This window comes from Capra hircus, chromosome 19, assembly GCF_001704415.2.
Source record: "Capra hircus breed San Clemente chromosome 19, ASM170441v1, whole genome shotgun sequence".
Taxonomy (NCBI): Eukaryota; Metazoa; Chordata; class Mammalia; order Artiodactyla; family Bovidae; genus Capra; species Capra hircus.
This window is the reverse complement of record NC_030826.1, coordinates 30,794,748-30,916,643: the sequence shown is the minus strand read 5'-3', so window position 1 is coordinate 30,916,643 and position 121,896 is coordinate 30,794,748. Positions and strand designations below refer to the sequence as shown.

General features: G+C 45.0%; 1 protein-coding gene across 4 annotated transcripts; it reads right to left on the bottom strand.

The window, feature by feature from the left end:
• Positions 592 to 84,731, bottom strand: MYOCD (myocardin). Of its 4 annotated transcripts, XM_005693586.3 has the most exons (15): positions 84,176 to 84,218; positions 53,373 to 53,438; positions 48,394 to 48,437; positions 43,438 to 43,493; positions 41,747 to 41,822; positions 39,516 to 39,677; positions 26,293 to 26,468; positions 22,393 to 22,506; positions 18,676 to 18,920; positions 17,560 to 17,713; positions 13,213 to 14,154; positions 10,321 to 10,464; positions 8,745 to 8,873; positions 5,644 to 5,701; positions 592 to 2,652 (listed from the first exon to the last, which is right to left on the bottom strand). In XM_005693586.3, the coding sequence occupies exons 5-15, from the start codon at positions 41,760 to 41,762 to the stop codon at positions 2,081 to 2,083; spliced, it is 2,712 nt and encodes a 903-aa protein (XP_005693643.1). In that variant the 5' UTR covers positions 41,763 to 41,822; positions 43,438 to 43,493; positions 48,394 to 48,437; positions 53,373 to 53,438; positions 84,176 to 84,218; the 3' UTR covers positions 592 to 2,080. The 4 variants fall into 4 exon arrangements, with proteins under 4 accessions (XP_005693643.1, XP_005693640.1, XP_005693641.1 ...); XM_005693583.3 differs by lacking the exon at positions 48,394 to 48,437 and having other exon boundaries at positions 84,176 to 84,731; XM_005693584.3 differs by lacking the exon at positions 48,394 to 48,437 and having other exon boundaries at positions 39,516 to 39,665; positions 84,176 to 84,731.

Below are 121,896 nucleotides of genomic sequence, written 5' to 3'. Positions count from 1 at the left end.
ATGACTTCTAAATTTTTTTTTTTTTTTTCAAAAAGAGAACTTCTAAAATCACAACATGTTTGGTTATTTCCTCCGTAAGTGCACAGTGAACATTTTTTTTTTTTACAAAAGAAGAAAACAGTGCCTTAGTGATTTAAATAAAAAATAAAAACAGCGAGAGCTACCTTCTACAGCATGCAACACTATGAATCTGTGCGTTAGAACCACAGTGAGCCTTAGAGACGATCCTGCAATTTAAGTTTTCAACTCCCAGCGAAAGCAGGGGAAGTGGTGAGGAATGCACAGGAGACCATCGTCTGTTTTTCCTTCCATCCTTTTCAACGTGCGATTGTGTTTTCTTTCAGAAACCCAGACCTAAAATACTCTTTCCTTGGAACTATACTTTGTATTTACCTTTACAATGTAACAATTTCCGGTTTCCCCCAGAGCAACCCAAATCAGTGATTGCCAACCAAATGAGGGTAGGGAGAGCTTCATGACTGATGGATGGAATGAATCATTGGTTTCTTTCCTTCAGTTTCTTTCTTTTGACTTCCTTTTACAGCAAGTTATTATGCAGATGAAGAATGAGTTACCCAGGAGAACCTTGACTTTCAGGTTTTTAATGTATGGTTTTATTAGCAGTAGGACAGCTGATAAATGGATGAAATCCTCTTCTCCCAACGTTGGGGCAGAGAAAGGGAGATCTTCAAAAGAGGGGAGAGAACGGATGGAGAATTTGAAAGAAAAGTAGAGTGGGAGAAAGATAACGGAGGTGAACCCCTCCTTCCAATAAGAAAATAAAAAGAGAAGCCGAACGTCCATAAATAATCACCCTGTTATATGAATAGTAACCCACTGTGTTTATTCCCATCGTACATGAAATGATGTTCTTTAGTGCTATCTGCATTATTCCTGATAACAGTTTCTTGAGACCAGAGAGATACTTCTGATTTGCTTACATGGTCGTTTCTAGTCTTTGACACTAAAGGAGGTTGTGCTGGAGAATGGCAGGAGGTTTTGTCTCTCTTCTTGCCTTAGGATTCTCTCCTGTTTCACAATGGGTTAGGGAAACACCATGGTGGGGATTCCCAGGTGGCTCAGTGGTAAAGAGTCCACCTGCCAATGCAGGAGACTGGAATTCAATCCCTGGGTTGGGAAGATCCCCCGGAGGAGGACATGGCAACCCACTCCAGTATTCTTGCCTGGGAAATCCCACCGACAGAGGAGTCTGGCGGGCTATAGCCCAGGGGGTCGCAAAGAGTCTGACACAACCAACCAAGCAACCGAGCACACACATCACCACGGAGACAGTGACAGTGATCTGGCCACTGGTTAAGAAAGGGAAATTCCAGGTGGGGTTCTTTGGGCCAAAGGTAGGTTGGTTGTTATCAGTGACCACATGGAGTCCTGGGTACAGGGTTGGGGTCACTGTAGTGGGGGCGGCTTTGTAGCCAAGGGGTACTGAGTTCACTTCACTTCCCTGGGAATGGATTGGTCCTGTCCCTCTGTTCTGCCTTAAGAACCTGACACTGGCCCGGACCTCTGTTTTGAAAGGCAGGTGACGGAGACAGGAGAAGCAGCCTTCTGGGGTATGACTTCCATCACCTTTGAAGGACTGGCTTCTGTGTGTTCCCCAGAGAGCTTACAACTTCTTTCCATGGTAGGAGTAACAAATTCATGAGAAAAGCTTACAAAGTGAGATTATGCCCCAACAGTGCCTGAAAAAAATACAAGCTAGAAAAAAAGATTAGTGTTTGAAAGGCATTGGAAGAAAAAAAAACTTTTTTTGCATTCTTGATCTGAAAAAACATAATTTTGAAAGCATTGCTGAAATCAATAACAGTCACTGAATGTTGGCAAATATTACACTATCTATCTATTAAAAAAAAGACTCCTGTTTGTTCTTGCTGGTTGTCACAGAAGTCTCCATGCTTGTTTTTCATTCTCTCCAGCTCCTCCTCCCCTTCTTCCTCCTCCCTCTTCTTCCTCTCCTCCTCCTCTTCCAGCTCCTCCTTCTTTGGAAGAATGTAAATATTTGTGGTCATGTGCTTTCCCCAGTGGGATTCCTCTTGGCTTTCCTTAGCACTTCCTCAGGTGTTTACCACTGCTGTAAGTGGAGGTCCATGGGGGAATTCAGATTGAGATCCGTAACATCCAGGAAATCAATGTTGAAGATGCTGGGGCCCCCAGTAGATAGGGAGCTGAAGCTTGGGGTGGAGCTGGGCGGCGTGAGGTCCAGCCACTCCATGCTTTCCCAAGGAGATTCTGTGAAGCTTAAGGGCAGCCCACTGCTGTCCACAGAGGAGGGTGAAAACTGAGTCTGCATGGGGGACAGGGGGCCTGGCAGGATCTCGTGTGCGTTGAAGAGGTCTTCTGCAGCCTTCCCTGAGAATCCATCCATCATCCCGTCGAAAGGAGGCTCCTCACTCCCGATTTTCAGAAGGGCGGTGTCGCTCACCTTCCCCAAGGGGCTCTGGGAATTTAATAAGACTTCCAGGTGCTCGTCGCTGTCAGCACCGAAGTGATCAAAGGAGAGCTGGCCTCCTGCAGACGCTGGTTCAAAGGCTGCCGAGGACTTGGGGAGGGCACCAGTGGGGCTTCGAGAAGACCCGGGGATCTTTGGGACTCTGTGAAGACATGAATGATCCTCTCTGGCGTCAGCGGGCATTTCTGTTGGTGAAACACAACGGGAATTGTTCAATCGCTTTCAATCGATCGTGATCATTCAAAGATTGATTCATTCACTTGAATGAATCTTTGGAATGAATGAATGGCTTACAGAAGGAGATGGCCATGCTTCTTGGGTCACGGCTCTTCACCCGGTCTCACCCCTAAACCACTCTGTACATTGCAAGTTCTTCCCCTGGGTCTCTCCCCAAACCCTCTCTTGCTGGAAATTCCACTCTGCGATCATCAGACGCTCAGAGCAGGTGCTTTTACCTGCTCCTTCACGGACACCTGGCTGCCCCTGAAGACACTGCAACCTCACTGTACCCTCACTGGGGGCTCTTTGCCGCCCAGCCAGAAGATGAGTCATCAGGTCCTTTCCTACCACCACTGCCCGATCGTTTCTCCTACTCCTTATCATAACTCCTCAGTGGTTTTGAAGGTCATCCTTCTCTCAAAGTCCACCCCACCCCCTAGCCCTGTCTCCTGGTCCCTCCTCATCATCCTCAAAAAACTACCCCCCGTTCACTGCCTTTCTTCCACTTCAAATCTTGCCATTCTCCGTGACGTCAGCATCCCGGAAGTGACTTGTTGTCCAGGGGGCCTCTCGGTTCCCTGACACCCCATCCCCCTCAATGCAAGTGATGCTGCCATTGCCACTCTGCTGGACACACCCTGGATCTTGTGGCCCCAAACACTGCATCCTCTGAAAGTTCAGTTTCAATCACCATTTCCAACTCCCTGTCCATCGCCTCCCACTCCTGAAGTTCGCTTCGTAAGGACACTCTGACGACAAATTCTCAGCCATTTTGAGTCACCCCAGTCTACTGACCCCATGATTTTATCACCATCCATCCGATTCTTCTGGTTTTTATTTATTTTGGCCACTACGTGAGGCATGCAGGATCTTAGTTCCCTGAAGCAGAGATGGAACCCACCTTCCCTGCAGTGGAAGCATGGCATCACAAGCGCTGGACCACCAGGCAATTTCCTGGCTTTTGCTTCTTCCCTTGTGCAGTCGGTACTCTTGATCCACCACTCTAATTACTCTCACATATATCCTCAATCCCCCTGCCCTTTCCTTCCATCACCGTACTCCCTTGGCAAAATCCCACACCTGGATGAATCTGACCGTCTGTTTTCTCCGAGTCCTTCCAGGATTGTCTGGACTTTTAAGAAAAAAATTGCACAATGAAGTTGCCCAGTTCATTTGTAAATTCACGATGTTAAGTCAGCACTTAATACTGCCTAGTAGGGGGCTTCCCAGGTGGCACTAGTGGTACAGAGCCAGCCATCTCCATTGTAAGATATGAAAGACGCAGGAGATGTACCAGACACAGGTTGAATCCCTAGGTTGGGAAGGTCCGCTGGAGGAGCCTGGCGGGCTACAATCCATAGGTTTGCAGTCAGACACGACTGAAGCGACTTAGCACGCATGCACTAAGGCACAGAGAGAGGGTGATCCTACTGTTGTTTCTTGTGATCGACTCATCACTGTTCTTCTTTCCTGGACTTTCCCAGGCTCCACTCCCACATCCTGTTTGCAGACCTTGCCACATACTTCATTAAAAACATAAGGGTGTCTTCACTGCTATATTTAAACTGGATAATCAACAAGGACCTACTGTGTAGCACAGGGAACTCTGATCAGTGTTATCATGTGGCAGCCAGGATGGGAGGGGAATTTGGGGGAGAATGGATACGTGTATATCCATGGCTGAGTCCCTTTGCTGTTCACCTGAAACTTTCACAATGTTGTTAATCGGCTATACCCCAATACAAAATAAAAAGTTTAAATACAAAATATAATGGTGTCTGATAGGAACCTGCTCATCTTTCCATCATGAAACTTAACAATGATACAGACACCTGTGCCCATGTTTTTCTTCTTCCCTCTTGTTACAAGGGAGGAACTGCCTGTTTCCTTGCATGATGCCCATCTCTCTTGCCAGACAGCAAACCCCCTAAAGGTGGAGGCTTTGCCTGGTTCAGCGATGGACCTAGTTCTCTGAAACTTTCAATGCTGTCACTTAAGCGCTCAGCATTGAAGAATTGATGCTTTCGAACTATGGTGTTGGAGAAGAGTCTTGAGAGCCCCCTGGACAGCAAGGAGAGCAAACCAATCCTAAAGGAAATCAACTCTGAATACTCATTGGAAGGACTGATGCCGAAGCTCTAGTACTTCAGCCACCTGATGCAAAGAGCTGACTCACTGGAAAAGACCTTGATGCTTTGAAAGATTGAAGGTAGGAAGAGAAGGGAATGAGAGAGGATGAGATGACTGGATGGCATCACTGACTCTATGGTCATGAGTTTGAGCAAACTCAGGGAGATAGTGAAGGACAAGGAAGCCTGGTGTGCTGTAGTCCATGGAGTGGCAAAGAGTTGGACTTAAGGACTGAAAAACAGCAACAACTTAGGGGCTCCAATATGGAGTCTTTTCTCTTTATCCACACATTCTCCTCACATGATCATAGTTACTTGTGTGCTTTAAAATTTTAGGCACAACTATGTAACTGTTTAAAAAGAAGTAAATGAATGACTTAAAAGGAGGCAAAAAAGAACACACTGATCACTGTCACTGCTTGAATGACGTGTGAACATGAAGGGCCCATTGGTGGGAGATTCATTTTGAGTAGACTTGCTTTACCTGCTTCCTTCTTCTCATAATAAGAAGAGAGGGACATTGGGATTAGAACAGTAGGGGGAAATGGTTTAGCAGGAAAAACACTTAGGAAAACAAGGACCAAGCTGAAAGATGAAAATTGTTGAAACAATTGCTGAAAAGTTTTCTGAGGACAATGGGACAAAGGTGATGAGGGGTCACTCTCTAGGACTTCTTTTATCTGCTCCAAACCTGGACAGGAGGCTCAGAGGCAGGGACGCTCCACCCCGACATGGCTCTTTAGTCCAACTCACAATGAGCCTCTGACCTTGGCCCTGAGCATCCACACCCTAGAGTGCACACAGGGGCAGAGCATCCTGATATCTTACCTCCACTTTCAATGAGGACATCCAGGAGTTCGTCCATCTGCTGGCTCCGGGTCATTTGCTGTTGCCAATTAACCAAAGGAGAACAGAGAAATTAAAATGTAGCGACTACTCCTGTAGGAAATCATCGGAAGCAGTATGACAGGTTTTTAAATTTGGTTTGGTTAGCAGTGTTGTTGTTGTTGTTTTAATTGTGGTAAACTACAAACAAAATAAAAATTTACCATCTTAACCATTTCAGAGGACAGAGTGAAAATCCATTAAGTTCATTCACATGGTTGTGCCGCTGGCACCACCGTTCAGCTCTGGAACTTTTTCATCTTGCAAAACTGCAACCCTGACCCCACTGAATACTACTCCCCACCCCCTCCTCCCTACAGCTCCTGGACACCGCTGTTCTGTTCTCTGTTGCTGTGGATTTGATGATTCTAGGTATCTCACATAAGTGGACTGATACAGTATCTTTGGGGCTTTCCTAGTAGCTCAGTTGGTAAAGAATCCGCCTGCAATGCAGGACACCCCGGTTTGATTCCTGGGTTGGGAAGATCCGCTGGAGAAGGGATAGGCTACCCACTCCAGTATTCTGGCCTGGGAAATTCCATGGACTGTATAGACCATGACGGGGTCGCAAAGAGTCAGACACGACTGAGACACTTTCACTTTCACAGTGTCTTTCCCTTTATGGCTGGCTTATTTAGCTTAGTACAATGTCTTCAAGGTTTTGCAGCAGGGGTCAGAATCTCCTTCCTTATTAATTCTGAGTAATACTCATTGTGGGGCTTCCCAGGTGGCCCTAGTGATAAAGAGCCCACCTGGCAATGCAGAAGACTATAAGAGACTTGAGTTCAATCCCTGGATGGGGAAGGTACCCTGGAGGAGGGCATGGCAACCCACTCTAGTGTTCATGCCTGGAGAATCCCATGGACAGAGGAGGCTGACGGGGTATAGTCTATGAGGTTTCACAGAGTCAGACATGACTGAAGCAACTTAGCATGCAGGCACAATATTCATTGTATGTATAGAATACGTATTTCATTTATCCATTCATCCTTCAATGAACACTTGGGTTGGTTCCACCGTTTGGCCTTCATGAATACGGACGTTAACTGGCTAAAGGTTTTGGTAGCATGCATTTTTGGACAGGAAAACTACTAAATAAAACAATCTGACACAACAAGAGAAGGGGGGAAAGGAGGCAGAATGATCCCTAGCCCAAAGTCATTCAGAGCAGATTCAGTTGTTTGAGAAGTTTCCATTCCAGGAGATGGGCACCTTAATATATAAATAGTATGGCCATTTTTATCACTTTGAAGTGACTTGGCTAGGACACAAAATAAGCCTCAACAATCAAGCATCTTTTCTGATCACAACGTCATGTAACTAGAAATTAATTAGAGAAAAAGCAATGGAAAAAAATGCTTACGTGGAGGCTAAACAACATGCTACTAAAACATGAATTGGTCAGTGATGAAATCAAAGAGGAAATTAAAAGATACCCAGAGACAAAGAAAAGTTGGACTATAAAGAAAGCTGAGCACTGAAGAATTGATGCTTTTGAACTGTGGTGCTGGAGAAGACTCTTGAGAGTCCCTTGGACAGCAAGGAGATCCAACCAGTTCATCCTAAAGGAAATCAGTCCTGAATATTCATTGGAAGGACTGATGCTGAAGCTGAAATTCTAATACTTTAGCCACCTGATGAAAAGAACTAACTCATTGGAAAAAACCTTGATGCTGGAAGGATTGAAGGCGGAAGGAAAAGAGGGCAACACAGGATGACATGGTTGGATGGCATCACCGACTTGATGGACATGAATTTGAACAGGCTCTGGGAGTTGGTGATGGACAGGGAAGCCTGGCATGTTGCAGTCTGTGGGGTTGAAAAGAGTCAGACATGACTGAGAGACTGAACTGAACGGAGAGACAAATGTCAATAAAAACACAAGCATGCAAAATCTATGGGATGGAGTGAAAACAGTTCTTAAGAGGTAGTTCATAGGGATACCAAAATTCCTCAATAAAATAAGAAGAATCTCAAATGAACAACCTAACCTATCATCTAGAACTGTTAGAGGGACTTCCCTGGTGGTCCAGTGGTTAAGACTCTGCACTCCCAATACAGAGGTCCTATCCCCGGTTGGGGAATCAGATCTCTTATGCCATGCAGTGTGGCCAAAAAAAAAAAAAAAAAAAAAAGCAACTAATGAAGGGGGCTGGGAAAAAAAAAAAACAATTAGAAAAAGAGCAAACAAAACCTAAACTCAGCAGAAGGAAGGACGTTAAAGAGCAGAGAGGAATTACATAAGATAGAGATGAAATAACAATAGAAAAAAAAATCAATAAATCCAAGAGCTGGTTCTTTCAAACAGTGAACAAAATCGACAAACCTTTGGCTCACCAAGAAGAAAAGACCCAAGTAAAGAAAATAAGAAATGAAGTGACTTGGATCTGCCTCCCGTTTGGCTGCTGAGGACGTGGCTCCCGTTCCTCTGGTTCCCCATTGCACTTACAGTGAACACACCTTCCCCTCTGGCTCATCTGAGTTAAGTGAGCTCTGTCTGTGGAAGTCCACTTTGCCTGGCCTTCTTCTTTTCTTTTGAAACCACAAAGGATCCATTTGGTGTTTACAGATACCAGGGGATGGGAATGAGGAGGACAAAGGCATACACGGATCTCAGTCCCTGGGATCACTGAGTTTTGAAGCTAGGAAGAACCTTAGAAATGGCTGCCCCAGCAATTACTCTCTCGTGGTTAATATTTGAGTACGTATCTTGTGTCAAGACAATGTGATCAATGCTATGTCATCTAGAACCCTTATCCAGTAGATAGCGTCTTCATTTCACAGAAGAGAAGTCGAATTCTTGACCAGCGTTTGTGGCAGTGGCAGCTGGCACCGAGTCTGGACATTTGGGCGCTAAGTCAACCTCCTCTCTCTGCCTCACACGGCGTCTCTACACACACCACGCTTCTTCACAGTGAGCATCTGGACAGTCTGCTTGTTCCGGCGGGGGAGGCCGCAGAACCTACACGCATGAAGCCGCATCATATAACACAACATGCAGTGAGTCAGCCTGCTCTTCCAGGAAGATCAAATCGTGTGCTTACCTGCTTCACCGCATCTTCGTAGGATGGTGGCTGGGTTATTTCTGAAACTGCAGAAGTGGACTTGGAAAAAGTTGGGGATGGAATTGGAAACTTTGGCCCTGCCTTATCAGAAGAGTGCAGACCCGCCATCTGCGTGAGTAAAATTCAGAGAAAGACGATCAATCCATGCGTCAGACATTGTATATAGCTCCTGTTCTAGAAACTATAGACTCAACTGTAGGAAAAATGGATTAAAGGGAAAAAAGATCTGGGGCTTAAATACATATCACAGATATGTTACAGATGTATATCAGCGACAGGACACATCACTGTGGACGCGATGCTGGAGGCATCTCAGGATGGGAGCCTCAGAAATTCATTCCCCTCCTCTAAGGTGCGCCCTGACTGTTGGGAGAAAGTGAGATGAGAAAAGAAAATGAAGAAGTGTCTGTCCAGTCCAACACAAAGAGCTCCATCATCCCAGGCATTTCCAGAGTAATTTATCTCCAGCCTGTGTTGTTCCTAAGTGAAAGCATTAGTTGCTCAATCATATCCAACTCTTTGCACCCCATGGACTGTTGCCCTCCAGGCTCTTCCGTCCGTGGGATTTCCCAGACAAGAATACTGGAGTGGGTAGCCATTCCCTTCTCCAGGGGATCTTGCTAAACTAGGGATCGAACCCAGGTCTCTCGCACTGACAGCAGATTCTTCACCACCTGAGCCGCCAGGGAAGCCCGTTTCATTCCCAAGTGAGTGTATATGCAGATGCTGCTGGTGTGTCTCTCCATAAGCCAGCGCTGTGTGCCGTGTGCTCTGCGGGGGTACCCGGGACATCACAGAGTCTCCATCCCCAAGTGATGTCCTGCCTGTCGCACGCAGCACCCTCGTGTCATGGTCAATTCATGTCTGCCACCTTCTTTTTTTTTTTTAAGACTAATTTTATTTTTTTTTTGAACTTTTAATTTTGTATTGGGGTATATATAGCTCATTAACAGACAATGCTGTGATAGTTTCAGGTGAAGAGTGAAGGAACTCAGCCATACATACACATGCATCCATTCTCTCCCAAGCCCCCTTCCCATCCAGGCTGCTACCTAAAAGGCTGCCTCCTTTTTGACCACCTTCCCACTGCTCCTTGCATTCCCCGTATCCTGCGTCTTTTACCTCTCTGATTCTCCCGCCTGCTGACATGTGTCATCTCCTCCCTTCTACACGGCGACTCCAACTTTCTGCACCTTTCCATTCACTTCCAAGGATCCGCTATTTCTCTCATTCTCCACATTTCCACCCCCCACCCCCCACCATGCTCCCTGACTCCTATCTTCCACTCCACTGAACTTGGTCTGTTCACCACACTCTTTTGCAAACCTGCCAAGGCCATTTTACTTGTCATAATTTCTGGGATGAACCCAGGAAATGATGTCTTGGAATCCTCTCACTTATATCCGTATATCCATTTCTGTCCTTTTCAAGTAGACTTGTTTCTATCCAAAATGTCATTTCTTTCTGTTTGAACCTCAGCGCGGGGAGGAGAGGGGCCACAGGGAGAGACGAGGCCAAGCTGGCTTCCAGCTTACACCTGTCTCCAGGTGCCTACCTTTTGCTGTACACCTGGGCTTTTGGGAGAAGGTTTGCCCCCAGCACCGTGACTGCTGTCTGCCGCAGCTCCAGAGAAGGGGGGGTGAAGGTTGGGAGGCTGGGGAGAGAAGCTGGGAGGGTGGCCCTCGTGTGCCCCTGAGTTCTGTGGAGAGGAAGAAGGACAAATGAAACGGCTGATCCCTGCCCTGGTGTCTTGTCTTTCCAAAACCCCCTAAATTCCATCAGCAAGGTCTCAGATCCAGCTTTGGACATTTCACCTCCTGCTCACAAACTTCCCATGGTTTCCACACATCTACAATGGAGGGTCTCCACATCTAACCAGGGTGAGTCTTCAAAATGCTCCACAGTCAGGCATTGTTCTTTTCCCTCTGACAGCTTCCGTGTGTGCATGTTCAGTCGCTTCAGTCAGGCCTGATTCTTTATGACCCTATGGACTGTGGCCCACCAGACTCCTCTGTGCATGGGATTCTCCAGACAAGAATACTTAAGTGGGTTCCCATGGCCTTCTCCAGGAGATCTTTCCAACCCAGGGATCAAACCCATGTCTCCTGTATTATAGGTGGATTCTTTACCACTGGGCCACCAGGGAAGCCCTCTGAGAGCTTAAATTCTGCTAATCCAGCCACAGCTTGTACATTTTGCTTACGCTTTTTTCACATGGAATGACCTTTTCCTGATTCTCCTCTTCTTGGGCCCAATCCCTTTGCAAGTCCTCCCACTCTTGCAGCCCTTCACGGTCGACACCCACTCCCCTAGGGCTCTGTGTAGCATTTAACATCATGTGCTCAGTGATGTTATCCTATATTGCTCTTTGTCTTTTTATGTATTCATTTTTTATCATGGAATCATTCATGTCTTCAAAGAGTGCTTTGTAAGCCATCAATTACAGTACAAGTGGTGGTTCTTCTTGATAGCATCCATATCCTTCACTTGAGCATCTTCTGGTCCCGAGGTATTTCAAGAGCTACTTTTACCTTTGATGCCGAGAACACCACATTGACACCTGTTGTCAATGAGGATGAGAATCCATGTTACATTTCAGCTCCTCCCAGAGTGCTGACTCAGGAGTGAGCATCCTTCATGTGAATGTGTTGCTCCAGTGGGTTCATAAAAATGTATCTGCATTACCCCGCCTCATACTCCCAGGGCAGAGAATATTCAACGTGAAAGAGGCATACATTTTATTAATAGTATCTGATAATCCTTGGTTCCGTGGCCCTGGGCAACTGGCTTCACCTCCCTGGGCCTTATTTTCCTCAATAATGAAGAATAACAAATTGTAATTCATAAGGCTGTTTTGGAATTCGTAAGGACTTCCCTGGCGGTTCAGATGGCAAAGCATCTGCCTACAATGTGGGAGACCTGGGTTTGATCCCTGGGTCAGGAAGATCCTCTGGAGAAGGAAATGGCAACCCACTCCAGTATTCTTGCCTGGAGAATCCCATGAATGGAGGAGCATGGTAGGCTACAGTCCATGGGGTCGCAAGGAGTCAGACACGACTGAGCGACTTCATTCACTCACTCACTCAAGGCTGTTTTAACAATTAATGAGTTGCTCACATACATACCTCTTTTGAAAAAAATACACTGTGAATTTTTTTAAAGATCATCTTATTGTTATTTTTTGACTTATTGATAGATTGATTTTGTTGCTCTGGGTCTTAGTTTCAGCACATGAGATCTTCAACGTTCACTGTGGCATAGGGGATTCAGTTGTGGGATCCCACTTGTGGGATCTAGTTCGCTGACCAGGGATCAAACCCAGGCCCCCTGCATTGGCAGTAAGGAGTCTTAGCCCCTGGACCACAAGGGGAGTCCCATACACGCCCCTTAATACCTGGCGCATGGCAGGGATCCAATTAACTTTTCTTCCTATTCCCTTCCTAATTACAGATTTCAGAACCTTCAGAATTTTCTTCCTCAAAGAGACTTAGACTTTTCTAATAATTCTTCGGTTTCATGGACAGAGGAAGTCTTGGACGCTCCCCTTGGTCTAGTCTTTGAACGGATATTCTTCTGAGCCATCCCTATGACACCCTTCATTCTGCTCCAGCCACACCAGCTTCTTTCTGGTCCTGGACTGTCCCACACATGCTCCTAGAACAGGGCCCTTGTGCTTGCTGTTCCTCCTTTGCTTATAATGCCTTCACCCCAAACATTTACAAGGTTTTCTCCTTTACCCTCTTCAAATGTCCCTGGCCCTTCCATTTAAACTTCCAAACTTCTCATCTCCCTCGTCTGCTTTTTCTCTGTAAGATGTTTCATCTTCTAATATATTAAATACTTTACTTAGATCTTTTGCTTACTGTCTGTCTCCCCATGAGAATAGGAATTTTTGCCTGGTTAGCTCAACACTAATCCCCAGATACTAGAACACAGCCTGGCACACAGTAGGTAAATATTTGCACTTTACAGACCATTACTCAGAGAGAACAGTAAGGTCTGATAACTTTCCCTTTGGCCCTCTTGATGAGATAGTTTGGCCTACAATGAAGTTTGACACCAAGGGGTCCTGGGAACAGCCCCATGAGCCAAATCTGGACCCCAGCTTGTTTCTATAAATAAAGCTTTATTGGAACGGCGGTGTGCACTCATTTACCCTGTTGTCTGTGGCTGCTTCGGGGTTGCAGAGGTAGAGCTGAGTGGCTATGACAAAGACTGTACATTCCGCAAAGAAAAAACATTTACCATTTAGCTCTTTACAGAACAAGTTTGCCATCCTTGTCTCATAAGTGAGTTTGGCCAACCGTAAAGGTCTGTGGATCGTGGTGCCCGGGAGTTACTATCAGACATTTTAGCAAACCCTCCCCATGCAAAGTTCCAAGGTCAGCTCCTTAGCAGTTGCAAATTCACATCGCACTTTCAGGAAGAGCACGGGGCCAGTTCTTACCTGTGCAGTGCACACCTGGCTGCTGACAGGTGAGGAGACCCTGTGTTCTTCTCCTTGGGCGCCTGATGATGGGGGAAGGAAGTAATGGTTGTTCGGGGATGGGGGCAAACTGATGTGCTGTGGGCTTTTCACAGCCCCGAGGGGAGAATGCTGTGGTGAGCACTGCGGGCTGAGGAATGTGGAAGACAGTACGTTGGTCTGACCCGAGGGCTCTGCACAGTGAGTGCTCCCCAGGGGCAGGAGCTGAGCGTCTTCGCGAGGCAGTGGCGGCTGGCCCTCCGAGCCGGTGCTCTGTCTTTTCACGGCTGTTTGCCGGGATGAGAAAGGACAGCTGGACACGGCATCTTCCTGCTTGATGGGGGCGGCCGGGAAGGGCGGCGGCTTCTTGTCGGGACAGCCGCTCCTCTTGTGCTTCTGCAGCTGCAGCCTCAGCTCCTCCACCTGCCTCTGTTCTTGCTGCAGCTTCCAGGTGAGCTCGTTGATCACCTTCTGTTTCTCCACCAGCATCTTGTCCTTCTCCGAGTCCAGCCCGTCCAGCTCCGGAAGCATGGAGCTGCCATTCAGACTGCCCATGAGGGTTTCCTCGGCACACGCGGGGACCGGGGAGGGATGCAGGCCAAAGGACGGGGAGGCGTCGTTGAAGGTGTCCGGCAGGGACCCTGCCACTGACAGGTCAGATGAGGCGGGTGAGATCGGGGGGCTGGAGCTAGTGCTGCCGAAGTGGTAGAAGCCATTGGACAGGGCGCCGGTGGAGGGGGAGGACTGGTAACTGGGCAGCGCGTTGCTGGGCGTCACCGGAAAGGTGACAGTCGTGATGTCACCGAAGTTGGGCACAGGGTTCCCAGAGCAGTCCTGGAAGGGCCGGAGTCGGTCCATGAGGGCCGTCTTGGTACCGGACACGGGCAAACCTCGTATTCGAAGCTGTTGTCTTAACTCAGAGACCTGAAGGAACCAGGCTGACGTTAATGCTGCTTAGTGACAATCTTTTGTTTTTTTATGTATTGTTATGCAGCTTTAAGATGTCACAAATGGAATCTAACATGTCCCCTTATTTGTTTCTGATTTTGATATCATCTTGCACATTTTTAATGATTTGAAAAAAAAAATCATACACCATGTTTTCATGGTCTCAGATTATAGAAATGTCCAGCTCAGATGAACCACAGGGCTTATCTGGTCTATTGCCTTGCAACCCCCATCCTGGTCCTTGCCCCCACTTAACAGGTGAGAAAGCTGGTACCTGCCTGGGTTTAGATGTCAACCCTCAACCAGCAACACAGGGCAGCCTGACATGCTAGGACCTCGGTGCCCTTGATGAACATCCTGCTCACCCCATTTTCCCCACACCTGGCAAGGGCATTAGAGCAGAGCTTTGCCCCCCATGGGGTTCCTGACTCAACAGGTCTGGGTTGGGCACTGAGAATCCGAGTCTCAAACAAGTTCCTGGAGGACCAAGTTTTGAGCATCACGGTTCTGCATTACCATGAATGTCCTAATTTTAGTGACTGGCTGGATAGCAGTCATATACCGAGAGAAGTGTGTGCGGAGATGAGACCATCAGTTCAAATCCTGGCCCTGCCTCCTCCCAACTCAGTGATCGCTCTGTGAAATGGGGTGACAGTACCTCTCTTACACATTTTTGTGGGGATGAAAGCGGCTTAGGATTTGTAAAGGGCTTGGAGTAGCGCCTCACAATCGTTGGTGCAAGGTTCTTGCTTTATTATTATGTGGATTCACAAATAATTATTTTAACCCCACATTTATATATATAAATGTTTGTCGCTGTTGTGTTAGCCACCTCAGTCGTGTCCGATTCTTTTCGACCCCATGGACTGTAGCCCACCAGGCTCCTCTGTCCATGGAATTTCCCAGGCAAGAACACTGGAGTGGGTTGCCATTTCCTTCTCCAGGGGATCTTCCTGTCCCAAGGATCAAACCCGTGTTTCACGCATTGGCAGGTGGATTCTTTATCACGGGAAGCCTATAAATACATGTACGTGTATATATATATCTAAACCTCTGTTTGCAGATGAGAACGTCTGGATAAAAACAGGCTAAAATTCTAACAACAGTTCTCTTTATCTGCATTTCTAAAATAGCCCTCATCAGTATTACTTTTGTAATCAAAATGGAAAATGTATCAAATACCTAAGTGTCAATAATTCGATACAACAGCCAGAAATCAATAGGGAGATATTCTTGTGATGTTTTGCACAAAAAGGTCTTGTTGAACCTCAAAGCTGAGAGACTAATCATAAAAGTACTGACCACAAAACTGAAAACTATAGGTCAAAAATACTGGGAGAAAATCCAAATAGCCATTTCATTAAAAAAAAAAAGGCAGGGAAGATAATAGTAAGCTCAGTGTATCCAAAGGAAAATATTGACACCCAAACTAAAACTGGGTAATGGACATGATCCAACCCTTCACAAACAAAAGATAAAATTAGAAGAAAAATGGGGACTTCCCTGCAATACATTGGTTAAAACTTCACCTTCCAATGCAAGTTCGATCCCTGGTTGGGGAGCTGAGACTCCATATGCCTCATGGCAAAAACACCAAAAGATAAAACAGAAGCAATATTGTAACAAATTCAATAAAGACCTGAAAAATGGCCCACATAAAAAAAATGTTTTTAAGAAAATTAAAAGAAAAATGACCTATAACATCTGAGTACCAGCTAATATTCCAAGAAATAAATATGTACATAGCTTTGCATTTACCAGATGGACAAAGAAATGAATAACAACACTTTGTGTCAGTGAAGTAGCAGCAAAAAAAATTGTATAAAAATATTAAGAAAAAAAAAAAAAGCTTTTTAAACCTTGCTATTGCGAGTGTGGCCATGGGCCCAGCAGCATCAGATAGCATCTGGGAGGGCCCGCGCCACACCTATCAAATCAGAATCTGCATTTGACCGTGAGCCCCAGGTGGGCCACGGGGCGCACGCCAGCTTGAGGAGTGTTGCCCTGACGCACTCCTTCTGGGAACAGACTGGCACAGACATTCACGACAGGAATGTGACAACATGGACGAAGAGTGCTCAAAAACAGTCATGCGTTTAGGCTCAGGAGTTCCACTGCTGTGTATTCAGCCTGGGGAGATAACTAGAGAAATTAAATGTGTACACGAATTATACCTTTCATAGCAAAAATTTGGAAGCAAAAGTCCAATAGGCAGAGGTCAATGAGGTGGAGAAATGATATGCCAGTACTAAAAAGAAAAACCTTACTGAAATATTAAAAGGTATGAAAAAGTCCATGATAAATAAGTAGAAAAGCATGCCAGAAGTATATACTCAATAATTATTTTAAAACCAAACATGTTCACAAATATTTTAAGTCTAGAAGGAAATACTAAGGAGTCTGTGAGTCAACTGTCTTTTAAAATACTTTTTTTATACACTATCATATTTCAGTAGTGAATATCTATTACCTTAAGAGTTATTGAAAAAGTTATCTTCAAAAGGATTGCAATTACTGACTATATCACAAGCAATAAGATATGCTCTCAGCCCCCTAGCCTGGCTAGCGTTGTCTCACCATTTTCTTCTATATTCACTGGTTTGAAAAAGTGAAAAATGGCAACTCATTATTGTTTTAATTTAGAATTACTTAAAATTAATGAGTTCTACATTCATTTTTAGAAACTGCTCTGGCACTGAATAATTTAAACTACATTATTAAATAATGCAGCTCATATTCTAAAATAAAATGAATACTTGTTCAGTCCAGTTTACTTTAAATTTCAGACTATTATGCTGTGTAGGCTTGCTTGGCACAAAGATTTCTATTCACCTCTTTCATACATTCACTGATGTTTTAATCGTTGATGAATTTTTAAGTCAAACCAGCCAATCCTAAAAGAAATCAACTCTGAATATTCACTGGAAGGACTGATGCTGAAGATGAAACTCTAACACTTTTGGCCACCTGATGTGAAGAGCCAACTTATTGGAAAAGACCCTGTGCCGGGAAAGGTTGAGGGCAGGAGAAGGGGGCAGCAGAGGATGAGATGGTTGGATGGCATCACTGACTCGACAGACATGAGTTTGAGCAAACTCTGGGAGCTGGTGAAGGACAGGGAACCCTGGAGTGCTATAGTTCATGGGGTCACTAAGGGTCGCACACGACTGAGCGACTCAACACCAGGGCCTTCTCTGGTGGCCCAGTGGCTAAGAGTCTGCACTCCCAATGCAGGGGACCTGGGCTCCACCCCTGCTCAGGGAACTAGATCCCACACTCTGCAACTAAAGATTCTGCATGCTGCAACCAAGACCCAAATAAATACATAGATATTTTTTAAATATTTGTGTTAAAAGACCAAAATAATGCTAAACCCTATACCTTCAGATCATCCAGGTTGGATGGGAGTGGGCCTGGCTTGAGAGAAGAGACACCAGTTTGTCCAGAAAAGCTGTTTTTGGCAGGAGACAAAGGGGTATTGCTCAATGGTGCTGAAGAAGCGTTTGGATTTCTGGCCATCTGCTCATTTGGTTCCCTGTAAAACAAACAGAAGAGGTACTGAAAATACAGTCAAATTTATGTATGGGGATATGACATTGTGATTTATAATAGGAAATGTATATATTTGGTCTTCATCCTGGTTTCTGGCACAGCTCCTAAAACCCTGGGGGTTTCCTAAGTCATGAGAACAAAACCTGTCTTTGTTATCCTAATGAGGTGACTGTTGGGAGTCACTTAAGCTTGGAGGCTGGTGGCCTGGAGACTGAATCATGTGATTTTTCAGTCCCACCCCTGACCTCTAGGGAAGAGAAAAAGCTGGAGGTTGAATTGCTTCATAATGGCCAATAATCCACTCAATAATGTAATGAAGCCTCTATAAAAACCCAAAAGAATGGGGTTTGGAGAGCTTCTAGGTTATGTAGCAGGTGGATATTTGGGGAGAGGGGTGTATCTGGAGGGACATGGATGCTCTGCCTGACCCCCATGTACCTTGCCCTGCGCCTCTCTTCCATCTGGCTGTTCCCATGAGGACCTACGTGCTTTTACAACAGACCGGTAGTCTAATAAGTAAAATGTTTCTCTGAGTTCTGTGAGCAACTCTAGCAAATTAATTGGAACCCAAGGAAGAAGTTATTGGAACGTCCAGTCAATAGCTGGTCTGTCAGACGGACAGGTGACAACTTGGACTTGTGACTGGTGTCTGGAGGGTGAGGGGCCAGTCTTGGGGGACTAAGCTCTCAATCTGTGAGACTTAGATCCAACACCATCTTTGGGTAGAGGGCATCAGAACTGAGTTGAACTGCCGGACCCCCCCCCCCCCCCGCACCCACCCAGCTGGTGTCAGAGAGGTGTCTGGTGGTGCAAGGAAGACGGGGCGACTCGACCACCAGGATGCAGTATGGTGTGGGACTCGCTGGGTCCTCTGATGGAGAAGCCACAGCCAGCCTCCGTCCCCAGGTGCCCCCCTCCGAACCCCCCTGGGCTTGCCTGACTTACTTGAGCGGAGCTGCGTGCAGCCCGGGGTAGCTGAAGCGGTGCTGCTGCTGCTGGCTGAGGATCTGCAGCTGCAGGAAGAGCTGCTGCTGCTGGAGCAGCCGGGCGTAGGCAGAGTCCATGGGCGGAGGCGACTTCTCCGCCTTCTGGTCCGGGGGGATGTACTGGTGGTATTTGAGCTTCTTCACCTTTGGCTTGGGGTCCTTGGGCTTTTTGTGGCGGTTCTTGTTGTCGCTCAAGGACTTGGACTGCAAAGCGGATGGAGAGATGGCACATGCTCTTAGGTGATGGATGGGAACAGCTTGGCATCAGGAATATTACCTCTAGATTTTATCTGATGGATGTCCTTGAACCCCCGACACACAATATAGCAAAGACAGGAGGCACAATGAGATCCTGGAAGTTAAGGTACCTAACCAACAGATCCATGCAAACACATCGCAAAGGATGGACACTCCTTAGGCAGGAAGTCTCGAGTCTTAGAAGTGGCTTCAGGGAACTGCCTTCCCAGAACAGAGAGGCAAGTCTATGTTTCAGTGAGCCCAGCTTCCTAACCTAAAACCTCAACCTGATGACTAATGGAGACGACATTCTGTTCTCGGGTTAGATTCATAAGGAGGTTCTTTTTTTAAAAGATAAATAAATAAAACAGAACGGTTGCTGTGGACCATGTTTAAAGTCTTTATTGAATCTGTCGCACTGCTGTTTCTGTTTTGGTGTTTTGGTCATGAGGCATGTGGGATCTTTGCTGCCCGACCAAGGATTGAAGACACACTCCCTGCATTGAAAGGGCAAGTCCTAACCACTGAACCGCCAGGGAGGTCCCAAGAAGGTTCTTTCGTCTGTATACGTGTCATCATCTCTAGTGAAGCTCCTCGTGAGCTGACTTATTAACAATATAAAAGAAGATGAAATTAAGGCTATCTCTAAAAACCCAAAAGGTGGGTTCTTGTTGCTTCTAAATCAGTTCCCCTTCCCACCAAATACTGATATAAGGTCAGGAAGTGACACCCTCTGAACTGAAGATTCTTCACTGACTATAGGAAGGACAAGTCACCTCCTGAGACCTTTCCAGAAGTTACCAGTCATGGTGTACGGTTAGGATCCTTGAAAAAAGTTAAGGACAGAGGCCTGGAAGTGAAGACACATTTTTGAACGTGGTATAGTTTTCCAACTTTACCATATCTCAATGACCCCGACCTGCAAGTTGGGTAAAATATTCTCTACTTTTGATTTCAGTAACCAATGGGAGGATGGTAAAATATATTGTTGAAACAATAAGATTTCAAAGGACAGCGTGATTATATTTATAACCTGTTCCTGAAATCCAAAGACCTCCAGAGATTGAGAAGCGATAGGTCTGTACTTAAGTCAGTTAAAAAAAAAATACATTTCCAATCCCTGACTGTATTACGGAAGATTGAAATGAACAGGGATGTGATGATGGAAGGGTCTTAATCTGAGAACAAGCTGGCAGGGGAAGGTGTGGTACCCGCAGTGTCCAGAAGAGGGAGCTCCTGAATAGCCAGCAGGCAGGTTGTCACCGGGCAGCTTTCCCATTTTAACCACAAAATACACATCTGAAGGTGACCTATTGATTTGCTTTTCTCTGACTCAGTGTGCCCGTCCACCAAAGCCTTTTTCGTGTGTGTTTTCTCAGGAAGGCTTCTTCTTGTACACTTAGCTCAAGGATTCCTGTGGGCCAGGGGATGCTCATTCATCGATGGGTTAAGCGCTGCAGGTAATGAGTCAGCTTTCTGTTCTCGGGAGAGTTTCCCCCAGCTCCTGCAGTCAGCTCTGCCCTGCTCCCACTCCTCCTAGGACCTGCTTGTCTTGGGGAGCTGCAGCCTTGCATCTAAAGCAACTAAATCAGGGGCTCAGTCATCTTCTCTATTTGTTGCCTTATTATCACAGAGACTCTGAGCATTCAAAAGGTATTGTAAATCAGCCCATCTTCTCCAGATAGTGAGAAGCATAGACCACGGAGCCCACGGAACTCTGAATCACTGGAACTTTGATTTGTGCTGTGCTCATTTGCTCAGTCATGTCTGACTCTATACAACCCCGTGGGCTGCAGCCTGCCAGGCTTCTCTGTCCATGGGACTCTCCAGGCAAGAATATTGGAGTGGGTTGCCATGCCCTCTTTCAGGGGATCTTCCCAACCCAGGAATCTCCTTTATTGGCAGGTGGTTTTTTTTTTTTTTTTTTTTTTACCACTAGTGCCACATGGAAAGCACACCTGGAACTGTATAGTTGCATATTTTTGATATGACCCTTCATTGAAATTGATTGTCCTTTCTCAGGACAATTACTACACTTAGTTTGAAGAGGCTGAAGGCTCTGTTCATTTGCATTCAGTTCAGTTCAGTTGCTCAGTTGCATCTGACTCTTACTCATGTCTATGGAGTCAGTGATGCCATTCAACTATCTCATCCTCTGTCGTTCCCTTCTCCTCCTACCTTCAATCTTTCCCAGCTTCAGGGTCTTTTCCAACTCTTTTGCATTAGGCAAAACTTAAACACTTCAATAGAAATATTAATGTAGTTTCTCTTTGCTCCCAATGGTGGAAATCACTGAATCACATTAATATTAAAATATAAATATTCACCCAAGTCAATATGTCTCCTCCCTCCACCTGTAATGAACAAAATTCACCAATAGCCACATAAGTTCAAAGCAGTTAAGCTGAGTGGATTGTGCAGTGAAAGTCACTCTTTGCGACTCCATGGACAAGTCCATGAAATTCTCCAGGTCAGAATACTGGAGTGGGTTCCCTTCTCCAGGGGATCTTCCCAACCCAGGGATTGAACCTAGAACTCCTGTGTCTCCTGCATTGGCAGGTGGATTCTTTACCAGCTGAGCCACCAGGGCAGAGTGGATTGCAGGCTGGGTTTAAGCCACTGCAGTCTGGGGAGCTTTCCTGGGAATCAGAAATGCCTGTCATCCATTCAGAACATGAAAGCTAGCTTTGTGGGCTTCCCTGGCGGCTCCGTGGTATATAATCTGCCTGCCAGTGCAGGAAACACGGGTTCGATCCCTGATCCAGGAAGATCCCACAGCAACTAAGCCCAAGGGCTACAGCTACTGAGCCCGGGAGCTGCAACTGCTGAAGCCCGAGCACCCTAGAGGCCGTGCTCTGCGACAGGAGAAGCCACCGCGAGGGGAAGCCGAGCACCGCATCTAGAGAGCAGCTCCCACTCTCCGCAACTGGAGAAGAGCCCCTGCAGCGTGATGACCAGCACAGCCATAAATAAACACACACAGTTAAAAAAGAAAGCCGCTTTTGTGCATGTGCAGTGGAGGGGGTGGCAGGGCCATCACTTTAACACTGATTCTTACTCAACTTACAAGCTTTTAAAAGTATTTCTTAAGCATCATCTCAGCATTAAGTGCCAGCTTTAGAGCTGAGAAAATATTAAGATGCCCCCAAGTCAATGAGAAGTTATTTGGGATAAAATATTATGAAAAAAGTCAAATGACTACCAGTTAACTGAGGAGCTTCTCTTCTGTGGGTAAGACCCCTGAGCGGCAAGAGTGTCTTGGTCCACGTACACTGTTAGCCCACTTCTCAACCCCTGTCTAGCGATGCTCCCAGTGGACTGAATCCATCCATCGGTCCACGTGACTCTCCCCGTTGCCAGACCTAACTCAGCATGCCCTGCCCCGCAATGGCCCCATGAACTGCGTGTTCGGGTGGGCGTGGAGGCTGGCCCATCCTACCTTTACGGCTGTGTGCACAGGGATGGGGGTGCCCAGGGAGCCAAGCCCCTGCTTGCCCAGGTCTGGCTGGTTGCTGGGGTGTTGGGCTGAATCACTCCTCTCATTTTCTGCATCCTGAAAATCCAAATTTGAGCCTGATTAGGATGCAGGAACAGAAACTGTGTGACACGGGGGTGCTGCAGTGGAGACGCCCACCCTCGCCCCTCAGCTCTGCTGTGTCAACCCCAGCTTCCTATCTGAGGAGAGCCTCAGACTCTGTCCCCAGGGGTGGAGAGTCAAGCACATGATCTGTCAACCAACTGAGGACCCTTTTTAAGAGAGAAAGCAGGCATGATAATCATTCCATCCAACAGGTGTAGAATTGGCTTGGGCTAGGCGAACTGGGACATCTGGTTACCCTGCGGGCGGGATCCACTTGCTTGCAGTGAGGTCTACATGTTGGAATTGACAGTGGGATTGAAAAAGAGAGGAAGCGGGAGGAATGAGTGGAGGGACTTTGGGGGAAAGTTAGGAATGAAAAAGTCAGATGAGAAGGGGGTTGGCAGATGGAAGGAAAGTGTGTAGGTATGTGTGTGTGTGTGTCTCTGAATCTGTGTGTATGTCTCTGTGTATGCCTCTGTAATGTATGTGTGCATATGTGTATGGACATACATTCCTTTGCATGTGTGTCTGTGTGTGCATACCCGTGCGTCTGTGTATATGTCTGTGTATATAAACATGTGTGTGTACGTGTGCAGCATCAGGAAAACCTTAATGAGAGGCCCGTTCCCACACACAGAGGATGCAGAAATGAACACAGCGTCCTCTTCCTCTCCCACAGTCCTATGCCACGACTTTGAGAAAAGGCCCCTGAGCTGCCCAGTTTTTGCCTGAGCATGTGTCAAAGGTCTGTAGCATCCTTTTCTCTCAGAGCCCATGCCTTCATCTCTCACCTGAGGCTGCTGGATTAACTGATGTGAAATGATTTTTGCATTTTGCCTGATATTGCTCAGTGCTCATTTCCTTCTTCCCCACTTCAAGGGTGAAAAAGAAAAGCGTGTGTCTTTTCCTCAAACCATCTTTAAATCAGAAGCTGAGGAATTTACTATCAGAGCAATAAGAATACAAATGGCCTGATGTACTGTTTGATGTTATCAAAGACGCTGGGCTGCAAAGAAGCTCGGGATGCAGGGAAGAAAGAATGCTTTGATTATAAACTCTTGCACAACAAACATGCAGCTCTTTTGGCTCTGCTTTTTCTGTCTTCTGTCATCCTCTCATTCCACATTTCCTCCTGGCAGCCTTGAATTTGCTCTGATGGAGTGAAGAAAGCCTGACAATGACCGGAAACAGTGCAGCTTCAGGAAAGAGGGCCATGGTAAATAACTCCTGAAACTATCTCTGATCCCTGCATGCTTTACAGTATAAAAATGTTTTCAACTAATATGGGTTTAAAAAGTACAAACATCCAGCTATACAATAAATTGGGCTTCCCTGGTGGCTCAGCAGTAAAGAATCTGTCTGCAATGTAGGAGACCCAGGTTCAATCTCTGGAGAAGGAAATGGTAACCCACTCCAGTACTCTTGTCTGGAGCATTCCATGGACTGAGGAGCCTGGCAGGCTATAGTCCATGGGGTTGCAAAGAGTTGGGCAGATTGAGCTACTAACAGACACGCACATCCAGTAAATAAATCCTGGGGGTGTTATGTTCAGCACGGTGACCATAGTTAACAAGACTGCATGGTCTCTTTAAAGTTCCTAAGAGAGTAGATCTTAAAGACTCTCATCCCTAGAAAGAAAATTTGTGACTATATATGAAGATGGATGCTAACCTAGAATTATCCTGGTGATCATTTCACAATATACACAATGATATATTGTATCTATCACATATACTGTGAAATACACACACAATTCACACATGTATCACATGTACATGTTACATCACATGTAACATATACACACATAAATCACATGTATATGTTATATTTCACAATATATACAGTAGATATAATATCCAACAATTGTATCCTACAGCTGATATTGTATACACTGTATACATTATGTATTTCACAACATATATGGTGTCAAACAGTTGTGGTGAACACTTGAAATTAATACAATGTTATATGTCAGTTATACCTTAATTTAAAAATTAAAAGTACACACAAATATAAAATACCTATATATATAATAAAAATAAGATATAAGATATCTATGCTGCTGCTGCTAAATTGCTTCAGCCGTGTCCAACTCTGTGCGACCCCATAGACGGCAGCCTACCAGGCTCCTCCGTCCTTGGGATTCTCCAGGCAAGAACACTGGAGTGGGTTGCCATTTCCTTCTCCAATGCATTAAAGTGAAAAGTGAAAGTGAAGTCGTTCAGTCGTGTCCGACTCTTAGTGACCCCATGGACTACAGCAAACCAGGCTCCTCCATCCATGGGAGTTTCCAGGCAAGAGTACTGGAGTGGGTTGCCATTGCCTTCTCTGATATATACTTAAAATACGTAAAATAATGTGTGCTCAGTTGTTAAGCTGTGTCTGACTCTTTTTCGACCTCATGGACTATAGCCCACCAGGCTTCTCTGTCCATGATATTTCCCAGGCAAGAATACTGGAATGGGTTACCATTTCCTTCTCCAGGGGATCTTCCTGACCCAGGATTTGGCAGGCAGGTTCTTTACTGCTGAGCTACCAGGGAAGGCCCATATAAAATAATATAAAAAATAAAAATAGGCAATATGTGTGTATGTATGTGTGTGTGTATATATATATATATATATATATAGTAAATATATATACTATATATATATAGTAAATATATATACTATTATATATATAGTATTTGATTTCAAATCATTTCAAGTCATTGAACAATTCCTGTGAGGTCAAGAGCAGTGAGGTCTTCAGGTCTTCCTGAAAGGAAGCGGCTGAGGGTGAAGGGTTCTCTCCAGAGTTGATTCTATGAGATATAAATGTTCAGTAAACTTATTGTAATCACTTCACTGTGTATGCAAGTGAAATCATTATGCTATACACCTTAAACTTATGCAGTGCTGTATGCCAATTATATAAATAAAACTGGAAGGAAAAAAAATTGAGTAGAGGCTTACCGAAACCCTTAAGAACAAGAAAAGAAAGCTGTGTGTGTGTGCTGAGAAGACTCCTGAGAGTCACTTGGACAGCAAGGAGGTCAAACCAGTCAATCCTAAAGGAAATCAACCCTGAATATTCACTGGAAGGACTGATGCTAAAGATGAAGCTCTAATACTTGGTCACCGGATGTGAAGAGCCAACTCACTGGAAAAGATTCTGATGTTGGGAAAGATTGAGGGCAGGAGGACAAGAGGGCAGCAGAGGATGAGATGAATTAAATAGCATCACTGACTCAATGGACATGAATTTGAGCAAACTCCTGGAGACAGTGAAGGACAGAGGAGTCTGGTGTGCTGCAGTCCTTGGGGTCACAAAGAGTTGGACACGACTGAATAGCAACCCCCAGCACCTCCAGCTCCTGCTCCCAAGACCCTACAGTGGCAACTCGATCGCAGGAAGGACCGTGAGCTTTGAAACGAGCCCTGCAGTGGCCCTTTCTCTCCAGGAGACTGTCGACTGACTCTCAAGTCTTCGGGAGCCTCCTTTCTACCTTGTCTGCAAAAACAGAGATAAAAGAGATCTACTTGGCCAAGTATATACTGAAAATTTAAGTCAAAGGACGTATTTCTGAGGACTCTCTCTCTTGGTGTTTTCTGGAAGCTCCTGCCCTCACACACAGAACCCTGAACTGAACACGATAAGAGTTAGCAACGGGACGATGTGTCATGAAGAGACACCTCTCAGGTCTCTATGCTAAACCTGCCGCAGCAGCCATGATTTCAGGACTGCAGAGATGAGCAGGCTGGAAGGGGGTTTGTTTACCTGGACTGTCCCGCGAGGACCCGCCAAAGGGGTCTCCGTAGCTTTCGTGTCTGGGGGGGATCCCGCTGAGCCCTGGAGGTCTTCCCCTCGAGTCTGATCCGGAGAAAGCCCATCGCTGCTGCTGTCCTCCTCAAAGGCAAACGCATCCGCTGACTTGGAGAAAGTCACCTGGTTCCCTGAGGGAGGGGAAGCCAAGAACTGGGTCAGCAGACACGCTTCCAGGTGTCAACCCCATTCGGAGCACTACTCGCTGCCTTCAGAGTTCCCAGTTCAAGGAACCCGGGTCTCCTGCACTGCAGGAAGATTCTTTACTGTCCAAGCCACCAGGGAAGCCCAAGGTAAGAGTGAAGGTATATTTAAAATGATTTGGTTTCTCCTCTATTTACTCCATAGAGGGGGATTTGCATTTATATAAGTGGCATGTTTGGCAGGGAGTAATGAGTGACATACTAAAGGTCTATCATCACCTGTCAACCTTTACTTAGTGTCGATCCGTTCCTGCACATTTTGTTATGTGAACCCCTATCTTTCTGGAGCTAAATCAGGGAAGATGAAGGAAAGAATGTGGGCCACTGGAGGAGAAGGCCCCGTCTCCCTCGGGCTTTACGACCAGAGGTGAAGTTGATGTGACGGCGTGCCATTTGCATCGTGTTCAAATACAAAGCAGGCACCCGGCACGAAATGTTTTTCAAACTTTGCTATTAAGGATAAGCCAGGGGAGCTCCTAAATTTAAATTTCTAAATGTCAGAAGAGGGCTAATGTCACCAGAGTGTACTGAAGCCCCATTCAACAAACGCATATCTGTTTATAAAAAGCCATAAATGTGTCTCAGAAACTGGAGCATGATCTTTATTATTTTTTTTTAATTCTTCGGATTTTGTTGTTATTCCTCTTATCTTTGTGTCTATTTTGGAAATCCCCAGCGACCCACACATGTTCAGATTCTTCCCCAGCAGCCTGCGTGGTGTCGGGAGGGGAACCCAGGCCTGGGCTTGGGAAGTGGGGTTACCAGACCAGGTGGGACTCTGGTGACATCCTTGAATGTCCCTCCCATTTCTTAGTTACCAGATCTCCTCTCTTATTATCCAAGTGCAGAGTACAAAATGTGCCGAGGCCACAGAGCCCTCCTGACCCGCTTGCAGGCACAGCTCTTGGAAAGGAATTTATGTATTATCAGCAAGTTTTCCAGCCCGGTGTTCCGCAATCACACTGACAAGAACTTTTGACTCAAGCTCTGGGCAGATAAGAGAGAGGAGCTCTCACTGGGGAGATTGGAAAGGAGCTGGAAGTAATGGAACAAACGCGGTTTGGGGCTTGTCACCGCCACCGCTGCTGGCATGTGTCCCGGACCCCCACTCAGACACGCAAGCATCAAGTCAGGAGGGAGGCCGGACAAGCACAGAGCCGCTGAGAGCTGCAGTCAGTCGCTGGGCAGCCTGCTAATCTGGAAAGGCTAGGGGACCGGCCCTGCTGCTTCTAGGCTTCCAGGATCACTTATGAAACTCACTGTCACTTTTCTGTGATTATAAAAGTAATTTTTACTTATAAAAATTCATTCGCACCATATGAAATGAACATAACAAGGTATATAATAATCCCACTTGCGTTAATGATTTATTTCTTCTTCCGGATTTAATTCTATCTATATAGCAAGACACAGATGGATTTAAAAAGCATTTCATTCAGTTCGGACTGGGTGATATAGACCATTCTGAAACTTGCTTTAAAAAAAATTTTTTGTTTTAAATTCCACAGTGCTTCTTGGAGATCTTTGCATGTGAACACATAGAGATCGGCCTCAACTTTTTGGTAACAGCTACACAGTATTCGACTGTGTTAATAGGAACTTTTAGTTTTCAACTTTTATTTCCCAAAGGGCCCTTATTTGTATCTATAAAAATTTGAAATAATAGAGAAAACTATAAAACATCTGTTCATGTATCATCTGAAATAAATACATGCCAGTATTTTTTATATGCGTATCAGAAACCGATTCATTTTCTAACAGAGGGTTATTTGACAAATGTCTGCTTTTTCCTTGCAATCATGGGTCACTTTCTCTCCCCTCTGGTCTCAGACCACCGCACCCCTGCCCCCACCCTCTATTTTAAGGGTCCAGAGTTAGCTCCCTCCCTCCCTTCTTTTCTCATGGCAAACCTTGGACTCTGCAAAGAAGCTCAAGTTGTTGTTTCCACACAATGTGAAGGAATTTTTATACTGTTTTCCCTCTCTCCAGGGGATTGTGTGATCTTCCCAAGGCAGGTCCTTCTGGAAGCCTCTATGAATATGGTTCCACTGTAACCCAACCTGTTAATTTCTTTATTTTAGAAACCACGTTTTTTTTTCACTGGCATTTCAACTCCTGCTTCTGTTTGTGGAATTAAAATAAAGGGTTTGTCCCGGGACTTCCCTGGTGGTCCAGTGGCTAAGACTCTGCACTCCCGATGCAGGGGCACTGGGTTCGATCCCTGGTCAAGGAACTATATCTCACATGCCACAACTAAGAAACCTGCAACAAAGATGGACGATCTCATGTGCCACAACCAAGACCCGACACAGCCAAGGAAGTAAATAGATAGATATATCATTCTTAAAGAAGGCTTTGTCCCTGTTTAAAAGATGACATGTGTTATTCAGGGCCAGCTGGGCATGGGAGTTGTGGTTAAGTGGGTATTAAGCCTTCCTCACTGGCTTAAAACTCAACATTCAAAAAATGAAGATCATGGTATCCAGTCCCATCGCTTCATGGCAAATAGATGAGGAAACAAAGGAAACAGGGACAGACTTTATTTTGGGGAGCTCCAAAATCACTGCAGATGGTGACTCCAGCCATAAAATCAAAAGACGCTTGCTCCTTGGAAGAAAAGCTATAGCCAACCTAGATAGTGAATTAAAAAGCAGAGACATTACTTTGCAACAAAGGTCCATCTAGTCAAAATTATGGTCTTTCCAGTAGTCATGTACAGATGTGAGCTGGACCATAAAGAAGTCTGAGTACCAAAGAACTGATACTTTGAATCGTTGGAGAAGACTCTTGAGAGTCCCTTGGACAGCAAGGAAATCAAACCAGTCAATCCTAAAGGAAATCAGTCCTAAATATTCACTGGAAGAGCTGATGCTGAAGTTGAAGCTCCAATACTTTGGCCACCTGATGTGAAGAACTGACTCATTAGAAAAGACCCTGATGCTGGTAAAGATTGAAGGCAGAAGGAGAAGGGGATGACGCAGGATGAGATGGTTGGATGGCATCACCAACTTGACGGACATGAGTTTGAGCAAGCTCTGGGAGTTGGTGATAGATCGGGGAGCCTGGTGTGCTGCAGTCCATGGGGTCACAAAGAGTCGGACATGACTGAGCGACTGAACTGAACTGATCCCCAGAAATTGCAGCATTTTGTTGGGGTTTACTTGGCACAGGGCCTGAGCGCACACCGACTCAGAGAGCCCAACGCTGACTGTGCCAGCCCCTGCGGGCAGTCAGCCTCCTCTGCCCAGTAGGACCCTCGATGGCCGAGCTTTAGCATCTTATATTCCTTCCCCACTTCCTTCAGTCTGAACAGGTATGGATCTTCTCTGTGTGATCTGACCCTTTATGTGACAAAGAATTCACCCCCTGCCTCCCTGCCCCCTAACCCCCACTCCCCACTCCACACAACAGTATCACATCTGAAACTCATACAAATGAGAGTGAATTAATTAAACCACAAAGTTGTCCAAGGGTTCTAACTCATGTAGAAATATCATAAGAAGGGTGGGGATGGAAAAAGAGAGAAAATTTCTCTTGTTCCCTGACTACTCCCCTTCAGTGATTTTAAGTGGAAAGGTAACAAATGATGAAAATGGTAGTTTGTGCGACTTCCTCGGGTGGTCCAGTGGCTAAGACTCCATGTTTCCAATGCAGGGGGCCTGGGCTTGATCCCTGGTCAGGGAACTAGATCTCACACATCACAACAAAAAAGATCCCTCGTGCTGCAACGAAGATAGAAGATCCTGTGTGCAACTAAGGCTCAGCGCAGCCAAATAAATAAACAAACACTAAAAAACAAACAACTCCCCCCCACCCCACCACACACAAAAGATAGTAGTTCAAATCAGCAGTCCATTTAGCAGTGAGCAGCAACACAAACGGTCAACTTGTGTTTGGCTTCAGAATGGCCCAGGAAGTCAGAGTAAGGACTGCAATCTCTCATCCCTGTTTTGTAGAGGAGGTCATCACAGGGTCCAGGCTGGCCCCAGTTCCCTAGAGATTGAGCTAAGACTGCAGGTCCAGCCTTCGAATGCTCAGGGTCCCAGCAGAGGGGGTGGCAAAATCGATTTTCCTCCAGGGAGGTTGTCAGATGTGTGTTGTTTCGGGAATATGTTAAGACCTGCTGGGCTGGTGGGTGAGGTGGGACTGATGACACAGAAATCAGCCGTGTCCCTGTTTCTGCATACGTGTGCTAAGGACAGCTCCATCCTTCATGACATCTTTTACTTGAGTTTTTGAGATCTGAGGGAATGGACGTGACACCCTGACTGTGAGAAGAAAGGAGGCAGGGGATCGCGACAGTCTGTTGCCGTTGTCTCAGAGAAGGCGTGGGAGGACTGTGGAGCTCTGCTGTCACGGTCATAAATCAGCATGTCCTTTCCACTCTGACACCGCGAGTGCACGCTCAGTCACTCAGTCATGTCTGATTCGTCGCGACTCCATAGACTGTAGCTCACCAGGCTCTGCTGTCCATGGGACTGTCCAGGCAAGAATACTGGAATGGGTTGCCAAGCCCTCCTCCAGGGGACCTTCCCGACCCAGGGATCGAACACAGGTCTGTTATGTCTCCTGCACTGCAGGCAAATTCTTTACCACTAGTGCCACCTGGGAAGCCCAGCATGCAACAACTAATATCCAGAGCAGCCAAACTAATAAATAGGTATTTAAAAAAAAAATCAATGAGATAGCTTTCTTAAAATAAAAAAGCATTGAGGTTGACATATGTTATATGTTATTCACAAGGTTCCTGACACACAAGCGTCCAATCATTTCTAGCTGTTGTTGTTACTATTGGTTTTGGTAGGAGTGTCTGCTTGTCTCAAGTTCACCATGATCAAAAATTTTAAAAAAGACCACCCAAGAGGCAGTTGATCCTGTGGTTAGCTGTGCAAAAGTCAGCACAACTCTGGAGCCAGAAACACTGAGAGGTTCATTCTGGGAAAGCGAAGCAGACCTTCCCCAGAGCACAAGGGACATTGCAGGAAAGGCTGTATGCTCCCCCCTCTCCTGCCTGGTTCAGACCAGGCTCGGTGAAGAGGGACAGAGGTCACCTTATCTGGCTGCCGCAGGAACAAGCAGTGTCTATCGGCTCCGTATTGTGACCCAGGGCCCCTGCTCCAATCTCCTGGGGCTCGCTGGGAGCTGCTGGAGTGTAGGGCGCTGGCTATTGTCCCTGGAGACACGTCGGCCCATGTGATGACAAGGACCCGCTTCGGGAAGTCCTGACATCACCCCGCAGCTATGCCCACAGGGCTGACTCCGGGCCTGGCCTCTTGGGGATCTCAGTCTGGCCCCTTGGCGCACCCCTACTCCTCTTTCTTTCTCTCTCTCTCTCGGAAGTGATTAGATGAATGAGTCAGTTGGACTTTCCTCTGTATAAACATTTAAAATTCCGAGATTACAGTAAGATAGTCAGGGTCCTGGTTACCTTGCCTCTGGATCCACACCAAGGGCTGGAATGCAGGGGGTGGAACATGAGAGCGAACTTCACTGGCTTATCTGTATGCAAGCCTGAGCAGTGCGCATATGACGGCTATTTTAATTCTCGGTCAGACCTTCTCCTAACATCCTCCTGGAAGAAGCGGAAGCCAAATCCACTTCCTGAGGGAGGAGGTGGTCGGGTGCCAGGAGCTAGTGTAAAAGCAGCTCCCACCTAAAGAGGTTCCTATGCACTGAGGATCCTACAGTCTGGAGGAGACTGGTTGAACTGTCCAACAAAGACCGTGGAGCCCACAGCTCTTGAAGGGGATCAGATGGCTTCAGGAAGAGAATAGGTGGACATGGGACTTTGGAGAAACAAGCATTCCTTTACCTCAAATTCCTGGCACTTTAGAAATTGCCTTTATTAGGGGAGAATATATATACATGAAAATAAAAGTGTCAGTTGCTCAGTTGTGTCTGACTTTTCGTGACCCCATGGACTGTAGTCCATCAGGCTCCTCTATCCATGGGATTCTTCAGGCATGAATTCTAGAGTGAGTTGCCATGCCCTTCTCCAGGGAATCTTCCTGGCCCAGGGACTTCCCTGGTGACCCAGATGGTAAAGACTCTGCCTGCAATGTGGGAGACTGAGGTTCCATGCCTGAGTCAGGAAGATTCTTGCCTAGGAACACCCATGGAGAGAGGAACCTGGCAGGCGACAGTGCCTGGGTTTGCAAAGAGCAGGACACAGCTGAGTGACTAACGCCTTCCTTTCCATGTGCTGTGCTCTGTGCTTACTCACTCAATTGTGTCTGACTGTTTACATACGTACGTATTACAGTACACATATCATTATATGTGTGTGTATTGCTGAATCCCTTTGCTGTCTACCTGAAACTATTATAACATTGTTAATTGGCTATATTCCAATACAAAATAAAAAGTTTAAAAAGAACAAAAAAGAAACTGACTTTAAGTCTCTAGACAGACCCTGATGCTAAGGACTACAGGAGTTGGGAAAAACAGTTAAGCTGCATCAGCACTTGTCCTGTATCAACTATTGAAACCAATTCTCCAGGAACAAAGAAGATTGTTAGGTGGGTAAAGATACATTAACATCATCTTAGAGCACCTTAACTTTCCTCCCTGACATCCCCGACCCCCAAAGCTACTGGCTTCCTGGTTCTCTTTCCCCACCACCTTTTCTAGAATCTTCCTCAGAGAAGTATTTATCACATGTTTCTTTCCCCTAAGGATCATTTGCACTTTGGAAATCCTTTCTCATTATGGAATGATAGATTCTGGTCATGAGAAAGTTATGCCAAAGCAAATGACCCTGCCATCTGGTTTAGGGGCCATGGTTAGTGTCTATTTGCCTTCAAAATGGACGATTAGAGAGTGTTAAGACTTCCAGAGAGTCTGAAGGATGACTGGATTCCTAGTAAACAAGAATTTTTGTTTTGTTTTATTATAAAGTCTTAGCCTTGGGGTTATAAGTGAGCTAAGACTATCGTAGGATCTTTTAGAAAAATGTACATGACACTTAAACGGATGGTTTCTGGGCCATCCCCCAGGGACAGAAATGTTGCTTCCCGTGTTAAAAGGTTACAGTGATAGAAAGAATGACTTTATCTTTGAAAATGGGGCTGTATATTCTGAATCAGGCTTCACTGGTGGCTCAGATCATGAAAGAATCCACCTGCAATACAGGAGACCCAGGTTCAGTCCCTGGGTCAGGAAGATCCCCTGGAGAAAAGAATGGCTACCCACTCCAGTATTCATGCCTGGAGAATCCCATGGACAGAGGAGCCTGGTGGGCTATGGTTCATGCATGGGGTCGCAAAGAATCAGGCACAGCTGAGTGACTTTCACTTTCTTTTCATTCTGAATTGCAGGTTCAATTTTTTTTAAAGGAGCTGAAAAAACGAATTCAGGCATTCAGGTGGGAAGCCTGGCTCAATCTGAGGAAAAGACAAGGACACTTTAGGGTGGAGGAGCTTGCCCATTGGAGCAGGACACCAGGACCCCAGCTGAGAAAGCCAGCCAGGGTTCTCCCTTCCTCAAGCAGAAGCCAGGCCTCTGGACAATAACAGCTTCCTTGATAGCTGAGGGATGCTCCTGGCAGTGAAGGAAATACTCGGATGACCAAAGAGAGGATTAACCAGCTCGGAGGAGAGGTTTCCAAGCTGAGAGTGTGAAGTGACAATGGCTATACACAAGCAGAACAAAGCCAGGCTCAACTCCAGTGCACAACTTCTGGTCTCGCAAGGTATCACTCCCTCACCATACCTGTTACAGTCAGTGTTCTGGCCTGAGAGAGAGAGGCTGTTGGTGGTTTTCTAAGCAGGAGTAACAGAAAAACAGGTGTCGGCTGTGAGATGTAGCCACGAGGCACCCCCGAGTCTCCTTTTGTGTCAGTAAAATCAGAAAACCTGGTATTTACCATAGCTAGGACATGGAAGCAACCTAGATGTCCATCAACAGATGAATGGATAAAGAAGCTGTAGTGCATATATACAATGGAATATTACTCAGCCATACAAAAGGAACACATTTGAGTCAGTTCTAAAGAGGTAGATAAACCTAGAACCAATTATATAGAGTGAAGTGAGTCAGAAAGAGAAAACCAAATTTTGTATACTAATGCATATATGTGGATCTAGAAGGATGGTACTGATGAACGTCTCTGCAGGGCAGCAAGGGAGACGTAGACATAGAAAACAGACTTGTGGGCACAGTGGGGGAAGGAGAGGGAGGGACGAACTGAGAGAGCAGCAGGAAACACACATATTACCATATGTAAAACAGATCGCCAGTGGGAATTCGCTGTGTGATGCAGGGAGCCCAAAGCTGGTGCTCTGTGACAACCTAGAGGGGTGGGATGGGGAAGGAGGTGGGAGGAGGGCTCAGGGAGTGGGGGACATAGGTATACCTTTGGCTGATTCATGTTGATGCGTGGCAGACAACAACGCAGTATTGTAAAGCAATTATCCTCCAACTAAAAATACATAAAAACCAAAACAAACAAAAAAGAACCTAAAAAACAGGCCCCCTTTTCTTTCACATCATATCACTGCAGCCCACACAAGCCTAAATTTCCTCCAGCTGGAATCTGTAAACTTCTACCTGACTCAGAAAACAAGCCTGCAGGCTGGAAGAGTGATGGTTGGCTGGCACCCCAAGGGAGAAGAAGGTGTAGGGGGAAGATTTGCTACAGTCACTCAGCTGAGGGCAAGGGTGGGGACTTCTGCCAAGGGGAAGAAAAACCCCACAGTGGGGGCTGGTTCTCTGTCAACAGCCTCCTTGTGAGATGTTCTAGTTTATTTCACCTTCCTTGTTGAAGAAAAACTGGTCTTGAATAAAACCTGGGCGGGGGCGTCGGGGGAAGAAGACAGTGGGAGTTTCGCTCTGGGATTGGCAGAAACACAGACGCACAGCTGCGGAGGGAGCTGGAAAATGTAAACACATCTGGAAAGGCGCGTGGACCAAGGAAGGAAAATACGCAGAGGCCAGGAGAACAATACACAGAAAACCACCACCCTGAGTCGCTGCTTTGCTGAGGGTGGAGGAGGAGATCCAGAGAAGCGACAGCCAGGAGAAGGGTGGGGACCATCAGTGCCAGTGGAAGGGTTACTCAGAGGGCTATTTCTACAGCTGGTCTCTGAGAAGCTTCCTCTGTCCCTATGCCATGTCATAAGATAGATGCCATGTCATAAGATGTCGTAAGAATTTTATGACACGTCGTAAGATGCCACTCATTTGAAAAGACCCTGATGCTGGGAAAGATTGAAGGCGGGAGGAGGAGGGGATGACAGAGGATGAGATGGTTGGATGGCATCACCAACTCAATGGACACGAGTTTGAGTAAGCTCCGGGAGTTGGTGATGGACAGGGAAGCCTGGCGTGCTGCAGTCCATGGGGTCGCAAAGAGTTCGACATGACTGAGAGACGGAACTGAAGATGCCACTGCCTTGCTGGTAGAAATTCACGCATGTTGAAAGATTGCCGCTAACAGGCTGATGCATGGGGGTTCCCTGGATGAGGTCAGCCTCCGCCAACCTTTTCTCTAGCTTTTCCTTCTCTTTATTCTTCACAGATCCCTACCGCTGTTTGTACATTATTCTCTTTGCTTTTTATACTTCCTTCCATCCCCCCAACCACCCTCTACTGGGCACTCTGTACCCTGCACAACTTCTATTTTCACACCATTTATCACTTTTTATTAGGATATATAATTATTCACGGGTTTTGCTGATCATCTGTGTCTCCTGTACTAGAATATAAGCTCTGCTAGAGCAGACATTTTTGTAGGTGTTGTTCATTAATATATCGCAAACACTTGGAATAGTGCTTGACACACAGAAGATGCTCCATAAACATTAAATGAAGAAATGAATACATGCGAGGGGTCTCTTAGCAAGTCCGCCAGTTTAACTTTCCATAGTCTTCTAAGTCTGTAGCTCTAGGCCAAGACTTTCTTCTGAAGTCTAGTTCGGTAGAAACCCCTGCTTACTGAACCCCTGCCCCTGGAGTTCCTGTGGATCCGTCACTGCAACATGAAACGGCAGTTCATCATCTCTCCCCTGATCTGCTCCTCTGCTCACAGTCCCCATCTGGATACATGGCTGCCATTTAACTAGCTGACCAACAGGGAAACCAAGGATGGTCATCTGTGACTCTTCCTTTTATCCACACTGACACATTCTCCCAGTATCTAACAATGCATATCAGTTACTTCTCAGATGCTCTTTTTTTCTGTGCCCACAGCATGACTCTTGTTCAGGCTCTTGACCAAAAGCTACTTGTTAAAATTTACACCCCCTCCCCCTTCCATGGTATAGAGATATTTCTGCGAAATTGCTGTTCCTCTCTCTCTTCTTCTCTGGCTAGATTTGGAGGATGATAAGGCTGCAGGGCACAGGTTGGCAAATTTATAGCTGGTGAGCCTGCTGTCTGTTTTTGTAAATAAAGTTTTATTGGAACACAGCCATCCCCATTTGTTTATGTATTGCCTGTGGCTCCTCTTCCACTATGATGGCTGAGCTGAGCCGTTGTGACAGCTTGGAGAGCTTGCTTACTATCTAGCTCTTTAAGTTTGCCACCTTTGTGCTAGGGGATGATGGAGTAGCAAGATCAAAGGAGTCTGTGTGCCTGAAACGTTTGCCATAGAAGAAAACCCTCTCTGGACCATTTATAAATAGGAAATAAATGTCTGTTAAGTAGCTGAAATTCTGTGGTTTGGTTAGCAGCTTCTGTTATCCCAACTAATAACAAAAGAGATGTAAAATTCGCAAATAAAACATTAGCAATTTCTAGGGGGGAAATATCCATGTAGGATTTATTTCCAGAAATACAAGGATGATTAAGAAAGACAGTAGTACCATGTTCCTAGAAGGCGGAAACTCAAATGGTCATCTTTTCATGAACGTGGAAAGCACTTTAAAAACTAAGCATACATCTTGCAAGCTACTGTTAATAATGGAATAGAACAAACACTTCCTTAGAATATCTGCTTATAGCCAAAGTCAGTATCATATTTAGAGGTGAACGACTGGAGAAATTCCCAAGGAAGACTGAATCAAACAAAAGTGTTATCATCAACATCACAAATAAAACTGGACTAACTTTTTGGCCTATCCAATATATAACATTATAATACTGTTTCTGAAGCACTGACAATATAGCAATAATAATAATTTTCTTCTATGTAATATATCAATAATTATTAAATTATATATAAAGCTGCATAATGTAAAGACATAAATTATATGTGCTTCATATAATTCATACATATAATTTTATAGGTTAGATACACACTTGTATATTTTATGTATAATAAAATATATATATTATTAGACTTCTATACTATACTCTGTTATTATTTATATATTATTTATAAAACAAATAGGTAATTTATAAATAAAATACACAAAATTATATATAATTTGTGCTATGAACATACTGCATGTAACTTAAAATGATATTTTGCAATTTACTAATAATTCCTTGATGTTTCTTTTCAACAACCAGCCAGTGTTTCCAGACTGAAAGGAGAAACAAAGCAGAAGGCACATCTTCATTATTTGCAGATGATGTGATTATAGATCCAAACAATTTAAGATAAAACAAGAAACTACTGGAACTATTAAGAAAATCTTCAAAGTGCCCCAGTTACAAAATAAATGTGCAAAATTAATAGGTTTCCCACACTCAAGCAATAACTGATATGAATTTATTTTTGAAAACCTTACCATGGGAAATTTTTAAAAAAGGCTTGTGTAGGTGAAAAGAGATTCTATCTTTTTGTCACAGAAGAATTCATATAATTTAAACATATGAATTCACCATAACTTAACCTATAAATTCACTGCAATCCCGAACAACATTCTAACAGGATTGAAGCTGGCATATAACAAACTGATCCTAAATATCACCAACCAGAAACTTGTCAGAATAGCCAAGAAACATGAGAAAAATCAGGCCAATGTAAAACATCCTTGTGAAGACAGAGATCAAGACACATTATAAAATAAACCACTAACATTGTGGAAAAAAGAAAAATAAACCTTGTCTCCTAAACCATGCACTCTCATATATAAAAGTATAAATACTTCTATATTTCAGCATAAAGACTGAAATATAAAAATGAAGTATAAACATGTTAGAAAACAGAATAGGTGAATAACTCCATTCTTGAGCTAAGAAGTGTTTTCAGTAAGCAATAACATTTGGAAACTCAAAGAAAAAGATTAAGAGATTGAACTATACAGAAATGAAAAACTGCTACAGGGAAAACGCACTACACAGAAAATCAAAAGACAAAGGACAGAAACAAAACAAACAAAAAAGGTAAAGGACATGTTGATAAAAGGATACGTAATATTTGTGACAGATAGAGAATCAGCTTTTTAAAGATACATTTTGTGTATATATGTATATACATATATATATATATATTTTTTGGAGGGGGGCTTCCCTGGTAGCTCAGACAGTAAAGAATCTGTTTGCAATGTAGGAGTCCTGGGTTCGATCCATGGGTTGGGAAGATCCCCTGGAGAAGGAAATGGCTATCCACTCCAGTATTCTTGTCTGGACAATTCCCTGGACAGAGGAGCCTGGCGGGCTACAGTCCATGGGGTCGCAAAGAGTCAGACACAATTGAGTAACTAACAGTTTTCAACTCACAGAGCACAAACTGGGCTTAGCGCCCAGTTCTTCCCACCCGGGTCCAGAGCTCTTTCTGTTCTGCCAGTCTCCACCCTTTTAAAAGAGAGAACCAAGGGGCATCACGACTCCAGAGTGATGGATTCCCATGGGGGAGACGTTCTGACCTGGTTGACCAGAACCACCCTGGTCTATGTCAACCTGACGTTGGAGGGGGGTGGCTGGGAATTTCTTCCTTGTTCCTGGGATTTCTGGGAACATTTTGGGACAGTAACCCCTGGATAGACTCTTGTTTAGTGAGACGCCTTCACCCCTAGGACCCCAGCACTTCAGAGCCACGGCTGCCTCCAGACCCCAGCACGGAGGAAGCCTGCCATTGGTGCTAACTACCTTTAATGGCCTCCTTCACAGCGGAGTCCACAGGGAGTATGTTCTTCTCCACCAGCTCCAGCGGCCCCGGCCGGAGAGCAATCTTTTCGTTGAGGTCATCTGCGAGACGGGCTCTTTTCAGCTTCATCTGGGCAGTCGGAACCGATCTTTCTGCAGTGGAAGCTGAGGAGTTAAAATCAAGAGGACTGGCTCTAGAATTTGATGTCATTTTTGTGGTTTTATTTTTATTCTGTTTCTTGCTTCTGTAACCCACACACTCTGACACATTGTATGCCACCATCCTAATAAATTTTCGATGCAATCATCCTCATTTCACATGGACTAGCAGCAAAGACCAGACAGTTCCAAATAAAGGCAAATTGAAGAGCATAGTAGTGTCAGAGAAACTGGCTCTGTGAGGATTTGGGGAGAAAAATGTGCAATCTGTCGATTCTGGAAGTAAACAGTCCACAGGGCCTGCCTCTTTTACTGACTTTAAATGACAGTATTTGCATGCCCATCCAGTCTGTATGTGCGTCCCTCGTGGCTCAGCTGGTAAAGAATCTGCCTGAAATGCAGGAGACCTGGGTACTACCTGGCCCATGATGAGCTGGCAGTAAATATTATCTATTGTTATAATTGGGGCTTCCCTAGTGGCTCAGCGGTAAAAAAAAAAATTTGCCTGCAATATAGGAGCTGCAGGAGACGAAGGTTTGATCCCTGGGTCGGGAAGCCCCTAGGGAAGGAAATGGCAACCCATTCCAGTATTCTTGCCTGGGAAATCCCATGGATGGAAAGCCTGGCGGGCTACAGTCCATGGGGTTGCGAAAGAGTCACACACGACTGAAGGGACTAAACAATCCAACCCAATTGTAACAACTGCGGTAGCATGACTTCTTAAGGGTTTCAGACCTGTTGAGGTTGTGATACTAACTGATTCAAATGTCCTGATCTGGTTGTAAAAGAGAAACAGTTTTGGAGGGAAATGGTTATTTAATTAAACAGGGATTTAAGAAACTGAATATATCCAACAAAACGGTTATTTAATAAAACAGGGATTTAAAAAAGAATATATTAGCTTCTCATCACTGGGAGGGTGAGAAAGATCACTGACAAGCTCTCAATCGCTCTTTATTACTCTCTGGGTGAGGCCCTGGCTTACTTCTGTGCAAGAACATGGAAGAGAGTCCTGAAAGCCAGTTGTTGCAATAAGGCAGAACTGGAAGTTAGGGTTCCATGAGAGTTTGCCGCTTTCTGCTCAACTCTGAAAATTTAGAAGGCGAGATCTTTCCAGGCCTCATAGTACCACTGTTCCATGAATGTGTGTGTGTGCTCAGTTGCTCAGTTGTGTCTGATTCTTGGGGTTCATAGCCTGATAGTTTAATTCAAGATGGTAAAGATGCAACAGATAACGTTCCTTTTTTGATTACGTATTCTTATACATTACTGTAAGCGCAGAAAATGTTAAAAAAATTATGCAAAAGAAATGAAAGCATTGGGAAACCTCTTCCACTTAGAATCTACTGTTTTTAATTATTGGGTGTATTTCTAAATTATTTACACAGCATTTATTGTTAGGTCTTTATCTTTTCATCATAGAATCTGACTATAAATACAGTTTATGTATATACTTTGCTTTCCTGAATTTGACTGTGAATATAGTTTTGTTTTCTGGTCTTCTCAGTAGACATCATTTTGTAAGCCTTGCATGCTCAGTTGCTTCAGTCGTGTCCAACTCTTTTGTGACCCTATGGACTGTAGCCCGCCAGCCTCCTCTGTCCATGGGATTCTCCAGGCATGAATACTGGAGTGGGTTGCCATGCCCTCCTCCAGGGGATCTTCCCAACCCAGGGATCGAACCTGAGACTGCTGCTTTGCAGGCAGATTCTTTACTGCTGAGCCACCAGGGAAACCTTTTCGAAACTAAACATTTATTACTGGTGTGAAGGATGGACATTTTAAAGGAAGTTGATATATGTTGGACATGCCCTGTGTGCTCAGAGAAAGCTGAGCAGTGGTGCAGCTCAGATTGGACCCCAAGTGTGGTACCTTCTGGGCCACCATATGGCTTCTCGATTTGACCATCAACACGGCCTTGAATGACTAGATCACAGCTCAAAAACCACTTTGGAATGGAAGCAGCTCCTTTCTAAGAGGACTCAGCCACTGAGCAGAGACAAAGAACCTTGAACAATGGTCCCTGTTCCCTTCTCACTGACTGGTACTGGTTTAATGATTTTAGGCAGCCCTACCTTGGAGTATGTGCATTTTCACCACGGCTGCACGGTCGGACCTGCTTCTTGCCTTGCGCTTCAGGGTGTCTTCAGGCTGTTGGACACAAACATGGAATCAATTCCACTCAGTATCATACAGCTGAATCATCTAATTTTAACTTTAAAAGAAACCCCTTTTCTCTCAAAAGGAAAAAGCATTCCTTTCTTACAAATGAAACATGCAAATATCCCTGTTCTACATTTTGATGAAGGAGGACTCATCTAGTAAAACCTCTCTAGTAATTTCAGGATGGAGAAATAAGATAAAGAGGTCAAAAGCTTTGGTCCATCTCAGCGCTCCAAACTTAAAGGGCAGACAGGTACTTATTCATAAAATACTAATAAAACTGATATCATCATGCTGCTTATATTATAGCCAATCTTATTTTGTAAAGGAGTCACAAACTAACTAGAGTCAGGGATTAAAGGTAACCTCATCCCATCCAGTATAACATGACACCTCATGTCCTCCTCCTGTTTTTCCCTTGAGTTTTCTCTCAGGATGTGAAAATGAGGATCCTGCAGATTGAGACCCACATTGACGCTGCAAGGACACTTACAGACGTAGTATTTATTGAGTCTTAAAGTTTTCTTGATGATGGAGTTGTCTGCAGAGATGGCGTGGGCTGTGGCAGAGTAATAACTGGACTTCAGGGCCCTCATTTCTGGGTTCTGATCTCAGTGTATTGGCCCCTGAAGAGGGGTCTGGGGCTCACTCCAGTTCGGATGAAAGGCTGTTATTCTCCAGGCAGCAGGAAGCACAGCCTCCCATGAGCAGCCCTAGGGAGTCCTGGAGCTCCGCCGCTCTTCCCCGCTCCTCTACCCTCTTGCTAGCCGCCAGGCTAGGATTCTCTAGCAGTGGCCTCCCAGGAGAAGGGCCTGCTGGTCTTCCTTCTAGGTGCACTGCTGATGCTCCCTAACTAGCACTTACAGTCTCGATAAATTCAAGTTGCAGAGACTTGCTCTGAAGGTATAGAATACATGCTATTCCCCCCCAAATGCTAAAAGAGAGATAAACAGGCTTCCTTCAGCCTTCCATTGTTGTTTAGTCACTCAGTCGTGTCCGACTTATTGGACCCCACGGACTGTAGCCCGCCAGGCTCCTCTGACCGTGGGATTCTCCAGGCAAGAATACTGGAGTGGGTTGCCATTTCCGTCTCCAGGGGATCTTCCCGACCCAGGGATTGAGCCAGCATCTCCCGCACTGGCAGGCGGATTCTCTATCACTAAGTCACCAGGGAAACCTTTTCGCCTTTAAATAGCCTCGAATAAGCCCCGTATCCGCAGGCCTTACCCTACCACTGAGTTGGATTTAAAATCATCTGCTCATCACTGAGAAATGCCTGTCATGAAAGAGAGGCCAGCTTGCCAACCCACCTCACCTACCTCATTTCATGTCTCTCTGAAAACCCCTTGCAGGGATGCCCCTACCGACATCAGAAAGACTGGGGACATTTTTATTTTTTTTAAAAAAAAGCTCACCAATAGCAGTTTCGAAGCCAACATCATTGATCCTATTTCCACAGTTTTCAGAGCCTAGGAGGAAGATTCCACACAGTGTGGGGGGAGGGGACCAGCCAATTGTAGGAGAAATTTGCCCAAACTTAGCACCTGGAGATCCATAGCCTGGAGTCTGAGATAAAACAGATGGGAGGTTTGCAGAAAGTTACCTTGGCACTATCCAAACGCTTTCTCTGTTCATGGAATTCAGGTGGGCTTTTCAGGGCTGAAACAGAAAGATACAGACGTGAGCAGGGGCCTTGGGGCCCGGGGCAGCCTGGCGCTGTTTGCTGGTGTGCTCGCTGAGCTGTGCACGGGGGCGGGGAGGTGATCGCCTTCTTCAGGCCACAAGCAGTTGAAGAAGAAAGGCCTGGAGGTCACCAGCTTCCCCGAGGCCGGAGGGCACAGAGAAAGGTGGACGTCAGCCTCAAACAAGAGGAGCAGCAGGGGCAGAATACGCGATAGGAAAAGGAGTGGCAGAGATGGGGCATTCCAAGATTCCGAAGAGGGGCAGGCCCAGGGCGTGGACAGGCGATGCTCTAGTTTTAGGAAGATGGGGAGGCTGGGGTGACCACCACTCTCTTTGACTTTGCCCTGCCCTTGAGCGCAGAAGTCTGGGTGGAGGTCAAGGTCAGTGGAAGGGCTGTGATCCATGTTGTGGGAGGCAACTTATCCTTTTGGGTCAGGGAGGTGGCTGGTCGGGCAAGAACATGCAACCAAAGGGTGTTGAGAGAGAAGCATGGAATGAGACTTTGAGGGCTGGAAGGGACCTTGGAGATGGTAAAATAATGGGGAAACTTAAGGCCCCTGGAATGGGATTGACTTGCCCAGGGTCACACAGGTAGGGCTAGGAGCCTAGGTCCTCTGACCATCTAACTTCTCTTCAGCTGTGATGCTCAAAACACTGGCGACTGATAGACATGGGCACTGGTCCATCACAGTCCACAGCAGCCAGAACCAACCTGGACCAGACGCCAGCCGCCTTCTCTCCACAACCCCACTGCTTCTCCTCCTACCAACTCCCAGCAATGCCTCACGGGGATGAACTTTTGACTTTGCTTTTGCAAAAATCTGCCTTTCCTTGCCTTTCCTGATCCCCTGGAACAATCACAATGCAGAGCCATAAATAGTAACTTCTCATCAGAAATGATGAGGTTGATCAGCAGTTGCAGAATTGCATTGAATATTCTCCTGGACTGGAGGTCTGGACAAGTGGGTGGATCATGTGATCCAGAATTCTAATATTACTTCAACAGATGTCAACTCACAAGCTGCAGGCAAAGAAACAGTCTTCCAAACGTTGGCTGGCATAAAAAAAAAAAATTGGATATCTAGCCAGATGGGCACTTGGGGCTGTGTGTGCGAATGTGTGAGCATGTGCATGCGTGTGAGTGTGTGTGTCTCATTCAGCCTCAAAACCATGCCTCATGTAGGCCCAGCTCTTGGACGGGCTTGTTGGAGAGAAGGGAGATTCCACTCTGGGCAGTTGGTCAAGCCCATTATCCTTGGATATTGCTTGGGGAGCTACTGAGGCATCTCTCTCTAGACTTTCCTGTCTCACCCAAATGACTGCAGAGTTGACCAAAGGAACAAGCAGACTGGTCCCAGCTGGCTGCCTTGTGTCAAGGAAACTGGACAAGTCCTTTTCTCCTCAATCTGACCAGAGACTAAGGGGCTTCCTTTTTATAGGAGAAAAAAAAAAAAAATTGTTGCTTGACCACCACATCTCCCATCGATCTAACACCTCCAGTTTCTCTTTGCTGCTTTTCACTCTTAAAAGGAACCTCCCTGCCAACTCTGCCCTTTTCAATGGCCTCTTTCCCCTCCCTGTCCCCTGACTCAGTGGCTCTGGAAAAATGTGCGGATCTGCTGCATTGCTCATACATTTTCTCTGACTTGGGTCTGACCCCCATCCTGAGTCAGGAGGCTTGTCTTTATTTGCCTTTGATCACAGCTGCAATTTACACTGATGGAGTTCTGAAACCATTTCCCATTTCCCCAGGCAACCAGATCCTACAAATCTGCTTGAGGGCCACTGGGTCCTGGTGAGTCTGTGCCATCTGAACCCATAGGTCTTCACCTGTGTCCAACAGTCTCGTGGTCACCTAGGTATTACATACTGATGTGGCTTAATCCCTTCCACAATCCAGAAAAGGAGTTGATTTTAGTGTGGCCTTCCTTACTAAGTCATTAAAAAGAGTGACATAATTTTTCCTTAAGAAGCAACCCTAAGGGGACAGCATGAATCTATCTTGAGATGGCTCTTACATTCCAAACTCAATTGGTTTTAATCGGGTTCAGGGTTTAGGGGGAATTTATCTGCTTCTCTTATCCCTGAGGCTTTTCAGTTCTTATTAGTGGAGCTTATTAACTCTTCCACGAAATGCTGCATTTCCTGTATCTTAGCCTGTAGAGTTACAATTCATCACTCTTTGGTGGTAACAGTTCCCCTGTGAAATGACTGAACAGTCCAGTTCTCTGATGCCAGGCGCACAATGGTCTTCTGGAACCTTCTGCCACAGGGTGGGAGAGGCTATGACCATTCAGCAAGGACTTGGGAAGGAAGCTAAAAAGATTCACACACTGGGTTGTACCCCACGCTTTTCTTTCTAGGACTTAAAGGATGTTACATGGGGCACTGGGTTGGCCTGCCATGGCCTCTGTGATTGACATGTATCTTTTCTGGGATTCCAGAAAAAAGAGTTTCAGCCCCTCCCTCCAAGGGCCAAGGAAAGTGAAACTGCATCCCAGAGCACCACATTGACTTTTTGGAAAATCCTCCTCTGCTGACAGCCCTGGGAGTATCAAATGGCAACATTTTGTATTTAAGGGACATTGACATTTAGGATTGAAACAGGAATTTGGATTGCTAAATTAAAAAAAAAAATAAGTCAGTGTGATTCCAAATTAAAATACAGTTGTAAATTCAGTCAGCCACACGTCTCACTCATCCCCTGGGAGGAAGATGAATCGCTTCTCACAGGGGAATTCTTGTTCTCGATGAGGAGTTTAGTCACGGGCTATTCCTATTTCTGTCCGCGCAGCTCCAGCTAATTTGGGTCAGCAGTGTGTATAAACATTTGCTTACTTAGAGCTCAGGAAAAGATCCCAAGATAAGAACAGACCTCCTGCGGTGGTCCCCTGCTTCTAACCTCCTGCCTCCAACAGGGACCCGGAAAAAAGAGAAAACAGGCTGGAGGGCCCTTGACAATCTGTTAGGGAGAGAAGCCTGGGGCTGGGGGCAGTTCTGGTGGAGGAGGGGGGGCCTGCCTTCTCCCCTCCGGCTTGGAGGGGAGAACCCACCTCCTCCTCTGGTGTTCAGGTCAGGACCAAGAGGCTGCATCCAAGAGCTGGTATTCTGGGGCAGCAGCTGGGGCAGTGGTTCCCAAAGTGTGGCCCTGGACCAGCATCTTTGGCATCATCTGGAAACCTGCCAACAGTACCAATTTTCAGGCCCCACCCAGACCTACAGAATCCAAAGCTTGGGTGAGAGGCGGAGGGACAGAGGGTCTGTGTTCGGACAAGCCCCCCAGGGGGATTCTGGTTCTCTGTCATTTCCATGGCAAGTAGGTCCTGATCTGTAGATGGGAATCTACAGATGTACTTGGGAATCAGAGACTTCAAAAAGGGGTGCCTGATGTCTACGACTGATTTCTCAGTATTTCAAAGAGCTGAAGAAAAAGGGTGTGTTTGCTCAGAGAAAGGCTGCTTAGTTTCATAAACTGCCACTTTTCATAGTTGCTGCCTAGAAGCAGAACAACTTGGTTTAGAACTGCTTGTTCTCATCAAAAAGCACTGGCTGGTAAGTTTATATGCCATTAATTAATCAAAGACAGATATATGGATAATAATTCATATATATAGGGGTTTGGGGGGAGGAAGACAAAACTGATTTAAATACAAGCTCTACAGTGAGGTGAAGTGAAGTGAAGTCACTCAGTCATGTCTGACTCTTTGCGACACCGTGGACTGTAGCCCACCAGGCTCCTCCGTCCATGGGATTCTCCAGGCAAGAATACTGGGGTGGGTTGCCATTTCCTTCTCCAGGGGAATCTTCCTGACCCAGGGATCGAACCCAGGTCTCCCGCATTGCAGGCAGACGCTTTAACCCCTGAGCCACCAGGGAAGTTCTACAGTAGTCATGGGTATAATTGAAGTCTTGGGTGACTAAAGTTTTGGGAGCCATCCCTCTGGGTTCTGTCCTTGCTTTGCCATCTATTTCTGGTGCAGCCTTGAACAAGTCTAAGAGCCTTCCCATGTTCTCAGTTTCCCCGCTTACAAACAGGTTTAGCAATGCTTGTCCTCTTGACTTTGCTTTTTTTTTTTTTTTTGGTCATGCTGTATGGCATGGAGGATCCTAGCTCACCAACCAGGGATCGAACCCGCACCTTCCTGCAATGGAAGTGCAAAGTCTTAACCACTGGACCACCAGGGAAGTCCATTGGCTTTGCTTTTAAAGACAAATTGGACCAGGAGTATTTTTCTTCCAAACAAATGGGATCCATGCTATGCACGTGTGGTTAATACTTTGGAAACTGTCTCATCTCTTTAGGGTGGCAACAGATGGCCCATTGAGGACCCAAAGGATAGTCGCAGGGGGCCTGAAAATTGCCTTTTCCCAATGGAGCTTTGTAATATTACAGCCTGGCTTGCATGCTTAGGGAATTCAATGCCTTCTACACAAATACTCTGGAATTTCTCAGAAGGGTCCACAGATACATTCACGTGATGCCTGCATCACTAGCGCACTAATTTTTAAGGAGCAAGGAACTAGAGATGAAGGAAAGAGTTGGGGGAAATAGAGAAGTTAGGATTTTGGATCCAAATGGGCTTGGTATGAAAACCGAGGAGGCTTTTTTCCCACTCCACATTTGAGATGTTAGGAGGGAGGGAAGGAGGACAGATGATACCCTTGTGCCGTGTTCTGCTCAAACAGCCAACAGTGGGGGTGGGGGCGGTGCTGTGGGGAGAAGCCAAGTCAGATGAAGGCATTGAGGAAAGGAAGGAAGACTCTGCCCCGCCAGCTTCTCAAAACTATCAAGACGCTGCGTGTGCTGTGGGTGCAGGGACCGGCCCGTGACGCCTCTCGCTATTCAGGAGGAGGAGCACAGAATCCAGGGATTTACCAAGGCTTTGCCGTAAGTATGTGGCTGCGGAGGCCTGGATTAGTCTGCAAAACAAATAAAGGCAGCACCATTCACACACAGCTCATCGTATCTTTCCATTCATCGACATCCATCAGACCAGGGAACCAAGCTGCCCAGATGCTTCTTTCTGGCCAGCGGGCTTTCTTTGAGTCTCGGCGGAGAAGTCGCAGCCTTTTGGGTGCCCCCTGGGCTTCTGTAATCGACTTCAGTTTTCTAATGCCATTTTCTGGATTCCAGGACAATCAACTCAATGTTCCTGCTTCTCTCCCCTGGATTCATAGAGATCAGCCCCAGTGTACTAGCAGAAGGAGAGAGAAAGTCATTTCTTTCCTTCAGGTCTCCCAGAAACCTACTCCATGTAGTGGTGAGACGTTGTCCAATATTATTAACAGGCATAATTAAGCAGGAGAATTGAGAGAACATTCTAGACGGGAAGCTCTTTGAAACAGAATTCACATCTAACTCTTCGGTGTTCCATGGGGCTTTTCTCCCAACAGATGGTCAAAATATCTACTGAACTGCTCTATGACTTTTTTTTTTTCCCATCGAAAACTCAGAGCTGATTCTCTTTCTGCACTAAGAATTCTGAAGGGGTTGGAATAAAACAGTATTTAAGATTGAACTCAGGAGGAATGTGTTAGTCACTCAGTCATGTCCTACTCTTTTGTGACCCCATGGACTGTAGCCCGCCACACTCCTCTGTCCATGGGATTCTCCAGGCAAGAATACCGGAGTGGGTTGCCATTTCCTTCTCCAGGGGATCTTTCCTGCCCAGGGATCGAACCCACGACTCCTGCTTTGCAGGCAGATTCTTTACCATCTGAGCCACAGCATTTACCCTCCAACCCAGGAGATTGGTGCCCAAAGAGAAGAATGTAGTGGAGAAAACCTGCATGAGAAATGATGACCAGACCTGAGCCTGCCCACAGGTGTCCAGGAAGGACAGGAGGTTGGGCTGTGTCCCAAAACAAGAAAAAATGAGAACCCTGATGTCCTCTTGCAGCCTTGAGCCTGATGGGGATGGTGGCAGAGCCATGCTTCTGAATTCCAGTTGACGGTGACAAGTAGGCAATTTGAAACTTTCCTCTTGAGATTTAGAGGTGGGATTCTGGAAGGGAGTCTGAACCATAAATTCTTAAAGTAATATTTCTACACTAACGTCGAGAGGCTAGTTCACTCAGGTTTACCAACTCTTTTGAAAATGTGAATTTCACCACTGATATTATAAATGTGAAAGCAATCTTAGAAGCCAGCCTGGGGGTGTGCTTCTGGCTGAGAGCACTTTTGTACTGTTTAAAGGGGCTCTGTGCTGGCTGCTACTCCAGGATCAAGAGATGCAGGTTTTGGCCTCAGCTGCTGCAATAGGAGGGGACTTCAATTTCTTCTTTTTGCAATGGGCAACGGCCTTGGGTCAATCTAATGTACAACTCAAGACTAATTCTGTCCAAGGAGAGCAGGTGTTTCTGTGAACAAACTAAACCAGCAGGGCTACCTGGTAGTAACAGAAGGACAATGAACAATTCACCTGGCCAGCAGCTCTCCACTAGAGCAATTTATAACAAGTTTGAAAATTCAGGGGGAGTACTGCAGTTATTTCCGGTGTTATGGACAATGTGAGGCTGTGTTATCATTTTACTGTGCATGCGTTTAAAGTCTCACGGTTTAAGTTTGTAAATAGGATCGCTTTGGGCTTTGGCTTTGGGATGTTTGACGCATCTCTGAGGCCTCTCCAATCTCAGTTTCATGAAGGTTAGAGACAGTGAGACATGGACTAGGGCAGGGTTTTCAAACTCTGTTTGAAGAGGACCCTGGGGAAGAGAAACGGGGTTATCTAAGGGGGTGAGGGGGGGTGAGTGAGTGGGGCAGAGGCCCCTGACCCTGTTCCAGCCAGTATGTGTGTGTGTGTGTACACACATAGCACACAATATATTTAACTATCAAAAAACACCAAAAATCACCAAATTACGTGATCTCCAATGACTGTCGGCTTTCCTTCCCTCCGGTCTACTCACTTTCTTCCTCCTTTCCTCTTTTCTTCTGCTTCAGAAAATTCAAATGATAGAAGGAAGACATAAAAAGCCCTCTTGGGAAATAGAACCGGTCCCACCTTCTGTGTTTCTTGTCACCTTTCCCCCTAAAATCTTGAGCTTCTACAAAGTACAGTTGTGCTCACGGTGGTCCCCACAGCGCCCAGCATACCAGCCTGCACAGAGTCTGGGTCCTCATGAAATATGTTGAATCTGATTGAGTAGAAAAGACCCAGAGACTGTGAGTTCCTGCTTCCTTCTCTAGAGCAACTGCCTTTACACACGCGTGCCTGGTGGTGGTGGGTGGCTCAGTAAAGGAACTAGTGTTTAAGCTCTGGGTCAGTGGGGTTAGCATCTGGGCTCCCCATCTCAGCAGGTGCAGAGGCTTGTCTGGATCTGGCTTCCCCAGAAGTGCGGAGTCCCTGAGATCTAGGGGCTGGGCCTGCATGGAGCTGGGTGCACCTGCTGTAGCTCTGACAGTTTTCTACAGCAGAAGTGACACCCTTGGAGAGGAGGTGGCTGAAGACTATGGGAAACTGATGCTGCTTCATCTACCTTTCTCACTTTGCTGAATTAAAAAGGAAACGTCACTGCATGACTCATAGGACTTTCCCCCAGCAACTGTCTTCAAGACACAATGGGCTATGGGTGCAAAATTTCTGTTAAGCAGTATTTCATTAATATATACACTGTCTGATTCTGGAAATCCTAGACAAAATGAAAAAAAGGGAAAGTGTTAGTCACTTAGTCCTGTCCAACTCTACGATCCCATGGACTGTAGCCCATCAGGCTCCTCTGTCCATGGGGATTCTCCAGGCAAGAATACTGGAGTGAGTTGCCATTCCCTTCTCCAGGGGATCTTCCTGACCCAGGGATTGAACCTGTGTCCCCTGATCTGCAGGTAGATTCTCTACCATTTGAACCACTGGGGAAGCCCCACACTACCTGATTCTGGAAATCCTGGATAACAACATATTCTATTTCCTTTGGACCCTATTCTGCAAATGGACATTAAATTTGCATACCTTACAGAGGGGTGTTATGTAAAAATGAGCCATTGGATTCATTCCTGTTTTTATTAGGTGTCTTATTTCTGAAATTTAACTCCAGAAACTTCAAAAAAAATTTTTATTCTCCTCCAAATGGCAGCTGCAAGACCCAGGTTTGGATTATTTAAACATGTAGGTTAAACTTTAAATCAGTTGTGAAGAGCTTGAGCAGATGTAAAGGTACTGGGTCTCTCTACTTCAACTTCCTTTCCAGAATTAAGGAAAGCGATGCCCATGAAGGATTGCTGTTGTTATTGTTTAGTTGCCAAGTTGTGTCCAACTCTGTGGGACCCCGTGGACTGTAGCCAGCCAGGCTTCTCTGTCCTTGGGGTCTCCTAGGCAAGAACACTGGAGAGGCTTGCCATTTCCTTTCCAGAGGATCTTCCTGACCCGGGGATCAAACCCAAGTCTCCTTCATTGGTAGTTGGGTTCTTTACCTCTACGCCACCAGGGAAGCCCCCATGAAAGAACTGATTATTTTAATCCCACTGAAACTGACGTATTCATCTTATATTTGAGGGCATGCGGTAGAGACTGTGGTCTGCTGAGAGGATCCTGGTGGATCTACACTTGTCTACATGCACTGTTAGTGAATCGTTCTTCTAGATGGTGGTTAAACAAATTCAATTCTACACATTTGCAACAGGATTCAGAAATAAGACTGGCCTGGTCGGCTTTGAGTGCCAATGTATTTATCTGACTTGAAGCCTGTAGACTCTGGGTCTCTCCTGTGTTTGAGCACCTGCCTTGCTGGGCTGGCTAAGATGAAACAGGCCACACAGCCTTGTGCCTTTGGTTTCTCATTCTAACTGTACATTTGATCGAAGCAGCCTTCCAGTTGCAGGGTGAGATCTTTCTTTTGTGCTTAGCAAATCGCTAAAAAAAGTTGTTCTGCCATAGGTCACCTGCTGTTTATTCTTTGCAGGGCTGAGCCACGAACAAAGAACTTCACCTGAACTCCCAAAGGAAAGAGTTTGAAATATTCTTAGTTCTTTTCTGGTTCTGAAGCACTGACTATACTTAAAATGTTTAGACTTTGGATCACAGGGCACAAAGGTTACTAATTGTAGGGCATTCAATCAAGGGCAAATGCTTGCTTGTTGCATGCTTAACTATGAAGTCACAGTCTGGACAAGGACCTGGATTTCTGCAGGAGTCATTATGGATTTTGACTTTTAAAATTTTAATTAAAAAATTAAAAAATGTAACTTCTGCGGGAAGAAGTTAGAAAGTGTGACCTAAAGGAGCTTACATGGTGATTCCATTTATTTGGTACTTTTCCTGTTTTTATAGCTAACCAGAAGGTAGCTTCAACTGCTAAACTTGAAGTTTTCAAGTTTCAAGGTAGGAAATTTCAAATATACCTTCCAAAAGATAGGATAATTCTTCTTTGACCCAAATGATGGCCAGTAATTCAATTTATACCATTTATACTAGAATGGTATTGCTGCTCATTATTCCAGAAAGGAAGCAATTGACAATATTCAATTAACTGGGGACTCAAGTACTCAAATAGTTTGAAACCAAGGAGGTGAGAGAAAGATGATACAATTGATGCTTCCAGGAAGAATAGTGATTATGTCCAATTCTAAAAATAGAGGGGGATGGAGGCCCATAGAATTGTGTTTGTCTTGTAATCAAATCCACTACATTAGAATTTTAGGTACAACCTCTGTGAGTAAAGGGAAGCCCTGGCAGGTGAGTAGCATTTGGGACAAAGCCTCTAAGGTCTGGGATTCCTGCTGACCCAGAGTCTGTGAGGATCTGGGGAGATTGATCCATGAAATTAGATTATGACCTCTGAGGTGCTTTCCAGCTCCCAAATTGCATGCCCTCCTGCCACCCCCATACAGACCAGTCCATAAGAAGCAGAGCTACTCACATGGTACGATGCCTTGGTTAGCCAGCTGTTCTTGGGTCCTTCTCTGCTGGAGTCGTAACTGTAAAACTTAGAAAAAGAAGTGTTAGTATGTGAGCTAGGCTAAGACTGATTGCGGCCACTTCTATTTGCCTCGTATCTTTTTTTGCCTGATCACTCTTCTCATATTATTTCTAGAATAGTTCTGAAAGTCTGAAGTGTGTGAAGGACACTTGCATTTTGTTGTAGACATGGACGAGAAAGGATGAGAGAAGCTGAGGGGTTGCAGGGTTGTCCGGCAAGTGAGTGGCCACCAGAGACTGGAAGTCCAGTCTCCTCCTCTCAGTGTGACCCTCTGTCTTCCCCGCTATGCTACCTGGGAGATGAATGCCACCAAATGCTGCCGTGAGTTCAAAACAGGAGACAGAGTAAAGAAAGTTTGGTCTCGGAAGTATCACCTGGGTTCCAATCCCACCTGGGACTGCCCTTTCCTGGGTGGATAACTCTGGGCAAGTTGTTCAACCTCTTTGGCCCTCAGCTTTTTCATTTGTAAATGGGAACAATGCCCTGTGGGATTGCTATACTTTGATTAAAACACATATGCAGGTTGCTTAGCAGAGTGCCTGGTACCATAAGTCATCAATAAATGGTAGTATTGGGGCTTCCCTGGAAGCCCAGTGGCTAAGACTCCATGCTTCCAATGCTGGCGGCCCAGGTTTGATCCCTGCTCAGGGAACTAGATCCCTCAGGCTGCAACTAAGAGTTCGTATGCCACAACGAAGCTGCAAGATCCAGTGTGCTACAACTAAGACCTGGCACAGCCAAATAAATGAATGAAATAAACATTAAAATAATAAATGGTACTATCATGAGAGTCTGGAATTCACCTGGGAATTCAGAGAAGGGCCAATGGAGTCATGCTTCCGTTAGAAAATGTAAAACACTATAAACTGCACAAACTATAAATTATGGAACTTTCTGTTACTACCTGTAGCACAAGCAGATTACATATATATCACATATATTTATGTATATCATATATATTTATGTATGTAACATATATGATATATGAGTGTAATATTTTTATGATTTCCTTCTTCTCTTCTCACTTAACCCCCTAAAAGAATCTATCTTTGGACACATACATTTTCTCAGGGAGATTCAGAGTTTGCTGTCTTGATTCCTGGGTTTAAGATGCTCAGGATGAGAATAGAAAGAGCAGAAATTTTCAAAAAGAGGGACTTGTTTGATCACCTTATAATGAAAAGAGAGAACAAGCATTGCTTTTATGAAGAGAAAATTAGAGTGGAGAGAAGAAAAATGAAAAGGCTATACAGCTGTCTTTCAAGTTCATTTACTGTTCCACAGTGAGGCTTCAGAGCAAATGCATTCGTAAGATATACTGAGACGAGCTTCTCTGGCGGCTCAGTGGTAAAGAACCCACCTGCCAATGCAGGAGACACGGGTTCGATCTCTGATCTGGGAAGATCCCATATGCTGTGGAGCAACTAACCCTGTGCCACGTGCTGCAGAGCCCGGGAGTTGCAGCTACTGAGCCCTAGAGCCTGTGTTCCTCAACAAGAGAAGCCACCGCAATGAGGAGCCTGCACACCACAAGGAATAGGAATAGTAGTCCCTGCTTGCCACAGCTGGAGAAAAACCCGTGTAATAAGGAAGACCTAACACAAAAATATGTAAATAAATAAACATAAAAAACCAAAATATTCTGAAAGGGTAATGAAGACAGGTAATTTTTACAGGTGTTGCTATGGGTTTTGAACTGGCTTCTCGCCAACCTTCATGGGAGAGACCAATGTTGCTCAATTGCTATCAATTCCTTTTGGAGGCTAGACTGTGCTTCGCTGAACAGTCTCATGTGACTCCATCTTAGGACTGAACACACAAAACAGAATCAAATGAAAATACAAGATTTACAGTAGAATATCTGAAGTAAAAAAAAAAAAAAAATTCACCAAAAGGCCTAACAAAAGAATGAGTATCAAGTCAGGACACTTGAACACAGAGTAACCTGAAGAAGAGAGAGAAAATGATGAAAAAAGTGGTCAGACCCTCAGGTTCCTGCACCCCAGTATCAAAAAGTCTGTTAATAACATCATCTCATTCAGTTTAGTTCAGTTCAGTTCAGTCGCTCAGTTGTGTCTGATTCTTTGCGACCAAATGGACTGCAGCATGCCTGGGTTCCCTGTCCATCACCAACTGCCAGAGCTTGCTCAAACTCATGTCTGTCGAGTCAGTGATGCCATCCAACCATCTCATCTTCTGTCATCTCCTTCTCCTCCTGCCTTCAATCTTTCCCAGCATCAGGGTCTTTTCCAATGAGTCAGCTCTCTATATCAGGTGGCCAAAGTACTGGAGCTTCAGCTTCAGCATCAGTCCTTCCGATGAATATTCAGGACTGATTTCCTTTAGGATTGACTGATTTGATCTCCTTGCAGTCCAAGGGACTCTCAAGAGTCTTCTCCGACACCACAGTTCAAAGGCATCAATTAGATCATTAGATCTACTTGATGTATATATAATAATTGGCTCACTAGAGCCCCAGAAAGAGAGCAGAAAAATAAATAATTGCCACAGCTCCCCAAATTTGGTGAAAAACAGAAATTTACAGATTCAGAAAGTTCAACAAACCCCAAACCAGATATAGTCACAGAAAAACCACACTTAGATTCATCATAATCCAATGGCTGAAAACCAAAGAGAAGGAGAAAATCTTGAAAGTAGCCAGGAAAAACAAAACATTACATAAAGGAAAACATTGATTTAAATAACCACAGACTTCTCAGCAGAAATCAAAGTTCAGAAAATAAAACAAAATGAAAACCAAACAAAAACTATCAACCCAGAACACAGAATATCCTCTAGGAATGAAGGTGAAATAGTTCAGGTAGAGGAGAAAATCAGACAATTTGTTTGCTAGCAGACTTGACTACAGTAAATACTTAGGGAGATTCTTCAGGCTGAACGGAAATGATATCAGAAGGAAATCAGGGTATTCAAGAATGACTAGAGTATATCAGAAATGGCAACTAGCTGGGTAAACTGTAAAGATTATGCTCTTCTCACTAGCTAAGTGAAGCATGGCTGGTCACCCAGCACCCTTGGCGTTGCCCCTCTTGTCACCTGGGAGCTTCTGTAGTCCTTCCCTCCAGTGAAGGACTGGTGGGCAGGCTGTCAGTTCAGCGCTCCAAGCCTAGAGGGAAAGGCCAGACGGCCAAGGGCAGGATGATCCTGGCAGTGGCATCTGTCCCTGGGAAGTGTCTCCGGGTCTGGCAAAGCTCCAAGGCTAGAGGTGGAGATTGAATGACCACATCCCTTTCTGCGCCTGCTTCCTGCTGCACCTGGGAGAGTCCTGACACTGGGCCAAAACCGTACCGCCAGTGGCCTGCACCTTTGGACGCAGCTGTCCTCAGCTACTGCCCGGCCTCCATTCCTGATGGTCTCTTCGTGCTTTACTTCCCTGCCTGCTTTCAGCTTGCTGTGGTCATCTGTGTCCCCAGAGCCCTTGGCAAACCTCCACCGCTCCACTGTAGCTAAAAATACTCTGAGCAGAGGGTTGCTTTCCAGTCCAAGCCTAACCCCTGCTCCCCGGTCCAACCAGCTACACACTACAGGTATCCATGAAGCTCTCTCTTCACTTCATTTGAGGCCATATGGTTTTCTTTGGGAGGTGAAAGGGAGGGAGTTCTTGATATCTTTTCCACATCATCCCAACGTGCTCTCATATGGTTCTGGCATTCAAGTGTCAATCTGTTTTAGCTTTCAGAAACAAAGCAAATTTTCCCCCTCTAGTTTTGCATTCTTCTAGTCATCGTTATCAGAATTGAGAGTCCTGTGTTTATACTCCGGTTGTTTCTTTTTTTTTTTTTAAGTAAGTTTCTTTATTAAAAAAAATAAAAATCTCTACAATGTTATATTTAAGGACAAAACGAGATAATAAAAAACAATGTGATATGTCCCCTGAATGCTAAAATAAAGCATGGTGATTACCGTGACCAATTTGAGTTAGGCAACATTTATGTCATTCTAGAAATTTCCATAAATTGCCTAGGAACCAATAAGTAGATCTGAGAAGATATTAAGTTTAGAACAAGAAGGAATCCTCAGTACATGCTGTTCTTTTCTACACAATACTGAGATTAGTGATTTTATCTAATCATAAAAATATCAGCTCTACTATATTAAATTCTCTTCAAGACTGGTATTAGTCCAACTTAGTTTTCTTGGTGGAGAAGGAAATGGCAACCCACTCCGGTATTCTTGCCTAGAGAATCCTGTGGACAGGGGAGCCTGGTGGGCTGCTGTCTATGGGGTTGCACAGAGTCGGACACGACTGAAGCAACTTAGCAGCAGCAGCAGCAGTGTTCTTGGTACAAACACAGATGTTTATACTAATCAAGTTGCTTCTTTATTCAGAAGTTCTGGGCTCTCAATTCTGATTTTCTCATTTTTTCTGGCTTTTCCTGTCCCAGTTCTACACTATTTGAATTATTCTAGACTTAAGCATAGATGTTCATGCCTGGTAGTGAGGATCTTCTATCAACCTTCTTTTATAAACATGTCGTGACTACTCTAGCCTGCTTTCCCACCCGCCCCCTCAAATGAATTTTAGGATGTGAGTAGCAAGTTCTGCCATCACCGCAAGAACCTACCTCTCTGGAAGCAGAGGGGATACATTCCTTTAATATTCTATAATTATAAGTGTGAACCCTAACCAGCCAGGGAAGCATTATCCTGTTTAAGATTATTAAAGAATATATAGAAACTTCAGGGTCAAGGATAGTGCAAGACCAGGAATAGGTTCTCTGAATGTAGCTGGGACTGAGACTGGATACCCAACTCAAAAATGGGAGCTAGAAGTACTATTCACAGTAGCCAAGATATGGAGATAACCTAAATGACCATCTACAGATAAATGGATAAATAAATCTGTGGTATATACACACAATGGAATATTACTAAGCCATGAAAAAGAATGAAAAAGACTGCCATTTGAAGCAACATGGGTGGACCTCGAGATTATCACACTAAGAGAAGTAAGTCAGAAAGAGGCAAATAGCACATGATCTCACTTGTATGTGGAATCCAAAATACAACACAAATGAGCACACCTGTGTGTTGGGCAAACACGTAGGAAACAGACTCCCAGTTGCCAAAGGGTGTTGAGGAAAGGGATGGATTGGGAGTTCAGGCTTGTAAGATGCAAACTAGTATAGAAAGAATGGATAAACAACCAGGTCCTACTGTACAGCACAGGGAACTATATTCAACATCCTGTGATAAACCATTGTGGGAAACAGGATGAAAAAGAAGGTTATATATATGTATATACCTGAATCAACTTCGCTGGAGAGCAGAAATCAACACATTGTAAATCAGCTCTACCTCAATAAAATACATTTTTTAAAGATGGTAGCTAGAATATGCGGAGAAGGCGATGGCACCCGGCTCCAGTACTCTTGCCTGGAAAATCCCATGGACAGAGGAGCCTGGTGGGCTGCAGTCCATGGGGTCACTAAGAGTTGGACACGACTAAGTGACTTCACTTTCACTTTTCACTTTCACGCATTGGAGAAGGAAACAGCAACCCACTCCAGTGTTCTTGCCTGGAGAATCTCAGGGACAGGGGAGCCTGGTGGGCTGCCGCCTATGGGGTCTCACAGAGTCGGACACGACTGAAGCTACTTAGCAGCAGCAGCAGCAGCTAGAATATGTCTACACACCACAGGCTTGCAACCAGAACATGACAGTGGCCTGTGCCCAGCAGAGCAGAGCCAGCCAGGATGGGAAGGACCAGGTCTAGCTGGGCACGTCTGTCAAGAGTTTCAGGTAGAAGAGGAAGGAAATATAGGGATTGATGGATATAGTAACATTCCTCTTGCCACATAGACTTTGGACTCTAAAGTTTAGCCTCATGGGTGCAAATTTCAAATGAAACAATTTGGATGATAAAATGGTAACTTCTGCCACACTAAACCCCATGTTTTAATGTATTTCTTCCATTGGAAGGTATCCTTTCAAATGAAGAATCAGAAGCCACTAAAACATGAAGCATGTTTCATTTTCACTGCTTCCTTGGTAACTAAGCACAAGGGACCTTCAGCTCAGTATCACTGTCCATAGTGTCTCCATAGCAACAGTCATGTAGGGTACCATTCTCACCAACACAGGTGAATGGCTCAGCCGTGTCTCTGGTTAGGATGAGGCTCCTGAATGATCCCAGGCTCTGACAGCATCACACAGAGTTGTTGCCATGGTTTTGGTGAGAAGTATTGCTTTTCTGAGGATTACAAAACACTTTATGTTCCAACCCCATGCTGGCTCATTCCTGACAGAGTGGAAAATGTGTCTCCTTGGCTGAAATGTTCCTCTTGAGTCCAGCCCAAAGATGACATTTTTAGGAAAGTTTGAGAAGAATCCTGAGGCTGTTACTGAGTCACGATAGAGTAGAAATGGATCTTTTCTATTTAAAGAGTTTTGTGCTACTGTTTGAAAATGTCACATTGCTAGGGAACAGTGGAAATGGAAAACTTTCCATTTGCCATCAACAAAGGAAGCTCGTTACTGAATGTGAAGCAGAGGAGCTGAAGAGAAGTTCTGTTACCTGTCTGACCAAAATAGAAGGAGGCTGATGGGAATTTGATTTAATAATATTGGTCTGAACAAGCTTGAAGCTCTAAAACGGGATCACTCATCTGGAATGTAGCACATGTAATTTTAACTCCCACCCCCATCCCCCACTCCTACGAAGCTGTAGTTCAGACTGGTTCCAGAATCTCTCTGGATTGCAGTTTAATACAAAGCAAAAGAAGAGATTAGCTTAGTTTAGATCAGGATTTCCCCAATTTATCTTATATCAAGAGTCACCTGGGACCTGGAGGTGGAGGGGGGGGAAACAAAACAGTGTCTCTTTGGTACCTTTCCTGGAGACTATGGTCCAATAGTCCTGTGCTATATTGGAAATATATTTTAACAAACATTCTAGGAAATTCTGAGGAAAAAAAGTAGGTTTGAGATACAGATATAAGCAAACATACTATGTGAAAAAATGAGACCCCATTTTTATACTGTTTTGTGACTTTCTTTTTCATTGGTAATATACCGTCATTTTGGGGATCAGGGGTATATATGCACATCATCTTTTTTAATGACTACAGCGTACCTGGTCATGCACCAATAACTGTTTAACAAATCTGCTTTTATTTTACATTCAATTTTTCTTCCTGCGTAAATGATGTATTTGTACTCCTACTGGGACTAGTGGAGGGTTTCCCTTTCACTACATCCTTATTATCAATGCTATTAAAGAAGAAAAAAGCCTTACTAATTTGATTGGTATCCATTATACTTTCTAATAAGTTAGACACATTTTCATAGATTTGTTGATTATTAGTATCTTTTCTTTTGTGAATGACTTGATAACAGTCTTTGCAAAGTTTTCCACTGGCATTACATTTTTTTATAGGTTTTGGGAGAGCTATTTTTATCTGAAGCACATTAAACATAGTCATATGTTGTAAATTCCCCCTGGGTTTTAGTTTCCACTCAGTTTTGAGTGCAATGGTTTTTGGCATTTAACATTTCTATATGCAATCTTGTAAAAGCTCTTTTATGATTTCTATCTTTGGTATATACTTTGGAAAATCCTTTTCATCTCCAGATTATATACTCATTTAAATGTTCTTAGATCTTTAAGATCTGGGGTTTTGTATCTGACTTTGTAATGAGTCTGGAGTTAAATTTGGTATATAGTATTAAAAAAGGTTTTCATCATTTTTACAAATTGTTAACTAATTATTCTAACATAATTTCTAATCAAATGGATTTTAGATATCAATTTTGTTATACACTACATATATAACCCTTGAATCTGTTTCTACTCTTTCTTTATATTCTGACCTCAATATTTTGTTTTGTTTGCTTACAGGCTGGATTTATTCCTGACTTAAATATACATTTTGTATGGCATGGGAGTCTGATTTGGGAAACCCTCAGCTCCCCAGTTGCATAATACTTGTGTAGATGACCCAATCCAAGCCTTCAGAATGATTCCCAAGTAATTACAAGGGTCCAGAGTTCTAAACAATAAAATTATCTTCTAAAAGTATACATTTTCTAGACTTTCAGCAGTAATACTAGATGCCAAAATACATGGAACTGTATCAAAGTTTTGCGTGAACACAAATTAGAAATCTAGCATTCTGATCATACTAAGTCAAACAAGTGGAATCAGAATGTTATAAATTTTTTAGCTAGACAAAAATTCATAAAATTTCTATATATTAATACTATATAATATGTACAAAAGCTTCTCTTCACAGGGCTTTTCAGGTCTATTATATTCTTCTGGGCTTCCCATGTGGTGTTAGTGGTAAAGAATCCACCTGCCAATGCAGGAGACGTCAGAAATGTGGGTTCAATCCCTGGGTTGGGAAGATTCCCCTGGAGGAGGGCATGGCAACCCACTCCAGTGTTCTTGACTGGACAATCCCATGGACAGAGGAGCCTGGTGAGCTACAGTCCATGGGGTCACAAAGAGGTGAACACTACTATGCAAGCATTTGCACACATATCCTTCTACTTCTCTGTATATTCATTTATTAATTTTTGAGAGTTTGATATTGAAATTCCACCTAAAAATCTCATTTTATCTACTTATAAATAATTGTAATATATAGTGAAACTATATATAACCTTGTTCTGTATTTTCTAAGTCTCCTGTAAATGTGTCTTCATGCTTTCACAATTTAAAAAAATAAAAATTGAAAAATAAAGCAGCAGCTTCTATCAGCAGCAGAGGTGACATATCAAGTCAAGACAATGCCATGTATTCATGGGCATGTTGATGTATGGCAGGCAGGGAAAGCTTGATCCAGTGAATCTGAGTCTGAATCAGTCCTGAACTACTCATTTTATCAGAAAAGGGAGAAGACAAAAGAAGAGAAAGCAAAGATGGGCTAACAGTACAAAGAGGAAGTAAAGAAGAAAGAGAGTAGGACAGAGGTTTAATTTTTTACTGTAAGAAGAGTATTTGTGTTTGTATGAGTACTCCAGTGATGGCTCTCAGTTCGTATGTATTTAACAGAATGTAAAAGATGGGTCAGATTAGGGGCACTGAGGTCCTGCTCCAGAAAGGAAGCAAGAGATGGGCCCAGTGTCTTAGTGTTTCCCAACTCTTTGGCAATTGTGAATTCTTGTTTATTACTTTCTGTCTAGAATGTGACATGGGCCCATGCAGTTGTATCACACAAAGAATCCCAAAGAAATTGCTGGGATCTGTGCATTTCATTTTTATTTGGTCCATCTAAAAAAATTATTACAAAGAGCATCATCTTTATCCTAACCCACCACTCCTCCCATGCTGCCATGGAAACAATGGCTTCCTAAGACCATCATATTATTGGTATTTGATTGATTTTCTGTTCCACTCTTCTGCCACTCAGCTTTTTTTTTTCTTTCCCTACCAAATTCTCTATTTTTCTTAAGTGAATCTCTCTTAGCCTCACCTCACCCATGGTCTCTGTGCAGATAACTTGCCATCACCTTTACAGCCTCTAAGAATGGTCATATTTTCTAAAAGAACCCCAGAATGCATGGACTAGCAAGATTTTTTCCCCCAAATTTTAAATTAATTTGTATTGAAACATAACAAACATCATAACCTGACTTGTATTTATTTTACATTTAGTAAGTCATTTTTGGGTGGGAGGAGAAATAAATTAAAAAAAAAAAACCTAAAAGAAGGTGAATGATGAACAGAAGGCATGTACTCACTAAACCAATCATATATTCATCATCATCTTTCTTCTAATGTTCCACAAAATCCAGCCCAACAATGGCATTGCCATGACTACCAGGGAAGGTGAAAGCAATTCCCTAATTTTGCTGAGTGAACCCAAGAGTCTTCTTCCAACAACATTTCAAAATAATAACACAAGGAGGTCCTCTCTGGGCCCCAGTCTTCCTTCCCATGAAGGACAGGACAGACAAAGTCAGCAATAAGTGCTCTTAAACTTGAAAAAAAATCACTGAAAACTTTTTTTTTTTCAAGCTGAAATCCTACATGGAAGGAAAAGCACAAACAAAATGAAACCCAGGACCGGGGTGCACAATAGAAGCAGAACCTCTTGTGAAATGTCAGAGTTCTATGAATCAGAGTTTGAAAAATCATTGGATTGGATCGTCTCTAAATCTCTTCCAACTTAAATATGTTACTTTTGTGATTTTGATCTAAAAAAGTCTCAACCCTCCAAGGAGACATTGCTTAGGAACAGATGGGTTGACTTTATCCACAGAGTGAGGGCTGAGGGGTGGATTGCGATGCCACCTTTCCTCGGCAGAACCCTGCTTCTCCAGCCCCTCTCAGTCCTTTGAATGTCCTTGTGTGCTCAGTAGCTTCAGTCGTGTCTGGTTCTTTGCGACCCCATGGACTGTAGCTCACCAGATTCCTCTGTCCATGGGATTCTCCAGGCAAGAATACTGGAGTGGGTTGCCATTTCCTTCTCCACTGAACCTCCTTGCAGGGATATAAAGCCTCACGAGATGCAGGAAAGCTTCAGATTCAGAGGACCACACCCAGGTTCCTTAGCAACAACAGCAGAGGGAAGCCTTTCTCACCAGCAGATGGTGGTGGGCTGTTGCTCTGTTTCTGCATCACCTTCTTACAGTGGGCTCTTGGCTCCCAGTAGCTTCTCCTCTGAAGCCTACTTAGCAACCAGCATCCCTTGGTAACCCTGAGAGCCATCTTTCCATCAGACCTATAGCACTGCTTTTTCCTCTCGTTGCTCTATACTTTTTTCAAGTCCTGCATATGCAAGATGCCCTCTGTCTAAATACGAATTCTTTTAATCATCTGAATATTGGATAATGGGGGTCAAAGTCCAGAATCCCAGAGAAAACCAAAGTGAACTGCATTCAAAAATTGACCTGCATCTATACAGAATTCCTACTTTGTACACAGGCAAAATACTTATGAGTTGCAGTTAGAAGATTACCAGAACTCTGTCGCTGAAATATATCAGTGGATGTCCCTGCAAGTCACATGAGAGTTCAGGGGACCAGGCCCTGCTCTTCCCATGAAATAGCTGTGTGACCTTGGTCAAAGATACGTCACCTCTCCACAACTCGGCTCCTTCCTACTAAAACAAGAAGGATGAGCTGGTGATCCCAGAGGTCCCTTGGAGTGTGAATATTTCATGACCCTTGGCTTCATCTTTGACCAGGGTCTTTCTTTGTATGTCTCCAAATTCAAGCCGCTGAGATGTTTCTTAATCTCAAGAGTTTTCCCCATGAGATGATGCGACATGGCTTGGAATAGTTCTAAGCGTTATGTTCAAACTGTAGGAAAAAGGCTGCAAGAAAGAAAGCCTTCCCTCACCGATGGCTCTAAGAAGTCAGATGTGAAATGCTGGGTCTTGAAATGAACCTCCAAAAGAAAACGTGACCCCAAATACTATCACTCATACAAAGACTCCAGAAATCTTTAGGGGTCAAATGGACCCCAGGCCAATTTGATGATCACGCAGTCTTGCATGAATCTACCAACTCAGTCTCTCAAAAAGGATTCAGTCATTCCTTGCTATTGGCTGAGGCATCTCCAGACACTGACCACAATACACAGTAATTTGAGGTGTGAATAATCTAGTGAGGAAGAAAAGACACCCACACATGAGTCAGAGAAATAAAGTGTTAGGCAACACATGATTAAAGCATCCATATTCATAGGAGGCTACCAAGGATAAAAGAACAGAACTGCTACTTTTTCAAGGGAGAATCTTATTAGAAAGAGGGCTGATAAAGGGAATTGCTGACCAAGGGAAGAAGCACGTATTACAAACTAGAATATGGAATCAACGTGGTCCCTCCTGTCCAGGGCCAGCCTTGTGAGCGCGTCACCTGCCACCAGCATCCCACGAAGGGCCCTGTGCTTAGCCTAACGCTGTGTTGCCACCACCTGAAACTGTAACCATTTACAGGGCCTCACATTATAACTCTGCATCGGGCCCCACCCACTATGGAGTGTACCCCAGAATATCACCTTGTTCCAGGAGAGGGATCCTACTGTGGGGTGGTAAGAGATGGGACTGGAAAATGGGGTTCATGGACAGAGGGCCTTGAATTCTATGCTGTACTGCTCAGACTTTATCCTGTAGAAAGTAGGTTATTTTTTCAAATTTTAAACTCTTTTAAAAGTTTTTTTAAATTTTAAACTTTTTTGTATTGGGGTACAGCTGATTAACAATGGTGTGGTAGTTTCAGGTGAACAGCTAAGGGTCTCAGCCATATCTGTACATGTATCCATTCTCCCCCAAACCGTCCTCCCATCCGGGCTAACATGACACTGAGTAAAGTTCCATGTGCTATACAGTAGCACTCTGTTGATTATTCATTTTAAATGGAGCAGTGTATACATGACCTTCCCAAACTCCCTAACTATTCCTTCTCCTCCCCACTAGGCAACCATAAGTCTGTGAGTCTCTTTCTGTTTTGTAAGTTAAGTTCATTTTGTATCATTTCTTTTTAGATTCTGCATATGAGGGATGTCATACCATAGTTCTAGAAGGTATTTTTTGAGCAGCAGAGTTATATGGTAACATTGAGATTTTAGGATATCTTGTGATGTCCTCATGTTATCTTGTGATAACATGAATGGGGGAGACAGCGCTGGTGTGAAGACCCTTATCGATCCATCAGCAAAGTAAGAAAGTTCACTTAGATGTGGTGAGATCAGAGAGAAGAGGTCAAATTTGAGAAACAAATGGAAAAGAGGAATCTCTGTGTCTTGGTAACAAATTGAAGATGGAGGGACAGAGACTGTTGAATCAAATTTACATGACAATTTCTTTCCCCAGGCTTTTGCAAAAAAAAAAAAAAAAGATAAAAATGAAATGACAAGAACTAAAGCACTGTGACTATAATTATCGGTGGAAAAATTGGTAGGGCTGTCAGGGGCCTCTGAGGCAAGGCTTTCATTCGAGAACTTGGCAGTAAGATGAGTGGGTTAACATTGTTCAATCCTTCATTTATCCACTCAATATTTACTGATCTCTTCCTAAAGGTCTAGATACCACTTTAGATATTAAAGACCTGGCTGCAAATAAAGCAGTCACAGGCTCTGCCTATGAAAATTTTATAGCCTCGGAGGGAAAAGATGTTAAACAATTACAGTTGTGGGTATGTGGTGAAAGGGAAGTGGCACACCATTTTGAATCAGAGAGACTTTTCCGGTCTTTTCTCCCAGGAAACTTAAACAAATAAATAAATGGAGTTGTTAAGCCCATGACACTTAATTTGCTACCTTTCAATTTCACTAAACTACAGCCTACTTTGTGTGTGTGTGTGTGTGTGTGTGTGCGCGCGTATGTCTGCATGTGAGCAAGGGTAATTTCCATTTCCAAAAGACTTGACTTCCCTGATGAGAAGGGGAGATTTCGACAGAGTGAAAGATAAAAAAGAGAACGTGAGAAGCAAGTGATACTTGCCTTTTGTTCCCTTCTGAATGGTTTTCCGCTGAATTACAAGGCAATGCTCTTTTGACCTGCTACAGAGGTGGGTTTCGTGTAGCCTAGATGTTCCCACTGGATGGCCTCTCACCCAGCCAGGCTGGCCTTTTCCCTAAAAATTTTGGAAATAGGACTGGGAGACAGAGGTCTATTTTGGAGCTGTGAGGAGTGGCCATTTTCAACCGCATGAACTGGACAGATGGTGAACCTGGCTGACAGGGATGCAGAGAGCCAGTGAGAGTGGCTGGAGGGTGTCCCAGTCTCCAATTCCAGCCCATCCTCCTCTATGGATCAATCACGTTCCTGTTGCCGAGTTCCATGAGACATCCCAGTATGCTTATAAGCTTTCCTGTTTAAGCTTGTTCAAGAATTCTATTTAATTCTCTACTGTTTGCAAACCAAGATGCTCCCTAATGATTAGCATTCAAGAGGGACAGCCGCTGGCGGTGGAAAGTTACCAGGACAAGCAAGCAAAGCTCTGAGACCTATTTTTAAATCCTGGTTCACTAATCAAAATCCCTAAGGTATGGACCCAGGGTTTGTAAAGGTGGCCAACACACATACTGCAAAGCGTGACACTGGCGGAGCCTGGAAGCCAGGATAGGCATGTTGCAGGCAACATCTCTGAGTGGTTGTTAATGTTGCATCTTCTCTCTGTGGGGCCAGGTAAGGACCACAAGCCCTAGACAGAGCAGAGCATCAGCCAGCTGCAGGTTCTCCCCTCAGAAGGGGCAGTCGTATCTGTCCATAACGTAGGCCTCGAACTTCTTTTGTTGACCTCCACCCTGGGTTTTGGGCTTCCTGGGTGGCTCAGCAGTAAAGAATCCACCCACAATGCAGGGGACATGAGTTCGATCCCTGGGTCGGGAAGATCTGCTGGAGGGGAAATGGCTTCTCCCTCCAGTATTCTTGCCTGGGAAATCCCATGGACAGAGGAGCCTGGGGGGCTGCAGTCCGTTGGGTTTAAATGAGTCAGACATGACTGAGCAACTAAAACACAACCACACCCTGGGTTTAGCTGAACCGACCTTCGGGTACAACCCCTGACTTTGACATCACTGTCTTCAAGGACACAGGCCAGTGGAGGGTTTTGTGAAAAGTAACAAGCAAGGGACTTCTCTAGTGGTCCAGTGGCTAAGATTCTAGGCTCCCAATGCAGGGAGCCCAGGTTCGATCTCTGGGCAGGGAACTAGATAGCACCTGCCTCAGTCAAGAATGAGCATACTGCAACTAAAGATTCCCACATGCTGCAACTAAGACCTGGCTAAGTCAAATAAATGCATATTTAATTAAAAAAAAAAAAAGATGTTTGAAAAAAGGAAAGAAAGTAACAAGCAAGACCACCCCGGGAAGTTTCAGTAATGTTCAGGGCTGGAAGCTGATACTGTTGGACACAGACTGTTGAAATAACTGCTCTCTTCTTGTCCAACGGGTGGCCTGCCACAGAATCCTTTCCTATACCTGCCACTTCATGGCAAATAGATGGGAAAACAATGAAAACAGTGGCAGAATTTATTTATTTATTTTTTGAGCGGCAAAATCACTGCAGATGGTGACTGCAGCCATAAAATTAAGAGATGCTTGCTCCTTGGAAGAAAAGTTATGACCAACCTAGACAGCATATTAAAAAGCAGGGACATTATTTTGCCAACAAAGGTCCGTCTAGTCAAAGCTATGGTTTTCCGGTAATCATGTATGGATTGACAGTTGGACTGTAAAGAAAGCTGAGCACCGAAGAATAGAAGCTTTGAACTGTCATGTTGGAGAAGACTCTTGAGAGTCCCTTGGACAGGAAGGAGATCCAACCAGTCCATCCTAAAGGAAATCAGTCCTGAATATTTATTGGAAGGACTAATGCTGAAGTTGAAGCTCTAATACTTTGGCCACCTGATGCAAAGAACTGACTCATTGGAAAAGACTCTGATGCTAGGAAAGATTGAAGGCAGGAAGAGAAGGGGACAATAGAGGACGAGATGGTTGGATGACATCACTGAGTCAACAGACATGAGTTTGAGTAAGCTCTGGCAGTTGGTGATGGACAGGAAAGCCTGGGGTGCTGCAGTCCATAGCGTTGCAAAGAGTCGGACACCAGTGAGCGACTGAACTGACTGACCTGGTATTTTCCAACTCTGGGACAAGCAGCCCTCCCAGGAGCAGCCTGCATCACTCATGGGTCTGATATTGTCTTGGTTGGGGTACACAGGCATCAGCCCACCTGGTACAGAGAAGACAAGCCGATGAGAGCTGAGAGAAGGTGGCCTTTTAGGCCAGGCTGTCTACATTGTTCCTGCCCCAATCCTGGCCGTGTTTCTCAAACAAGGCTGAAAGCCAGGGATTATTTTCGTGTGTCCTGTTGACATCTGAGCACATCCTGCTCCTCACCTTCAGAGTCCAGGTACCAATAATAACTGTTCCCTTGGGCACTGTTACCCTGAGCACTGACATGCAGCCAAGGGGTCACAGTGACCAAGAAGGACAGAAGTGGACCGTCCACCCATCCATGTCTGGGGACATCCAGAAAGAGGAGGAGAAAATGACCATCGGGTGACGGAAGTAACCTTCTGTGGTCAGACAGAGAAGGGGAGCCTGGGGGCTGCTGGACTGGCCTGAGCGGTCCTCACGGATGAGCACAGGAAAGAGGCTGGGACCAGGCGCCACAGTTCTTTCTTCACCTCACAGGACGTCCTGACTCTGCTTCCTTCGAGACTCACGAAGGAGACACACGAATTCGGGCCAGCTTCCAGCGCTGGACACATGTCGGGTAGAAAACCACGGGCATGTTCACATGCCAAGAGCCCCAGCTCGGGCTGACCATGCGGCTGTTTCGGTGATTAAGCCTCACGCACAGAGTCGAGCTGTTTGAGAAGGACGTCTGCTCACACAAACACTGCAAAGCGACCCTTTCCCTAAGCACCATGCTCTCAGTTTGTCAAAACATTTGAAGAAGACTAATTCAGGCCTCAAAAGGGATTCTCTCTCACGCAGCCAGCTGCCAGGTCTGCGAGCCGAAGGCTTTATGTTACAATATTTCAAGACACCAGAGACAGGAGGAACGCGGGCCTCGAGTGGACGTCCCGTGGGGCTGACGACGTCAATAAGGGGACAGAAGGCGCTCTTCACCTGCTCCGTGGCAGAGGGGGTGGGATGAGGAGGCCAGCTCTGGCCAGTCTAGATGCCTGTGAAGAGCAGTACAGGGCAGGAGCCACAGACATGGGCTCTGAAGCCAGGGGTGGGTGCGTGCAAGTCCCAGCTTTTCCATTTACTACTCGTGGAGTTTTATGAGATGTCCTCTGGGGCTACGTGCTCCAATTTCTCCATCTGTGAATGTGGGGGGACAGACAGGGGGCCAAGGTACCACCCCCTAGGACTGTTGTGAGGAGTCAGTTAGTGTTACATACGTGTGATGTACTAATAGCCATACCCAGTAAGCAGTGAGCACGCGATCATTCTTGGGGTGCTCTACAGGACTGTGGTGCGTGTCCCCAAAGTCCTCCCTGTGTGGGGAGGACCAGCCAGCCTCAGGCCACGCTGTCATAGACCTGCCCGCTGAGCCCTGCCTGCTCAGCTGTGGGGAAATTTTTTCCTCCATCGCAAACAGGTCCCTGGAGTGCAGAACAGCAACTCAGCAACTGACATAAACAATTTCAAACAATCATTTCGGAAGACAAATGGCTCCATTTGGGCATCAAGATTCCTCCCAGAGGCTTTCCCTGCCTGTTTATATGTTCCGCGGCCTCCAGCCACAAGTGAATTAGGCGGATAGCGCGCTCACGCCCGGGGAGGCCGGAGGAGCCTGTGCGGACCAGCACCTGCTGTTTGACATGCTTTCCTTGAAAGCTGATGCTGGGGGTGGGGGTGGGGGTTCTGGAGGAAAGAAACTCCCATTTCCACCTGCCAGTGCCCACCCATCATGGGAAACATTGTGAGTTACAGGGAAAATAGAATATGTAGGTATATTACATTTTTTTTACACATTAGGAAATAATCTTGGCCCTGCTCTTTTTTTTTTTTTAACAAGGTTTTGAAACTATCAAACATAATGTTTCAGGACTTCCCTGGTGGCACAAGTGGTTAAAGAAGATGCCTGCCAATGCAGGAGATGTAAGAGAGGCAGGTTCCATCCCTGGGTTGGGAGGATCCCCTGGGGGAGGAAATGGCAACCCACGCCAGTATTCTAGCTGGAACATTTCCTGTCTCTGGGACGTTCCATGGTGCTGGGTTCTAGTCTATGTGCTAAGACCAGAAACTTCTGCAGAGGGTGGTGCTTTACTGAAGCCAAAGGCTCCTTTGTTTCTATGCCTATTCAGTTATCCTCTCAGTAGAACTTGCTGAATTCCATCTCTCTCCTAATTCAGTCCTTTCTGTCTTGAAGCCAGAGGAGATGGCTGCTTCGTGCTAAAACAGCTCTAAGCAGAAGGACCATTTATTTCGTTGAGAGTGACTGGCTTACCCATCTCGGCACCATCACTGCTTCCCCGTGGCTGTGTGTTCCTCAGAGGATCACGTGGCCAACTTGGTTCTGGGAGCCCAGAGCCCAGGCTCTGGTTCTAAATCTACTGAGTGACCTTGGGCAAATTTCTTAATATCCCTGACCCTCAGGTCTCCTCATCTGCACGACCAGTTTTGCAATCTCACAGAGTTGTTATGAAAATATAAGCACAATGACCTGAGAGTTTAATTCACCATAAAAATAAAAGGTGTTATAATTTAGCAGACTGTTGTCTGAATCCCAGGCACTGCTCCCTGTAGTCAGAGCTCCCCACCTTGGTTTCAGCTTTCGACGGACTGACATTTTCAGTTGTCAAGGTGGAGGATCTGGGATATCAGGGGAGCTGGAAGAACAGCCATGAGCCATGCTCATCCTTAGAGCTGACTGGTAACCTTGCAAGATCCAGCTCTCACCGGAAACACATTAAGACTGAGCTGAACAACCACCACCTCTGTCTGGAGAATGAAAATGATAACAATGTCTTCCTCAAAAAGTTTTTTTGAAAGAAAGGGTATAAGTAATAGTATGTATATAAAACATTTATAGAATATATTGTAAATGCTACAATGATATTGATTATCTGTATTACTTGCAAACACCACCTGGGGTTGAAAAGAAATGAGGGACTTCCTTGGCCGTCCAGTGGTTAAGACTTCGTTTTCCAATGCAAAGGGTGCAGGTTCGATTCCCAGCTGGGGGGCAGGGCTTAGATTCCACATGACTCACGGCCAAAAAACCAAAACATAAGACAGAAACAATATTGTAACAAATTCAGTAAAGATATTAAAATGGTCCAAGGACTCCCTTGCTGATCCAGTGGCTAAAACTCCACATTCCCAATATGGGGGCCTGGGTTTGATCCCTGGTCAGGGAACTAGATCCCACATGCTGTAATAAAACGTGGCACAGACAAATAAGTAAACAAATAAAAATAAATATTTAAAAAATGGTCCACGTTAAAAGATATCTTAAAAAAAGAAAGCAATGAGGAGAGTTAGCAGCAAATCTTATGACATAATCATCAGAGGCTAGTGGTTGGTAATTTACAAACAATATGATATTTTATAATAATGTTAAAGGTATTTAAAAATACTGTATATGGATGTAGGTAAGGATAAAATCATGACTATTAATCTGTGAATAAAATTGCTAGCTTTGTTGAAGTCTATAGACACATGAAGGCAAACGGAGAAGGGGCAGCAGAAGAAGAGATGGTTGAATGGCATCACTGATTCAATGGACATGAGTTTGACAAACTCTGGGAGAGAGTGAAGGGTAGGAGAGCCTGGAGGGCTGCAGTCCATGGGGTCGCAGAGTCAGACACAACTTAGCAACTGAACAACAACAACAACAACAACAAGAAGGACATCCCTGTACTAGATCAAATACTTTTTATTTGCCTTTTCACTAAAGCCCCACAAAATTTCCATGGAGCAGGCATTTTTTGGTCCCATGTTCTTGGATGGATAAGAGGAGAGTTTGAAGAATATGCCCAAGTTCACAGGAACGGAGGAGCCAGAATCTGAACCCAGGTCAGCGAGACAGCAGGGTCTGTATCACAACATACATATTGGAATTTTCCAACATAAATTAACTGGAGGGGTTGTCAGTGTTCAGTCTCAGCTGGGGACCAGGTTTTCTCTGTTGTAGTTTGAATGTGAACATGCTCTTGGATTGGTAGGAATTTATAACAACTTCAGCCTCCCAGGTATTCAGCCAACTTGGCTCAGCAGCTCCTCCCATCAGGAACCTTTATCTCCTGTGACTTCGTGGCTTAAACATAAACATGCAAGCAAAGCCCACTGCTAATTTATGAATCACCCAAGTTATCCTCGATGACTACAGAAGATGCAGGAGACACTGACTAGATCATCGAAATAGGGAATATAGGAATATAAGAGAGAATAGAAGAAAGATTAAAGATTACTTATTGTCTAGATACCCGGAGATCATCACTGAGAATGGGTCTTTTTAGACTTTGTTCTATGCTTGAACACTTCTGGTAGTTTCTGGTATGTTTTGATCCCTAATTTGCTGAGTTTAAAAATTCAACTTTCAAAGTAGTTTCTGTTTAAAGGGAACCCTCACGCACTATTGCTGAGAATATAAATTGGTGCCTCCACTGCGGAAAATAGTATGGAAGTTCTTCAAAACACTAGAAATATAACAAACAGGCGATTCAGCAATTCCATTCCTGGGTATATCTTTAAAAAACACCAAAATGTTAATTGGAAAAGATACACACACTCCAACATTCACAATGCTGCTGCTGCTGCTAAGTCACTTCAGTTGTGTCTGACTCTGTGCGACCCCAGAGACAGCAGGCCACCAGGCTCCCCCGTCCCTGGGATTCTCCAGGCAAGAACACTGGGGTGGGTTGCCATTTCCTTCTCCAATGGATGAAAGTGAAAAGTGAAAGGGAAGTCGCTCAGTCGTGTCTGACTCTTTGCGACCCCATGGACTGCAGCCTGCCAGGCTCCTCCACCCATGGGATTTTCCAGGCAAGAGTACTGGACAATATTAGCATCTATAAATGCCAAGATATAGAAATAACCAGAGTGTCCATCAACACCTGGATAAAGATAAATAGATGAAGAAGACATGGTATTTACACACAGTGGAATATTACTCAACCATAAAGAAGAATGAAAATTTGTCACTTGCAGCAACGTGGATGGACTCGGAGGGCATTATGCTAAGTGAAACAAGTCATATGAAAAAAGATAAATACTGTATGATACCACTGATATGCGGGATCTAAAAAATACAACAAGCTATAACACATAAATATAACAAAAAAAGAAGCAGACTCACATATATAGAGAACAAATTAGTGGTTGCCAGTGGAGAAGATGGGGAGGACCAATACAGGTGTAGGGGATTAAGAGGTACAAACTTCTGGGTATAAAATAGTCTCAAGGATGTGTTATACAACATGAAGAATATAGTCAACATTTTGTAATAACTATAAATGGAAAGTAACTTAAACATCATATAAAAATTTTAAAAATAAAAAAAAAAGAATGCTTTTTAATTGCCATTTGATCAAGAAATGAGATAATATGTAACATTTACTGACATTTCTCTGTGTCTTTGGGGAGGGCACTAAATTTAAAACTGTCTTCTAGGGAGGTGGGAAGAAGGTTGAAGAGAGAGGGGACATAATATACCTATGGCTGATTCATGTTGATGTTTGGCAGAAACCAACACAATTCTATAAAGCAGTTATCCTTCAATTAAAAAATAAATAAATTTAAAGAAAATCATCTTCTAACATTTTATGCCTCATCAGTTACTCACTGTAAAACTGAGAATTGAAAAGTTCCATGTGGAACTTTACCTTGGATAAGAAGCCAGACTAACCAGTCATGAGGACAACAAAATTGAACGACTTCCTGAAAGGAGAGTTCCCAGAAATAGGAAAGTGAAAAACTGCTTACGGGGTATTTTCCAGTTCTTATCTGTGGAACAGGGACATTCCCGGGGGCTACTGGACTATATTTAATAAGAAAGAACTGATGCCTTTGTAGCATTGAAGAGTCTAAGGGGAAAGAGACCCAGATTGAGGGCTGGATAACTTATTTGAGAGGTAGTTCAGATGGAGATGTTAGGCAAGACACACTGAGAATCTGAGAGGCTGTGATCACTGACCATTGCTACACATACCCAGCGATGACTGAGGTTCTAGATGGGGGACCCAATAAATACATTGTACAATATTACAGTGGCTTAAGCCACTGCTTCTACTGCTCGAATCCTACCGCTTTCTCTAACGATCTAAGGTGTCTGAATACAGCAAACATCAACTGCAGTGGCTGAAATGTAAGAGAAGTATTCTAGTAGCATCTATAGGGGAATAGGAGAATTTATCTTCCTTCAACTAACAGGAGAAAAGAAAGAAATGATTCTTTCCTCAGTGGTTCCAGGGAGCACTTTGCTATGCTCTGTAAAAATTGAAGTCGGGAATCAGCCTTATTTATTCTAAATTTCTGGGAATAAATGATACATCTTATTGTAACAAAAATTGGAGACCCTTGTTTTTTACCTAAAAATATTAATTCAGAGAATTCCCTGGTGGTCAAGCAGTCAGGATTCTGCACTCTCACTGAAGGAAGTGTGGGTTCAATTCCTGGTCAAGGAAGGAAAATCCCACAAGCCATGCAGTGTGACAGGAAAAAAAAAAATTTTTTTTTAAAAGCAATTCAAATCTAGTTAAGTAAAGCTTGACTTACCAGCTATTCTGGATGATGTCAGGATGGAAATGACTGCAAATCGCTGATTTAAACAAATGCTGTCTGCTCAATAAAGCTGAAAATCTGAGTACTAAAATCATAAGCCTGAAAAAATTTGTTATTTGGTTAATGGTTGTTGCTGATGTCTTAAAAATCATATTTAGGACTTCCCTGGTGGTCCAGTGGTTAAGAATCCACCTGCTAATGCTGGGGACATGGGTTCAATCCTTGGTCCAGGAAGATTCCACATGCCATGGCGTAGCTAAGACCATGTACGGCAACTGCTGAGCCTCACTCTAGAGCCTGTTCTCCACAACAAGAGAAGCCCCCACAAAAAGAAGCCCATCCCCACAACTTGAGAGCAGCCTCCATTCGCTGCAACGAGAGAAAGCCTGTGCATAGCAACAAAGGCCCAGTGCAGCCCAACATTACCTAATGAAAAAAAATCTTATTTATGTCTATCGAACTCACCATTCCATACCTCTCTCTAGTGCAATTCACAAGCCACCAGACCAAGTAATCCCTTCGCACGTGGGGAATGTAGAGAAAGCCTCAGTAATTCTACAAAGGTCTTTCCCTCACAAACGGCAGGAACCATTTTGCCAGCATGGAAACAGGTACCCAGCGAGCTGAGCTGACTTTCCCAGGATTGTGAGTCAGAGAGGGTGTGTGGGCTCCTGCATAGTTCTAAGTTCTACCCACTGGAGAGCGGGCATGAGACTTCAAAGGCTGGTACCTGGGAAATACACTTGCTGACTTCACCTTCCTGATCTAGGCAGAGATGCAAGACCATCCGATAGAAGACCAGTGAGGTTGTGCTGGGCACATGAGAATGAAGAACATGAAAGACCACATTATGCGCCAACATCTCCTATTTATGTTCGGCTTTTCTGAGGTATGGAAAACCCTATGCTTCCAGTTGAGCACTTGGACATCTGCCGTGCAATCCTGTTAATTCTCCAGTTCAACTCAATTCAATCAGAAACCATTAAATTTGGTTCAATCCAATTTGACAAAATCTTACTGTGTCTATCATGCACTGTAGCAGATAAAAGAGGAAGGCTACTCTTTATGGTCTTAAAAAACTTACATTTTCATTTTTCCAAAGATGCCAGGTACAGTAAATTGGATTCATTATTATCCTTAGGACAGGTCACATTGTCATCACTGACCCATGAACGCTGCTGTTCAGCCACTAAGTTGTGTTTGATTCTTTTTGACTCCATGGACTGCAGCATGCCAGGCTCCTCTGTCCTTCACTATCTCCCGGAGTTTGCTCGGATTTATGTCCACTGAGTCAGTGATGCTATCTTCCCATCGCATCCTCTGCAGTCCTCTTCTCCTTTTGCCTCCAGTCCTTCCCAGCATCAGGGTCTTTTCCAGTGAGTTGGCTCTTCACATCAGGTGGCCAAAGTATGGAGCTTCAGCTTTAGCATCCGTCCTTCCAGTGAATATTCAAGGTTGATGTCCTTTACTATTGACTGGTTTGATCTCCTTGCAGTCCAAGGGACTCTCAAGAGTCTTTTCCAGCACCACAATTTGAAAGCATCAATTCTTCAGCACTCAGCCTTCTTTATGGACTAACTCTCACATTTGTACATGACTACTGGAAAAAACATAGCTTTGATTATACGGACATGTGTTGGCAAAGTGATGTCTCTGCTTTTTAATAGGCTGTCTAGGTTTATCATAGCTTTTCTTCCAAGAAGCAAGCATCTTTCAATTTAATTCATTTGCTTAATAATCAGCGTGCATGTCACCACCAATCAAGCTAAAACCAGCATCACGATATCCTTTCTCTCCCCTTGGACCACATCCGTATCTAGTCTCCCTGTGTCTCCCACTCCAGAGGAAACTACTTTTCAGAATTCTGTATTTATATCCACTCATTCTTTTTTGTTGTTGTTGTTATAGTTTTAAGCCCCTACCCTTGACACCAATATGCCTAAAAATATATAGAAACATACCCTGTTTACTTTTATTGTTTCTAAATAGTCTTTGGTGGGAAAATAAAATGTACTCATTCAAGGCGTTTTTAACAGGGCCTAATCTATGCCCATCACTGTTTTAGGTGCCAGGGAAGAAAGCAGTGAAAATGAAGGAACAAACAAAAATTCCTGCCCTCGTGGACAAACACACAAATAACCAAGTGAAACTAAGTTTAGTGTCTGCTGTAGTGGTTAGAGCTATGGATAATAATAAGGATGGTTAGGTGTGGAGGGGAATTTGGGGGTGTTGCCATGGTAATGAAGACGCTAGGGAAGCCAACCACCCCCCCCCCGCCCCCAGTATATGAGGTGAAAGTAATGGTCTCAGGCAGGTGGCCTGACTGAACATTCCTCTAGCTTAAAAAAAAAATCTATTTTTAAATTTGTTTTTGGCTGCATCGCACCAGCTTCACTCTGGTTGTGGTGCCCTGTAGCATGTGGGATCTTAGTTCCCTGACTTGGGATTGAACCTACATTCCCCTGCATTGGAAGGCAAATTCTTAACCACTGGATTATCAGGGAAGTCCTCCTCCTCTGGTTTTTATAAAAGATTTTAAATTCCTACTTAGGCCTTGAAATACACTCATCTTCTAGGATCCAGCTCCTCCTCTAGTTTTTATAAAAGATTTTAAATTCCTACTTAGGCCTTGAAATACACTCATCTTCTAGGATCCAGCTCCTCCTCTAGTTTTTATAAAAGATTTTAAATTCCTACTTAGGCCTTGAAATACGCTCATCTTCTAGGATCCAGCTAACTGTGTTGTCACATGGGCTTTTGGAGAGCACAGCTTAAAGGAATCGCACACAGAGAATTAGAGGGTTGGCTCTAACATCCCATGTGAGGACACGAGCTAGGTCTGTTTTGCTCCCCAAACAGACCCCCAGCTCCTAACACAGCCTCCCTTACAAGGGCAACAGGAAAGAGATATTCACGCATGTCTGTTGAATGAATGCATAAATATGTGACTCTCATATAGCATTTTTCAGCACTTTCCAGGTGGCCTGGGAGCTCCTTGGGGACAGGGATTATATATAAGCCTCTGATGGATATTCCTGGGATGGGGCACTGGTGACAATAAATAACAGAGGTTTGAGGAGTGAGGTGGGGGAAGGAAAAGCATCAGAGTTTACACCTGGCTGGTGCGGAGGGCCTGTCAGTGACCTACGTGTAGAGATTAACCCCATTAGAGAAATCACGCTCGGAAACTGTGAGGCTCTGTGTCCAGAAAAAATTTTCCATGATGTGTCTATCCAGCTAAACTTGCCCTCTGAGGTGCTGCGTGAATAAAGGTGAAACATGGCTGGGAATCACTGCCTTTTAGAAGCTCATAACTGACATTAGAAATAGTAAAGTCTTCAGAAATTCTGCAATTAAAAATATAATTTAATTTTTCACTATACTCTCTTCCCTCTTTCCATTTTTTTGTTTTGATGTGAGCTATTTTTTTAGAGGACTTTATTGAGTTTGTTACTATATTGCATCTATCTTGTCTTTTTTTTTTCCCCAAAGAGGCATGTGGGATCGTAGTTCCCCAACCAGGGATCGAACCCGAATCCCCTGCATTAGAAGGTGAAGTCTTAATGCCTGGACCACTAAGGAAGTCCTTGCATCCTTCAAATTTCCTGCTGAACAACTTTAACATACTATGAAATGAGTCTTCTGGGGACCACCCTGCGGACAACAATGGGATTGAGGCTGGATAATCCATATGCAGGGAAAAGGGCTGAAGAACACAGTCTGTAGGACAGGGGCATGTGGAGGGGTTACAGTGAGGAATGGCATAGTGGCCGCTACTCTCATAGGCAGAATAATGTCTCTTTCCCCAAAGATGTCCACACCCTAACCCATGGCACCTGAGTATGTGATCTTAGCTGTTCTTATGGACTGAACTGTGCCCCCCACCCACCCACCACATACTAAATTCACATGCTGAAGCCCTAACCTCTGTATGTGATAGTATTTTTTTTTTTTTTTTACAGACTTGGTTTATTTATTTTACTTATTTGGCTGTCTGGATTTCAGTTGCAGCATGCAGGATCTAGTTTCCCGACAAGGGATCAAACCAGAATCCTCTGCACTGGGAGATTGGAGTCTTAACCACTGGACCATCCGGGATGTCCTTGGAGATGAAGGACTTTGGGAATAACTAGGTTTGAAGCCTTTGGGAATAATTAGGTTTAGACGAGGACTCCATAGTGAGGCCCTCGTGATGAGATCAGGGTCCTTGTGAGAAGAGATCAGAGAGCTCGCTGTCTATCTGCCTGTCTTTCTCTCTGCCATGTGAGGACACAGTGAAAAAGCGACCGTCTGCAAGCCAGGGAGAGAACTCTGACCAGAAAATTACCATGATGGGAATGCTAGACTTCCACCTCCAGAGAAAATAAATGTCTGCTGTTTTGCTACCCAAGCTATGGTGTTTTGTTCTCGGAAAATAACAAATTATGAAAAGAACACTGAACATACGAAGCAACTGAAAAGACTGCCTTCAGAATAATCTTAGAATAATAATGGGCTAATCATAAAGTCAGGGCTTCCCTGGTGGCTCAGTGGTAAAGAACCCGCCTGCCAAAGCAGGAGACGTGGGTTCTATTCCTGAGTTGGGAAGATCTCCTGGAGAAGGAAATAGTAACCTACTCCAATATTCTTGCCTGAGAAATCCCATAGAAAGAGAAGCCTGGTGGGCTACAGCCCGTGGGCTCACAAAAGAGTCAGATACAATTTAGTAATTGAATGAAACTAACAAATTATAAAGATGGCAGGTATGAATTATTCATCAATCCACGTAAGAAAAAGTTACTGAACATCTACTCTATGTCCAGTTCCCCAAGGATATGACAGTTAAAAAATGACATAGTGATGCTTTGATGAAGCTTATAGTCACCAAAACTTTATAGAAGTACTTGGGCTATTCATTTGGGAAAATTTAAAAACTAACTGCAAAGATGAACCACTCAAATCCTCTATTTTGTAGATGAAAAAAAAAAAAGAGATCTGAAGAGACCAATTAAATTTGGTGAATATACATAGTTTTATAGCCCAGCTACCACAGAAAATGCAGAACGTCCAGGTTAGGTGAAAGTGTGCTCCTAATATTGCAACAGGCTAAAAACTAAATACTGCTTATCTCAAATTCAACTAGGCATTTTGCATTTTGATTTGCTAAAGCTTGACAACCCTAAATTTCTGGGAGATAAAGTCAAGGTCATGGCAGAAACCAGAGTCCACCTTTGTACGAGCTGTTTGAATGGGAAGAAGAGAAAAAGAGAACAAAGCAAAAGAAACACAACAGTTCTTTAAAAGGGAAACCCACTAATAGACCTATCTCTCTCCTTTTTGATCCTTTGTGCATGGTGTGTGTGTGTGTGCGTGTGTGCACACATATGGGTCCTTGTGTCTTACTGGCACAGGATTATGGTGATGAAGAAAATTATCAACAGTGATACTGACTACAGATATTGACAGAACTAGAAGACAAAATACAATAAAATGTGGTTAATTCAAAAACAACACTAAAATGACTGCACTTCAGTAGACTGTCTATGATGTATGCCCAACTGACACACAGCCCGATCACAATTTTACTTATTCCCAATCTTTGCATTTTCACAGAACCATAAAATGTTTCCCAAGGGTGGAAGAAATCACCGAGCCCAACCTAGACATTTACAGATGAAGCAACCAAGAGTCACAGGGAAGAAATGACAAGCCTAGGACCACCCTGTGAATGAATATGAATAATAGAACAGTACTTTTTTTGTGGGCTTACTAAGTGCCAGGCATTTTTAAAAAATGCTCTACTTGTATTTCCACATTTGTCACAACAACCCTATGATTCTTGTCATTATTCAAACTAAACAAATTGGGGCAGAGAAAATTATGTAATTTATCGAAGGTTTCAGGTTACACAGCTGATAAGAACAGGTACCTGCTAAAAACCCAGGGAGTCTGGCATTCCAGTAGGATGAATTTAGATCACTAAACATGTCTGTCCATGTAAACTTTCATATTTATCGCTCTGGTAGCAGACTTTGTAGTTCAATAACAAGGCCACTCAAATACAGTTTATAGAAAGTCAGTTGGAAACGGTTACCATAATGTTAGTTTCAGAGTGGAAACAGTTATCTGCTCCCTTATAAAGCAGTCCTACCATCTTACTTTGATCAGAGAACAATTTTGTTTCCTGCTTTTTGAAACATTTTAAATGAAGTACACCAGAATCCACTATCAAAGCAAACATTAGCAGTGAGGTACAGTTTTATGAGTTTACATTTTGAGCAGTTTGTGAAAGAAAAGGAGAAGAAAAAAAAAAAAGAAAGAAAACAAGAGAGAAAGAGAGAGAGAGAAATCAAAACAGAGAAGAGGCTTCTTGATCCATTGTTAGCCATAAAGTAAACCGAGGACTCTTGAAGAGGCCCTTGGGCTCTCCTGCTGCCAGCCAGATTTCTGTGTTCCTGCAGCTACAGCAGCAATGATCTCCAGGAAGAATAATCACATATGAAAAATGATGTCTACTTAGTTTTATATTCAGTGTGTCTTCTTCTCTATCTTTCAAGACATCATCAACTCCTAACATCTCAGATGACCAAACCACTTTGTCCATTTTCAGACCCTCTGTTTCTCTGTTTATCGAAGGTAGAAGATTAAGCACGCCTTTGTCTGCTTTGACAGCACGTTTTCCCAAAGCAACACTTTCTGTGACACAAAAGCATGTCCAAGTTAAAACAAACAAACAGACAAACCAAGAACAGCAAAAGTGAGGCTGCCATTGGAATTCTCAGAAGCTCCAGGGTGCAGGTCTGCAAGGCCTGCCTGGGACACACAGGACTCCACCAACCCACCAAGGCAGGAATTAGGAGAACCGTCCGACTCTCCTCTGCACTGCAGCTGAGGGAAGCATCGCTTGACAAGCCTGTTCCGAAATTCCACTATCAAGTACATCCCCAGATCCGTCCAGAGACAAACCAGGCCCTCCCCCGGCCCTACAGGGAACTGGTGAGGGTGTATCTGAAATGTGTGGAGCTTCTCACAAAACAAACTCACATCCTCTGCTCTTCAGAAAGGTGGCAGTGTTGCCCTGCGGTCCTGACCAAATTGCGAAGCGGAGGCCGTGTCTCTGCGTCTCTAGTGGATTAACAGACCAAGCACCTCACCTCAGCACGGGAAGGATGGATTGATTAATCCACTGCAGAACCTAGTGCCTCGCAGACTCGCCCCGCATCTTCAGGGCGCTGAGTCTTGTTTCAGGGCGCTTTGTCTTGAGCCTAAGTTCTCAAGTTTTTATCTCGCTTTGACAGTACAGAGCCACAGAAAATCTCCATGGGATCCCACAGACATCTAAAAGCCAGGCGCACCTAAGGAGGTCCCAGAGGGCCCTACTTTACAGCATCCACTCTTCTCATTTTTTGTAACCTCCTTCCAAGTGACATGCTGAGTGGTCCCATGTAGAAAGGCTATGGAAAACTTAGAAAACTATGCCAGCATCCTTATAACACCTGTTATGGGAAATGTCCACATCACAGTTTAAAGTAATTCACAGCAACTCCTGGGCTTCCCAGGTGGCAGCTGTGGTAAAGAACCCGGGCCTCCCAATGCAGGAGGTGCGGGTTCCACCCCTGGGTCAGGAAGATTCAACCCTCTCTAGTATTCTTCCCTGGAGAATCCCATGGACAGAGGAGCCTGGCGCGATACAGTCCACAGGGTCGCAAAGAGTCAGTCATGACTGAAGCGACTGAGCGTGCAGACATGGCATCTTCTAGGTAGAAGCTGTACCATTTATTGAGTTTGTCGTCACTTTCCTAAAACCAATATTCTACACAGAGCTGCTGAGAAAGAACTGAAGAACTGACCCTGTCTCAGTGTGCAGACCCGCACACCAATATCTTCCAGGGGTGAGTACACACAACAGCCTGTTTGCGGGGCAGTTAAAGGCCCTGTCTCCTCCCCCACTCACCTTCCCTCAGTGTCCGCGGAGAAGTTTCTCTATCAGGACAGAAATTTGGGGGGAAAGTCTCCATTTATAAATATCAGATGGTTTGGGAAAAAATATTTGTGGCACTAGACTTTTTTTTTTCCTACAGTGATGTCATTTTGAATACTTGGTGAGCTCCAAATTTGCTATTTTTACTTTCCCCAAGTGACTTTTTTTGGGAAATACATTTGTTTGGATTAGCTACATTTGAAGTGGCTCCTGTATGTAATGTCCAGCGCCAGGTTCATCTTCTCACAGTTCTCAGCTCTCAAACCTGAAATCCCCATGAGCTCATTTTCAAGGTTATTCCTTTTATGATGCACACCCCTCCCCCCCCCCCAATTTTTTTTTTTTCCCCTAGTCACAGATTCAGAGACAAAAATAAAAGGATTGGCCTTCTCACAAACCAAACCACCTCTGCGGCTCAAAGCATTGACAACAGAAGACATGAAAGCCACCTCCCACCCCTCCCAGGCTCATACAATTCTTGACTTCCCAAATGTGCTTCTGGGGGACAGAGGTGCAGGAGCCAAGGTGGGCTCTGAGGCGTGCACTGGAAAGCAGTGTGCAGCTGAGACGTGGAAGAGCAGGAAGAGCTGAAGAAGGAACGCTCAGTGTCTTCGCCCTACCTGATCTGAACTTGGTCCTAATCAGCAAAGAGTGCTCAGACCCCAGGAGTGTCATGTTGAGTTGAGTCTCAGAGAGCCGCTGGTCCCTTAGCCAGACGCCCCCTGATGTCCACCAGGAACGGGCTCCCGGGAGCTCAGCTGACCGAAGTGAACAACCCAGAATTCATCCAACTCTCCGCGAGCTCCCCTGGGTAGGAAGGAGTACAGCGGCAGCCAGGGACCGAAACCCGTGTCCCCTGGAAAGCGGCGGCCTCCCCGCTCGCCGCAGCGGGGCTACTGCGCTCTCGGCCGGCGGGACCCTGCGCCTCCTCGGGGTCTGGCCGGGCGCCGCGGGCATCCCAGGCGTGCGCGGCTGATGTCATAGGCTGCCCGCTCCTCGAGCATCCCCACCACGCCTTTATGAAGGTCCCCAGTTTGCTATCTGATCCTTTTTTACTACTGACAGGAGCTCAACCAATCAGGAGGAGCGAGCGGCGCCCGGGACTCGCAGCCGCCGGAGTCCCGGGAGCCGGTCTGGACTCGGGCTGCGCTGGGGTGGGAGGCAGGGATGCGGGGGCGCGGGCGGGGGGCGGAGCCGGGGAGGAGGGGAGCGGAGGGGCGCGGCGCTGGGCGCGTAGGTGGGCGGGCCAGGTGGGAGGGTGGGGAACCCCGGGGAGGGGGCTTTCCTTCCCCGCAGCCTGGGAGACGCCGGGGGGCTGTAGGCGGTGTGTGTGTCCCACCCCAGGAGGACACTTGCGCTCCCGCGCTCCCGGGGCGCACGGAGCTCTGACAAATAACCTAGGATCCCAGCGTTCCCAGGGTCCGCACGTTCTCTCCCCATCTGCAGAGGCAGAGACCGAACATACATCCCGCAGTTCCCTTATCAAACCTGGACACACGTCCACGGAGAAAACAAAACGCCTTTGATTTTTCTGGGAGTCAGAATGGCTGCAGATCCAGCCGGGGCTCAATGCTCTCCCTCCAGGGGGAGGGGCAAGAGTTGGAAGCCCTTTGAAGAGCGTCCTTCCCTTGGGCGGGGCTCAAGGAGCGAGAGTCTCAGCAGACCGAGGTCGGAGCTGGGCTTGGGTTCAGGTTGGAAAGACTGACTTTTCCTAGGAGGGAGTCCCTCCTTCCTTAGGGGCAAATCCGTCTCGAATCCGACCCCAAGGGACTGCACATCCAGAATGTGCCAGGTGTGCTAGGCGCCTCTGTAAATGAAACCTGCTCTCAAGACCTGAAGAAGTTTGCTTAATTGTTAGCAGCACATAAATAAAAACCAAACTATACACGCATACAGCGTTGGGCTGAATTTATCTGCCATGTTCTATGCATGGGGGCCTGGAAGTAGCATCTGTTGCTTACATACATGCCTGCTTATTGTCTTAGAGCACAAAACCCTTCCAAGATAGGTGGGTGACAGATGAAGACCTGATCTGACCATACCTCCTGGGACAACCTGTAATGCTCTGAGTTTGGGCCTTGCCCAAATGCTTGGGTCCTTGGGATCTGGCCAGCAGTTGGCATAACTGAGGTCTTCTGGAATAGACCATCTGACTCCTGACACATCAGAGGGGCAGCGCAGGCGGGTCCTTGCTCCTCTTGGAGATAGGATCCTGTCCCTGGAGGAGCAGCTCATGAACAGCTCAGGTTCTGTGCCACACGGTCCTGCAGAAGACCTCAGTCTCCTAGTCTTGCTGGAAGAAATTACACCTTGAGTAATTTCATAGAACACACATTTACTATCTTGCAGTTCTGGTGGTGACAAGTCCACAGTGGGTCTCACCCAGCTAACCTTCCAGTCTTATCAGGACCACCTTCCGTTGTGGAAGATTTAGGGGAGAACTGTTTCCTTGCCCTTTCCAGCTTCTAGAGGGCGCCCATGTTTTATGTCTCGTGGCTTCTTCAGGTTCAAAGTCGTCTTGATGGGCCCAGTTATTCTCACAGGAGATGGCTCTGCCCTTTCCCCTTCGTCCCCCTCGTCCATGTTTAAGGACCTTGTGATTATACTAGGCCCACCTTGGATAAACCCTGTGATCAGCTGATTATCAGTCTTAATTCCACCAGCATCTTTTTTTATATAATATTAAAAAAATTTTAGGTTATTGTAGTGTACTAGATTTGAGCTTTCTGCGTCATACAGTGCATTTCCACTGGCTATCTAATTTTACCTAGAGGGTTGGGATGGGGTGGGAGGTGGCAGGCAGGTTTAGGAGGGAGGGGACATATGTATACCTATGGCTGATTCATGTTGATGTATGGTGGAAGCCAACATAATATTGTAAAGCAATCATCCTTCAGTTAAAAATATTTTTTTGAAAAAAGAAAAGATAGGTAAAGAACATGCAAATATAATTCATTTTAAAAGGAAATATATATGGAAGCAAACAAAAAATTTATTTTTCATTTTTCAGCCATGCCATCTGGCATGTGGGAACTTAGTTCTCCAAGCAGGGATCAAACCCACACCCCCTGCATTGGAAGCACAGAGTCTTAACCGCTGGCCTGCAAGGGAGGTCCCCACATGCATTCTTTAACTCTTCTTCGCCAAGTGATGGAAAATACAGATTCCTGGGGTTAAGATGTGAACATAGGGGGTGGTGGCATTATGTTATTTGTGACACAAAGTGACCACTTTCCCTACCAGCATGTTCTTGTCCTTGGTTGAACCCCAGGCTCCTGATCTTCAATGAAAAGAGGTCAAGGGGAGGGAGATTTGGGAGTAGAGATGTCCTGGGGCCTGGAAGAACCCTGGCCAGCTTTGAGATGCCTGTGACAGGGAGGTACTCGACAGGGGAGAGATTGGTGGAAAAAGGAATGTTGCTAAATGATCTGAGTTGAGAAAAAACTATTCTGAGACACATTAAAAAAAAAAAAAAAAAAGCCAAACAGATTTTTATCCTGAGGGTTGTGGAGCTGAAGAGAGATACATGGCAACTTGGCAGAGAACTCTTCTTGCAGTGAAAGTTGGGATAAGGGTCTGCCTGACCCAGATGAATTGGACAGGAGTAGATTGTTTCTGCAGGCCTGACCGAGGGAGAGAGAGACGGAGAGAAAGCGAGAGGAAAAAAAGAGAGAGTGTGTGTGTGTGTGTGAGTGTGTGTGTGTGTGTGTCTGGGAGCGTAGTTTCTTTTTTGAGCACGTTTAAGAAATACTAGTAACTGTAGCCTTCCTTAAGTTTCCCATCTGAGCATGGAGCTGCTGACATCTGCTCTCTGGGATTTATACTGCCTATGGCATGGAATATCTATGGATATAAATATGCTCATATAGAAGCTCATCCATCCCCCTCTCTATGCAAGCATTTTTTCTGAAAAAAAAAAAAAAAAAAAAAAAAAAGAGAGAGAGAGGATATCCCGAGGGAAGCTGATCTTCCAGGCTGCTGTGTTTTGAGAGCAGCGGGCTAACACAGCACCACAGGCCCCCAAGGCTCTTTCTTGCAATTTGATCACAGCCGCTGCACTTCTCAGGGGATTTGCTCTCCCCCTGAGGCCTGGAGTGAGCCTGGGATGGGATGTGATGTTAGGGAGAGACAGGAGCTGCCAGGGAGATCTCCATTTGAATCTAAGCTACCCTTGTGACCTGGAGTGATTCAAGTCTTCTGAGATGCGTGGTCAACTGACCAGAAATGGAAACGCAGAAATGTTTCCCAGTTACAACCTGGCTTCCCTTTCCCACCTGGAACTCTGGAGAATTCCCAGCTCCTCCAGGTACCCATACTGCCAGTGCAAGTTGGGGGACCCCCACTGTCTTCCCAGTAAATCCACCCCTGGGGCTGGTGAAACGTGTGTGAGCTCAGGGAGACTCACGGTTCTGCTTGGCGACCCCTGTGATGACATCTGTGTTCTGATCTCCAAGGGTCTCTATCTAGATTCCAGAAGGGAGGGGTGAATCTGGACTGCCAATGACCCATTGAAGGAATTCAGCCTCTGCCTATCAATTTCTCAGTTTCCCATCAGTTTCAATTCCAGAAATGTGTATAAAGCACAGAGTGTGTTCTAGAACTCTAGGGGTTATAAAGATGAAGCAGACATGATCCTGGATCTCTAAGGAGTAGAATAGAGTGGCAGGACCCCCCAAAACTCCTAATAAACTGGAAATCCCATGTCATTATTAGACCAATAATGAAATCTCAGATGGAACTCATATGAACCACCCTATTAACGTAGCCTGTTTTCTCTCATGAATGTGAATACAAAAGGACTTTGGCCTGATTTAAACAAAGACTTTAAGTTAAACAATTGGAGAAGGACATGGCAACCCACTCCAGTATTCTTGCCTGGAAAATCCCATGGATGGAGGAACCTGGCAGCCTACAGTCCATGGGGTCGCAAAGAGTCGGACCCGACTGAACGACTTCACTCTTAAGTTAAACAAATATGAAGAAAGTAGTTTCAGTTGAGAGTTTCGGTCAAAGCTCCTTCTTCTTCCTCTGCCTGCCAGCAATGCCTCCCACCTTTCCTTCTCTGTCTTACCCCTGCCCAAGACAAGGGAATCTAATTTGATAATTCAGAGTTAGAGCCACTGGGTTGGGCACTTTTGCAGAATAGGGTCACTGTGTTGAAAAGTCACGCATGTGCATTTTGCCTACTTTTCTGCTTCTTCCTTGATGCTCTCACTTTAAGAGGTGGGAAGGAGTGTAGATCTGAAATAAAGAATGTGCATCTGGCCCCTATGGGCTTCCCTGGTGGCTCAGACAGTGAAGAATCAGCCTGCAATACAGGAAACGCAGGTTTGACCCTGAGTTGGGAATGACAACCCACTCCAGTATTCTTGCTTGGGAAATGCCATGGGCAGAGGGGCCTGGTGGGCTACAGTGCATGGGGTCGCAAAGAGGTGGACACAAGTGAGTGACTAACATCATCTCATCATCATCATCTTCCCCTGTGTTCATGGCAGCAGGAGTTACAAGAGCGAGGACATGGAGACAACATAAATGTCCATTGGCAGATGAGTGGATTAAGAAGACGTGGTGCACATACACGATGGAATGTCACACAGCCACAGAAAGAACATAGCAATGCCGTTTGCAACAGCATGGATGCAACTAGAGGTGATCACACTAAGCGAAGTGAGTCAGACACAGAAAGACGAGTCCCATATGATATCGTTTATACGCGGAATCTAAAGTGGGACATAAATGGATGTACCTATATGTGACCCGTGAAATTCCTGATGTTCAAGCTGGTTTTAGAAAAGGCAGAGGAACCAGAGTTCAAATTGCCAACATCCGCTGGATCATGGAAAAAGCAAGAGAGTTCCAGGAAAACATCTATTTCTGCTTTATTGACTATGCCAAAGCCTTTGACTGTGTGGATCACAATAAACTGTGGAAAATTCTGAAAGAGATGGGAATACCAGATCACCTGACCTGCCTCTTGAGAAACCTATATGCAGGTCAGGAAGCAACAGTTAGAACTGGACGTGGAACAACAGACTGGTTCCAAATAGGAAAAGGAGTACATCAAGGCTGTATATTGTCACCTGCTTATTTAATTTATATGCAGAGTACATCATGAGAAACGCTGGACTGGAAGAAGCACAAGCTGGAATCAAGATTGCCGGGAGAAATATCAATCACCTCAAATATGCAGATAACACCACCTTTATAGCAGAAAGTGAAGAGGAACTAAAAAGCCTCTTGATGAAAGTGAAAGAGGAGAGTGAAAAAGTTGGCTTAAAGCTCAACATTCAGAAAATAAAGATCATGGCATCTGTTCCCATCACTTCATGGGAAGTAGATGGGGAAACAGTGGAAACAGTGTCAGACTTTATTTTTGGGGGCTCCAAAATCACTGCAGATGGTGATTGCAGCCATGAAATTAAAAGACGCTTACTCCTTGGAAGAAAAGTTATGGCCAACCTAGATAGCATATTCAAAAGCAGAGACATTACTTTGCCGACTAAGGTCCGTCTAGTCAAGGCTATGGTTTTTCCTGTGGTCATGTATGGAGGTGAGAGGTGGACTGTGAAGAAGGCTGAGCACCGAAGAATTGATGCTTTTGAACTCTGGTGTTGGAGAAGACTCTTGAGAGTCCCTTGGACTGCAAGGAGATCCAACCAGTCCATTCTAAAGGAGATCAGCCCTGGGTGTTCTTTGGAAGGAATGATGCGAAAGCTGAAACTCCAGTACTTTGGCCACCTCATGGGAAGAGTTGACTCATTGGAAAAGACTCTGATGCTGGGAGGGATTGGGGGCAGGAGGAGAAGGGGACGACAGAGGATGAGATGGCTGGATGGCATCACGGACTCGATGGACGTGAGTCTGAGTGAACTCCGGGAGTTGGTGATGGACAGGGAGGCCTGGCGTGCTGCGATTCATGGGGTCGCAAAGAGCTGGACACGACTGAGCAACTGAACTGAACTGAAATGAACTGAACTGAACTGATGAAGCAGAAACAGACTCACAGAGAATAGACTTGTGGGTGCCAAGGGGGAGGTGGTTGGGCTTAGCAGATGTTAAGTTATTATATACTCAATGGATAAACAACAAGGTTCTATTGTATAGCACGGGGAGCTATATTCAATATCCTATGATAAACCATAATGAAAAAATAAATAAAATGAATGTATATATATGTATATATATATGAGTATATATATGTATATGCTACTGCTGCTGCTGCTAAGTCGCTTCAGTCGTGTCCGACTCTGTGCGACCCCAGAGACATCAGCCCACCAGGCTCCCCCGTCCCTGGGGTTCTCCAGGCAAGAATACTGGAGTGGGTTGCCATTTCCTTCTCCAATGAATGAAAGTGAAAAGTGAAAGTGAAGTCACTTAGTCGCGTCCGACTCTTCATGACCCCATGGACTGCAGCCCACCAGGCTCCTCCATACATGGGACTTTCCAGGCAAGAGTACTGGAGTGGGGTGCCATCACCTTCTCCATATATGTGTGTATATATATATATATATATATATATACACAGATATATATATATCTGAATCATTTTGTTGTACAGTAGAAATTAACACAACTCTGTAAATCAACTGTGCTGTGCTTAGTTGCTCAGTCGTGTCCAAATCTTTGCCATGCTATGGACTGTACAGCCTGCCAGGCTTCTCTGTCCATGGGGATTCTCCAGGCAAGAATACTGGAGAGGGTTGTCATTTCTCCTCCAGGGGATCTTCCCAACCCAGAGATCGAACCCATGTCTCCTGCATTGCAGGCGGACTCTTTACCATCTGAGCCACCGGGGAAGCCCAGGAATACTTGAGCGGGTAGTCTATCCCTTCTCCAGGGGAATCTTCCTGACCCAGGAATTGAACCGGGATCTCTAGCATTGCAGGTGGATTCTTTACCAGCTGACCTAACAGGGAAGCCAACAACTGCACCTCAATTCTAAAAAAAACCAAAACTGTACACCTAACAGTGTTTGACTCGAACTACTCCAGTCAATCTCAGCTCCATTAGGCTGGCTGGTGCTGAATTTTAGCCGTGATGGTGTCCCTGGCCCAGGGTATATGCAAAAGCCTGTTGCACTGCTGTGACTTGCTTGCCTTGGAGGGTATGGAAGATGGAAGCGCACTGCCCACAGCTGGACTCAGGGCTGTCATTCAGTCTTGGGTGGGTGCCATTGATATGGTCCAAACTCCTCAATTCCCCTTTGTATTGTCTGTTCTGCAGGGGCACCAAGATGACAGGTAATGACCTACTTGTTCAGTAGATACTTGTCAGTTTTTGTCTCTCTAGATCCTCTCGGGGATCAAGCATTGTTGGTCCTTTCTCATATACTCAAATGCCTTCTCCACTGGGTTTTCTTTGAAAAACCTATCTTGTACTCCCTCTTGCCAAGTTTCCCTATGAAACTATTCCTTTCCCAGCAGTTCCTGTTAAGTGAAGGGGAGATCCACCCCTGAATTTCTGGCTTGGGTGATGGCTCACCATCCACACCCCTGTGTTTTCCCCATCCCCAATCTTTCACCATGCTTTTTCCATTCTCTTCCTAAATACCTCCTAACCTACCCCTTAATTTGCTCCTAATGTCTCTTCCTTACTTCAAGCCCCCACCCCTTGTTTTTTTTTTTTTTTCTGGTATATTTCAAGTGTCTTTTGAGTGGCCCCCCTCCTCTTTCCCTGCTCCAATTCATCTCCATGTTGTCATCAAGGTGATATTTCTAAGTCATAAGCAGGATCAGTCTGCTTCCTGCCTACAACCTTCTTTGGCTCCCTAGTGCCAAAGGATAATGTCCACACCCTTAAGTATGGCATGGAAAACCCCACATAATCTGTCCCCATTAACTCTTACCTTATTTCCTGCCTTTCTTCCTACTTCGTTCTCTGTATACTCACAGTAACAAAAGATTTTAAAAACACTGAGTCTTTTCTCTCTTTCTTCCTTTCCTGTTTCTATTACCTAGAATGCCTAGAATCCTTTGTCTAGAGACATCCTACATACTACTCAGCCATAAAAAGGAATGAAATTGCGTCATTTGTAGTGATGTGGATTGACCTAGAGTCTGTCATACAGAGTGAAAGGGGAAAACAAATATCGTATATTAACGCATATATGAGGACTCTAGAACAATGGTACTGACGAATCTATCCGCAGGGCAAGAATAGAGACGCAGATGTAGAGAATGGACTCGCGGGCCAGGCAGGGGGAAGGAGCGGGATGGACGAATCGGGACAGTGGCATTGACTACCACTACCACGTGGGAGAGAGAGCTGGAGGGAAGCTGTTGTCTGCCACAGAACGCTCATCCGTGTGCTCTGTGACGCCCTAGCGGGCTGGGCTGGGGGCGGGTGGGAGGGAGACTTAAGAGGGAGGGAATATATGTATACATTCAGCTGATTCACCTTGTTGCATAGCAGAAACTAATACAGTATGGTAAGGCAATTATACTCCAATAAAATAAAAAGAAATTCAAGTGTTACCTTATTCAGCAGACCTCTGACAGTCCCAGGCAGAATTAACCACGCCCTCTTTGCTCTGCTCTTTTCGTAGCTTGCTTATACCTCTGTTTTGCTTTTGTCAAGGAGTATTATCCACTATTTTTTTACATGAAAATCTCTTCACTGGTTTCTCAGCTATTGGGAGTCAGAAATGTCATTTTCATTTATCTGTAACTCATTGTCTAATATTTTTCCTTTCGTTCTATTTTACTATTTTCTTGTATTACTCCTGTCGTCATAAACTGCCCTTTGACATACTTTGTGTTCGAATTATTGTCTATAGAGTAGTGTTTCTGGTTTTTGATCATCTCTTCTGTAACTATATTATGAATTTCTTGAGGGCTCTGGGTACATCTGAGAGGCTTCATCTCTGCCAAGGCATCTTAAATGATGGTTTTCAAATAGTCATTGTAACAGCGGTTGGTGTAGGGACTGTTTGGTTCTGATTCACTCCATTCAGAGCCTGATACAACCTTACACACTTTCCAGAGATGATGAAACCACTTCTGGTTCATAAAGTGTGATCTGATGTGGGAGTCTGCTTTCTCTTCCAAATCTTTTTTTTTTTTTTGCAACTGGTCACATTCTGTTTCCCAAATCCTCCCGTGGCCTGCCATCTCCCCCGCTCCCCAGAAAACAGAATGGAGGTCCATAAATCCCTGACCTGCTTCAGATGACCTTACGAATCATGCATGTCTACTCTCATTAACCCTGGATGCCTATAATGGCCAAGGAATGGAGACGCACCACCTGGGCAGGGCAGGGCGGGCAGGCCAGCATGGACTTCTCCTGGACCCCAGTCAGTCAAGAGCTTTCCAAACCTCATCTCTGTCTCATCCCAGTTTCCAGGGCTGTGAATCAGGGAGGGGGAGCTTTTTGCTTTCGGGGATGTAGTCTAGGGAGGACATTTCTCTTGCTTTGGAAATATTACTTGGGGAGTTGGAAGAGGTGAACTGACATCTGACTGTTATAATCACTAGGCTCCAAGTGAGAGTGTCTGAAAAGGGGGAAACCCAAGTGCTGTTGGAGAAGGCAATGGCAACCCACTCCAGTACTCTTGCCTGGCAAATCCCATGGACGGAGGAACCTGGTAGTCTGCAGTCCATGGGGTCGCTAGGAGTCGGACATGACTGAGTGACTTCACTTTTCACTTTCATGCATTGGAGAAGGAAATGGCAACCCACTCCAGTGTTCTTGCCTGGAGAATCCCAGGGACGGGGGAGCCTGGTGGGCTGCCGTCTCTGGGGTCGCACAGAGTCGGACATGACTAAGGCGACTTAGCAGTAGCAGCAAGTGCTGTTGCAATCAGCGATGACAACAGGCAAGACCATTCATGGTGGGAGGTCCATTAACCCATAATATCTTCATCTCCTCTCAGTAAAAGGAAATTTAAAAAAGAAATTGAATCATTTCAGCAAATAGCCAAGGGATTTTCAAATCCACTAAATACTTCTACCACAAAATTCCTCTTCATGAAGATGATTTTTCAAATGTTTATTTGAGGCTGTGCTGGCTCTTCAGGGCTGTGCGGGCTTCTCTCTGGCTGTGGTCTGGGGCTTCTCCTTGCAGTGGCTTCTCTTGTTGCAGAGCACGGGCTCTAGGGCATGGGGCTTCAGTAGCTGAGGCTCCTGGGCTCTAGGGCAAAGGCTCAGTAGAGGAGGTGAACAGGCTTAGTTGCTCCGAGCCATGTGGTATCTTCCTGAACCAGGGATTGAACCTGTGTCTTCTGCTTGGCAGATGGATTCTTATCCACTGAGCCACCAGGGGAGACCTATGAATATGATTGGAATAGGCATACTAGCTTGATAGAAATGGATTCCTGAAACTCTCAGATGAAAACTTACACAATGTTCAGGCAGGGGCTGCGATCATCAGTGGTCTTCTTTTTGCAAGATTTGTTTTTATTAAGACTTTTTGGAGCAGTTTGAGTTTCACAGTAAAATCGAGAGGATGGCACCGAGATTTCCTGTAAGCAACTTGCTCCTACATGTGCATGGCGTTTCCCCCCCGCCCCCCGCCCGCCCTACCGAACATTCCACTACAGTGATGCATTTGTTACAGTTTGTTACTGATGACCTTCCATTGAATCACCGTTATAACCCAGAGTCTACAGGTCACATTAAGGCTCAGCCTTGGTGTTGTACATTCTCGGGGTTTGGATAAGCCCCAGATGACACAGTTCTAAAGGAAATGACACATCCTAAAGGAAATCAACCCTGAATATGCATTGGAAGGACTGATGCTGAAGCTGAAGCTCCAATACTTTGGCCCCCTGATGCAAAGAGTCGACTCATTGGAAAAGACCTTGATGCTGAGAAAGACTGAAGGTGGGAGGAGAGGGAGTGACAGAGGATGAGACAGTTGGATAACATCACCGACTCAGTGGACATGAATTTGAGCAAACTTCAGGTGGTCGTGAAGGGCAGGGAAGCCTGGTGTGATGCAGTTCATGGGGTCGTAAAGAGTCAGACACAACTTAGCAACTGAACAACCACATAATGGCACAGACCCATCATTATAGCATCATACAGAGTAGTTTCATTGCCATAAAAAATCCTCTGTGTTCCACTTCTTCATCCCTCTCCTGCCATAAGATTTTCCTGTCTTATAATTGCACAATTTTCATGCTTCTTTCCCCCTAAGGACACATATACTTTTCACTTTTTAAGGCCCTTGAGTTTAGACAGTCTGGGAGTCATTTGAGACACTTTGTGACAGCTTAAATAATTGATGCAGAAGAGAGAGTCTCTGGCGCATGAGAAGTTGTCCCTCTAGGCAGAGGCAAGACAAGGGCTTAGGGCTCAAGGCTTCTTCATGTCTGTTCTCAATGGCTGATGCAGCCTTTAATTAAAAAAAAAATCTTTTATTTTGCAATGGGGTATAACCCCTTATGGCTGGATGGCATCACTGACTCGATGGACGTCTCAGTGAACTCCGGGAGTTGGTGATGGACAGGGAGGCCTGGTGTGCTGTGATTCATGGGGTGCAAAGAGTCAGACACGACTGAGCAACTGAACTGAACTGAACTGAACTGAACACCCCTTAACAAACAATGTTGTGATAGTTTCACAGTGAACAGTGAAGGGACTCAGCCATGCATATACATGTATCCATTCTCCCCTAAACTCCCTGCCCATGCAGGCTGCCACATAATAACACTGATCAGAGTTCCCTGTGCTCTACAGTAGGTCCTTGTTGGTTGGTTGTCCATTTAAATACAGCGGCAGTGTGTACACAGCCATCCCAAACTCCCTAACTACCTCTTCCCCCAATCCCACTCCACACCTCCCCCAGCAACCGTAAGGTCATTCTCTAAGCCGTGTGTCTCTTTCCTCTTTCACATAGCCTCTGGTTTGACAGGTGACTCAGAAGCCTGCTCCAGTTTCAGTCTCTGGGTATACACGTGCCCGGGGCTTCAACAGGTGTTTTCTTTATTCCCCTGGGTGGTCAGTATTCATGTCAGGGAAAATTTAAACATCTCTTCATTGCTTCCTGGCTCATGCAGTATTTTCTTACAGTATGCTGCCAATTTCTGCTTTTCTTCTGGAAAATTCTTTATTACGAACTGACCTTGGTACTGACCCATTAAAAAAAAAAAATCCATAAAACCCAGGATTTTGTTACGTTAGCTTTTAAAGCTAAAGGAGGGTAACTGTGTGTTGAAGCCTTTCGTGACATGAGGCTGGGGTATCTTCCAGTGTGTTTGAAATGAAATTTATTAAAAATGACCAAAGGTGAATCCCAGAAGAGTCAGTAAAAGTTACACGTCTGCCGAGGTTTAGGTTTGGAAAGGTTATGGAAACATGGAGCTGTTGGTGGTGTTTCCTTGTGTTCAGGGGTGGTAGTGGTTTGAGGGCTAGTTATGGAGAAGGCAATGGCACCCCACTCCAGTACTCTTGCCCGAAAAATCCCAGGTGGGCTGCAGTCCATGGGGTTGCCTAAGAGTCAGACACGACTGAGCGACTTCACTTTCACTTTTCACTTTCATGCATTGGAGAAGGAAATGGCAACCCACTCCAGTGTTCTTGCCTGGAGAATCCCAGGGATGGGGGAGCCTGGTGGGCTGCCGTCTATGGGGTCGCACAGAGCTGGACACGACTGAAGTGACCTAGCAGCATGGCAAAAGATGTGGGTTCTGAAGTAGGATACCTAAGTGTCATTCCTTGGCCCACATTTTGCGAGCTGTGTGATTTCGAGCAAGTTACTTAACCTCTCTGTTCTCTGTGCCTCAGTGTCCACATCTGTAAGACAGGAAGATTCAGTTTGAAAAGTTATGGAGAGGATCTGATTGGTAAATAGATACATATAAAGCACTCAGGTAGCTTCCCTGGTGGTTCAGATAATAAAGAATCCACCTGCAATGCAGGAGACCTGGGTTCCATCCCTGGGTTGGGAAGACCCCCTGGAGGAGGGAATGGCTACTTACTCAAGTATTCTTGCCTGGAGAATTCCATGGACAGAGGAGCCTGGTGGCTATGGTCCACAGGGTCGAAAAGAGTTGGATATGACTGAGCAACTAACACACACACACAGAAAACACTTAGTACAGAGCCTGGCGAGTGGCAGTTTCCCACTCGAGAGTGGGAAAAAAGAGAGTCCCCCCATCCCACAGATGGCTGTGAAGGTGGTGGTGATGGCTGCACTGACGATCATGTATTCCTCATTGACCAACCCATTCACAGGCAAAACTAAGGTACAGAGAAGTGCCTCACACCCGTCACGTGGTCTACAAAGGCTGCCTATTAGAGTCTGTGAACCGTGGTCACTCTGGAATAACTGTTTTCTGTGGAAAAACTAGCCAGAGCTATTCCCAACTAGTGAAAAAGTCAGCATCCTTTTAACCCCGGTTTCATTAGACCAAGCTGTCCACAGCTGATTGTGGTCCTGCAGGTGGGGACCCGTTGCCAGGGATGCTGCTGTCAGACCCCTGAGTTGCAGGTTTGTCTTGGCCGGCATCTGAGTTTTTTTTTTTTTTTTTTCCCTAAAGATTCCACTGGAAATACAAATGTGGAATGACCAATGCTTAAGTGAACTCTAATAATTGGAACAATATTCAGTTTTGAGGCATTCAGACTTTGGAAGTTTTCTTCTTACCCTATTTGAGAAGGAAAAAAAAAAAAAAAACCCTGCAAATTAATATCTGCTTGGGTGGAAATTGGTGAAGCTAGAACTAACAGCTCTAAGAGTTTTGAGTCCCCCTTATTGGTGCTGTTGCCCTGCGGGGTTTGCTGACTGGTGGTCTGAAGCTGAACACACACTGCACCTGCCAGAGAATAGAGCCAAGTGCTAATGATAACTGTCGTCAGAAAGTTTTCTGAATCTAGAGTACAACATACATACTCCCGTGTACAAAGTCACGTGTGTGTGTGTGTGTGTGTGTGTGAGAGAGAGAGAGAAAGAGTCGCTCAGTCGTGTCCAACTCTTTGTGACCCCATGGACTGTAGCCTGCCAGGCTCCTCTGTCCAGGAAATTCTCCAGGCAAGAATAATGGAGTGGGTTATCATTCCCTTCTCTAAAGGATCTTCTTGACCCAGGGATCAAACCCAGGTACCAGCAGTCCTGCTCAGAGGTGAAGTGATTTGACTAAGACCGTCCAGTTACTTAGAGGCAGGCTGTGATTTGACCTCAGTTGTGTCTTGAGGTGCTTCACACACTCTTTATTCTTAAAGCTACTAGAATATATACATTTTGCAAAAAACTCAAAAAAGATCAGTTCCCTCGACTGTCCTAAGTCATTTGTTCTAAGTTATTTGCAGAATGAGCCAAAAACTTTTCCACAGTTTTATTTGATCTGTGAGCACATACATGCTAGGCCTGTCTTCCATAAGAATATAAATTTAATAGTCTACCTAGGACTACTTATGGAACATCAGAACTTCCTGAGGAGTGAATAATGGTTTGGGATTGGTATTAGGTTGGCCAAAAACTTTGTTCGGGTTTTTGTAACATCTTTTGGGAAAAACCCAAACAAACTTTTTGGCCAATACAGTATTATGACATCAGCCTTTAAGCTGCTCATCACTGATACAGCCTGTGATTGAAGCGATGTTGATGGGTTTTTAGAGACATTGATGGATTTTAGTTCTTTAGCTGGAAATGATACCCCATCTGGGAACACAGTGAAAGCATTTCTGATATCTGACAAAACTATCAAAGAGAGAGAGAAAGAGGGGAAAAAAATTCTACAAACATTCATGACTGTGGAATTTAAAAATTACTGACGTTATTTGTTTAGTAAAGATTATAACTCACTTCAACATCACAAAGAATGAAATCCCTTTGACCAGATAATAAGCACAGCATGTTCTTTACGACAATGCCAACAATAAACCAGAAGACTTTACAATTTGTTATTTATCGGGTCCACCAGACACATCATTTTTCTACATGCCAGGCTTGGGAAATTCTTTATTTTCTCTCTCCTCCTTATAAATAAAGACAGCACAGAGCTGGCACATTTCTCTCCATGCACTTTGCACTATAAAAGCCATATGGCTTGGCACTAGTGCTGAGGTCCTAGAGTTTGCAGCTCTGAGGGTGTACGCATGTTCTTATTTCCCATCAGTGTTGGAGAAGGGTCTCCTTTATCTCATGGCAATGGCAGAACTTGCCTTTAAAATGTTTTTTTTTTTTTCAACATATTTCCTGAACCTATTTATTTTTCTTTATCTTCAGCCACCACGCTAGACCACCCCAACATAAATTTTTATTTTGATGGTGTAGTAACCTCATAAATATCCTCCCAACTTCTAGTCTTGCCCATGGAAAGTTGATTCCCCTCACAGAAGCTGGATTAATCTTTTTCATATAAATCAGTTCAAAGCATCCCCTTACTGGGACTTCCCTGGAGGTCCAGTGGTCAAAACTTCACTTCCAATACAAGGGGTGTGGGTTCAATCCCTAGTCAGAGAGCTAAGATTCCACATGACTCAAGGCCGCAGAACCAAAACATAAAACAGAAGCAATATTGTAACACATTCAGCAAGGATTTTAAAAATGGTCCACACCAAAAAAAAAAAATCTTACAAAAAAAATAGTATGCCCTTACTTAAAACTCCCCAGTGGCTTTCTAATGTCCACAGAATTAAACGACACACCTCATCATGGCCATTCTGGGTATATCTTCTACCATCTTGTTTTTTCATCTCTGATCTTCCTCCTGCCTTCTCTGTCCAACCCCCCACTCTGGGGTGGGGTACAGCGGGGAGGCAGTGTCCAGGAAGTGGACCAATAGGGTTGGCATTAATAGATTTCCTTTGCCCTCTGACCTCTGGGTGCGTCCGGCCAATGCGGAGCTCTAGCATGGATTCCAGGGAGGTGGGAGAGAGGGGTTATTGTGTTTGTTTCCCAGGGTCTCGTGGCCTCAGCAGCATCCCTGTGAAGACTGCAGCTCTCAACAGGCAGTCTTATCTATTAAGATCCCTTTCTGTGGGCCCTGCTGACCATTCCATCCTTCTGCTTCAGCGCGAGGAGTGCCTGAGGTGTCTTTCTGGCTGGAACATCCTTCCCCAGGTCTCCAAGTGCCTGGACTCCACTCACACAGGAATCAGCTTCACACAAAGTCCTTCTCTGACCTTCTTCCCCTAGGTAGCCTGCTCGTCTCAGCGTCTTTCTATCAATTTCTCTGCTTTGCTTTTTTCCAGTTCCTCACCATTAACTGAAATGGTCATATTTAGTTACCTGGTTGTCTGTTTTTGCGTTTGTCTCTGCTACCAACACCTGAGCAGGAATCATGTCTTTCTGGTGCCGCTTTGCCACCCCGGTGCCTAGAACTGCACCTTGCACACAGTTGGTGCTCAGTATGACTGTCTGATTAAGACTGATGCTCGCTCTGTCGTGCCTGATGCTTTGCGACTCCATGGACTGTAGCCCACCAGGCTCCTCTGTCTATGGGATTCTCCAGGCAAGAATGCTAGAGTGGGTTGCCATGCCCTCCTCCAGGGGATCTTCCTAACCTAGGGATCAAACCTGCATCTCCTGTCTCCTGCATTGGCAGGCGGATTCTTTATCACTGAGCCACTTGGGAAGCCCCCAAGCTAAACGTCTGTTGAATGAATGCAATGGGACCATCTCATTTTACAGTCAAGGAAGCTGAGATCTGTGGAAACAGACACTGTCCAGTGCCTCACGTGGGAATGGAACCAAGATTTCTGTGACCCAGGCTGCCTTTCCTGTTCTCAAGTTCCTGAGTCTTTTTTTTTTTTTTTAATTTTTGATGTGAAACATTGTTAAGCCTTTATTGAATTGGTTACAACATTGTTTCTGTTTTATGTTTTGGTTTTTTAGGCTGCAAGTGGGATCTTACCTCCCTGTTCAGTTCAGTTCAGTTCAGCCGCTCAGTCGTGTCCGACTCTTTACGACCCCATGAACCACAGCACGCCAGGCCTTCCCGTCTATCACCAACTCCTGGAGTTCACTCAGACTCACGTCCATCGAGTCCGTGATGCCATCCAGCCATCTCATCCTCTGTCGTCCCCTTCTCCTCCTGCCCCCAATCCCTCCCAGCATTAGAGTCTTTTCCAATGAGTCAACCCTTTGCATGAGGTGGCCAAAGTACTGGAGTTTTAGCTTTAGCTTCATTCCTTCCAAAGAAATCCCAGGGTTGATCTCCTTCAGAATGGACTGGTTGGATCTCCTTGCAGTCCAAGGGACTCTCAAGAGTCTTCTGCAACACCACAGTTCAAAAGCATCAATTCTTCGGTGCTCAGCCTTCTTCACAGTCCAACTCTCACATCCATACATGACTACTGGAAAAACCATAGCCTTGACTAGGTGAACCTTTGTTGGCAAAGTAATGTCTCTGCTTTACAATATACTGTCTAGGTTGGTCATAACTTTCCTTCCAAGGAGTAAGCATCTTTTAATTTCATGGCTGCAATCACCATCTGCAGTGATTTTGGAGCCCAAAATAAAGTCTGACATTGTTTCCACTGTTTCTCCATTTATTTCCCATGAAGTGATGGGACAAAATGATTACTTAAGGCTGATTCATGTTGAGACATAGCAGAAACCAACATAGTGTTGCAAAGCAATTATCCTCCAGTTAAAAATAAAGTGAAAGTGAAAGTGTTAATCGCTCAGTCTTGTCTGACTCTTTGCAACCTCATGAAGTGTAGCTGACCAGGCTCCTCTGTCTGTGGAAATCTCCAGGCAAGAATACTGGAGTGGGTAGCCATTCCCTTCTCCAGGGGATCATATTGACCCAGGGATTGAACCCTGGTCTCCTGCATTGCAGGCAGATTCTTTACTGTCTGAGCCACCAGGGATGCCCAATTAAAAGTACATAAATTTAAAAAGATACTTTATTTTTTAAAAAAAGAAAGGGGCCTCTCCTTGCCATCTCTTTACTGACTATGATTTTTTAAATAAAATGAGTAATTTCCCCTACAGGATGGATGCTCTAACCTGCATCTCCTCCCATCTCTCTTTATTCTCTTCTTTCTTTCCTATGTCCCATCTCTATTCCTTATTGTAGCTAGGAGCCACCGATTAAGAGTTGATGTTTAGAACCTTAGAAAACAGCCATGTGAGGACTGGGGAGCAACTAGGGGAATCAAGACCTGGGAGATTTTGGAGGCAGTCAGAGCCTCTATCCCTCACACAGTGATAGTAATATAGTTACCAATACTTAACTGATGAGCGCCCAGTCTGGACCAAACATAGCATGAGGCACTTTATGCATAATCCATGTAAGTTCTTACATATTTCTAATGGCAATGCACCTTCTTTTAGAGACAGAAGTCAAAATTCAAGGTTAGGAGATGGGTGAAGACATGGGTCTGCCTCACTAAACCCTGTTTACTACTTTCTCCAAGTCTAATGAGGTTCCTGGTAAGTCAGGATGGGGAGCTGCAGGTAACCCTTCAAAGAGAGGGATGAGACAGAAGTAAGATGCTGATTGGGAGGTTAGCCAGAGCTTGGAAAAGTCAGATATTAGAGGAGGAATGAAGCCCACGGAATAGAGAGCATACGCAGCCAGTTTCAAGCAAAAAGTGCAACATTAGATCTTTTTAAAATTTTTTTCTTTTTTAATTTGGCTGTACGAGTCTTTGTTGCAGCATGCGGGATTGCTAATCGCAGCATGGGGGATCTAGTTCCCTGACCAGGGATCAAACCCAGACGCCCTGCATTGGAAGCAAGGAGTCTTAGCCACTGGCCACCAGGGAAGTCCCTTGAAATTAGATCTTAAGCCTAAAGTGAGACATGGGGATCCGAGTCTCATCCCAGAGACCATGTTTCCTGGCCCTTTGATTCTCTGGTGCCTTCTTTCCATCTGTAAGACTATTTTTTTGGAAAGGACACTGATATTCAAGGAGGGCCTTTCTCTCTAACCCAGTAATGAGGAAATACTGGCTAGACTCTCTCTAGGGCAGAGAGAAGTTGCCCCTGAAACAAGGTGACTAGCTTTCAGGCCTAATAAAGCATCACCAAGGACAGAGTTAGGGAGAAGAACTCAGAAGTTAGGAGTATCTGCAAAAAAAGAGGACCAAGCTGAGGGCTGTGTATCCTTCAGCCGCCAAACAAGATTTTGGATTATCGAGTGTCAGCTCTTACTTGCAGCCCCAGGTTCCATATCCAGTGTATTTCGTTGATTGAAGTCACCGGCAAACGGCCTCTCCCTGACCCAGAAGACTTTCTCTGCATTTTACAAAAGGAGCGAGTGGACAGAAAGGATGGTGAGGCTGCTCCATCACGGAGGCAGGGTCTGGCCATGAAACATTAATCTCCATTCTTCAAGCATCCCAAAGAAATGTCTTAATTTATTGCCATGCAGAGGCTGTTGTGCAATTGACACTGACACCAAATACTTCTGCACTTTCCTAAGTCTACTTTTGAGCCGCCCCATGTTTTCATCATAATATTTACTTCTGGGTAAATAGGCTAAATTCTCCGATTCTGATACAAAACAGAAAGATCAGAGAATGAAAATAAATAGATGACATGGCTGTTTAAAGATCATGGAAAATGTTTTTGAGCAGCATAAATATTTGATTGTAAAACTTTCAATATGTTGTGTCTATTAACTAGCAATGTACAATATTTAAATAATTCAGCCAGTCGAAATGGGCCAGGGTCATTGCGGGAGGACAGAGCGAAGGCCCAACGTGGCAAGAGGCCAACCTGCAGTCTTAACATAACCCCGAGCCTGGCCCCAGACACTGTCCATGCCATCTGGCGCTCTTTGGTCAGGCCGAGCCACAGACGAGAGCAGGGAGTTTGAATGAAACACTCAGGGACATCGACTATTTCCCAGTCACTTTACATCGCTAACGTGGTTTGCACAGAGCCTTCCATGTGTCATTGCCACTTGGACCTCCAGATGCTCAGTTCAGTTGGCATTCTTTGGTTTGACCCTCTGATGTTGTGTTTGGAGGTTGCGGGGTGGGGGTGATGCTTCTAGAATGCCATCCAGGACTTCTGTGGGATTACTCTGAAATTCCATCCATTTTCTCTGATATCCCTGGCATGATAATCTGGCAGAAAGCATTTGATTTACAGTCAAGAGGCTTGAGTTTGGGAAGCCTCTGTAGCCGTCTGGGTTTGGGCAGTTCTCTGAATGTCTCTGGGCCTCACCTTCCTTATCTGTGAAATGGGACTGAGATGTTCCCTGGCTGTTACACTGGGTGGTTATGAGGGTTCCTCCAAGTGAGGAACTTCCTTGGTGGTCCAGTGGTTAAAAATGCACCTATCAATGGAGGGGACATGGGTTCAGTCCCTAGCCCAGGAAGGTCCCACATGCTGTGGGGCAAGAAAGCCAGTGCACTGAAACTACTGAGCACGCGCACCTAGAGCCTGTGCAACAAGAGGAGCCACTGCAATGAGCAGCCCTCTCACCGCAGCTAGAGAGAGCCCTGTGCCTGCCACAGCCAGAGAGAGCCCTGTGCCCGCTGCAGCTAGAGAGAGCCCTGTGCCCGCCGCAGCTAGAGAGAGCCCTGTGCTCGCCACAGCTAGAGAAAGCCCGCACCAAGCAGTGAAGACCCAGCACAGCCAAAAACAGCACGTGAAAGTGAAAGCCGCTCAGTCGTGTCTGACTCTTTGTGACCCCATACAGTCCAGGGAATTCTCCAGGCCCAGAATACTGGAGTGGGTAGCCTTTCCCTTCTCCAGGGGATCTTCCCAACCCAGGGATCAGACCCAGGTCTCCCGCATGGAAGGCAGATTCTTTACCAGCTAAACAACATAAACAAATTTTAAAAATGAAAAGTAGGACAGTTCTCTGAAGGGCGGTCCTCGTTTAAGGAAGCGTTGCAGTCACGTGAGAGTCTATTCATCATTGTATGAGCTCTGCTACCTAAGAACAAGGCACACCGCAAACCTCCTTACAAGTTTGTTGATTGAATAAATGAGCTTTGCTGGCAGCCTACGCCACCCTCTCCTTGCTCAGTGCTGTAAGGAGTGTGCTCAGAACTCCCAAGAATGAGGATCCCCAGCTGATCAAGATTGCAGCGGGCCCTTGTTGTTCTCAAGGGGTGTATCTTGCAAACCCAAGAACCCTCAGGTTCTTAAAGAAACTTGAAGAGGAGAAGGACAGAGCTGTAATGAGAGGCTGAGATGCTGGGGGACAGTCTGCACCCACCCCTGGCTTGGTGACTGCCCAGGTGACTGAATCCCCAGGACAAAGGCAAATTTCTAGACATAGTGGACCCTGCTGCTGCTGCTGCTGCTGCTAAGTTGCTTCAGTCGTGTCCGACTCTGTGCGACCCCATAGACGGCAACCCACCAGGCTCCACCACCCCTGGGATTCTCCAGGCAAGAACACTGGAGTGGGTTGCCATTTCCTTCTCCAATGCATGAAAGTGAAACGTGAAAGTGAAGTCGCTCAGTCATGTCCGACTCTTCACGACCCCATGGACTGCAGCCTACCAGGCTCCTCCGTCCATGGGATTTGCCAGGCAAGAGTACTGGAGTGGGGTGCCATTGACCCCAGGGTGGCTCATAAACAGTGAAAACCAGAAATCTGAAATTAACAAATGACAATAGCTGATTTTTCATTGTAAATAGCTGGGGAGAAAGTAATTTCATAAAGCAGTGTGAATGATACATTGATTCTAATTTTCTGGTGTTCCTCTGCCCCCTCTCCCCTGACCCCTGTGAATCCTTGAGACACCTCCTGGGCACATCGACACAACAAAATTACTTCACCCAGTTTTTGAATCTTTCCCTCCTGACTGATGAAGTCCTGTAAAGATGCACATTGAGAGACCTATAAGCTAATTAGCTTTAACAGACTGTGTATTCTCTTGTGTCTGAATTTAGAACAGACTTTATTACATTATGTACATCTATTTTTACTCCTTGTTGTTGTTCAGTCACTAAGTCGTGTCCGACTCTTTGTGACCCCATGGACTGCAGCACGCCAGACTTCCTTGTCCTCCACTGTTCCATTTTTACTCATTCAGTTCAGTTCAGTTCAGTTCAGTTGCTCAGCCGTGTCCGACTCTTTGCGACCCCATGAATCCCAGCACACCAGACCTCCCTGTCCATCACCAACTCCCGGAGTTCACTCAGACTCATGTCCATTGAGTCAGTGATGCCATCCAGCCATCTCATCCTCTGTCGTCCCCTGCTCCTCCTGCCCCCAATCCCTCCCAGCATCAGTCTTTTCCAATGAGTCAACTCTTCACATGAGGTGGCCAAAGTACTGGAGTTTCAGCTTTAGCTTCATTTCTTCCAAAGAAATCCCAGGGCTGATCTCCTTCAGAATGGACTGGTTGGATCTCCTTGCAGTCCAAGGGACTCTCAAGAGTCTTCTCCATCACCACAGTTCAAAAGCGTCAATTCTTCGGTGCTCAGCCTTCTTCACAGTCCAACTCTCACATCCATACGTGACCACTGGAAAAACCATAGCCTTGACTAGACAGACCTTTGTTGGCAAAGTAAAGTCTCAGCTTTTCAATATGCTATCTAGGTTGGTCATAACTTTTCTTCCAAGGAGTAAGTGTCTTTTAATTTCATGGCTGCAACCACCATCTGCAGTGATTTTGGAGCCCAAAAGAATAAAGTCTGACAGTGTTTCCACATCTATTTCCCAGGGAGTGATGGGACCGGATGCCATGATCTTCGTTTTCTGAATGTTGAGCTTTAAGCCAACTTTTTCACTCTCCTCTTTCACTTTTTATTCATTACCTCACTTTAAATATTTAGAGTGCCTACTATGTGCAAAATTATGTGATATACTAGCTAGTAGGGGACATAAATTGCAATCCATTACTTTCTACCTTTAGAACCTTACCGTCCTCCTAGGGGGTAAAGGCCGTAAAAAGCATCGGCACAACAAAGTATGAGCTTGAACGTAGGTGCCTTGTCTGTGCTGGCCATGGATGTCCTTGGTACAGTGCTGAGCTCATGGTAGGTTACATTTACCGAGTAAACTTGTTCAGGAAATAGGTACTGAGTGAATGAACGTGTGTATGAATCTCCCACTATATTTCACTGCATCCAAGATGCACATTTTTCAATCTTTTGTTGCTGTTCAGTCGCGTCCAACTCTTTTCGACCCTATAGGCTACAGCACGCCAGGCTCCCCTGTCCTTCACTATCTCCCTGAGTTTGCTGGTTCATGTCTATTGAATCAGTGATGCTATCTAACCATCTCATCCTCTGCTGCCTCCTCCTCCTTTTGCCTTCAATCGTTCCCAGCATCAGGGTCTTTTCCAATAAGTCGGCTCTTTGCATGAGGTGGCCAAAGTGTTGGAGCTTCAGCTTCACATCACCCCCAAAATAACACCTCTTAAAGAATCAGTGACATGCAGGGACTTCCCCAGTGGTCCAGTGGTGAAGAATCTGCCTTCTAGTGCAGGGGATGCGGGTTCGATCTCTGGTTGGGAAACTAAGTCCCACATGCCTCAAGGCAACCACTGAGCCCACACACCATCACAAGAGAGAAGCTAGTGCCACAACAAAGGCCTGAAACAGCCATAAATAAATAAACAAATATTAGAAAAATCAATGGCATGCAAAGCGGAAAGGGGGAAGTGTAAGTGAAGAGCTTGCGATGAACATATACACACTCTGCTACCATATCTAAAACAAACAACCAACAAGGACGTGCTGTATAGCGCAGGGAAAGGAAAAGTGCAAGTTGCTCAGTCATGTCTGACTCTTTGTGATCCCATGTACTGTACAGTCCAGGGAATTCTCCAGGCCCAGAATACTGGAGTGGGTAGCCTTTCCCTTCTCCAGGGGATCTTCCCAACCCAGGGATGGAACCCAGGTCTCCCACAATACAAGCAGATTCTTAACCAGCCGAGTGATCAGGGATGCCCTGATAGCACAGGGAACTGTGCTCAGGATTTTGTAATAACCTTGAAGGGAAAAGAATCTGAAAAGGAATATCTGTATCTCTATCTGAATCACTCTGCTGAACATCTGAAACCAACACAACCATACTTCAACCAAGAAAAGAAAAAAAAAAAAACTAATGAAATGTCACACTGTACTTGGAAGGTTTTTCTCTTTCTTAGTGCTTCATACAATATTTTCTCTTACAGTCAATACTTTTGAATTTGATGATGTACGGTAATGACACAAGGTAGGATCTACTTAAATATTAGAATACAGCACTTAATTCCTTGGACATTTAAGAGGAATGTTTCTTTGTAGAAGGAGCTAGACTGCATTCGAGGAGGAGAAAGGAAGATATAGCTGGGATGGAGGGGTGGATGCAGGGACAGCTGACATGGAAATAGGTTACACATGTGGACAAAGAAAGTCACACAGAGAGAAGTGATTCAAGTACGTTTCAGGGCTATAGAAAACATAGACACTCCTGGGGTGGAGAGTTCATATAGGGAAGCAGTACAGCATAAGCCTGTAAATAAAGGTGGGATCACAGAAGATTTTAAAGGGCTTTGAATAACAAGCTGGAAAGTTTGGAGTTCATCTTGTATATAAATTTTGAGCCAAAATGTGGCATACTAAAAATAGTGTTCTAAGAGGATTAATCTGTGCAGGGTGGATTGAAGTTTGTAAAACTGGAGACAAGGAGAGCAGATAGTGGATTATTTTTATAATCCATCAGAAATTTAAGGAGAGATTATGCTAGGGTCATAGAAATGGGACTGGAGAACAAAGGTGAGATATGAGAGAAATTTTGAACTAATTGGTCAGTGATGTCTCTTGTTTTACATAATCATCATTCATTTAACTCTTTTTATGAACCAGGTAGCATTATACTGCTGCTGCTGCTAAGTCACTTCAGTCGTGTCCAACTCTGTGCGATCCCATAGATGGCAGCCCACCAGGCTCCCCCATCCTTGGGATTCTCCAGGCAAGAACACTGGAGTGGGTTGCCATTTCCTTCTCCAATGCATGAAAGTGAAAAGTGAAAGTGAAGTCGCTCAGTTGTGTCCGACTCTTAGCGACCCCATGGACTGCAGCCTACCAGGCTCCTCTGTCCGTAAGATTTTCCAGGCAAGAATACTGGAGTGGGGTGCCATTTACTAACTAAGATCAAACCAGTCAGTCCTAAAGGAAATCAGTCCTGAATATTCATTGGAAGGACTGATGCTAAAGCTGAAGCTCCAATACTTTGGCCACCTGATGCAAAGAACTGACTCACTGGAAAAGACCCTGATGCTGGGAAAGACCGAAGGAAGGAGGAGAAGGGGACGACAGACAGTGAGATACTTGGATGGCAACACCGACTTGATGGGCATGAGTTTGAGCAAGCTGTGGGAGTTGATGATGGACAGGGAAGCCTGGCGTGCTGTAGTCCATGGGGTCGCAGAGTCGGACACGACTGAACGACTGAACTGAGCATCGCACTAAATACTTTCAAGCATCATCTCAGTATTCCAATAGAACTTATTATTTTCTCCATTATTTTCTAAGTATCACTTATTATTTCCTCTGTTTTATAGCTGAAGGAACAGTAAACGGTACATAATCTGTGTCACTAAAAACTTCTTACCTTGGATTTGTCTTTATTTGTTGGTAGTATTACCACCTCTGTTTGTTTTCATCTGCAACTGATATCTTTCTATATATTTTAATTTTAACCCTTTAATGTCATTTGAGCTTAGGTGTTTCTTGGTGTTCATATCCCAAATCATAGGGAAACTTCTTGATTTTGTACTATAATTAAATTATGCAGTTTTTATACAGGTTCCATTTGACATGTGCTGCCTTTATTAATTTTAAGTATCTGTCATTTTTCAATTGCTAATAAGTATTTTCTGATGTCAGTCTGCTTCCTTTTCAGGACCAGCTTCATAAGTATAAAATCTTCCCAAAGAATGTTGAAAATGCATATTAGAGATCAGGTGATCTATAATTACTTCAATGACTGTTATTGAAGGGGGGTGCATTTTTTCTGACTTAACAAATCAGTTCCCTTTTGGAGACTGTGGAATAATTTTATACATCTGCTTTTCCTCCCTGACGATTTAGGCGATTTGTCCAGTACAGAGAACTGAAATCAGTTCTATCAAGGATTTTGTATATTGGTATTAAAATATCTGGGGTCCAGGTGAAAGGGAAAGGGAAACTTTTGATTCACAGATCTTCAGTTTGCCAGATTAGAGAACCAAGAGGTTGTAGGGAGTGAGGAGGGACTTCAAACCTGAGGTAACTGTGGAAGAGGGAATCTGGCCCCATTGAGATGACACCCCTACACCATCCCAGTCTCTGCAGGTGTGCTGGAGGCAGCTCGGCATGTTCCTGATGTTTGCGTGCACGCATCTCTTCCCAGCTCCAGCTTCAGTGACATCATGGTGTTAACTGAAATAGATGGTAGTAGGAGTATTTACACCACAGACATTGTCAAATGCTACCAATCATGTCACCACAATGACAGATGGCGGTTAAACATTTACCAGCATATGGCTGCTTTTTAGAAAACATATTTAGCTTTCCATTTTCCTGGGTCCAATGTCTAACTCTGCCTTGAAAAAATTTGTGATGAAAATGAAGCTTGATTTTGGCGTTTTTACATATTCTTCTGTTATGAGCCGAATGGTAGCCTCTCAAAATTCGTATGTTGAAGCCTTTAACAATCCACACACCAGAATGTGATTATCTCCAGAGACGGGGTCTTTAGAGAGGTGATTAAGTTAAAATGAGGCTGTTGTTTGTTGTTGTTGATCAGTTGCTAAGTTGCGTCCAACTTTTTGTGACCCCGTGGACTGCAGCATGCCAATCTCCTCTGTCCTTCACCGTCTCCTGGAGTTTACTCATACTCATATCCATTGAGTCGGTGACACTATCTAACCATCTCATCTTCAGCCGCCCCCTTCTCCTTCAATCTTTCCCAGTATTAGGGTCTTTTCCAATGAGTTGTCTCTTTGGATCAGGCGGCCAAGGTATTAGAGCTTCAGCTTCAGCATCAGTCCTTCCAGTGAATATTCAGGGTTGATTTCCTTTAGGATTGACCAGCTTCAGCATCAGTCCTTCCAATGAATATTCAGGGTTGATTTCCTTTAGGATTGACCAGCTTCAGCATCAGGCCTTCCAATGAATACTCAGGGTTGATTTCCTTTAGGATTGACTGGTTTGATCTCCTTGCAGGCCAAGGGACTGTCAAGAGTTTTCTCTAGCACCACAATTCAAAAGCATAAATTCTTTGGTGCTCAGTCTTCTTTATAGTCCAACTCTCACATTTGTACATGACTACTGGAAAAACCATAGCTTTGACTAGACAGACCTTTGTTCGCAGAGTGATGTCTCTGGTTTGAGGTTGTTGTAGGGAGCCCTACTCTAGTCTGAGTCCTTATAAGAGTGGGCAAATAGAACGCAGAGAGATACCAGGCAGGTGCTTGCACAGGAGAAAGACTAAGTGAAGACACAGCAAAAAGATAGCCACCTCCAAGCCAAGAAGAGAGGCCTCAAAAGAAACCAACCCCACTGACACCTTGACCTTCAGAACTGTGAGGACATGAAGTTCTGTTGAGCCAGCCCATCTGCAGACTCTGTTATGGCAGCCTGAGATCACTCATACATTCCCTCTCATTAGCCCAAACCATCTCATATTCCCTCCCCACCTTTACCCCATGAGAATGTCAATCAGGCCCTTCTGGTTTTTATGTAAACAGCAGAGACTCATGGAATGAAACTGCTTCCTACTTGTCAGCTTACTTGTTTAATAAAGCGTGTTAAAGATTCCTGCCCAAGGATCAGCTTAGCTCTCTATTATGTGAAGGTGCTGATCTCTCCCTTCCGCTTATCGCCTCGCACTTGCCCCTAGAGTTTCTGTCTATATAGCGTCAGACAGGGGAGTGAAGGGGACAGAGAGAAGCTGGCACACGGGTGAGAGCACAACCAAAGCTCAAGGTGACAAGCTCACAGATGACTGGCAGTTATCTTGATGTGAGAAACACAACTCCTTTCGTGGCTGAAAAGAACTTCCTTCTTCCAAAATACACTACCTTAGAGGACTATGAAGTGGGGAACTATTCACAGATGAAATTCTGAAACTGGCATCTTCAGTTGCAAAAATGTGCCCAGTTGACCCACTTCTCATCTTTCAGTTCAGTTCAGTCGCTCAGTCGTGTCCTACTCTTTGCGACCCCATGAATCGCAGCATGCCAGGCTTCCCTGTCCATCACCATCTCCCAGAGTTCACTCAGACTCATGTCCTTCGAGTCAGTGATGCCATCCAGCCATCTCATCCTCTGTCGTCCCCTTCTCCTCCTGCCCCCAATCCCTCCCAGCATCAGAGTCTTTTCCAATGAGTCAACTCTTCACATGAAGTGGCCAAAGTACTGGAGTTTCAGCTTCAGCATCATTCCTTCCAAAGAAATCCCAGGGCTGATCTGCTTCAGAATGGACTGGTTGGATCTCCTTGCAGTCCAAGGGACTCTCAAGAGTCTTCTCCAACACCACAGTTCAAAAGCATCAATTCTTCGGGGCTCAGCCTTCTTCACTGTCCAACTCTCACATCCATACATGACCACAGGAAAAACCATAGATTGACTAGATGGACCTTAGTCGGCAAAGTAATGTCTCTGCTTTTGAATATATTATCTAGATTGGTCATAACTTTTCTTCCAAGGAGAAAGCGTCTTTTAATTTCATGGCTGCAATCACCATCTGCAGTGATTTTGGAGCCCCCAGAAATAAAGTCTGACAGTGTTTCCACTGTTTCCCCATCTATTTCCCAGGAAGTGATGGGACCGGATGCCATGATCTTCGTTTTCTGAATGTTGAGCTTTAGGCCAACTTTTTCATTCTCCTCTTTCACTTTCATCAAGAGGTTTTTTAGCTCCTCTTCACTTTCTGCCATAAGGGTAGTGTCATCTGCATATCTGAGGTTATTGATATTTCTCCCAGCAATCTTGATTCCAGCTTGTGTTTATTCCAGTCCAGCATTTCTCATGATGTACTCTGCATAGAAGTTAAATAACCAGGGTGACAATATACAGCCTTGACGTACTCCTTTTCCTATTTGGAACCAGTCTGTTGCTCCATGTCCACTTCTAACTGTTGCTTCCTGACATGCATACAGATTTCTCAAGAGGCAGGTTAGGTGTTCTGGTATTCCCATCTCTTTCAGAATTTTCCACAGTTTATTGTGATCCACACAGTCAAAGGCTTTGGCATAGTCAATAAAGCAGAAATAGATGTTTTCCTGGAACTCTCTTGCTTTTTCCATGATCCAGCGGATGTTGGCAATTTGATCTCTGGTTCCTCTGCCTTTTCTAAAACCAGCTTGAACATCTGGAAGTTCACGGTTCACGTATCGCTGAAGCCTGGCTTGGAGAATTTTGAGCATTACTTTACTAGCATGTGAGATGAGTGCAATTGTGTGGCAGTTTGAGCATTCTTTGGCATTGCCTTTCCTTGGAATTGGAATGAAAACTGACCTTTTCCAGTCCTTTGGCCACTGCTGAGCTTTCCAAATTTGCTGGCATATTGAGTGCAGCACTTTCACAGCATCATCTTTCAGGATTTGAAACAGCTCAACTGGAATTCCATCACCTCCACTAGCTTTGTTCGTAGTGATGCTTTCTAAGGCCCACTTGACTTCACTTTCCAAGATGTCTGGCTCTAGATTAGTGATCACATCATCATGATTATCTGGGTCGTGAAGATCTTTTTTGTACAGTTCTTCCGTGTATTCTTGCCACCTCTTCTTAATATCTTCTGCTTCTGTTAGGTCCAGACCATTTCTGTCCTTTATCGAGCCCATCTTTGCATGAAATGTTCCCTTGGTGTCTCTAATTTTCTTAAAGAGATCTCTAGTCTTTCCCATTCTGTTTTGTTCCTCTATTTCTTTGCATTGATCGCTGAAGAAGGCTTTCTTATCTCTTCTTGCTATTCCTTGGAACTCTGCATTCAGATGCTTATATCTTTCCTTTTCTCCTTTGCTTTTCACCTCTCTTCTTTTCACAGCTATTTGTAAGCCCTCCCCAGACAGCCATTTTGCTTTTTTGCATTTCTTTTCCATGGGGATGGTCTTGATCCCTGTCTCCTGTACAATGTCACGAACCTCAGTCCATAGTTCATCAGGCACTCTACCTATCAGATCTAGTCCCTTAAATCTATTTCTCACTTCCACTGTATAAATCATAAGGGATTTGATTTAGGTCATACCTGAATGGTCTAGCAGTTTTCCCTATTTTCTTCAATTTGAGTCTGAATTTGGTAATAAGGAGTTCATGATGTGAGCCACAGTCAGCTCCTGATCTTGTTTTTGTTGACTGTATAGAGTTTCTCCATCTTTGGCTGCAAAGAATATAACCAATCTGATTTTGGTGTTGACCATCTGGTGATGTCCATGTGTAGAGTCTTCTCTTGTGTTGTTGGAAGAGGGTGTTTTCTATGACCAGTGCATTTTCTTGGCAAAACTCTATTAGTCTTTGCCCTGCTTCATTCTGCATTCCAAGGCCAAATTTGCCTGTTACTCCAGGTGTTTCTTGACTTCCTACTTTTGCATTCCAGTCCCCTATAATGAAAAGGACATCTTTTTGGGGTGTTAGTTCTAAAAGGTCTTGTAGGTCTTCATAAAACCGTTCAACTTCAGCTTCTTCAGTGTTACTGGTTGGGGCATAGACTTGGATCACTGTGATATTGAATGGTTTGCCTTGGAGACGAACAGAGATCATTCTGTCATTTTTGAGATTGCATCCATTGTCCTTAAGCCAAAAAAGATCCCTGGGGTGGTGTTACTTCAATATCTCACAATGAATTATGGACCTCGAGATTGTCATGCTGAGGGAAGTAAGTCAGATAGAGGAAAAAAAAAATGATATCACCCTTGTGTGAAATCTTACAGTATGGTACAGATGAACCTGTTTACAAAACAGAAACAGAATCACAGATGTAGACAACAAACTATGGCTACCAAGGGGGAAAGAAGGGAGGGATAAATTGGGGGATTGCGATTGACATACACATACTACTATATATAAAATAAATAACTAATAAGAATCTACTGTATAGCACAGGGAACTCAACTCATTACTCTGTAATGGCCTATATGGGAAAAGAATCTAAGAAAGTATGGCTATATGTATGTGTATAACTGTTTCACTATGCTGTACAGCAGAAACTAATACTAATACAACAGTGTAAATCAACTATACTCCAATACAAATTAATCAAAATAAATAGAATTATAATTCAGTCTTCTTAATTATATTCAGAAAGAAAATGATTTTGAAATGATTGATGAATTATGATTGTGTAGAAACATTTGTACTAAAAGATTCTTTAATATAGCTAAATAAATATTTGTCTTACTAATGATGAGAAGGCATGGTGATTCAGGACAATGGACTTCTTCAAATACACGCATAGTAGGCTGCAGTCCATGGGGCTACAGAGTCAGACATGAGTGAGAGACAGTCCACGGGGGCACACACACACACGCACGCACGCGCACACACACACACACGCACGCGCGCACACACACACACACACACACACAGGATAATATATTGGAAAGCCATCCCTTCAACAAATCCTTACTGAAGCTGTATCATCTGCTTGACACAATGATGAATAAGATACACAGCCTCTGTCCTCACGCAAGTACAAGGCATATGAATACACCCTTTCAATACAATAGATTCTCAGAGAGGCGCTATCATTACATGCTGTGTGTGCTTGGAAAAGTCATTTGATTCCCCTGAATCTCAAATTTTCTTATCTGTAAAACGGGATCACCGAGTCCTGTTGGACCATTGCTGAGTTATTCCTGAGCGTTAGTTAGGATAAAGTAAGCGAGAAGGGAATGGCAACCCACTCCAATATTCTTGCCTGAAGAATTCCATGGACAGGGGAGCCTGGAGGGCTACTACTACGTGAGAATTAGGGGCTTCCTAAGGCTGTACGCCTTCCCCTAAGGCTATATTAGGGACTTCCCTGGTGGTCCAGTGGCTAAGACTCCATGCTCCCAATGGGGGCCCAGTTTTCACCCCTGCTCAGGGAATTAGATCCTGTATGCCACAACCACAGTGCCCACATGCTGCAACTAAGACCTGGTGCAGCCAAATACATAAAATTTAAAAATAATAAGATTATGTTAATGGTAAATGCCAGGCCTTCTCAGATCTCATCGTAAAGACGGAAACACGGTGCTCATTGGTTTGGCTCCTACAGGCAGAATGGCTGTCTCGCGTGCACTGGACAATTTCAGTTACCTCGGGCTGTGGAGCCTGCGCTCACAGAAGCAGACGGTCTGGGGCCGCCTCACTTCCAGCCTCTGTGCCTTCCTGTCTTCTCTGCCCGGCTGGTCATCACTTTTGCCTCGACATCTCACAATGGGACAGAAGAGCATGGGTTTTGAGTTTGAAAGGCACGGAAGATAGATCTTGCTTTTCTTTGCATGGCAGTTTATTAATTTCTCTTTCAGCTATCGCAGATACTTGGAAGAAGAAAAGAGACCCACCAGTCCATCACTAAATCAGTAACTTAAACAATGAACCTTAAAGCCAGATTCATCCACAAGGACTATAGTAGGAGGGTCCCTCCGCCTTCAAGGAGACCACTTGTTTAATCAATTCTTCCCTACGTGCTGGCTGCCTTTGTGCGTTCCCACTGTAAACGAATTTTGCATTCGAGGAAAAGCCAATGGAGGTTAAATGAGGTGCCCCAAATCACAGAGGTCTGCCTGATTCCAAACTTCAGCTCTGTTCCCTCAGCTCAAATTGCTTCACTATTGTCTCCAAGATCCTCGTTAATTTTCAGAAGTAGCATATTCATGGAAACTCAGAATGGAACACTGCCCACCACTGCTTTCTGTCCCTCCTGTTTTGGGTACACACCTTGACCCATAGGCAAATATCTCATTATCTCAATTCCTGACTCTGGAATTCTGATCAGGAAGAGGGTTAATATTTAAACTAAAGGGCTCTGGATGACTAAATCCTATTCTCTCCTGACTTGCCTTGCTGCTGCTGCTAAGTTGCTTCAGTTGTATCCAACTCTGTGCGACCCCATAGACGGCAGCCCACCCGGCTCCCCCGTCCCTGGGAGTCTCCAGGCAAGAACACTGGAGTGGGTTGCCATTTCCTTCTCCGATGCATGAAAGTGAAAGTGAAAGTGAAGTCGCTCAGTCGTGTCTGACTCTTAGCGACCCCATGGACTGCAGCCTACCAGGCTCCTCCGGCCATGGGATTTTCCAGGCTAGAGTACTGGAGTGGGATACCATTGCCTTCTCTGGGCTTGCCTTGGGGCTGCGGCTAAGACACTTGCTAATCGGATCAAAATAAGAAATGTGTTGAAGAAACGAGAAGGGTTGAGTTGGGTTTTAAGTTCAAGAGCGGGACAGACTCAGCCCAAGCCCAGGTGGCCCACGTCCACCCAGTGTCCCTCCACTGACAGTTCTGTGTCCTGGACACAGTCCTCCTGCTGGTAGGCAGGAGGAGAAAGGTCGGGCTGGCACGCTCCTCGGTCCCCTTTTGCCTGTTAGTTGGCAGATCCTCATAGAATAAAAGCGCCTTTTCGTGTAATTCTAATCAAAACACACTTTGAAAGGGGTGTCTCCTGCCAAAACGTTATATTTATCCCAAGAAAAATGAGAACCTATTTTTGGATTATCTGCCCATGGCTCACCCGCCTTACTGCAGATAAACTGGAATTACTTGCATGCAGACCCTGTGTTGCTCAGGACATGTGTCGTGCTCCCTCCCAGGACTCTGCCTGTGAAGGAGGCTCTATGCTGCTGCTTTTCCTGGTTACCTCCAAGCTGGGGTTAGACGATGGATGTGGGGGCCCACAGAGCAAGGTCTGAGTTCTGGCTTGGCTACTTCCCAGCTCTGTAGCTTCAAGCAAGTTTTTTTAAACATCTCCGAGTCTCAGTTTTTTCATCTATAAAATGGGGACATTATTGTTGTTCCGTCACTCAGACATGTCCGACTCTTTGTGATCCCATGGACTGCAGCATGCCAGGCTCCCCTGTCCTTCACTATCTCCCGGAGTTTGCTCGGATTTATGTCCACTGAGTCAGTGATGCCTTCCAACCATCTCATCCTCTGTATCCCCCTTCTCCTCCTGCTTTCAGTTTTTCCCAATATCAGTGTCTTTTCCAATGTGTCAGCTCTTTGCATCAGGTGGCCAAAGTATTGGAGTTCCAGTTTCAGCATCAGTCCTCCCAATGACTATTCAGGGTTTATTTCCTTTAATACTGACTGGTCTGATCTTCTTGCAGTCAAAGGGACTCTCAAGAGTCTTCTCCAGCACCACAGTTTGAAAGCATCAATTCTTCAGTGCTCAGCTTTCTTTATGGTCCAACGCTCACATCTGTATATGACTACTAGAAAAACCATAGCTTTGACTGTACTGACCTTTGTTGTCAAAGTGATATCTCTGAAGAACACCCTATTTGAAGATGGCTGTGGGAATTAAATGCAATAAAGCCTTGTTATATTGGAGGTGGGGCCCAGGGGACTCAGCAACTGCTTTGCCTCTTCTCTTTCCAGATCTGTATTTGGCCCTGGAAAAAGAAATCTTAACCTACCTTGAAGAAAATGGCAGAGAAACTAGGGGAACCACACACTTGCCTTTATCTTCCACGTGTTTTGGCCAGGAAGACCTAGCTCCCAAGAGGGAAGCAGTCATGAACAGACTGCTGTAGAGCAGGAGATAAACTCGAATGGCCTTAGGAGCCAGGCAGATACCAGAGATGCAGAGAGAAGACCGGAAGGACGGGAACTGCAGCTCAGAGGGGATACATGCAGTAACCACAGGCCTTCAGATCTGAAGATTTCACAGGACCAAGCATGCCACTCAGCAAACACATGGATGGGCTGAATGGGCCCTTGGGGCTCCAATTTGTAACTCCTACTCTGGAGGGACATAGTGTCTCATTCCTTCAATAACTGTCTCACAAAGCCCACCTCCCCTGGGAATCTGTTCTTCCTTCCTTTGTTTGCGGCCCTTGGTCTTTTCTAGCCCAGCCACTCATTTGCAAATATTGCTGCTGCTGCTGCTAAGTCGCTTCAGTCGTGTCCGACTCTGCGTGACCCCATAGACGGCAGCCCACCAGGCTCCCCCGTCCCTGGGATCCTCCAGGCAAGAACACGGGAGTGGGTTGCCATTTCCTTCTCCAATGCATGAAGGTGAAAAGAGAAAGTGCAGTCGCTCAGTCGTGTCTGACTCTTAGCGCCCCCATGGACTGCAGCCCACCAGGCTCCTCCGTCCATGGGAGTTTCCGGGCAAGAGCACTGGGGTGGGTGCCACTGCCTTCTGAGCACCCATTTTGCACAAGACCCTGTGGAAGAGACAAAAAAAAAAAAAAAAAAAAAAAAGCTAGAGTGGATGCAGCCATCCAAACTTAAAGCAAAGCTTCTAGAAAAGAGAGGTTTCAGTGAGCTGTTACATACATGTTGTTGTGATAATGTTGCAATTTGCTAGTGAAATAGTAAAGAAATTGCTTCTGTCTAGGCAGGGGGCAGCAGGCACAGGAGAGAGGGATGTCTAATTGTGGAGGTGTCACTTGAGTCCTGATGGGTTCTGACAAGGAGGGTGGCTAGCAGGGAGGTGAGTGCAGGCCACCACAGGCCCATGGTTTGGGAGTTTGCTTGTCTCTCACATGTATGTTTATTCCCTCTTTCCTGTTGGAATTTTGGAAGCTCCTTGAAGGAGGCGACTGTGTCCCCTGTGTGGTTTTCCCAATTTCCTTGACATTCTGTAACACCTATCTTAGTTTTTCTTGCTCTTGAAGAATCTTTTTCTGGTTGTTGAGAAACAGAGATGCCAGATTTTGTATCAGTGGGAAGCAGACAGTCCGAGGCATTTTCGGAACACAGATAAAGGTAGCAAGATTGGTGCTGGGTCTGAACGAGCCGAGGATTCCTGAGACTGCAGCTGACAGATGATGTCTTGCCCCTGATAATAGTCCATCAGGACTTCCTCCTCAGCTGAAAGGAGAGGACAGGCAGGCACATTGGTCCCTAATTGTCCCTAATCACAGATGTTCAGAGACAACCCAGAGAGAAGACCTCCCGCATTATGGATCCTACCAGGAAGCAGCGGATCAGGTTATCAGCAGCCTGAGGATAAGGGATGTTGATTTAGCTGTAGGAGCTTGGACCCAGGCTGATTTCACAAAACCAATGACACAACGGCTCATCGCTTTAACCGAGGCTCCCAGTCTTGTCTGTTTCAGGAAAGGTGGAGATGAAATGGGGAAAAGATAAGAACGTTTCCCGAACACCTGCCCTTTGTTGGACTAAATTCTTTACCTACATGAGCTCATCCACTCTTCACAGTGACCCATGATCAAATCAAAAGCAGACATAGTTTTAAATTTTACTTTGGAGGAAAACTAAGCTACCAGGTTGCATTGCCCACCCAGCATCAAGCTTTGAGAAAGTTGCAGGGCTGAGCTTCAGTCCCAAGCTTGCTCATCATAGAAGCTGCTATACCCTGCTGTCTCCGTGTCCTGGGGCAGCATCCTCAGGAAACAGACTCTGACAGTGTTAGGTTTGGGCATAGAGGGCATGTGTGTGTGTGCGTGTTTGCTCATTTGTGTCCGACTCTTTGGGGCCCCATGGGCTGTAGCCCGCCAGACTCCTCTGTGTGTGGGACTTCCCAGGCAAGAATATTGGGATGGGTTGCCATTTCCTTCTCCAGGGAATCTTCCCCACCCAGGGACTGAACCCATATCAGCTGCATCGGCAGGAGGGGTTCTTTACAACTGAGCCACTTGGGATGCCCATGAAGAGGATGTGACCTTAAGTTATTCTCTTTGGCTGAGACCAAATCTCTGAGTGGCGTTCAGGTAAAGGGCATTAGCCCCCACCACTCTAAGTATCCGGGGGCTTTGGGATCACACTACTATGTCCATACCCTACCCCCAAATCCCCACCCCAGAGCGACTTACCTGGAATCCAGGGCTTTCCCTACTGTGCCTCTGAATTAGAAGGAAAGCCTATTATTAGACTAGAAATCTTAGGAGAGGAAAGTTAGTTAGAGAGGATTATCTACAAAATAAAAATTTTCAATATAGTATGGTCTTGTCCAGGAAGATGTTCAGGGCTGGGAATATTCACAGTCTATTCAAGGAGGTATCGTGTGCTGCCGTGTCCAACTCCAATGATCAATACTGCTAAGACTAGGACATTCACTCTGCAGAGTTTACTGGTGTAGCCAAAACCTTGAGCTTTCGACAGCCACAAGATCGGAAGTGTCCATGCCATTCAGCACCCACGTCCAACCCCACCATCGACATCCACACTGATAACTAACTCAATTGCATTAGATTTTCCCCAGGTTCCTGCAAAGGTTAGGTTTCTAATAATAACACGGGCCTTGAGGATTCAGGATTAAAACAACCAATACGAGTGAAGCACCTAGAATATGGAACGAAGGAAGCGCTGGTTCTTCGGTCCAGAAATTCCTTCTCTCTCCTTTATCTTCTCTTCTCTGTTTGGGGGCTTCCCTTGTAGCTCAGATGGTTGAGAAT

Bases quoted from the DNA above. Each gene is read 5' to 3' on its own strand.
- MYOCD (XM_005693583.3), bottom strand. From the start codon at position 84,230: ATGACACTCCTGGGGTCTGAGCACTCTTTGCTGATTAGGACCAAGTTC. The intron at 17,714-18,675 runs GTAAGTCAGGCA...TTTGTTTTACAG, and splicing joins CTGCACGCAGCTCCGCTCAA to GGAACCAAATGAGCAGATGG. The intron at 14,155-17,559 runs GTATAGGGTTTA...TGGTTCCTTCAG, and splicing joins CCAACCTGGATGATCTGAAG to GTCTCTGAGTTAAGACAACA.